The sequence below is a fragment of the Cyprinus carpio genome, chromosome A17 (assembly GCF_018340385.1).
Source record: "Cyprinus carpio isolate SPL01 chromosome A17, ASM1834038v1, whole genome shotgun sequence".
NCBI lineage: Eukaryota > Metazoa > Chordata > Actinopteri > Cypriniformes > Cyprinidae > Cyprinus > Cyprinus carpio.
Window position 1 is genome coordinate 15866521 of NC_056588.1, and position 142043 is coordinate 16008563.

The following is a 142043-nucleotide window of genomic DNA, read 5'->3' on the forward strand; positions in this document are numbered from 1 at the left end:
GATTTGTGTATCATCAGCATATGGAAATTAAGATCATGGCGCCAGATGATCTGACCCAGAGGAAGCATGTAGATTAAAAATAGAAGTGAACCAAGAACAAATCTTTGAGGTACTCCGTGGGAAAAAGTGACAGAGCGAGATTTGTGTTTATCAGTGCTAATGAACTGTTGCCTGTATGAGAGATATGAACTGTAGTACAGTTCCTGAAATGCTGATCGCAGACAAACGAGATAGAAGTACAGAATGGCAAACAGTATCAAAAGCTTCACTCAGGTCCAAGAGGACCAAGAGGACCAGAAGGCTGACACCAGAATTAGTGGCAAGGAGGAGGTCATTCACTACTCTTAGATGATCAGTCTCTGTATTGTGGAGAGGATGAAATCCGGACTGAAATGGTTGATGCAAATTATTTTTGTCCAAATGAGTCTGTAGTTGAGCGGCGAGCACATTTTCTAGTACCTTAGACAAAAAGTGAAGGCTGGAAATTATTCAGGACTGTGTCGTCAAGGCCAGGTTTTTTGATTACTGGGGTGATCATGGCTACTTTTAGTCCAAGCGGTACATAACCAGTCAAAAGGGATCTATTTATCATGTGAGTGATGAGAGAAGGCAGAACATTTTTGAGCAGGTGTGTTGGTATTGGATCTAGCTGACAGGAAGATGAGTTAATAATCAGCTGTTCAACCAAAGATGTATTGGAGAGTGTAAAATTATAGAGTGGATGGAGTATCTGAGAGGCAGAGGGTTCTGGAAAAGCAAAGGAAGAAAAAGAATGATAAATATTGTCAATTTTGTGTATAAAAAAATGTCAGAAAATTTTCACAGAGGTAAGAAGAACCATTAGGAAAGGGAGTTGTTGCTTTGAGAAGTTTGTTGATCTCAGAGAATAAGGTCCTGGGTTTACACTTCGCTTTGTTAATAATAGTGGACAGGTAAGTAGAGCGTGCAGTGTTAAGTCAAAGTTGGCCTTGCTGTCATTTCTCCTCTGCAGGAGATAATAAAGGAAAAGAAACTACAGTGCAGAACATTTAACACAATAGTGGTGAATGCTTAACTATCAGACACAGGCAGTATAAGCATGTCATATTCTAATAAATTATACCTTAAATATGTGTGTGGCCTGCACAGATAAGTGAGGTAGTCATTGTGCTGTGATTGGCATTGCAGAAGGCACATACAATGAGAAGTTTTGTTAGACTCATTCATTCAAGCAATAATGTCTAATGTACCAAGGGCAAATTAAGTTCACTTTTCCACTCATTAATGAAATCTTTGCACCGTGAGACATTACCTTAGTCCATTTACCTTAAAAAGTAAAGTTCATTTATGCTACATTCAAACTGCAAGCCTAGACCAATTCACATTTGAATCTGATATTAGCCACACACACACACACACACACACACACACACACACACACACACACACACACACACATACTATATGTATATATATATATATATATATATATATATATAGTGTGTGTGTGTGTGTGTGTGTGTGTGTATATATATATATAGTGTGTGTGTGTGTGTGTGTGTGTGTGTGGCTAATATCAGATTCAAATGTGAATTGGTCACAGTCTTGAAGTGACTTGCATACGAAAATGTAAACAATAGAGGCTACTGATGTAAAAGTCGCATGAATTCGGATATTGCTTCAAACCTGTATTTGATTTAGGACCACATATGGAAGAATCAGAATCAAAAAGATCAAATTCAGTGTGGTTTGTGCTGTTCACACTGTTATAAAAAAATATGAGACAAAAAAATTTGGCCCACTTTTGTCTGCATAGCCTTACTAATATGAGCAGATACTTATAACTATAGTCAATACTTAACACCATCCACTCCAAAACAGAAGAGCTGATTAAATTTCATCCATATTGTGGCGTTCCCATCAATCTGCAATCAATTATAAATGAATTATGCAGTCTTCAAATTGCTCTAATTCAAGTACACTCTCAGTCGATTCAATCTGCTCACCAAAGCTAATTTCAGATAAACCACGCAGTTTAAGTAAGCACTTTGTTGGGATATTGTGAACATACTCATAAAAGCTGACGAGATTTATATCAGTTCAGTAATTCCTGGGAGATGCAGAATGATAGATCAGAGAGCAGCAGAAGAACCGGAGGCTGCTAAATAAAACTCCCCTGAAACTCACTTGTGTGTGAGCCTGTCAGACCTGATTATAATTATACACATTATGTACTCTGTTCTGTGACATCATGAAAAATGACTGATGGGTAGGGTTCTGGTGAAGTGTCACACGTTGCCGTTATGTCTTGTTCTCTCTGCTTCTCTCTCTCTCTGTCTGTCGCTCGCACTGTCTCAGCTGTCTTTCCCTTTGTCTTCTCCAGACACTCATTATGCATGGTTTGAGTAATTTTTAATCAGCGTTTGGAGCTGCCGTGGTTTAAATGCAAAGAGCTGTTCTTTCCAGCCTGCTTTCTTGCTTCAGTGATCGACTTGTAGGTCGCAGTCAGTGATAGCTGGGCCATTCCTCTTACGCAGAACAGTTTCAACTCTGTATATTTTAATTTAACATAGTATTGCTATAAAAGATAATGGGAGACATTCAGAAATACCGGTTCAGGTAAATAAAACTTTGTTAATTATAACTTGATTATTTGCACAGTAGGAAGGAAATTAAAGAATGCCTGACAGGATGGAAGCTAACAGGATGTAAATAAAAGAGCTAAGGTTATCCATAGCTCAAATATGAGAAAGCTTACATGAGTGTTAAGCTGTCTTGAAATCTTTCTGCAATTTTATCAAACAGTAGAAAGTTTCAGAATAAGAAAATCAAGTATAGAATTAGTCAAATCTATTGTTAATAAGTACTGTTTGTGCTGTTCTTTTCCCACCATGACGATGCCACTTCCTGGGGGATGATGTCATTAAAGATTTGGCTTTTGTTATGGGGCATTTTAGACATGCCAGAAAGATGGTATTGAAGAGCTGAAAGCACATGAACTGCACCACAGTGTCATAATTAAGACTGGGAAATCATTTGGGATTTTTTTCGGATTTGAGCCCAAAGTTTCCAATTTGGGAGTGTGTCATTGAGAAAGCATTGCAAACACAATGGAGGTAGCATTTGACTTTGTAGTTGACTCTAAATTTGTTGAATAGTGTGAAATTACTCACTTTTAAATTTAAAATAAAACTAGCATGTACAAAATATGATTGTATTGTACAATTATGAATATAACAATTCAGTTTATATACCCACCCAATCTTTTTTGAGACATTGCATGAATATTCAGTTGCTCTATTTTGCAGCATACTTGGCAAGATGTTTGGTTTGGTGAACTTAAGCACTGCCCAAGATGAAATTATTGGTTAAAGTGCTATTTAATGACACAATGGGGTGGGGGGTGGGGGGGTTTGTAAATGTTTACAATTTAAACAATATTCCCAAGAAAAGGTTTAAAATGTAAAACATTTTGATTAGAGATGTGTTGTGATAAAATTAAGATACTGTATGATTAATATTTTTTAAATATTGTGTTTTTTAAATATTTTTTCTTTAAATTAGAGGGCTTGAACTCTATGCTTGTGAAATTCAAATATAGTGCTAAGAATGACCAAGAAGCTTCCTCAGATTGCATTTGAGAATCCATAGTTCTTGAAGGCTCAAATAACATATTGGATGGATGCATTATGCACATATGATTGCATCTGCTGGTGGTCAGGATTGTACACAGAAATGGATCATGTTAATTAACGTTATTGCCACTGATTCGATCCCTTGGGGTTTTTCTTGGCATTCTGGGATACAGTGTGAAGGCTGTTGCAGATGGCTTTGGCTCGAACTTGCATCAGTTTATTCAGCCCTACTTTAAGTGATGTTCATTAGTAATGTTACTAATGTGTGGCTTATTTTTCAATGTGTTGATATATTGAGAAATACAGTATGTACATTTAATTACCATACTGTAACTGCGGTTTTCAAGGGATTCTTTAGGTATAAAATAAAGTGAGACTGTTGCTATTCAAGAAGTCTTCAGTGATCCATCATAAAGGCTCAGAATGGAATACTAGGTAATTCCAAATTTTGTTTCACAGTTTGGACATTCTTTCTTAAAGTTAAAGTTTATATCAGATTTTCTCAGAAAAAAGTCTGAATTGTGAGACATAAACCTTTTAGCTCATTTTAACCTAGAAAATGACCGTTTAATTTATCACTTAAGTGGCTCCTCCCCTTTATGTTAGCCACACCCAGAGCCTCGCCAGTACTGCTCATGCTATTAACCCACTTTCATCCGTGCTTTTTAACACTGACCTTTTATAGCTCCGCTAATGCTTGATGAGCTAAATGATTATAATATGGATGTTAACAATTTTACAAATTAGTTTTTTTTATTGGTAGTGTGTCTTTTAGTTTGATTTCTGGACAAAAAAGGAGGATTTTTGAATATTTAACATAGCAAACTGAAATGATCACATTTTATCCAAGCGTTTGCAACTACGCATTAGTGATGACTGCTTATACTGTATATCTAAGCGCCATATACCCACTAGGATTTGGCACAGTGTTTACTGTAAGTTCACCAAACCAAACATCTCTCCCCATAGATCTTAAAGTATGCTGCAAAATAGAGCAACTGAATATTCATGCAATGTCTCATCTTGTAACAGAGGAATATATGCAAAGTTAGCCCTTCATTAATGATAGTTTGCTGAGAGCTCTAGAGATACAATACCGTAACTTCATCAAGATGTATGTTATTAATTTTCCAAGAAGATGAAAAGAGGTGGCGTTCATTTCTTTTCCCTTCATATTGCCATGATTAAAAATTTGTCTGCGAAAATCTCTCAAAGTGCTGGATTTGGGATGCATAACTAATTTTATAGTTTTGATGTTGAAATTGACCAATAAATTCTTCTTTTAACCTATGTTTTTATATACATTTTAATAAATCACAAATCTTCTTCATTAGGGTGATGCATTTCACGCAATAAGACATTTTAAACCAGGTTTAAGAAACATTTAAAAGCTACAATGATCAATCCTTTTTTCTTGTCCAAGGACTTACTGACCCTTTTATTGAAAACAACACGAATTCTTGGTAATGGAGCAATTCACTTCAGTTGGTAGTTTTTAATTAGTAATTAAACCCATAGAAAGATTTTGCCCTTCTGAGGAACTGCAGGAGTAATAGGAAATTACCCTCAGACACAATGATGAAACCACAGTAATGACTGACAAACTCCATGGTGGTTTACATTTGCGTATAAATAAGTAATTATGGCTTCCAGGCCCATCATCTCCTGAGGAACTGCACGCAATAACAGGCACTTGTTCTGCTGTAAAAGTCCCTTTTTAAAAAGAAATTTTCAAAAATGGAAATTCTGTTATCATTTATTCACCCTCATGTCATTCCAAACTTGTATGAATTTCTTTGTACTGTAGAACATAAAAAGAGATGTTTTTGGTCACACTTTTCATGCAATTACAATGAATAGTAGCTGCAAAACACCATGAAAGTATTAGAAACGTAATCCATACAGCTTGTGCACTATATGTCAAGTCTTCTGAAGTCATACTGTAGATTTGGTTAAGAAAAAGACTCATTGAAGTCATTATTTATTTATAATCCTCTCCTCCAGTGGGCTTGTAGCCATTGCAGCAAGATCACTGAGTCAACATGACAGCCATTATCACCAGTTTAATGAACTGGATCAAACAATTCATTGAGAGATTCAACTCAAAAGGACAATTCATTTATAAAACAGGCATTGCAAAATATGTGCAGTATGTTTTGCGCACTAAATAATTGAAAATATATTATGTATTCAGTGAAGTTTCCAGGGCTTTTTCTAAACCCAGTCAAAGCATAATAATAATTTGTAAGGAATCTAGCTGTAATGAGGCAGTCTGAAGGGTCCTGGAGTGCTGTGTACTAGTTAGCATCTTTAATTACAGTATTTTGACTTAATTTTTAAAGTGGGTTAAGACTACTTCTCAATGGCCTACTTCACAGCACACACACAAAACATACACGTGTTAACATTAAAGGATTCATACTGCCCACGAGCATGGCTCTGTTTCATTTTCAAACATTTAAATCAGGCAGGGTTAGCCTTACATTAGTACCCAACACTGATTACTGTCAGACTTTCAAAATCCCTTATCACTTGAATATTATAATAATTAAATTTGAAAGCACAGCCACCACAAAATCAGACTTTAGCACCTTTTTCTTTTTTACTTTAAGATCGTTCTGAGGTTAAATACAGATTTAAAATCACAACAAGAAATAGTTTATTTGCTATGATACTATTTTGAAAACAAATCTTTGCATATAGCAGTAATGACATGAAATGCTGGCATCTAACAATGCCTTGAAAAAAAGGTTAATCTTAAGAAATAAAGCATTTACATAAACACAAATAGGTAATAAAACAGTTATAATAAGCATAAGCATGTGTCCTATTCTGTGTCCTAAACTTCTGAAACATTGGTGTCTCATATTTTAAAGCAGTCAATCAAAAACAGGCAAAGTAACAAATTAATCGTATTTTAATTGTAGTAGATTTTTTAGATTTTTTTTTTTTTTTTTTTTTTTTTTTGGTTGTAACCTCCTTTGTTATGGTTAACATTTTTATAAGTGTAATTTAATTACACTTTTTTCAGTAACTGTAATGGATTACAGTTACATTTATTTTGTAATTAAATGACGTAACACCGTTACATGTACTGTAACTAGTAACTCCCCAACACTGCAATTATCAGAAATGCAAATACTGTAGATGTAGGAAACATGCCTGGTAGCTCACCTGGTAGCATTGCACTTGCGATGCAGAGTGCTCGGCTATTATCCCATGAAATATGAGCCAGTGAAAAAAAAAAAGAGCTTAAAGACTTGAAAAGGCAAGCTAAAATGGTATGGTTGTGTTTTTGTCCCGTGTTCGCTTTTGTCAACACTATCAGTTAGGTTTAGGGTAGGATTTAGTGCAGGTGGTATGTTATTTTCAAATGTGACAGAGCATTAACCTTCATAAACATTATGTTGGGCTATGTTGGGCTACTCAATAAACAGTTAATTTCTGAATTGCTACAATACATACAACAACCAACACAATAAAGTATTGCCAAATTCGCATTGATCTGTATCTGATAAAACTGAATGTCATTTTATCACCACTTACTGGACATTTTACTTTGAAAGTGGAGAAATGTTGCCATGGGCATGTTTTTCCAATGAGAACTGGCTTGTGCTGTTCTAAAAGAGAACTACTGCAGCCAAACATTCCTCAGTTCCTTTGTTATTTAGTTACTGCTGTATTTGCCATATGAAATAGGGACCAATTTCTCTAGTGCTGCGATCAAACAGGGAACTGGTCAACACTAGCTCTAATTGGACACGTGCAACCTACAAATGATTGATGTGATGATATTTTTATTGTGTTCTTACGAACTTGTTTTTGGACGAAGCATGATGAAAGATGATTCTTAGGGGGGATTTTTTAAGAAGAAGAGTGGCATTTGAGATGATGCACCAAGTTACTAGCCTTTGATATCTGCCCGTAATTATTATTATTATTTTTTTTATCACAGCTTCTCCAGTGGCACGTTTGTTTTCATCTCAGGTATATAGGCTCTGATGTTTGGATCCTCTGAGAGCTCTGGGTGCTTTCCAAGCAAAGAATTATTCACATTATCTTCAATAAGGGAATTGATTACGGTCACACTTCCCCTGTTACTCTTCTAGTCAGACTCACCCGTGCACCCTTCCGCACCTAATTGGAGTGTCAAAGTAGTTCGCTCATTTCCGTCACAGTACATATGCCGTAGATGCCCCTGTTTACTTCCCGTACTCTTTCTGACTCACTCCACTTTGTTGCTTATGAATTAGAGGGATTGTGAGTGTGTGTGCATACCGTGTTTGCTGAGCAAGGCGGACTCCCTTGGCGAGCTCTCGGCAAGGGTTCCTCTGCATGCGTGACTTGGCCCGAGTTAGAGCAGCTTGATCGGGCAATAACTGCAGGCACTCTTTTTGCTCCAAGCTCAGGCCATTACTTTTACTGGGATGAGATAGCAAGGCAATTTACATAATAATAAGATAATTTGTCCTTCTGTCACATTTCCAAAGACGGAAAAACAAACATCAATTAGTCCACTATCCATGGGGGCAGAACTGCAGGCTAAGAATGAAGGTGGGGCTTCGGTTTGGTAAAAGAAGCAGTGTTACACTATCAGAACAACATCCTCAACTCCAGTCATTAAAAGCTATTCATGTATTAGCAGCATGAGTCATCATCTAACACTCTAAATGAGGGCCGCCAATGGCTGGGACATTGCCTTAGAGGGTAAATGCATATGATCAGGGCTAGTGGAGCCAGAGAGAATGCTAATATGGGAAAGAACAGATGCATGAAGTATTAAAGCAGTAAGGCTAATGATGGGAGCCAGTGTGTCTGGTAATTATCAGCCTCCCACAGACTCCCAGGTAATGGAGCCTTCTCCACAGCCATTAGAACCATTGTGATGTATTCAGCGCATGTCCCACCGCACCGTTCAGGGGCTGCCCGAGGCCAGGCGTACTTTGGGTTTGGTGCCAGGCCACATTCAAGAGACCTAAAAAAGTCACCTTTGGGCTGACAGAGACTATATTCTGATGTCTTTCAGAGTTTTGGGTTTTTTTTTATTAGAGTGTCCTTTTTGATCTTTTGGTTTTTCCTAAGGCAAATTTGGTTGTGTTTTAAATAGGCTTGCCAATTTCATGGTAATTTAGTTACAAAAATATTATAAAGATTAACTTATTTAATCATGCCAGGAGCCATTCAAACAGGTCCAAGTTTTTTCCAGGCTTGTGCAAATTTCTAACTGAAGAACTGGCTCCCTTTCAATTCATTAGTTGAATTTGATTTGAAATTGAATTAACGATGAGCCACAGAAGATCAGTTGGAATTGGAACATTATGGAATGATGAGTTGAATGAAATTCATTTTAAATTCTACTTCCTTTCATTCAAATCCAAAAGCAGTTCTGCATCTTGTTTGCTACCTCAGTTCAAATTCAGCAAAATGATATATACATAAAATAAACTCATCATCTGCATAGTAAGGAGGTATTTATTTGCACATAGTATTTGTGTTGAGTCTATAGGTATGTACACAGAAGCATATAGTGTTTCGTTACAAAGTGACATCGCCAACTACTGGCCTGGCATGCATAATGTTTTTGTGTTTTTTATTGTTTTCACGGATCTGTGTGAAAGGGGATTGTTTTGACGTTGTTGTCTATACCCAAAACTTTTCAAAAACTGAGGATATTTTTAGTAAATCATTGTTGTGTAAACATACCCTAATATAATGTCCTAAATGATCTTCATCATGGAGATAAGTGACGAGGGTCAGTTATACAGAATTACCAAGATGAGAATCATTATTCAGAAATATTTGATTGAAGTCAGAATCAAGCATTCTAGATAGCCACATAATAAGCTTAATTTATCATTTTATCATTTAATTAATTTGATTGAATTAATCTCTAGTTTCAACACAAAAGTGTCGTAACTGGTTGATAGCAGAGACTGACGCGCCCTCAATACATGCAACCTATCTTCTCTAATGGGCTGGAAACCAGTGAACCGTCATTCCAGATAATTGTTACCTAATACACTTTGTAGGAGTCCAGAGCTCTAAAGTTTGTTGACAGCATTCACACTCAATTCCAGTTCATTTCCCAAAATTGATTGCACATCACAGCATTGATTGCATGTTGGAATTATGTCAGATTTCTATTGAGTTCATAGTTGCTCCATTAATGTAGCTCTTTAAAAGCGTCTGCTAAACTGCACCTGACAGCTTTCCAATTAGCCACATTCAAAGATCACACAGCCAGAAACGCTTTATGATGTGAGGCCATCCGTTCTGTATCTATGTTGTTAAATCCAGAATGGGAACTTCTTTCAAACAAGACTCAAAGTTCCTCAGTTCAATTGCGGTCGTGGAGGTGAAATTACATTGACATTGCTTTGGTGAATCATTCCATTGGTTTAGTGATGGTAGAGCTGCGGCTGAATTACATTAAAACAGAGAGGAATAGAGAAAATCATTTGTTTTTAATCCCCTTCACCATCACCCTTGATCTTTTCGTCTCACTTGTGGCAATTTCACCTGCGCTGCGACAGAGCTGGGATCACCAGGGACCCGTCAGTCAGAAAGCCCTACTTTTCCCAAAATGCACTTCACACCTGAACTCCGAAAGCTCTCGCAACATGACTCTGCATCTTAAGTGTGTGCTTAACATTTCTGTCACCCCCAACCAGCACACATCCACTCACCACTGGCCAGCAAACCTCATGATACCCATTTAAATATTATTTGAAGTGGGAAACAATATCTCAGCCATTGTGGTTAATTTATGAAACCCTTTTTAGTGGCTCACTTTTATAGACCTTTGACATAAAAGTCAACATGGAAGCAGAAATTATCCTATTTACTTTCTTAATGGATGTTCCTGGTCTTACTGTGAATCATTCGTCAGTTCAGGTTATTCCAAAAAAAAAACAAAAAAAACAATAGGCTATTATAGACCTTTGATGTTAAATTCAACATGAAACCAGAAATGATCCTATTCACCTCCCTAATGCACAATCCTGGTTTTAATATGAATGGCTCATCTATAGCCTAATATACAGTTTTAGCAATACATACATTGTATGCATAGTTTTTAGTATGCTTCGACTACTTTTCATGATACAATCAATCCAATCCTTTTCTACTTTTTCACATCACAATCACGTTATGGAAATAAAATGGGCTGCACCTGCAAATAATATTTGACTGGTTGCAAATAATATAGGACACCTCACAGGTATTGCACACTGGATGCATCCAAAACAGTAAATCTAATCGCAAAAAAGACAAAAGTTAATTTCAAGAAGAGCAAAGTTTATGTTTGAAAAAATAGTGGAAACGGAAAGAGAAAATGCAATCTATATTATCATAGCTTTCTATAAAGACAAGCCACAGAATACACAACACACAATCTTCCAAGTCATTATGTACATTAACAATGATTTGGGACAAATATAAAGTAATTTAATGGAAAACAATGTGAGTGGCAAGACAGGATTTTGAACAACCTACAGATTTATATAGCTAGGCATCAGATGTGCAGTGTGTTTGAATTAAAGGGGTCATATGATGCGATTTAATTTTTTCCTTTCTCTTTGGAGTGTTACGAGCTGTTGGTGAATAAAGAAGATCTGTAATGTTGCAAAGACTAAAGTCTCAAACCCAAAGAGATATTCTTTATAAAAGTAAAGACTCGTCCACACCCTCCTAAAATGGCTCGTTCAAACACGCCCCCACATCTCTACGTCAGTATGTGGAAAGATTTGCATAACGCTGCCCAGATGTTCACGCAAAAAAAGAAGGCGTACCTTTTATTCTCATTGTAGTATTGTTTTTGCCGCCGCCGCCATGTCGTATAGACGCTGTGTGTTTCACTGTGAAAGCGAAACTACTTTGTTTGGCCTTCCAAAAGAGGACACGACTAGAAATCATGTTTATATCACATTTAAAATGGGTTTTATGTTTATGTCTCGTCACTCCGGCCGGACAGGGCATCACAATATGTTAAGGGGTGGAACATTTGCATCACACACTAGAGGTTTTCAGCCAATCATGATGCACTGGATAGCTAGCCAATCAGAGCACACCTCGCTTTTCAAACCAATGTGCTTTGTAAAAATCGACGAGTTTCAGAAGGCAGGGCATAGAGGAGAAACAATAATGTACAGTATGTGTAAAATAATGTGTTTTTAGAACCTTAAACCACATAAACACATTTCATTACACCAAATACACAAAATAATGTTCTTTTTAGCAGCATCACATGACCCTTTTAAAGATGTGGCATGTACACTGCACTTCTTGTCTGGTTTGTGATCTCCTTTAGACTACTGATATGATTGGTATCATATCATAGAACACTTATTATATAACTTTTTAAAAAATACCTGCGAGCACCTTTAAAATTTTCATATCTACTGTAGAATACACTTTATTTAATTTTTTTTCTCAGCATTACATGCTATGGGCTAAACAGGGCTGAACATTGGTTTAGTTTTGAGAAAAATCCAGACATATTAGCATTTGCAAAAGTTTTTTGAAGATTTAAAGAGAAACTAATTTCTCTGTTCTAAATAAGGCTTCTTCCAGCAATTTCTGGGCATTTAGTTATGCTAATTACACACATCTTGCATGAAGTTTCAATTTGCATTTCTTATTTCAATCAGGCACAGCAACAGGTGTCATTTTTCATGGGTAAGGTGTTTTTTTCTTCAAAGTTTTCCCCAACGTAATCGTATGAATCAAGCTCTTTGATTCCAAAATGCTTCATTAACCGGCATCGTCTGACACATAGCGCATGTTCATAAGTAAATGCGTGAGAAAAGAAAAAAAAAAATATCACAGCTGGCACACCACTAGCTTTCCCTTGTGATTTTCTGCTGGACTCAATGCTGAAGGAAAAACAGTGGCACATTTAAACTATTCTGCAAGAATAATTAACTGAAAACCAGACAGATTGGTCCAGTTTACTTGGCTCATCTATTTAGCACATTTTTATTTAGCACATTTAGATACATTTAAGAAATCTATCTGCCATAATAAACTAACCTGGCATAATTTATTACATTTTTCAGCAACCTAGAATATTTCCACAGGATTATACCATATGGGGTGATTTTCACAGCTGGTTGAAGTAGCAGTACCAAAAATTTAGGTTCCTCTTATTCTCAGTGTCACGGCTTTGCCTGGCTCCTCCTCCTGCCTGTGTGCTGTGTCTGTCTCCTACAGGTGAGCTGGGCGCAGGTGTTTGGAGTTGTGCTAATCAGTTCCTGGTCTGGGCTTTTAAAGACGCTGTAGATGAGACCGACTGGGTGTGGACTGCCGTTGTTCCATCTCTCCCGCACCGACTAGGATTTTGTTTTTGTTTATTCACTGCACCTCACTATACTGATTGCTTACACTTTTATTTTTCAAAGCTATCTTCATTACTGATTGTATAACATTTATTCTGTTAAATTCTATTTATTTAATAAATCAAGTATATGTGGTTATTCCGCGTGTGGTCTTTCCCTACTCTGTTGCGTGCTTTGAGCCAGGCTTGTAACAGATTTGGGGATCTCGTCCGGGATTTTGGACCACCAATCGGTAAATATGCGTTTTTTTGTATTTCTCAATTGGGTTTGAGTAGTTAATAGTGTTTGTTGTTAAACGCATTTAGTATTGTAGGTCGTTTTGATTAACGTGCCAAATTTGTTGACTGTATTCGGATCCTATGGTGATCCGGCGCAGTAAGTTTGATTTGGCATTTAACGCATGGTAAATGATTGGGAAAGACACACGCGGATTAGTTAATTAGGTTGAGATTTTTTTTGTATTACGTCGGTGCGGGAGACAAAGAAATAATTTGGTTTGTTTGTGCCTGGGGTTGTTTAAATACAGCCAGGTTAAAGTATTGGGGGTGGTTCATTGTTGGGTAGGTGCGGGCCTTCGCTGTGTTTGCGAGACAAAAAAAAAATAAAAATATATATATATATATATATATATTTTACCTAATTGATGGTGTAGCCATTGGAGCTTTGCGAACCCCTGCTAAGCGCTTAACGCTTGTTTGTTATTTTAGTTATTTGTTTTTTTGTGCTATATCCTGGGCGGAGGGCACAGTCGTGGATGCTTGCTTTAACGGCATTTTTGTCGGGGAAGTTAGGTGCCACTGATATCGTGTATTAAAAATCTCTGCTCTTGGGGTATGCATGAAGTGGATCGACGTGTGCAGGGAAAGCTCCGTTTGTTTTTTTTGTCTTGTAGCTGCAGTGTGGTGGCCGTACTTGCATTGATAAATGTGCTCATTTAAAAATTTGGTTTAAGGGTTAAAGCAAAACGGTAGAGGAAATAAATGGATACTTTTGGATAAATTTTTCGCTGCTCCATCAGATCAGGTTTTAGATACGTTGACTAAGGAGCAGTTGTGTGATGTTAGTGAACATTATAATTTTGAATTGGGCTTGAGAAAAAATGCGAAATTGTCGCAGATAAGGCAGGTGGTTAGAACTAAATTGGCTGAAAGAAAAGTTCTTCCATCAATAGCTTCAATGGATGAGTTGGAGCCTGAAGGTTGCTTCAACGCCACGGGCAAGTCTGGGTGAGTCTCGCAGTAATTTTGGTCTTACCTTTGAACAACAAAAAGAGCTGTTAGAAATGCAACAACGAGAGAGAGAAGCTGAACGTCAGCTAGAATATAATAAAATCAAAAGTGATCGAGAAATTGCTTTGGAACGTTTTAGGTTGATTGCAGAAGGTAAAATTATCAGTGATACCGGTGGCGATGTCCCGATTGGACCAGCGCGCACCCCTGATATCTCTAATATGGCCAGATTGCTACCGAGGTTTAATGAGAAAGATCCGGATGTGTTCTTTTCACTGTTTGAAAGTGTGGCAGATGATCGTGGTTGGAGTGATTCTGAACGAACGTTGTTACTCCAGAGCGTTCTAGTTGGAAAAGCGCAGGAGGCGTTTATTGCTTTGTCGGTGCCTGAAAGAAAGATTTATAAAAGCGTGAAAGATGCTGTGCTGAAAGTATATGAGTTGGTTCCAGAAGCATATAGACTGCGATTTCGTAATTGGAAGAAGGGAGAAAAGCAGACTTATACCGAGCTAGTAAGAGAGCTGAATTGTCATTTCAGTCGTTGGTGTGTTGCAGTAGGCGTCTCTACCTTTGAAGAATTGTGTAACTTAATTGTTTTAGAGCAATTTAGAAACATCCTCCCTGATCGAATCGCAATATATATAAATGAGCGGAAGGTAAAAACAGCAGCAGATGCCGCAGTTTTATCTGATGAATATGTTTTAACGCACAGGCAAAATTTTAAAGAATATAATCCAGGAAGGGGCTACCGCGAGCAGCGCATTGGGCGTTTCAGTGAACGTTCAGTATTTTCTAATACTGCCACTAGTCAGTCTGGTGCCAGAGAACAGTTTCGTGGCAAGGCAGATCCGGGATGCTTGTCGTTATTGTTTAGAGAAGGGGCACTGGGAAGAACGAGTGTCCGGCCTTGAAAGAAAAGGGCCAGAGAAGCAAACCTGGCGCGTCAAGACCTGTTGCTCTTGCCGTTTCTGGTGTGCGCGCACGGTCTGAGTTCATCCGCACAGAGATTAGGTCAAACCCTGAAGTGGGTGTGGCCTCCTCTAACTTGTCTGCAGACAGCCTTGTTGGATCTAATGGGTATAGCCATTCGGAGGTAATTGAAGCCGATGTCAATGATTATTCTCCTTTCATTACAGATGGTTTTGTATCGTTGGTGGGCAGTTCTGTAAAGGTGCCAGTTAAAATTCTTAGAGATACGGGGGCCTGTGAATCTTTTCTTCTAGAGTCTGTTTTGCCTCTTTCTAGTGAGTCCAGCACTGGTAATGTTTTAGTGAGGGGAATTGGGTTGCAGGTTGTAACTGTTCCTCTGCATAGGATTGAGCTACAGTCAGACCTAGTTCAGGGTGAGGTTGTCATTGCTGTGCGCCATTCGTTGCCTGTAGATGGTGTACATCTCCTCTTGGGTAATAACTTGGCTGGAGAGCGTGTTTGGCGTGATGTGCCGCCACCTGTGGTGGTTAAGAGCGTTCCATCTATCCCATCAGGTGCTGATAGTAGCCTGCAGAGCTTACCTGAGGTGTTCCCTGCCTGTGCAGTAACACGTGCCATGAACCGTGCCTCTGGAACTGAGGTTTTAGAGAAAAATCGTAAGCCTGATTTACAGCCTATTGTTTTGCCAGATTTGCCATCTTCTCTGTCATTTAGTGATTTTGTTGTAGCTCAGAAGGAGGACTCAACATTGAGTGAACTGTTTGCTGGGGTTTTGCCTGTTGAGGAGCGACATAGTGCAGCGAGGGGTTATTTTGTTCAGGATGGGTTGTTGGTTCGTAAGTGGATGCCTCAGATTAATGACGTGCTTGAGGATCCTGTTTTCCAGATAGTAGTGCCTGTGAAGTTTAGAGACTTGATACTACTGACGGCTCATGGTGATATAGCGGGCCATTTGGGGGCGCGGAAGACGTATGACAGATTTATGAAGTACTTCTATTGGCCTTGCCTAAAGAAGGATGTGACATGCTTCATTAAGACCTGTCATACATGTCAGTTAACTGGAAAGCCTAATCAGGTGATCAAGCCTGCTCCACTTTACCCTGTTCCAGCTTTAGGGAACCCATTTGAGTATTTGCTAATCGACTGTGTTGGACCATTGCCTCCATCAAAGTCAGGGTGTGTTTACCTTTTGACTGTGTGTCAGGCCACCCGTTACCCGGCTGCCTATGCGTTACGTACAATTTCTACCAAGTCGGTGGTGAAGGCTCTCTCTCAGTTTATCTCTATCTTTGGTATCCCACAGATTATTCAGAGTGACAGAGGCTCCAATTTTACGTCACGTATGTTTTCAGAAGTGCTGGAGCAGCTGCATGTTAAACATCAGCTCAGTAGTGCTTATCACGCCCAAAGCCAAGGCTCTTTGGAGCGTTTTCACCAGACACTCAAGTCCCTGCTTAGGGGTTACTGTGTTCAGCTTAGCAAAGACTGGGAGGAAGGGCTTCCATGGTTGTTGCTTGCAGCACGTGAGGTAACACAGGAAAGTACGGGTTTTTCACCTAATGATTTGGTGATTTGTGAGATGGCTGTAGAAAATCTGACTAAGGCTCAGAAGAAAATGAAGAGCTGGTATGATCGCCGGGCTGAGCCGAGAATATTCAGTTTGGGAGATCAGGTTCTGGCGCTGTTGCCGACAGCCGGTTCTCCCTTTCTGGCTAAATATGCAGGTCCTTACACGGTTGTTCGGCAGGTGTCAGACCTGAACTATCTAGTTTCAACTCCTGACCGTAGACGTACTACGCAACTTTGTCACATTAATCTTTTGAAACCTTACTACAGTAGGTCTCCAGTTTCTGGGGCAGCAGAGACTGGTGATCAGGTTAAGTCAGTTGCTTTGGCTGCAGTTGCTGGGATATCTAGCTTCTCTTCCCACATGGTGGCAGTGGGTGGTGATGAGGATGTGGTTAGCCCAGACGACTGTGTGCTCCCAGCCTCGGTTGAAGAACTCAGAGAAGTTGTCTGAGTTGGACACACTACTTGGGCATTTGTCCAAGGAGAGGGCATTAGAAGTTGAGTCGTTGATTTGTAACTTTCCTGCTTTGTTTTCAGACACACACCGTCGTGCACTCACTTGATTCAACATGACATTGATGTGGGTGATACTGAGCCGATAAGGCAGAGGTTCTATCGGGTGTCATTTGAGAAACTGCAGCACCTAGAGACAGAGGTGAAGTATCTCTTGAATAATGGTTTGGCAGAACCCTCTTATTCCAGTTGGGCTTCACCTTGTATTCTAGTTAGTAAACCTGATGGGACGTATAGATTTTGCACCGATTATCGGAAGCTAAATAACATCACAAAGCCAGACTCTTTTCCGCTCCCAAGGGTTGAAGACTGTGTTGACCGGGTAGGATCGGCCAGGTTCGTAAGTAAGTTTGATTTACTTAAAGGCTACTATCAGGTTCCTTTGACACCTCGGGCTCAGGAGGTTTCAGCCTTTATAACGCCGTCTGGCCTATATTCGTACTCTGTGATGAGCTTTGGGTTACGAAATGCGCCCGCCACATTTCAGCGACTAATGAACCGCGTAGTCTCTGGTTTACAGGGCTGTGCTGTTTATTTGGATGATGTTGTCGTGTATAGTGACGGGTGGTCTGAACATCTTGAGTGTATCCAGGCTCTTTTTACACGGCTAGTTGAAGCTCGTCTCACTGTAAATCTCGCTAAGTGCGAGTTTGCCCAGGCAACAGTTGTTTATTTGGGGAAGGTGGTGGGGCAGGGCCAGGTGAGGCCTGTGCACGCGAAGGTGGTGGCTATTGATAATTTCCCTGTTCCAGCTGCCAAACCTGAGCTTAGACGTTTTTTAGGAATGGTGGGGTATTATCGTGGCTTCTGTGCTAACTTTTCCACCGTCGTTGCCCCATTGACCGACCTTTTGAAGGGCCGTATTAAATTTGATTGGACCGCAATTTGTCAGGCCGCATTTGAGAATGTGAAGTTGTTGTTAACATCTGCTCCTGTTTTAATGGCTCCCCGCATGGACCAGTCATTCCAGATGCAGGTCGACGCTAGTCACGTGGGTGCTGGGGCTGTGCTCCTGCAGAGGGATGAGCAAGGCGTAGATCGGCCAGTGTGTTTCTTCTCGAAAAGTTTTAACCGCTACCAGCTAAATTATTCGACCATCGAGAAAGAAACACTGGCTTTAATCTGGGGATTACAACACTTTGATGTTTATTTAAGTGGGGGTGCCGTTCCAGTTACCATTTATTCTGATCATAACCCACTAACGTTCTTGTATTCTCTAAAGAGCCCAAGTCAGCGCCTTATGCGCTGTGTGTTATTTTTACAACCGTATAGCCTACTGATCCGGCACATTCGGGGTGTGGATAAACATTATGGCTGACGCCTTGTCCCGTGCCCCGTGTGAGCCGGAGTGAGTCAGTGTCTTGTCCTGTCTGTTTCTCTCTCTGGTATCTCCCATCTCTTTCTCTGCCTAGTCTCCTTAAATTTGGCTTTCCAGGTACCGGGACTTGCTGGAGCCTGGAGTTTGAGGGAGGGTAATTGGAACTACTGGGGAGTGGAGGGAAGGGGCGGGTTTGCTGGATTCAAGTAGCCATTTTGCATCTGCTTGGCAGGCTTGGGCGGTGTATCCAAGCCATAACCCCTAGACCAAGTTGAGTATTTTTAACATTTGATGTTTACTCATAGTTTCATATATTGAGAAGTGAGATGTATGCTAGTTAATTGATAGGTTTGGGTGCTGGGGGGGGGTAGGTTTTTTTTTCAGAGTCTCTCTTTGAGGCCTCTGTCGTAAGGGGGGGGGGTGTCACGGCTTTGCCTGGCTCCTCCTCCTGCCTGTGTGCTGTGTCTGTCTCCTACAGGTGAGCTGGGCGCAGGTGTTTGGAGTTGTGCTAATCAGTTCCTGGTCTGGGCTTTTAAAGACGCTGTAGATGAGACCGACTGGGTGTGGACTGCCGTTGTTCCATCTCTCCTGCACCGACTAGGATTTTGTTTTGTTTATTCACTGCACTTCACTATACTGATTGCTTACACTTTTATTTTTCAAAGCTATCTTCATTACTGATTGTATAACATTTATTCTGTTAAATTCTATTTATTTAATAAATCAAGTATATGTGGTTATTCCGCGTGTGGTCTTTCCCTACTCTGTTGCGTGCTTTGAGCCAGGCTTGTAACATCAGTGATTTGACAGGATATAAATGAAATGTTCAGATAGGCTCTTTTTTGAGCTCTATTAATAATTCCCAAGAGCTGAGCCATCTCTTTTACAGCATTATGGAAATACAATAAATGGCCTGTAGAAAAGACCACCTAGAATTTAACAGAAGTGATTAGTGTCCAACTGTCATCATTGGACTTTTTCAGAGGGAAAATACCATTTAATTGAGCATTAATCATAACTATTTAAAAGAAAGCAAATAAATAGAGCTGGAAACTCCATTCCATTGAAGAGGCAGAAAAATGCTGAATATCAGCAGTATTCCCAATGAGTTGCATGGCAGATTCCCGCTCTGATAAATATGCAGGACGTCAGCACTTATGAAAGAGTTAGGCTGATGGGATGGAAGTGTAGATAGCCTATTAAACTGTAAATATTTACCCCACTTCTGAATAAAAATACTCTACTTTCCCCCAGGGTCTCAACATGTCCTCTTTTTGGCAGATTGCCAGGTTTTGGAGATGTTTTTGTTTCTGGAGCGAATGCGTGGTGGAGGGCAAATTCAGAACTTTTTCCTAGAGAGAATAAAAAAAGAGGGTGGAACACGGAATGCTTTTAGCTACCAGGTTAACACTTGCATTTGATTTGGAAATGAATTATTTATATTTATGACAGAAGTTTTATGTAGGAACTCAAAAAGGAAGATTACAGGCCCAAACAAAATCATATTTCTGCAGAATTTGAACAAAAGTGTCTAACAAAAGTTCTACATATTTTGTTCTGTTGTTTGTTAATTTGGCTTCATATGCTGCAAGTGAAGTACTGTGTTTAATTATTCTACTATATAGAATTCCCTGTACCTGTAAAGTACCAGTAGATAGGTGTCAATCATTTTAATATATTTAATCAGATTAATTATATGATTGTGTATTTGTAAGACCTATGTTCCGGTTTTGTTGTGTTTTCTCCCCATGTGCTCCTTGACCTAGTTTCTCCCTTGTCTGTCATATTTCACTCACCAGTGTCTTGTTAATTACTTTTTTGAGCTGTGTGTATATACATGTACAATATAGTGGTGTCTGTTCCTGGTTTCCTTTGTTCAATGTAAATGTCTATGTGAGATGTGTGTTCCTGCCTGCCCTATGTTAACCTTTGTGTGGATTAATAAAAACTGTACATCGTGAATTCTCCTACGTCTCCGCACTCCTTTGCTCCTACACAGTAAGCATTGTGACACTATTCATGCAATTATTGTATTAACTAGCAAATTAATTAAATAAAATAATTGTAAAAAATCTGGTATATCAATATATGCTGAGAAAAGGTCAGGGGCCTTAATAAAATGGGTTTTTTTTTTTTTTTTTTTTTTGTACTAAATTAACATGTTAATTTAACAGCCTTAATTAGAAGTGACTGAATTTGCACTTGCATTGAAGAATGATGACAGAAGCAGGTGGTAATGGTTTGTGGAAATACACTCTGATACACTTGTTCATTAAACATTATTATTATTATTTTTTTTTTTTTTTGAGTTTTTGAAAGAAAATCCTCGCTGTTTGCTTTCTTGTGTTTTCTCTCTCTCTGCTCATTCTTCTTCTAAAGCATCTGCTGAACAAAACCAAACTCTGCTGTATTTGAATCAGTTAATGCCCCTGATCATCCTGGAGTTCAGAGTCATTGTTCCTCTGGACCTTTAGGCAATGGCCTATAAGTGATTGCGGTTAAAGCATTTGCCTTTTACATGTGTCTATAAGCTTTTGAAGGACTGCTTGCTTGGATCAACCTCTCTGAAAACAAAGAGTGAGGCACAGATGTTACAAGAATATGTGCCCTCTCCTATATGGCTCCCAAGACCTTCTTGACCTGCTCCATTGAGATTTCCACTCTGCTAATATATAAGCTCTGTGCTGAGATCAAGTCAACCGTGAATTCTTGTGTTGTCTTTGCCTTAATACTATGCGTGAAGATTTTATTCATCTACAAATATGAGATAAGGTGTTTACAGCATTTATTTATAATAAAGTTAATAACATGCATTTAGAAAATAGATCATTTAACAAGCACTTTAAAACCCAAGATACCTCATTTTGGCCAAACAAGGCTTGTAAATATATTTCAATTCACAAAATAAGCTCTAAAAAATTAATTAAAAAACGTTATTTTTTTTCTACACAATTTTTGCATTTTCATGCTTAATATAGTAATATGTTTTTAAGCTTACTAACATGCTAACACCAAACTCTGTTGGAATGAATCGTTAACATTATCCTTGTAATTTTGTTTCAACCACAGACTATGAGGTTAATGTTCTGTAGCGCTCTTTTAATTAAAAATATTAAGTCATTATATTAAACTAACAGAAAAACTGAAGAGGAGAAATGAAAAAGTCATAGCGCAGCCTGGAAATTGAAAAAAGCTTTTAGTTCTTCATTAAAAGTTTAATTTGTCTGAATTGTTTATGGTTATCCTAGACAGAAGCTTTAATAGGACATATTAAGGGTCTTTGGATATGAGTTCTAAGTAGTATAGTGAGCTGATGGGGGATGGGAGTAAAGGGGATAAAGGAGCAAATAAAGCAAAATCTTCTCACACACATATACGCCATACAGGACTGATGCTATGAAACGAGTCTTTATTGACCACACTGGTATTTATGATGGCTTAGGGTGGGTGTTTATCGAAGAGATAGAGGAAGTTCAGCAGATGACAGACGGCCGGTGGGGTTGGGGGTGCAAGTTGAATGCTATTTATTGCTGGGTATATCAAAGAACAGGCTGTCAGCATGGCTGAAGGGAACATGGCAAAGGGCTGCAGCTGGATATTATTATGAGAAGCCAAAACAAACCAAGGAAAGCTGGCATAATGCATACAAATATATCACACATGCAAGTGTTAGAAGGCATAAACAAGCATGTGCTGTACATAATGTTATATCACCCGTGTGCATTCCATACAAACATCACGACTGGTTTTGCACAAGGGCAAATTAACATGCCTACTGATGTTGAAAACAGCAACTTTTCCTCAAGATTTGCTTAAGGAAAATATCCCCAAGCAAAACTCGCTCCAAATGGTTTACTTAGACACTTTTGGCCGTGTTGACGCTCACTTCAGCGGAAACATAGTTGGCTCTTTTCCATGTTTTGCATGCACCACAGAGATTGTCTCTATAATCACATTTCTTCCTTGGGCACTTCTCTCCTGATACAAAGTCAAAATAGATTTTTTTCTCACATATACTGTATAGATTGAGTCTTAAGCCATACATCTTCCCAGTGTCATCCAGGTCCCAATTTAGCCAGCTGAAGCATATATTGTATTTTGCTTTCGTCTCCGAGGCCTGAGGGGCCTTTTTATTAAAAGCATTTTTTTCACAGAAAATAAGCATAATTTTATAGCTTGTATTTGCCAAAAATGCTGTAAAACTTGTAACATGTATATTGTGAGCAAAATTTCTGTTTACATGAATTATCTACTACTATTACACACTTACTATGACAAATTCGCAGAGCAGAGTGTACTGCATCGAATAATATATCCCACAATGCAATGTGATTGGCATGAATGATCTGTAAGTAATATTAGGTCTGGGTTTTCTCTTCTTGATTCACTATTTGATGAAACATCTGACATCTTTACACAAAATTAAATTTAAAATGCATTCAAGATAACTGGACGTGTCATGCTGAATTATACCTCATGTTGTGTTCTGGTCTTTTTGACCCAGAGAGGATTGTCTTTTTCCTGAAAATGACACGTTAAAACTTGTTGACTTTATTTATACTTTTTTTTCCTCCTCCTTGTTACACTAGGTGTTCCTGGTCAAAAATGACCAGCCAACAAAAACTGATTGTAAATTTCTAATTATGCTGTATTCTTACCAAATACTTTATTATTATTATTATTGTTTTTTATCAACTTGTTTACTTTCAATAAGCACAGGTTTTGTATTTCTTTTTGAAGCTGATTAGTCATAAGCCTCACTGGTCTGAGAGTATGCACCTCATATACTAATTGTATATATACAATTATTGGTTATTTGACGTTATTAGAATTTCAGTCCTACCCCAGTCAAGTGGTATGACTAGTAAATAGCTGCCAGGAGGCCCAACCAAGTTGGCTGCTGAGTGAACTCACTGTCTTAAAAAGAGCTTTAGCTTTACTCAAGGCAGATTCTGATCCTTTCAGTCTGCTGCTCTGGTCTGTATCTCAGATCCCTCCAGGCCACGTTCTGGGCTCAACATGATCAACCTTTCATGCTCAGCTGCTTTGGTCTGAGGATTGGACAAGTTACAGGAGGGATCAATGGGTGGCTGTAAATCCTCCAGCCATTGTGATGGCTATTGATTTAGTGCTCAGTGGCTGTGCTATCTGCTCTATGGCAAAACCACAAACAAACTCTCTTATATGTGCCATTGATGTGCCCTGGGGTGAGATCCCCACTCACTCTGTCTCTTACAGACACAACATCACATTAGTCTGTTCTATAAAACTGCTTTGTTGCTGAACCCAACTAGAGCTGATGGACTATAGAGTCTCTTGGATAATTACTCAAAAAATGAGTCAAGTCTGGCCTCGTAATCTGCCTACTGACATGTAGCGCCATTGCGCTCCGGGCATCCCGAGTTCAAGTCCCAGCTCATGGACCTTTCCCGATCCCACCCCGCTCTCTCTCACCCACTTCACTTCCCGTCGACCTACTGTCCTATCTAAATAAAAGCCATAAAACAGCAAAAAAAAAAATCTTAAAAAAAAATTTGGGTCCATTTTGCTTGCCTGAGGACAGTTTCCATCTCAGTTCCTCAAATTAATTAGAGTGATCTTGAATTTAGAATTATTATTTAATTGTATTGTGGTTTCAGTAGTGACATTATGTTGGCAGCTGGATACCAATTAAGTTTCCCCAAAGCATTCAAGTCTTAAAGAGTTTTAAGTAAGGCATTGTTCAATAAATAATGACGATAGAAAAACACAAAGGGAAGAATGGTAGATGCCACAAAAGCTGTTTCTCAATGTCTAAACTTTTAAGTGAAAAGTACATATTCACAAATTGTTTTCCGTTGCAGTCTTTTGTTGGCTTCAAAAATATAACCTTACAAACAAAAACGACAATATAATTTTTTTCTTTTCTTTTTTTTTTTTTTTTAATAGCTTTCAGGCCAAAACAGTAGTTTGATCTGTTACCTTTGACATTTTTTTATTTTTTTTCATAATTGTTTAAACTTTTTGTATTCTCTTTTAAAGCCTATGATAGGCAGGCTCCATGTTGTTTAATAGCTTTTTTGTATTTTTTTTTTTTTTAATGCAAAAATAATGTTCTTCCTTGGTATTTTTGTCTAGTTTTCTAATAAAACTATATACATTTTCTTACATCAAGATACATTTACTTGAGAAGCAAAATTATCTTGTTTTTCAATAAAAAAAAAAAAGATTGAAAATCGATTTTCAGAGGATCATAATACAACTTGAACAATGAAAAGAATACTTGGCCCAGTTGAAACCCAAAAATGCTGTATACTTTCTCATCATTAATCATTAATTAATTAATTCATCATTAATTTTCCAGTTAAAGTTTGTTGTGCAGAAATTGATTAATTGAGATAATCCTAACCTTTATAAAGAGGTTTCTGTTGGGAAACATTTCATCTGGGATCTATAAAGAATAGCTACTTACATCTCTATAAATCTACTGCACCAATACGGACATATGCTGAGTAGCAGCTGAACATAGGAATCTCACTCCTCAATAACCCTCAAGCAGGCCTGATATAGCCAGTCCTTTCCCATTTTCTAAGACTACAGAACACCTTTACTCTGAACACTTTCTGGGTCAGTGCTTTAATAATGCACCTCACTCCTTTCAAATACAGCCAGACTTCTGAGGTTTTATGGGTCATACTATATGTACAAGACCAGGGGTTTTGAACTATGAGGACAAGGACCCCCAAAAAGATGATCTCACTGTCAGAAAAATATAAAGGCTGTTGCATGTGTATAAATCCATTACATACTGTGAGGAAACTATAACATTTTATTATAAAGATACAGTATTATATAGGCAACACAATTAAATAAATATTTACTAAATTAAATAATAGGTTTTGGGTTATTATTGTACTAAAGCAATTGTCAAAATATTATTAGGAAATTGCTTAATTTCTATACATTTCAAAAGTTTGGGGTTGAAAAGTATATATATAGTTTATACAGTATATATAATTTTTTTGAAAGAATTGTATTAACCAAGACTGCATTTATCAAAACAGAGAACAAAGTAATAATAATGTGAAATATTACTACGATTTAATGTAGCCATTTTCTAGTTTAATAGATTAAAATGTAAACAACAACAACAGAAATTATTCCTGTGATGGCAGCCATTACTCCAGACCTCAGTGTCGCACGATACTTCAGAAATCATTATGAAGATTTTGCGCTCAAGAAACATTTCTTGTTATTATCAATGTTGAAAACAGATGACACTTTTTGGACACTTTAGTGAATAGAAAGTTCAAAGAAGGGGAAGTAGTGGCCTAATGGTTAGAGAGTTTGACTCCTTACCCTAAGGTTGTGGGTTCGAGTCTTGGGCCAACAATACCATGACTGAGGTGCCCTTGAGCAAGGCACCGAACCCCTTAATTTTCAGTGAAATACTAGCTAGAAGCTCCCAATAAAGTACCATCTCTTAATTAATCAGACTTGCTGTGTCTGTATTTGATAAACATTTTTCCTTCCTGACGTACTTTCTTATCTACATTATGTTCCTGAGCTGCAGAGGAAGAAAACATTCCATGTTTTATGAAGGGTTTAAACCCTTCGCCTGCGGTAAACTCTTCTTTTTTCACTGTCACTATATCTGGCATAGACAGTTAGATGGCTTTTGTGTTCTTACACCTTTGAAAGAAGATGAAAGCCAGGTGTCATCCCTGTGTACCAGCTTTATTAAGTAGTCTGATGCATCTTCCCGCTCGCACACACCATTCAGATCTCCAAAAATCCCTCGAAGTCATGCCCTCTCGACCCTCTGCCCCCCGCCTGCAAAACAAGGCAGAGAAAAGACACAATTTAGCCAATTAAAAAGATACATACCAAGGCGATTCTTGCAAAACTCTCTGTAGTTCTGCACTGTGGGTACTTAGCAAGGTCCCATCGTACATCAGGTTCCTCAAGGGTAAAGCGGTCTGCTCTACTTCCGTGAAGGATGGCTCAAGTATCTTTCCAGCCGAGTACCTTTCGAAGGCAATGACAATGCCTTCTCTAATGGCCTCCTGTCTAAATGAGCAGTAGCAGAGTGTGCAGCGGTGCTGCACTGACCCTGCCACCATCCATTAGGCACTGTGCCTTTGGAAACACTGTCAGTGCCACGCTCTCATTTGTGACACTACAGTACCATGTTCATCCCCAGACGTTTTGTAATAAGTAAAAGAGTGTTGTGACTGGCTTGGATGTGTACTGGAAGAATGACTTTGGACCTCCAGGGTCGGGTCTAATCAGGCTTCTGACTGAGAGGACTAGCAGACAGCACAGTGATTTTTGGGCTGCATCTGTAGCACATTAGTGGAATGCCAACAGGAGCTCTCACACAGACAGCCAACTGTGATTTCTGGTTTGCCACACTGAGTAGTTCCTTTGATAACGGACATAAATTATTAAGTGGTTATTGGAGAAACTATTACAGACTGCGCTTGTTCATCATCAAATTTATTTACACGAGGAAAGGGACCTTATTTATATCCAAATGGTAAATAATTTATGAATCCCAGCAGCCTGATCTCATTATGATTCGTAGGTATTTGAACATAGTGTTTACATGTACAAAAACAATTTCTGAACGTTTTTATTACCTGGATGATTTAGTTATGAATCTACACAGACTGTTTACACATACATTTTTTGTTGAATAGACTCTGAAACAACCAATATGGATTTATTGACTCATCTAAAATGTAAACATTGTTTTTGATTAGATAATGATTAAATGATAGCAGAATTTATTCATTTTAAAGTTTTGGATAAAATGATGGAATCCTCTTCAATGAGTTGAATGCAACACCTGACATCACAGAGAACAGAATCAACGTTTATGAAAAATCAGGTAAATGTGTTACCATACAGTATTTAATTAAATACATTAAAATCAACTATGTATTCCATTAATTCAATATTCTATTAACCAAAAATGATTTGTGGTCCCACTTTATATTAAATGGCCTTAACTACTATGTACTTACATTTAAATTGATCATTTGGTACAGTGCACTTATTGTGTTCATACATGTTTTCACATTGTAATTATTTTTGAAAAATATCTGCATTTGATTACATCTGTAATTAATTTCTGTAATTGCATTTATAATTAGACCATTGACCCATCCCTTACACCTTAAACCACCCTTAAACCTACCCATAATACCAAATCTGTCCCTAACCTTACCCATTTCCCAGCTCAATAGCAGTAAAAGTGCTTTGCAATAGAATATGAACACAATAAATATCAATATGAAAACTGAAAGTAAGAAAAAAAAAAAAACATTTTGACGTATGTTAGATTATAATTATTTATTTGATGTTTTTACTTGTTTGTTAAACATTAGTTGAAACTTAGTTATACTTGAACTACTAAAATAACTAAAACTAAATAACAAATACATACAAATTATACAGACATTTTAAAGAATATATAATATAAATGACAAAAAACCCACAACAAAATTACTTTAAAAATAAATAAATATGTTTTAAATTAAAATGAAAACAGAAAACATAAAAATAATATTAAATTCAAAATATAAAGAAAAACTATCAAATCATTTTAAGTGATTCAAACAAAAGTCTTTTAAAGATTTGATTTCAAGTTTTGGCAAGCTTTTGAAGATTTCCACTTTCTTTCAAAGCAGACTGATTAAAAAATAAATAAATAAATAAATCCTGTGTGCACTTAATCAGAGAAGTTGTGTACAAATCAGCCAATCAGATTAGAGCTTGCCAGATCAGAAAGTACTTTCCAGTTTTGTCAGCAAATGCATTAAAATATGTTTTTGTCAAACAAATAAGTAGTTTATTCCATTATTTTATACTGTTTAATAAAAAAAAAAATACTTTGTAAAATACATTTTCATTGTGTGTTAGGTATGCAGCCATGCAGCATGCAAAAAACAAGTAGAGTTTCAGCTTTGAAACTCTACTTGCAGGGCTGCTTCTGCGACACTTCTGCTATGCAGCACCACCTTTCATGTGTGAAATCTGCAACCTATTAAAATTGATGCCAAAGAGAAAATGCGTCACTTGGACCCATCTGCATCATCTAATTATTAAAATATTCATCAGAGAACTCCAGGTAGCGAGGAACCCACCCACACCAGCTCTTGGCTTGGCACTGGTTGACCCTCTTGATAAAAGCATAATAAGAACCTTGAATTTCAGCTACATGAGTCTTAGCTCATTTAGAGCACACATCAAACATCAGGGAAATGGACCCGGCGAGTCTGTGTGTGTTTGCGTTCCCTCAGTTGTAAACCGCAATTCTGTACTAGATAAGGAGGCCGAAGGTAATGGAGAGAAAATCCTTTTAGAAATCGTCATGCTCTGTATAGCGTCTAGATTAGGATTTCTGCTTATAATCCTAATGAAAATTGGTGTTGGAAATGACTTTCTTAATCGACTAATACTGAGGCTGGTGCCAGCTCCTTTAGTTTGCCCAATAGCTCATGTTATCTTACACACCTAGTTTGTTTACAGTTTTCCAAATGTAATTGAGACCACACCAATTGGCTGGTAGTAACTAATTTGGATTTGAAAGGCGAAATCCTCTCATGTTATGAACTGCTCAGTAAAACTGGGTTCAGATCTCTGCAGGGAGCTGCTAATCATTACTAGGGTTTGATTTTTCTCAAATTTCGATCCTAATTTCACAGGTTCGGAAAGCAACAGAAAGAATGACCTACTTTGGAAACTGCAGGCTGTTCTGCCCTGTAAAAGTGGCATGCATTAAAAAAAGATTTCGAATGTTTCCATTTTCTCTAGCACACCGCAAAGTACACAAAAGTACAGAGGTCAGCCATTTGCTTAAATCCGTGTCATTAGACTTGTTTTTCAGAGTGTGGCTTGATACATTTCAGTAGTCAAAATAATAATCATTTAATTTTTTCAGTCTAAGTATTCAAGTACAGACTAAATGGCCTTGAAGATTCTTTATTTTCTATGCACACAGACATTCACACAGCGGCAGTCATTTTTAAATACATAAGAAATTGATTCTCTAATGCAGAACATCCATAAGTTAGAGTTTTAATTCAAACACTAACATGTTCACCTTAATTAGGGACTCAAAATGCAGCCTGTCCAACTTTATGTCAGGAACCCAGTGCATACAGTGACACAAAAAATGTATTTATCTCTTAATTGGTGGGATGAGAACCATCCTCTCCATTGTGCCGGCCTGTCTCTGCATTTCCATTCTCATATTTTGCCTCAATCGTTCCAGCTGCCACCGCAGTACAGCCGCCCTCTCCCTCAGCTCATCCAGAGCTGTCGATGCCTGGAGCTTCCCAGCTGTCACGTCCAGGCCAGGTTCTCCGGTGTGGAACCTGTGAGGTGTCTTTGTGGGCTGTGGATCCTGTAGACATGGCAAAAAGCCTCTTGATGTGATTGCGGAGGTGTTAGTAAGACGGAGACCCTCTAAATAGCCTGAAACCTTCTTCTCCACCTCCATTCTCTGACTTTCAGAGAGCCGAGAAGCCCCTTGACGTCCCCCCTAATGAGAACGAAAGCTTGCTAAGACTGATGATTTCAACAGACTGGAATACTGATCAAACATCAAATGGATACTAATATCAAAAAGAAAGGTATTGCGGTAACCCTTATGATCAGGTACATGGGAGTAGAAATGTCAGTGTATATCTCTTGCATCACTAGGAATGCGTTTAGAAAAGATGTGAAGAAATTTCAGTCTGAGATATTCAGAATAAGACCTCAGCTATGGCAGGCAGTCATTTATCATAACAGGTTAGATCTGTGGTTGTATCACATCACAAAGACCACCTAATTATCCACCGCACCAACCACATTGAATTTTCATTCAATAAAGTGTAATTTATTCAGGTAATAAAAGAATGCAATGATGAGATGACCTAGTTTTTATAATTCTTTTAGTACTATCCTCGCTCATTACAGAGATATTAAAACATCTCTTGAATCTGCTGGAAGAACCTCTGAACAGGTAATAAAGTATGATGAGAAAAGTTCCACATGCACAGAACAAATGGAGAACTGGTCCCTATGCAAACCCAAAGAAAAGAAATACTAATAATGATGATGATTATTATTCATTTAATTATGGTCATTATGGAATTTAGATAATAGTTTTAAGACCTATTATAATTAATAATAATAATAATAATAATAATATTATGTTATATTATAATAATACAAATGAGTTATTATTCTTAATAATAATAATAATAATAATAATAATAATAATATTGCTACTATTATTTAATAATAATAATAATGTCATTTAACAATTATCTAAATACTACAATAATTATTAGTAATATGAATAATTATTAATAATAATATTTTTTTTATAATAATTAAGTTTCTTTTTTATGTATACATACTTTTGCTTTGCCAATATTTTATGTAAAATAAAATACTTGGAAAAACTCTAAGCTGGAAGGTAACAGGAAATAAAGGATGATGTGATGAACATATAAATGTGGTGGGGCTGAGTTTTTATAAATCTTAAAACTTAGACTGTCAACATCTCAAGCACCAAAACTGAGAGCGCCTGAATTTAAAAACTTTATAAACTTCTGGCAGTGAGATCCTAATCTTATTATAAGGTGAAGCCTCCCCTTTGGCACTTATGTGGGCGGATCTTACCTGCTGGCTGGTCATTACCTGTGAGGTGAGTGTGAGAGTGGACTGCTCTATTCTTCTGGCTCTCAGTTCTGTCTGCAGCCTTAGCAACATCTTGTCAAGTCGTCTGACTGCTCTCCTGGTCTCGTCTCCGTGGGGACACCTCACCGTGACAGCCCGCTCCCCTGGTGGCCAATCGGCAAGATCGACCTCGGACGCATCAGCGAGGGAGCTGTCGATCACGCTGTCCTGCATAGAGACAAAGGCATAAGTGCAACAGGTCTGTCAGGACCCCTTCTGAGACAATTGAGATGCACTGTGCTCAAGCCATGTCAGCGAGCACTGCTAAAAGAATAATATAGCCCTTAAATTAATTTACTAAAGAGCTATCAGTTAAATTTGTTTTCTGCTAGTTCTCATTTGCAATCAGAACATGCATACTGTGTCGTTTTTGTCAGGTTTCTCTTTAATGTGCAATCAATCACAATTTAACTTTATTCATTTTTTATTTTTTTAAAGGAAAATGAGTGGTGCTTAGCTATGCGAAAAATGAAAAGGGTGTTTTCAGACCTACACTTTATGTTGTTTATTTTGTTCTGAAACACACAAAATTGAAGTGTAACAGTGCCCGGCCATTTTCTCAGTATTAGTACTTAGTTAAAACATTATAAGTCAAGAGCCAAACCAACCAGTTAGGGGGTGAATCACAACATTACAAACATTGATTTAAAGCAAAAAAGTACTTGAAAAATCAAATAAAAAGACAATGCTGTGTAAATAAAGATACAACAAAATCCCATGAAGTTCTGTGAATGACAATCACATTAAAAACGACAGAAAAATAGAACTATTTATTTAAAGTTGCTTATGTTGTATAAATATAATCAAAGTTTATTGCAGAATGTTCAAATGAATACAAATATTTAATTTGAGACTGGGGACACGATGTTATGCAATTTGCAGTGCTTCATGAGAGTGGGTGGTCGCTGAATAGGTGTTTTTCTTTTCTTTTTTTTGCTCAATGTGTTTCTCTGATTGCTGGAGATTATCATGGGAAAAAATTGTTAAAAATTATATTAAAAAAATATATGTCAGGATCCAGGACATTTTAAAAAGGACCAAAAATGTATTTATAAAAGTAAATTGTGAGCAAACTGTCCACTCCCTGATCAAAACGTCTGAGCGTGAGCTACGTTGTTGTATGGGAAACACATCTCAGATTGTGATTGCTGTGTTCATTTAAGTAAGACCAAACTAATAGGAAAAACACACTATGTTTTAAATCACATGTTCCAACAAACAGGTGTGAAAACAAAATTAAAATATATATATATATATATATATATATATATATATATATATATATATATATATATATATATATAGTGACAGGCAGCAATTACGGGGCCAAGCATTACAGAAGCAAGCTTCAGACCAACTGCAGGAATGAGTAATTAAAACCATTTTAAGATTATTTTAATCAAAATGGCTGAAAAATCCTAAATACAACCACTAGTAATATGATTTATTAGCTTATCACTTATTGGCGCTGTTACCAAATTAATGTGGCATGGTCAGTGTGAGGTGACAATGGCACATACAAAGTTTGGTGCCAATATGTCAAATATTTGGAGAGATACAGCCTGAGATGCAGTTTGGCACTATGCCTAAAAGTTGTAGCGGCGCTGTATAAAAACGGTTTCGTTTATCAACACAAAATCCTTAACTTTTTGTTACCACAGTCTGAAGATCATCTGACTCGATTTTAGTTAAAATCGGACCAACGGTTGACAAGGAGTTCAAAAAAGTAGGTTTTCAACATAAATCAAATTGTCTGACAGGAAGTTCGGCATACGCTGGCATATTTGGTAACTATGTTGTCTGCATAAGCCAAGGAATATTTCGAGACACAGTTTCATTACAATAGGTTAATGCAATCAAAAGTCATTAGCATTTTTGTAAATTTCATAATTAATAATTAATTAATGGTTTACTACTCTTGACCAATAGGTGGCGCTGTTACCAAATTGATGTGGCGTGGTCAGTGTGATGTGACAATGGCGCATACAACGTTTGGTGTAAATATGTCAAAGCTTTGCAGAGATACAGCCTCGGATGCATTTTGGTATCTTTCCTGCAAATTCGTTGATGCGCTAAACGAGAATTTTTCTCGACACGAAATCCATAGCTTTTTCCAGCTTGGTCTGAAGATGAGCCGAGTCAAATTTGGTAAAAAATTGGACAAACGGTCTAGGAGGAGTTCGAAAAAGTAGGTTTTCAACATGAATCAAAATGGCGGACAGGAAGTTCAGCCAATTATGGCAAAATTGGTATCGATGTTCTCGGCATCAACATCAGCCTTATTACAATATGATAATGTATGCAAAAGTTATTAGCATTTTTATAAATTGCTTTATAACATATAACGTGCGCCCAAGCTTTTTGAGTACCATCAGGACATGGTGCCAAAGACGCATACCAAGGTTCGTAATGATAAGTCTAAGCGTTTGTAAAATATTGCATTTTCTGATAAAATTCAAAATGGCAGACGGCCAAAATGGCTGACATGGGAAAATTTGGTATGGTTTGACTCGAGATGCTCTGATTGTGATTTTTGGCCAAGCCATTCAGAAGTTAGAAGCAAAAATAAGCATTTTTTGTATCTCCTAAACGTCTTGGTGGAATTGGTGGGAATGAATGAAGGTATTCTGGTGTTATGATTTTTTTATTGTTATAATAAATACCAAGTTTGGTCTTATTAAGCCAAACCGTTGTGAAGACATATCCATTTTTGCGTGCTTTTTGTTGAATTCATTCACATGTTATTTGAGAACGGTTGGACGAATCAACTTGAATTCCATAACTTTTTGCCTGCATGGTCTGAAGATGATCTGAGCCAATTTTCGTGAAAATCAGACTAACCGTCTAAAACGAGAATTTTCTTTCTGTGGCTTACGGTTCAAAAGTTATAACATTTTTAAAATTTTGAACAAGTGGTTGCACTAGAGAGTTTGAGTTAAAGACTTAAAATTTACTATGGTTAGTTTTTAGACTGTCCTCTATCAGTGTGCCAAATTTCACAAGTTTCCCACAAGCAGTTCTAGGGGCTGCCATAGACACAATGACGGAAGAAACGGAAGAAGAAAGAAGAAGAATAATGCCAACGGATACAATAGGTGCCTACGCACCTTCATTGGTCTATCACTCATGTCTGGGCAACAACCAGTTTGGGACAAATTTGGAATGACAAATTTGCTGAAGTTTAATACATGGTGTAAAAGCCCATTCACACCAAGAATGATAAATATTTTGAATTTGAACATTTACTAAAACTTTACAGTTATAGTTAAGATTAAAATGTGTGAACAGGCCTTAAGGATTTTAAAATAAACTAATAGCCCTACGTATGAGTAATAATAACAGCAAGCACCACTGATCATTTTCTTGTCAAAACAGTTCTGCTACAAAATGTCCCGACATTTCAGAATAAATCAGTGAAAGTGTTTTGGGTAAAAAGTCAGACTTGTGCAAGCACCTGCAAAGAAAATAAATTCTTTAGGAACCTGTGCTAATCAACAGCAGTTCAACCAATAGCTGCGAAGCTTAAGAGCTGCTTCCATCATCCTTGTGTGTGACAAAACAATCCTGCCCAAAGAGCACTCCATCCACAAAATGTTTGGCTTTCATCAAGAACTATAGATTTCCCATTGCTGCGTTGGGCATGCTATTTGATTTCCATTCTGCTTCTTCCTGTTCTTTGGACCGGGGAACTTTCTTCTGCGTTTCAAAAGTCTAGACTGAATTTCTCACTAAAGGGCTCCAAAAATTGAATTAACAGGGTTTAGAGTATTTCCACAACTCAATTTAATAGATGTTATTGTAATTCACTGAAACCTCACAATGCACTTTATTCTGACTGTGCATTTTATATCGACTTATATTGAGGCTCAGCATAAAAGAACTGTTAGAAAAAGTAATGATTTCAATAGTATGATGTGCTGGAAGTGGGAAAACAAAAAGCCCTCCTGCATTTGTCCAACTCAAAGACACCCATGAGCTCACCACTCTTACTGAATAGCAGTTAAAACATCCCTTTTTACTTTAAAACGCACACTGAGAGTGAAAAATGAAGCCCCTGCCAAGTGCTCAGGACCCACTTCTGCTAGCCGGAGACTTCTTTACAACTTCATCTCAAATTGGAGAGGTGCCAGTTTGAGCGAAGGCTCTTGTCTGCCAGATTCAGAGTCCTGGAGCGCCAGTGCATCACTGTGAGTGACAACTCAAAGCTAGGCAAGGTTACTGCAGGCAGACCGGCAGTCTGGCTCTCATATACATATTAGATTTAGCATCATTGGTAACTTTTCAGAGTAAATTAATTTGGTGGTGCTGAAAATCTCACACATGTGTCTGGATGAACCGGCCATGCATAAATACCTGGGGCTGTACAGCGATGTGACAGCTTGAACAAACAGAATATTTGATAAAGGAGCGTGAGTTTGAATCTCAAACTCATTCCTGCTTGGGACACAGCAGACGTACCATCCAGCACCAGAATAAAGGTTCGTGGCATTTCCAATCCAGATACGCCTCCAGAATTCCATTCAACGCTTGTATCCGCTCCAGCTCCTGAAATAAAATGTAACAAAAAATCCTGATTAAACGTGAAGAAGCTCTGTTGTTTTAAAACAATAAAACCCCCAGCAGCCTTGCAGTGCAAGTACAGTTTTGTGCACACTTGGCAGCCTTTTTGATCTGTACTCAGGGGCAATTTTTCCCTGTAGGAGCTCAGCTAATACCTCACATCTCTGCGGTAAGACAGAAGCGCTCCAGGGACTAACTCTTCACAGCACCCCACACAGGCTGAAGGGGAAAGGGGAGGGAGAGAGATCCCTGAGCTGCCCACCATAACGTACTCGGCTTGAGAAGAGAGATCTATTAGCCTGTGTATACTTCACCAAAGACCAAAGTCTAGAATAACTGGAGAAAGCTATTAGTTAAGAAGCAGGATCCCTGATTGTATGTGATTTGAAATCTGCAATCTTCACTCATGGATGCTTGGCTCTGCTGCCAGGTTGTTTAAAGCCAATTACTCGAGAGCCATACATGACATATGACTAATTACTGTGAAGTGACAGAAAAAATGATGTCATGACAACACAGATTGGCTGATGACACTATAAGAATGTGCACAGTGAAGAATTCATCACTAGTGACTATTAATTCAAAGGTTTGGGGTTAGTAAGACTGCATTTATTAAATCAGAAATACAGTAAAAACAATAATATTTTGAAATATTACATAATGAAATACCTGATTTCTAGTTTAATATTTTAATATTAATATTTATTTATTTTTATATTTTAAAAACAGCCATCAACCCGTCGACAGTGTAGTGATTTGGTGCTCTAGAAACATTTATCATTATTAATGTTGAAACGTAATACATACAAGATTCTTAGATAAATATACATTTAAATTATAAATGTACGGTCATTTTAGATCAATTTAATGCATATTTACTGTATAAAAGTATTAACTGCTATATTTATATATATATATATATATATATATATATATATATATATATATATTAAAAAAAACTTTTGAACTGTAGTTTGTGGGTGTATATATATATAGATAACTGGAAAACATGCCATGACTGGGTTTACTACATTAATAGTAGGTTTTTCCTGTATTTTACTTCTTACACTAAACATTTTGCCTGTACTAACTTCAATGAATGTTCGAAATTTTGATTCCTTTGATTAGGAAAAAAGGAATCCAAGCCCTAGGCAGCATCATTTTTAAAAACACTTATGTATTTTTTTCACTATCTTTCACTCACTTTCTCTATATTCCACTCATTCTTTTTCACACTTTTGTTATACACTCTAAACAACCTACCTGACAAAAACAGCCCCTTCTTTGGTGTCAGAAGGGAGACTTTTTCTCAGAGATAAAAAAAAACTCTTACAAAGCCTCTAAAGAGCAAGGGAACGAGGAAAGGAACAGGAGAGCGTGGGCCTTTTGACTTTAAAGATCAAGATCTGCACTCTTCAAACAAGCAGGATTTCCCACCTTGTCAATCTGTCACACCAAAGCATCGGGCGGCAGGTACATAGAGGTGGATGCTTCATTACAACCTTCTCCAGAATAAGCCAGGGGATGAAAAACACATTGACAGCTGCGAGCAATCATTCGCAGATTGAAATGAGCTTGTTACCTAGCTTACGGCAGTTATTATCGAGCGCTGATCACCATATGCTCTGATGACGGATAGAAGCACTTACCATACACCAAAGGAATACAAATGCGACAAGAAATCTCTGGAGAGAATCTAAATTAGTAAAGGCGTTACTTGTCATGTAATAACACTGATCAGGGGCTGAAATCATAACGCTTGCCCAGTGTTTAATGCACAAATCCTGAGACCTACATGATCTCATGCCAGTATTTCATTACAATGTTCCAGCATTTTCATGTCACCTTGTCAAGAGCAGTTGATGTCGTGTTGCTGTGATGGGAACCAGTGATGTGAGGCTGACAGACAGCAGAGGGGCTGATACTGGAGATAACCTAGAGAAAAAGAACACAGGGTATTATTACATTTCTGCATTTACATCTAAATATGCTGTTTTTATCATTATTTTAGATTATATTTTTAGTAGTCTCGCGTTCAGGACAGCTTTCATTGGCCAAGGACCGCCCATGAGTCCGTTCGACCGACATGTCAAACAACCAACCACAGTTCGTTTCGTTCATCGTCACGTTTCGAGGCGTGGAAATGTTGCCACAATAACAGACCGGTGTTTAAAACTCTCAGACATATTTTAAAGATTTTATGCCGCGAACTTTAAATTTTTCACATACTTTTGAGAATCCAGCGTTTAGTTGATCCTGATAAGCGCTCGTCGTCACAGTTGTAAACACATGGCTTTCTTTTTTCGTGAGGGGGTTTGGCGCCACGGTATCTTTGTTTCCAGGCGGAACGTTAAAGAATGCAACACACACTTCTCGCGGAAGTCCTGTAGAATTCAACCAATCTGATGATGACTTCGACAATCATTTACATTTACATTTAGTCATTTAGCAGACGCTTTTATCCAAAGCGACTTACATGGAGGACAATGGAAGCAAGAATGGAAGACACTCCTGAAGTGTTTCCACTTTTGTGTCCCATATGTATCAGACGTTTAGCCAGCAGTCTGTGGGCGTGACGTCTGAGGCTGAGACTATATTTTTAGTGACTTACCCTATGGGTGAATTTGGACCTCTCCTCTTGGGCTGAGAGTAAGCTCTTCCACTGAAGTCTGAGTTTCCCATACTCCCACTGCAGTGCCTGTAGTACCGGGTGCTTCTTCACTGAGGCATCCTCTCCTGGTCCATGTGCCGCTACGTCAGGCTGTCCAAGTATTAGACCTTGGGGGATTTACATGTTCACAAACATGAAAATAAAGTTACAAAGCAGTAGCTATCAAGCATCATTCTATTAATACTGTAACAACATCTGGAGGCAAAAAGTACAAATCCTACAATACAAAAGTAAAGATAAAGAAATCCTTCAGTAGATTAAGGTTTTATGATTTAACCCCAGGGGAGACATGAACCTCAAGCTGGTTCTAGGGGAGATTTTGATTTAGCTTTGTTAAATCCATAAAACAGGAATTGCTACTTAGGGCTTCTGCTTTAAACAAATAATAATGTTTTGATCTTTTTTATTTGTGTAATTAACAGCTTAACACATGGTTAATTTAGCCTTTTAAGGAAAAAATATGTTAGTGCTGCATTCAGATTGTTGGATGGTTATCATAGCAGTATATACATTACACTACCTTTCAAAGATTTGGGGTCAGTAAGATTTTTTTATTGTGTTTAGAAGAAGTTTCTTACACTCACCAAGGATACATTTATTTGAGCAACAATACGGTAAAAACTTTTATTTTGGGAAATATTATCATTTAATTTTTGTTTTCTATTTTAATATGCAATTTAATCCTGAAATGGCAAAGCTGAATTTTTAGCAGCCATCAATCTTCAGTGTCACATGATCCTACAGAAATTATTGTATGTGCTGATTTGCTGCTTAACCTCTTAACTGTCACCCGTCTCCTCTGTGGGGCGCCTACATTTACTTCACTATTACAATAAAATCCATATCTTATCATGACAAACTATATATCATTGGAAAGGTCTAAGACTCCTAAATAGATATTTTAACGTTTTTTGTTAAAAATTATGTAGGAAAAGTAATAGATTAATTTATGACAAGAGTGCACCCTCAAAAATCTACATCATAACAGGAGTTCTGACCTTCGTCAAAAAAAAGTCTTCTTCGTTGTCTTTTTCTCTATCACACTTTCGAAATAATCAGAAATTATATATCAAAAGTGACAAAGACATTTTTGAACATAGACGTGAAAGTGCACGATCCAAACTTAAAATCTCAAAATTCATCCTTTAAAACCCATTTTAAAATCAGACATTGCATTACCATGATAATGGTACATCAATATCATGTTATAAAATGTTTTCGTTCATGAATTATACAAATTTAAGTTTGGATTGTGCACTTTCAAGTCTATGTTCAAAAATGTGAGTGACAGTTAAGGGTTTAAGAAACATTGATGTATTTTTCGGGTTTCCTTGATGAATAGAGCGTTCAAAAGAAGCGGAATTATTTAAGTCTTCTGAAACATTAAAATGTCTTTGTCTTTGTCACTTCCGATTAATTTACTACAATCTTGCTAAATGAAAGCATTATTTTTTTTTATGTACCGGCTCCAAACCTTTAAACAGTAGTAGTCTGTGCACATACATAAATACATCAAACAGAAGTAATTTTATGCAGCACTCATTTTGAGAACAATGCAACACTCAGACCTATTAAAAATATCTAAATGTAGATATTAAATAACAGATTCTGTATTATTCTACCAACTTCAGTTTGCTTCTTTTTTGTTATAATGGGATCAGTAAGGTTTTTATTATCTCTAATGATACATATGTTAGTATCATTAGTGTTAATAAAATCCTTATTGACACTAATGATACTAATATATGCTAACAAAAACTAGAACTAGAAGGAAGATTAAGATTTCAAGTTAGAATGTTTAAAATCATAATAGCATACTTCTCAACACAAAGCATTCAGGGTATTACTCATGACTCATACGGTGTAGGATGAGTTACACGCTGATCTACTGTATATTATAATTATTAATCCTAGGTATGAGCAATAGTGATGCTTGTCTTAGCAAGCACCTCTGCTGAAACAGATGAAACAGACTCCATTAGACTAAATTTTAAGGATTTAACCAATTAGACTTTCAAAAAGAGCAAAACAGCGCTGAAATTTATCTTAAAAGCAAACAGGATTTTTTCATTGTTTTGTTCATTATCTTTTTTTATTAGAAAGTCGATTAGAGTAGTCAGCCAAGAGCAAAAGGAACAACAAGTGAACTGTTTAGTATCGCAGTCATGCATAATGTTCTTGAGAGTCTGCTGATAGGATTTCAAAAACAGTTTTATTTTTAAATTAAAACAACTAGTAGAAACTCAATATCCTTTCCATGAGCATCATTGTGCATAAAATGAAGTTATTCTGCTCTCTGCTGGCCTTAAACAGAATAACACTTGAAATTCTAGCTTGACTGCTTTTTATTTACAAGATAAAAGCAATTGCTAAAATTAGTACTCTGACCCTTGATTGGATCACCAAATCCCAAGGTCTCACCAATGGTGCAGATGAGAGTGTGTCAAACTGATGAACCTTCTCAGCCAGCATGAAGTCTAGCAGATTCCCTGATGACAGCACCCAGCCGAACGCCAGGAGCAAATCGCGGCTCCGCACCTCTTTTATGTGACTGGGGGACCAGGGCCCCACCACCCACGGGGCCCCATAGCCACAGTAACACAGAGCACTCCTGACAAACAGCAGCTGCATATCTGCAAGCACAACACTGTGAGTCATACAAACAATAATGTATTGCACATGGACTGAGGTTGTGGGCAGTGATCAATTTACCATAGTCTTGGTCTCTGAAGTCCCAGCATGCACAATCCAGAGCAAAAGCTTTCTGCAAAAGCCTGCTTAGCAAACTCCACATGTCCACTGCCTGAAAGCAAAACATGTTTTGAGCACACTAAGCAGGGTTTATCTAGCTAATGATGACTCTTCTATCAAACTATCCTAAATCAAATTAGACAGGGAGAAGTGCTAATGTTACCATGACAGTAACTTACTAAGGTACCATGATCTTACCGCATCTTTTCTGTTGAATTTGGCTCTCCTGAATGCCTCAGCTGTTGGTATCGACTCGACGCTTAATACAGACAGTAATTTACAGAGAGAAGTAATAACTTCTTTCACTTTAACACTCTTTTCGCGAGACATGTTGCATGTAGTATGTTTACAACATTAATGGTCGTTAGGCAACAGACACTTCCTAGTTGAGTGACATTTACGCCGTTTTGATTAGTTGTTGCTTTGGCGCGCTACATGATTGACGTCAATCCTGACCAATAGAAATTGTAGACAGCCACCCTCGATACGTCATATTTCCTGAACTGGGTAGTGCTAATGATTTATTTTGTATATTTAATTTTTGATCTATTTTGTACATTTAATTTCATTCATCTTATATATTTCCATTTTATTTTCCGCTCCATTATGCTGTTGTTTTATATTAAATATAAAGAAATAAATTATCTCCTTAATTCCTTTGGAAAATATACTAACATGTAAATACTGACCAAACGCCTTGTTACATAGTCATACAAATGCAAAGAGGAATAACATTTCCTCCTATTTTGTTAATATTTAACGTTTATAATAACCTAGTAATGACGTGAAGAAAAAAATAAATAAACTTTGTAAAGAACTTTACTGCCCCCTACTGTTTATGACGCAACGCTCATTCCCAAAATAAAGACTGATTCGGTAACACTTTACAATGATAATGCATTAACTAATATTAAAAATTAAGACCTTATTGTAAAGTTTTATCACAAATTTAATGCAATGGTTATAAAGGATGATAACAGCATAACTTGAGCAGAGGACAAAATAGTTTCTTGTGAAACACAGTAAACAAAAACATATAGAGGGGTCAAAAACATGGTCAAAATAGTAACTATAAAATTGAAATCACACTCATAAAATTCTTAACAAGAAAGTCAGACAACGTTTTTATTACAATATTAGTTATAGTGTCTTTATTTGGCCACAGTTCACTTATGTTACTCTATGGAGATATGCTACAAAGTGTTAAATTGCTCTCGTTGTGCAACTCGCTTTAAGTACCACACATACAATATAATATGTTAACAATACACTTACAGAACAACTGCAAATAAATTAGGAATTTGCTTATGTACAAACAAATTTATTACAAAAAGTATGCTATTTAGAATTTGAATCTTGCAATTATTAATTAACTTTAAATACAGATAATTTTTTCAAGTAGCCTCCTAATAGAGACATACTAAAGCATAGCACCACCAATCAAAACAGTTAAAGCCAGTCACACACTTGATCAGTCATTCCAGTTTTGTAGTTGCTGTCACTGGCTTGCATTTACTGTTACAATCTAACAATTTATTGATCACCCTGAAAAGTTTTGTCATTAACTTTCTTAACTTTTAATAACTCCTTCATGTGTTAAGATGGGAATTAACTGGTTATTCAAGTCAAAGATCTTATTTCACTGAATCAAGTTGTTAAATTATTAATTATTATAGGTGTACATATTAATTCTTCATAGTATTTTTTTAAGCATGAGTTAGATTAAGTAGAAATAGTTCTTTAAGGTAACAATGGCATTCTTCATTTTTTTTCTTTACAGTGTAAGTAATGAGTGCCATCCAATCTGTCCTTCTGCACGACCCATACATTGTATATGTATGGACTGTATAATACAATAATTGTATAATATATATAATTGTATAATTATTGTATAATAATACATTGTATAATTGTATAATATGCATAGATTGTATATTTCCGCTTGTGTTAAGGCTAACAAAATGCATCAAGTGTGTGCTTTTCAAATCTATTCAAATAGTGTTAAAGCTCAAGAAAATGGATTTAGGTTTTCAGCTTATTCCATATAAATACACCTAAAAAAATGCAAATATTGCACAGACTTCTAATAGTTAAAATGCTGGTGTTTAAACAATAAAAATGCACCAACTTTAGAATATTTAAAGGAATTGCATTAACTCTCCCCTTCACCTTCCTCCTCTTCTTGTTTGATAACAGGATTTCCTAAAAATTAAAATTAAGAGGAATCATCAAGGGTCATTTTTGCAAACCATGGTCTCAAAAACATATGAACATTTTTTTTTTTTTAAGTGTTTAACTAATCGTTTAATTATTGGACAAATGTGACCCTGGACCACAAAACCAGTCTTAAGTGTCAATTTTTCAAAATTGAGATTTACACATCATCTGAAAGCTGAATAAACAAGGTTTCCATTGATATATAGTTTGTTATGATAGGACGATATTTGGTTGTGATACACCTATTTGAATATCTGAGGTTGCAAAAAAAAAAAAAAAATCAAAATATTGAGAAAATCGACTTTAAAGTTGTCCAAATGAAATTTTTAGCAATGCATATTACTAATCAAAAATTAAGTTTTGATATATTTATGGTAGGAAATTTGCAAAATATCTTCATGGAACTTGATCTTTACTTAATATCCTAATGATTTTGGCATAAAAGAAAAATCAATCATTTTGACCCATACAATGTATTTTTGGCTATTGCTACAAATATACCCCAGCGACTTAAGACTGGTTTTGTGGTCCACGGTCACAAATATGCTGCTTACCATCTAGCTTTTTAAGCTTGGGAAGCCTCTTAGTAGCTTCCTCTATCCAGTTGCCATCTGCAGAATACTTCTCTTCTAATGGATTCCCCACAAAGACAAGGTCTACCAATGATGGAAGATCTGCCAGCTTCTGAAACTCCCCTAAAGGAACAAACAGCCTCATGAAATGCTCATCCATGACACACCATAACTAAGCTGCTATTGGACTCTCAGTAATCTATCTTCCATGCTCACCCCACTCCTTGACCAAGTTGTTAGACATGTACAAGACTTTGAGTTTCTTCATGACGTGAATTCCCTTCAGTTTTTCTATGAGGTTATAAGAGATCCACAGCTCCTCCAGAGTATCACCTACTGCCTCCTGTCAGGGACAGAAGAGAAGTTAGAGAGAGGAGTCCACTTCTTAACCTTGTCCTTAATGTTCTGTTACTTTACTTACAAGTCCATTAAGGTTTTTGACGTTATTCCGGCCCAAGGACAATATCTTAAGGTTCTCTAGGAGATAAATAAATAATAAATAAACTGTTCAGCAATCATGACAAATGCACTATGCATGCATTTGAGGGGTGTACTTACTTAGACCATTCAAGTTGGCAATTTTTTCAATACAGTTTGTAGACAAGGATAATCTCCTAGGCAGAACAGAACATAAAATGAAGATATATTAGAGAGTTATTATATCTGACACACACTGACGTTGGTTTATAAGAAAATACAGTAAAAAGTATGTATAACTGGATATTTAGACTCACTCGCAGTTGACCAGATTTGAGAGAGATGCGTCCATTTTTTCAATGGGAGGTATCTGACCATAAAGCTTTACTGCTGTTGCCTCGCTCGCTTTTTCTCCTGTTTTCTCCTCTTAAAACAACCAAGTGAAATCAATTATGATAATCTGACTGACACAGAACACAGCTTACATATTTACTGTGAATGTTTAATGGGTTAAAACTAATCTTACAAACTAAATTAGCAATAAATGTTTTACCCATTTCACCAGGGCCTCTTTAATAGTTGTTGCTTTTGCCTGAAAACACATTAATAATAAACTTGTGATGACTCACAGCAAGGTAAGTTTATGTTTATTGCAAAAAATATAGTTAAGAGCCTAATAAATTATAATAAAATGTATTTTTTCTCTGTATCTCTACGAATATGCTATTTATTAAAATTAAAATCCAGCTCACTAATAATACAGATGCTAAGCTAGCTAAGCAACATTACGTTGACATCTTCTGTAGCCCGTTTAATATCCAATAAACCAAAACCTCTGCACGTTTAAAACCTAACCTGCTAATGTCTGACAGCTAGCAAGGTGGCTAAATGTTTATCTGCTGCAAACTGCCTGACACAAGTGATGAACACTAATGCAACTTGTATTTCCCGCCAGCGGGATGGTCTCGCTTTATTATAAAAAAACAAACTCTTTATTTCCTCATTTAGAACAACGCATTTTGCACTAACATCACATAATAATGTGTATTTAAAGCCGAAACAGGATGGGAACTCACCATGTTGTTCTTTATGGTTGCTATGGAACTGATCCGACGCAAAGCGCATGCGCGAAGTGATGCTTCCGTCTTGCACGAGCCTCGTATCTGCGTGACAACCCAACACATTACGGTCGCCGTGCCATATAAAAAGATAACTTATGAAACAAATCAGAATATCACAATGCTATTATCTCTTTTTTATAATATAAAGGCCTTTATATTTGATACAAAAGTCATTAGGTATTATTTGGCTCTAGATTTAACCCTCCATTTTAATACTAGAAAATACTGTAGACTATTAGGTTTATAAAACCCATTGAGGGGTTCATGGTGTAATTCCACAGTCAGACCACTGGGTGGGAGTGATGTAACAATGATCACAGTCCTTCTGCCCTCGTGTGTGTGTGTGTGTGTGTGTGTGTGTGTGTGTGTGTGTGTGTGTGTGTGTGTGTGAGAGAGAGAGAGAGAGAGAGAGAGAGAGAGAGAGAGAGAGAGAGAGAACAAAACAGAGTGTATGACAAATGGCTAGAATCCTAAACATCATCTTCTACCTGCCTTTAATGACAGTCCAATATGGAATGGAACCCATTTCCGGCAATAAATAAATAAAATTAACCATGATTTTAGTAATAGGCCATAGTTTAACCATAGTATTTGTATCATAACTGTGGTTATACAAATGGTAACCTAATCACTCCGGCAAAAAAATAAAATAATAATAGTTTATCTACTACACTTTTGCCATAATAAAACAATGGTTAATTTTCATACAAAAAGTCAAAATTGTGAAATAATTGTGGCAAAAATCAAACCTTTTAACTTATAATTATCTTAGTGTCTCATACCTTCGGCCTTTATGTCATAACTATGACATTCTATCTCATAATTTCTACTTTTTATCTCATAATTATGACTTTGTATGCCATAGTTTAGACTTTTTATGTCATACAGCAATGATGGTTTTCAAAACATGAATTTTTTTTTATTCTTATGTGGTAGAAATGGGCTTCTTCCATAGACCTTAAGAGGTCTATAACACTGGCCTGACCGGCTCTAAAACATTGACTCATTGTTTCTTTTTATATGTTAAAATAATAGTATTTTGCATCAATAAGTAAACATGTACAATTGCTATGATGATCACAAAACAAGTCAAGAGTTATAAGTCAAAAATATTGAGAGCAAAATACAAAGTATCTAAATGCAAATATGCATGTGTGTAAAAGTATAAAAAAAATTCTACAAAAATGCTATATAAGCAATAAAACACTGCAAACAGGAATTCGGTGTCCAATATAATATGTTCAGAATGGAAGCATTGAACATAAGATTTTCCGAGCCTGATGTTTGGCTGGACGTTTATTAGAAATGTAATAGGTATTAATCTCTACAACCCCGAGAGTGTCTTACATTTACATAATAGTGGGCTTTTTTTATAATTCCTTTTTTTAATACAATCCCACAGGATCGGTCGCTTTAAATTGCTTTATCTGCGGTCTCATTTGTGAAATGACTGTTTGCCACATTCGTAGAGAGAAAATCAGTCGCATTACGCTGGCAAAACCATGAATAATGAGATCCAAGAAATTGCATTCAGTGCCGAGGAGCACTTGTATCGTGGTGATCTGACACACGCATGCGCAGTGCAGCCCAGCGACAGCCTCCTCAAGAGCCCAGCAGCGAGAATTCAGACAGCAGCAGTCAGTCTCCCCAGTTCCTATTTCCGCCACGACTCGCCTAGCATCCCTTTTGTTAAAACATACGCGCTGTGGAGATACTAGTACGCCAGTGCCATAGCAAGGTAAGTGTGTCGCCGTTACACACGACCGCATTATGTTAAGGAAACCGAGGTTTTTCTCGCCCGGCGAGTTCGCTCCATCCCGGCCTGTTGCTAGCTGCCTCGACCGCTGAAAGGCAGAAATAACGGTCATGTTTGCAGCTTGAGCTCATTGTGTTTTCGCGCCGTGATCTCTGCTCAGACAGTCATTCTGTAGATATCACGATCACGGCACGCTGTATAATGTGCTTATGTACTAGATAGAGATTGCGAATGAGAATAGCAGTGCCAAATATAGGAAGCCTAACGTACTTTAAGCGAATCCAGAACATGTATCGCAAACGAATCTGTTGACAAATACGCCAGACGAAATTATTAATAAATGGTTTATATCAGGAGTGTTGAAGTGGTGCAGTGTAAATGCCCGGAATGTTAGTCAGACATTGAGCAGGAATCGCAGCAGCAGTAGCGTGTCCATGTTTATGTGGGGAGAGAGGCAAGTTAACATGAAGCCGCTGCAGAAATCAAGTGGAGTGTTACTTTCAGATCCTTGTGAAGAAGGCAGTGTTACTGAACACACTGCAAAGGGTTGTTTAAAGAAATAGTCCACCCAAAATAAAATTCAGTTAACTTTAAACCTGTATGACTGCATTTTTTCCTATGGAACTCAAAAGCCAAAATTTCCATCAAATGACAGTGAATGGGGATTGAAAATGTCAAGCCTGTGAACTGTAATAAATGTGTCATAAAAGTGGTCCGTATTTACATCTCGTAAAGTGTTTTGGAGTCAGAAGATTGCAATTTTGTTAGGAACAGAATGCAGTTTTTGTTTTAAAATCTTGACATCCGAATTAGCTCTCCATGGGAAAGTATTCATGTAAGAAAAAAATATTTGTTAGAGGTGTATCTTTTCAATGAATCGGTTGATCCAGACATAACCAACCTGTTTCTCTTAAAAAGCACTTGTATGACTTGAGAATACTTGAAAAAGAGTTTTAAGATCATTTTATGGTGCTTTTGCATCCCTTTGTTGTCATTGTAATTACATGTAAATAAGCATCTGGCAGAATCCTCAAAATACCTCTTTCTGGTTTGGAACAATGTGAAGGTGAGTAAATAATAACAGTATTTTAATTTTAGGGTGAACTATCCCTTTAAGAATGATGTAAGCAATAAAGCATGTTATTGCAGCAATACACACTATTATTATGATGACACATTTGACAAGTCTTTTAGCTATTCTTCTATCTGTCAAAGGTTGTATTTCTCAACTGCACTGGGATCAGTTTGATTTCTTATTAGCTAAAGGGAGCTGCCTACCTAGAAGGCATATATGTGGAAATCACAGGCACTGGGATTATTTGTCTCTGCCAGTGCTTTTCTTTACTTAATCCACTTCTATCACACCCATTAGACACACTTCAGGATGGGCACCATTAATTATCATCGTATAACAGTTTGGCTACTTTGTGGTTTTATCTCCCGTCATGTCGTCTGCTGTTTTAATTAATGTACTGAAAACATTTGCCTCACTTAAGAGCCTTGTAAAATCAATGTCTTCTACAGATGTTTGGCCATAATGCCCAGTCCCTGTTCTTCCAAGCGTACACCGATAACAAGCTTTCATAGTCAAGTGTGTTATTACATCTACTTGGACTTGTGTGCATTCTCTCAACATTCATACATCTTTAATAGTGCTTTTTGAATTGAATCAGCTTATCTCACTTGACTTGGAATTAATGATATAATTAAATCTGCCGTGATAATCTGCCTCCACAAGGTTGGGTTTCTGGATAGAGATGATGAGATGTAGTTCCTCGAAAATCAGATGGTCATCGTCAAAAAATTTAACTTTTCTGAATCTGTCCTGTATCAGTTGATTTGCTTTGCATTTGGCCTTGGAGCAGCAAAGCATACAACAATATGAACATTTATTTCATACACCTATGTAGATACTTTATATTAGCATATACTATAAATGCCAGGTTTCGGACTAGCACTTTTCCATTGTATATTGGAAAATATGTTTGTCGGGTACCTGCAAAAGTTGTTAACAAATATTGCCTGAATCAGCCTGACTATATTAGATTAGACCAACAAGATTCATTTTCATGGGTCAGGTAGAACTCACTCTCAGACAAATTGAGAGAATGAATTCGACACTCCTCTGCTATGTTTACTTGCCAGCGTCTTTAGAGCTTTCATAGCCAATGGCAGTGCCTGTAACTTCCCTAAAGGGTGGTTCATTTAGCTAGAGGCCTTTTCCAGGGAATTACTCTAAAACAAATCCACAAAGAGCGTTTTAAACATGTTTTGTCAGGTGATCGAAATGTAATTCATGTGGTACATATGGTTAATACAACAGAATCAACTTCATTATGTACTCTAATATAAAGGTCTACACTAAGTTACACCAACCTAAGTCATTTTTAAGTGTTAGATCAGGTACAAACAGCTAAGGTAGCAATTATATTCTTCCTTTTTCAGTGCAGTATCAAATTTAATGCTGATCTCTGAATAGAGACCAGTTTTAAAGAGAACAGTGCATGCAACTGCTCACATTTTCATGTTTAGACAAAGGAAATTGGCTGTTATAAAGTTCATATGTCAGGCTGTGATGTGACCTTATCTTACTCAAGTTAATTGTAAGTGAAGTTTATCTTTACTCCAGTATTTTATTAGCATTTACATCGGTGTAAGTTTTTTTCTCAGATCTGTTCGGTCAATCACACAAATAAATATGCATTAATTTGTCATAGGCCCCTGGAGTCTCATGTAGTTTCTGCTCACACAATTATGGTTGTGAAAAATTAACTTGAAAACATAATATGTGGTTATGGGATTTCCATATGTGTAGCTTTTCATGCCCACGTGATCCAATGCTACCTTTGCACATAAAGGGTTTGGTTTGTGTTTTTTGAATTAATGATGTGGTGACTACACATGTTGCCATAGTCACATGATCATGCAACAGCACACTTTGCCTAGCGGAATGTATGTCCATCCATCGTATGTATGTCTGTCTTGTCACATTTGTCATATTTGAGTAATGAACTGAGAAATCTAATAATGCCCTTGATAGATAATTGTCTCCTGGGGTGAATTATGAAGAAGAATTATTAACCCAGTAAAAGACGTTCTGGTTTATGCTCGTTTTATTGAGACTGAATGGAGAAGTAATAGAGTGCAAGGCTTTGCTACTTTCTTAACAGACATTTGGCCCATGCTGTGAAGTGAAGGTCACTAGGGGGGCTGTAATAAAGCTCAAAATCATGGATCAGACAGGAGTGAAGGGAATCTCATTCCCCTCCCCCGCTCCCCGTGCTCATCTCTTCTATTCTCCCAATATCAGGTGACTACTCTTGGCTGAGTTTCCATAGCAATGTGGGCAGTGGATGTGGATAAAGAGGTTCTGATCAGTTTTAATGATAGTGTAGTTTGCCTCTCTGAACAGGAGATGGAAAGTCTCTCCCAATAGGTTTTGATTGGAACGGCTGAGAGGTGTGGGACTGGGCGGCAGGGACCAATGTGTACAAGTGCAGGTGTGTGTGTTTGCATGAGATGGATGATGAAGCGATTAGCTGCGGTGGGGTGGGATAATCACATGGATGAAATCTCTGGCAGGGATCCTAATGGCAGACAATGTAACTTTCCACATGATGAACATTTGCACTCAATCTTTGCCCATTCTAGTTCTGCAGCAGTGGGCAGCAAGAAAGAATGACCTAGCCATTGTCTTTACTTACGCTCTCTTTTTTAGGACAAGGAAGACCATGAGTCATTCTTCAGAGCCCTTTGGAGATTTTAAAGTCTGTATGTGTGTGTGTATGCATGAGTGTTTGTGTGCTTTGCTGGTAGGTTCGTGGCTGACTGCTTTTGCACCCATCAGACTTGACAGTGGCCAACGACAAGGAGCTGTTTCACTGGCTATAAATACCACACTGCAATGTGGAGCATAGCTCTGGCAGCTGCAGGGGAACTGCTCTGCCATTGCCCACACACAAGGAGAGGCAGGGTCAGGATTACACCAACCACAGACCTTGTGTGACCCCTTCAGAAAAAAATTACATGTTTTTGCACAAACATATGGTCTGAAAGATTAAATGGGAATATTTGCCCTGGAAGCTGTGCATTTGCAGCCATCATAGTCAATGATTACCTACCGCAGGGCTTCATTTAAACAAGTGGAAATTTGTTGCACATGACGCTTTTCACCAAGAGTTCCCCATGCCATTGCCGTAGCAGACAGATAAACCTGAGCGATTATGCCAAATCCAGATCTGCAAACGCAGTTGGTAGGCTCTCTTAGAACGAAGGGTGAATAGTCCTCAACAAACAGATCTGAGACCCTTGTTTAGAGTTAAGAACCCAGAGGCATGCAGTTTGCACAATAATTGTGTCCTCTGCTTGAGCTACTTGCAGACAATGAGGCCAAGGTTACTTTAATTCAGAAAGAGAGGAAAAAGTAGCAACAGAAATAAGCCATAGCCGTCCTGAATAGTAGCCAGGTACATTTTTGTTTTACATGCCGTCATTCACCTTGCTTCGTCATTTGTAGAAGGAAACACACCTTGCCCCATCAGAGTTGACTTCGACACACCCTCTGGCACACACATCAGCTCAAGAGAGATAAGGGCCTTTCGCACCGCTTTAGTTCCAGAACTAAATGTACAGTACTAAAGTACTGGGACGATTTTGCGCAAACTATTTCCCAGTACCATTTAAAGGGTTTCATTCGCACTGACAGTGTGTACTAAGAAGTGACGTATCCGGTCGACAGCGATATCATTTGTGCCCGGCATTCAACAATGAAAACAGTAGAACAATGTTAACAACAGGAGGATGGAGGACGCTGTGACCACTGGCAGTGCTACATTTGCTACAAGTCCCTGCACTTCAGCATCCGTCCATCTATCGCTGTTATCACAGTATGTTTACACGGCTTTTTAAATCATGGCGGGTGAGGGTGTTTTCGTACACATTTAGCCAGTCAATGTATACTTACGTCATGGGTAGTACCAGTTGTGCTGGTTAGACCCTGCTCCGGAGTAGGAGCTAATTTGGTTCTCGAAAAGGCAGTCAGGTATTAAAATCATACCCAGTTCCGGCAGTGCGAAAACGCCAAAAAGTGGGTTATTCCACAATTAGTTCTGGTACTATGAAAAGGTTCCTGCAGTGCAAAAGGCCCTATAGAGGCAAGGTGTGGAAAACACAGAACAGTAAATCAGAGGTACAGTAAATAGCCTAACTGGAAAAGCTGGAAAAAAAAAATCCATAATGACGCCATAAATACCATATTCTATAGTGAAAAAATTTAGCTTTACAATTACAGACATTCCTTGTCTGGGTGGGATAAGATTTCTTAGAAGCCTAAAAGTTTTGTAGTAAAGCATTAGGTAATTTGCAACACAAGTTTCACTGAGGCTGTGTGAGGGGAAAAAAACCCAAACATTCTGCTTTGGATGAGATTACAGAAAGTACATCCGCGAAACACAAATTTACCTGACCTTCTCAAGGAAAACTAGTTCCGTCCAAATAAGCTTCAGGCTGAATACCCAGGGGACTCATGTCTGAGGTAAAGATGATGGAAGCATTTTTGAGACATCTAGTCCTGTAGTCTGCATTGCTCAGCATTGACCCGAGTGATACTGCTGTCTCAGCTCAACTGGAGCATGCTCTATAGCATCCCTAATGACTTATGCATTGCTTACGGCTTCTCTGGGACAATTAAGCATCTCTGCGGTGCTCACAACGATTGATAGAGATCTGCATAAAAACAACAGAGGTAGGATCAGAGGCCAGACAAGAACTGTGTCCGAAACCACTCCCTATCCACTATATAGTGCACTATATCGGGTGTCAGCCATTTTGTAGTGCTGTCCGAATTCTGAGTGAACGACTTCATTCCCTACATTCGTTCACTACTTTTTACCCACAATGCATTCTGATTTCAAGTGTACAACTGATGTACACTCGCTGAAGCACTATTTCCCACAATCCAATGCGGAGTAGTGACGAGCTGGAAGAGAGAGCGGGAGTGAGCAAGTTTGAATGAGGAATGCCGTTTACATCTATATTATTTCTGCTTTAACGTTTATTTCATACATTATTCATATTAAAATATATTATGTAGTTAATAACTCAGTTTAATATTTTACTAATTTACTGAGGCGGCATCTTTGTTAACTTTAAATTATGATAATTTTGTGGCTAATTTAAGAATGTTCGTAAATCACCTGTAGGTAGCGTATTCATTCTGATGTAAAATTAACGGTCGCCTGAGGGTGCTCTATGACCATTATCTTATCTGAGCTCAAACCGCTGCTCGGGAGAGTTTCAGCATACTAAAAAAAATAATTACATAAAATTATGAACGTGTTAATGTGTGTTTATTTTTGTTCTCAGTATTTTAATAGTATGATTATGAATATAAAAGCATTACAGAACAAATAATATCCCATCAATGAAAACACAGCTGACAGGGAGGTATGTAGAATTACAATAGAGTAATTTTGAGTGTTATTGGTATTAATATTGGTTACATGTAATATAAAAGTGCATATGTGACGATGTTTTCACTTATTGTGTTCACTCCTTCCTGGTATAGTCCACTCAACTGCCATACACTCTATAGGGATTAGTGAATGAGTGAACGAGACAGACACAGCTAAGATGTTGGAGTGTTATTAAAAAAACCTGATTTGCATGGTTGGGGCATCTCATCCACTAAGTGCCAGCCCTCAGGAGTCATTAAGTTGAGATGAGTCAAGTTCAAGCACCACTATGATTGATGATTGTCCAAGCCGGACTGTATGTCAGCATGTTGTTATCCCCTTTATGCATGAAGTAGAAGTGGGGGATTGTCATACTAAGAGGATTAAGGGGGTTGGCATGATTGGATTTCACCGTGTGCTGATTGATATCTTTAACCGTTTCAAGTATACAGACTCTCGGAGAGCATGATATAGCCTATCAGTTTCAAGGGGCATGATGGATAATACACAGAGTCTTCACTTAGCTTAGAGCAGCATCTACTTCCATACCATCAATTGGTTTATATGCCATCCCAACTCATTCACTTGTCCTTTCTGTATCCTGCCCTTCGGGTTTGAAGCAAAGGAGATGGTCTAAACCTCACAGGACACAGACATATTGAGTGTGCTTTTGTAAATTATAGTCTCCCCCCTCTCTTGCTGTCTGTTCTCTCTTCTTCGTTCTGTCATTCCTGCCCTGTAAAAATTGCTACCCCACTCCTCAGTTGTGAAACCAATGGGAATCTTTGATAACGGTGATGCCATGCACGTGCGTAGTATGTGTTAGGTATGTAGACATGCGCAGTACGTGTTGATTTTAAAGGCAAGCGCGAACAAACATACACAACAATGGCAGATTACATGGTACTGTTGTTGCTGCTCAAGAGTTTGATAACGCTTCTTCAGCAAAGTGTGGATTCACTTCACCAATATTACAACCAACAGCAGAGATGCTTCATATACAACATATAATCGTCCCTTCCCACAGGTACTGTTTACTAAAAAAGGTGACAGCGGCAACTACTGGCCTGGCATATGTTATACAGCGTTTTGGGCCATTTTCGCGGATATTGCACTTAAATATATTTTAATGTTACAAAATATAACAAAGCAAAGAACAAGTGCCTTATCGTTTATTATAAAATGTAGCATTACATCACTTTGTTGTCCACGACAAACAGTTGTTCTGCCATAGTACAAGTCCTTGTGGAGATTGAAAGAATGCAATCTTCTGCTGTTCCATTGTTGTCTCTTTTTTGTAGTTTTAAATAAATTATCTGTTCTTTGATATTTATTTGCCGCCATCATGGCTGATGCTTCTCCGACAAGCTGCTTCTTCTTCAGCTTTTGCTGTGGTCTGTGGGTTACACAAGCAACATGCCCGTGGACACTGCAGACTAGCGGTTTGCATCTGTACTGCACGTCGACGCGGACAGCGACGCAGATGTATAAATGAAAACTGACACACATCCTGCAGCATATGTCCGATGCAGAAGTATAAATCAGCCTTTAGAAGGAAAGATTGATGAGACCCTGCCAGACTTTCCTGTTTGAACCTTAGCACTGGGAGCACTAGTAAAATATTTGCTTTCCTCTATTGCTGTTTGCATAAGCTGAATTGAACATGTAAGTTGTTGCTCGTTGTTGGTTTTGTGCGAAAATCTCAGCTATACCTTTTGGGTAGAATCCCAGCTGCCCCTCACCCACTGAGTAGAGTTGTTAGCCCGGGGGTTCGGCTCAGGTGGGCTCTGCCGTCTACACAGAACAAAAACTGCAGCAAACCACAAAGTTTAAGCCAGAAAGCTAACCCAGGTTGTCTTCGAAATCTTCAGATTGAATGTTTCATACTGCTATACTTCACATGCATCGGTTTGCATGTCAGCATGCTACTTGCAGTTTTGTCTCCATGCATCAGTTATTTCTTAAAAACTATTCCAAGACAAGGCCAAGTTACTGCTGGTCATTTGAAGTTTAAATCTGTACACTCAGAAGCGCTATGATCACAGTGTTTTTCTGCTGCCGGTGGTTTTCAGTAGTGCACCGCAGGGCAGAGAATGAGTCGAATGCTAATTTGGTACAGAGCCAGAGGAGCAAACCCCATGTGACACTGATGACAGAGAGGCAGGGTGCTGAGCGGAGATAAGTCACATTCTGGGTTCTGTCCCTTTCTTCACTTCAGTCTTTTTGAGCAGTGCAGAAAAAGTACAGTCTAGCAAACGGTAAAAGGGTTGAGCAAGCAGCATTTCCCTTTTGCCTTACCGTGCAGGTGACAAATTGTTTGGTAAAAGTGCCCTTTCTTTAACCTCCCTTGCACTCTTTTCATCTCTCTGTTGCAGTGTCTATTTCCTTCCGTCCTTCTTCTTTCATTCACTTTGAAATCGACTGCTTGCTGAGCAGCAGCTTTGAGCCAGGCTATCGACTACAGTTTAGATGCCATGGAGTAGCATTAGCCTGTGCCAGGGAGAAGAGTGTAAGGCAGAGAAGATCCTGTTCGGAGAGATAATCTGATCAGTGGTTTTGTTGACTTAATTTTTCGTTAATACTCATAGTGTTGTGGTGAGCCCTTTTGTGTTGAAAAGGCACAGGTTCTCTTAATTGGGATTCAAGAGTTGGCTTGCCACTCATGCCAACTACAACATACTGTGGTTTCACAAGCAGAATGTGTTGTAAGATTTAGTGGACATTGATTTTACTGTATTATTTAGCAAGATTCTTTATTTTATTAAAGTGTACACTGATAAATGATGATGTGAAAATGTATAGCTGGTTATATGTTCTTAATGCATTTGCTAAACATATTCATTTTACTGGCTATTCAAGAGATTTGTGTAACTGGCCAGAGGAGTACTGACAACAAAACGGAAAAGAAGCTTAATCCATCTAGATTACAAACACATTAATGACCCAGCCATTGTTACCAGGCTCAGAAGTGGCAGTAGTTCAGCTTTGTACTTGTCCTTTTGATATTTTTTCACCGTCCTCACTACAAAAAAATATATATATAAAAATTATTTGAAAAAACGTATTCTTAACCCCATTACTGACTTTGATTTGCAGCCAGTGTTTTCCAAGTGTTTTATATTATTTTAACAGTTACATTATATTTGTAAAACTATGAAAATAAATATGAATAAATAAATAAAACTATTTTTTAAGAAATAAAAAAAAATGGCAAACTATATCTGCCAACATTTCACTTTTTTTTCCAATAATTTTAGTTTTTACCACAGACTGTTACACCATCTGGTCATTTATTTTATTTTATTTTTTCATTTAAAAGGACGTCAATGATGTTCCGTCAACTACCCAATGTGTATTTCATAATTTCCATTCCAAATGTATTAAGTTTTTAATTTGCAAAAGTAGAGTCAAATTATTCAGCGAGCTATAATTTAACTCAATGACAGCTATAAATTCATAAACACATTTGCTGGAAAACAATGACATACTGTGATGGGGTGATAATTATAGTTATCAACCCATTCTAACTGATTCTTACAAGATTCACAGAAATAATAGAAAACCAAACATTTACATTTGCAAGGCATGAAAACACATGTACATGATCAGTAGCAACTGCCAGATGTCATGCCATTGGTTCGACCTTATCTCTCAACCCTGAACACAATTTCTGAGACTGTGTAGAAATGTTGTAAAGAGGTGCATAAGGACTTTGGTCACTGTTTAGTCTTATAATCATGAGATCATAATAAAGGAGTGAAGAGAACAGAAGAAGGAAGTAATAATTTTTCAACCTTTTGATCATATGTGAGTAAGAACGACTGACCATAAATGATGCAGACGGCAGTACTGTATGTGGTCTGTTTTGCTAAGGACCTGGCACTGGATGAGCTGCCCTCTTTAGTGCTCCACTGACATCCATGCTAATCAGCATAGTGACAGACTCTATGTTGCTGCATGCTTGAGTTTGGTGCGAATGGATGTTTCAGTGCTTCAGTGATTTGCATGGTTTATTGGTGTGTTCAGAGCGTCTTTTGTGAGCATTAACAGTTGCGCATAAACAGGCTTTTCAGCATTGGGAAATAGATTTTCAGGGCAGTTAAGATGCCCTTGAGAGGCAATCAAAGTGTCGCTCCACAAAAGCTTCTAAACGCCTGTGGCCTACCGCATGGCACTACAATTTTATTTAGAATCACTCAACATTATTCATTAGCAGCCTCCTCTGTGTGGTTTATGTATTGCATTCATGCACATACATTTTACCTCACATGCTAGCTGGAATGCTGGGGTGACATATGTGCCGTTCTAGCAGGAGGCATATATGAGAAAGGTATCGTTTGTCTGAATGAATCACCTCATCTCCTCCTCTTATGTCGGACACCCAGCGATTGTTACAGCATGGTGTAATTGGCTCCTCTGTTTCCCATCTGTTGCTTGCTTGCATTCCTTGTCACATTCCCTCTGCTGTTCTGCCCACCCTCGGCACGAGCGGCACAAGGGAGTTGTGTGTTTTTGCCAACAAGTGACGACAGAAGCAAGAACAAATAGAATTCATGAAGGTCGATAAACATCCTCCTGCCATTTCATTATCTCTGTGTATCCTTTCTGCGAGCTGGAGGTGTGGGTGCCATTTATTTCCTCAAAAGAAGGCCTCTCCGTTCCTGATGAGAACTTTTCCATTTCCCATTCTAGCCCTGGACAATGGATTAGATTGTCAGTTACTTGCGACTCCGAACTCCTCCACGATTCATCACTCCATCTTTTTTCCTCCAGACATAGGGTTGTGGCCCATTACATATGTGCCTTAGAGAACCCCCCAGTTCTAATACAGAAACAAAGGTTTTTTTTTTGTTTTGTTTTTTTCTTTTGATTTAATTAAGTTTAGACTTTAGAATACAGTTCTGTGGCTGAGGGTGTGAAATTAACACCAACCAAATACAAGTGCTTTTTGTGCAGTGGTGGGTAATTGTGCTCATCTATCAGCCATTGAAGCAGACAACCTCTAAGACACAGCAGACTGATATTTGACAGGAAATGCAGTTACTTAGCTGTATAGGCACATGCTTGAAGAAACACATTTTAATATCTTGTTGAACAGGCAAAACGTAAGCTATCAATATGCCTGATTCACTGTTTTTGGGTGTTCTTATTATTATCAATGTTAAAGTCACTGCTGCTTTATATTTTTGTGGAAACCATGATATTTTTTTTTTCAGGATTATTTGATGTAGCCTATAAAATATCCAAAAGAACACCATTTTTTAAAAAATAGAAAACTTTTGTAACACTGTAAATGTCTTTACCATCAGAGTATCGATTAAAAAAATAAAAATCCCCAAAACTTGGACTGTACAGTATATTAGATAATAAAAAAAAAACTAATTTAATTGTTTTCCCTGCTACATCTGCTGTAGTCTCCTTGTTTGCAGTGTTGTTTTAGGTTTTCTTTGCAGTGCCAATTTGAGCATGGCTCAAGCCAATATAAAAGCCTATTGTCTTTGGTCTCTGATTAATTGTCTTACAGGGGTTTATGTGCATCCTAGGGAGAACTCCTACATGCACTAGAGAGCACAGAGGACTCATTCACTGTATTCTCAGTGTAAAGTCATGTCAAATTCTTCTTGGTCTTGGTTTGATCTTTAAGCTCCTCTTTTTAAACGTACTTTTCAAGCTATGGTCTTAGAAAATGCAAACATGTATTTGCATTCTCTCTTCCCTCTATATAAAGATGTCAAGTGCCATCTTTTCTCTGAAAGCCTCAGTGGGCTGATGTTGACTGGTGAATGCATGATAAAATTGCAGATGACAGGTTTGTTTATGCTGTGCAGTCAGGAATACAATGTGAAAGATGCCTTGATCTAAAGGCCTGGACATTTTTGACACATTTTAAAATGGCATACTTTGATGTTTCTTAAAGGGTTTGAAAAGTAGATTGGGGCAGTTATTCAGTTTGATGTGGGTGTATGAGTGTGTTGCATATATAAAATGCACCCATGTAGTTTGCTTATTTTTGACATTAATACATTTTTTAGTCAAATGTTATAATGTATCTTGCCTTCAACATACCTTTCAGGCTTTAATTAAATGTCTGGTCTACTTTTTTAGTTGTGTCACAGTAAGAGCATTTTTAAATGTGCCAGTCATACACTTAGTTTATGAGGTGTTTTTATTGCCCCAGCAATGACATTTTCTTGTATATCAGCCAAGGTCTTGATTTTCCAACCACTTGTTTCCTTGTCTGTTACTCTAATGGAGCCTGATATATCATTGAAATCAATACATTACTTGTATAAGACTCTAGACTCTAGTTAAACTAGTTTTGTTGCCAAAGTATTGCAACATAAATTAATTAAAAATAATAATAATAATAAATGTTTAAAGAAAAAAAAGAAAAAAGTATTTTTAAATTTCAGAATTGTATAAATGGAATTAAAGTTAAAATAGTCTTTTGATTCAAGTGAAACCTTGTGTACTTTCTTTTATGTAAGTGTAGTTTAATGACTACATAATTGGCTTGGGCATTGTGGCAGAGATTTGTAAACATGTCTGAATGAACTGCTGACTCAGACATTTGATTGTTTATTTAAGCACATTTAAAAAAAAAAAAAGTAGTTCAGCGCTACAACATTTTGCTGAAGATATCCTGAGAAACGACTGCCTAATGCCTGGATGAACCTGGAGACCAGTAGTGATCCTTCAAGGCCATTCTGCATGTACAGCTCAGACTGACCAGCCTCGGCCAACTGCCTTCAGATCAATATGACCATCTCAAAATCACTTTGAGTCCCTGCCCAGAACCTAGTAACAACCATCTGTCAGACAGATTCTCCTAAACACACAGGAACACACCCTCAAATCTGTCTCCGTAGCATTACCAAATGTTGGTTCGCTTCAATCACTGAATATGCCTAGTTCTCCACCAGTTAAATTACATTTCAGCACACAGTAATTTGGTGCACAATGGTGAAGGCTTAATGATGCTGAAACTCATCACCCTCATGAAGAAAAGTCGGGAGTGCAGAAGGAAGTGTGAGGATGTGCAAGAACCGTCAGGCCTGGCACTGTGATCTTCTGCAGGTTCAGGTCTGTCATGTTTCGCCTTTGCTTGTTGAGGTCTATTGTAGTAAAACATGTATTTCAGACTTTTAGAAAAATCTGTTAGGTAGGAGGATTTCCAAAACAGTTTTTTACTCAAGAATATCTGTTAGGATTTTACTGCTTGGTTTTGTGCGGCCATTTATTTTATTTTTATTGTTTTAATTTTATTTAAGGAGACAGCTTTGTCAAGGTTTAACAAAGCTTTGTCCAGTGTTTTCTGGATTTGTTTCTGTCATCAAATGGGAAAAGAAAATAGCATTTTATGCTAATTGTTTTGTCTGTGGGGTTAATAGCTGTTTAGGTCCATGCCAGTAATGTAATTTAATAAACAGACCATCAGTCTCTTTATTTAAAAACTAGATTATCTCGTTCTCATTATATGATGTTTTTCTATCAGATAACTGGTGTGTGTATTTGTTTTTATGGAGCCTCATGTTTGCAGTATTCTTTTGTTAGTTTTCTTTTTCTTAATTAATTCTTCTTTCGTTATGTGTAGTTTTGGTTACTCTTCTCTTAGTAATGAGTAGTTTTGTTATTTTTCTGCCTTCTTTTGTTTCTCCAGCATTTGAATTGCCTTCTTGTGTGTTATAAGCTTAGAGGCCTCAAATTGTTGTCATTTGTCAAACAGGACACTTTCGATCTAGTCATTCTATCCAAGAATCCAATGTAACCTGAGGTTAAACACGTGCTCAAGGGCACGACAATGACAGAACTGGGATTAAGCCTGCAACATTCATGTTGACCACACAGCTCCTTAAGTTACTGTACTGCCACCCCCAAGATAGGTTTACTGCTTTCCATGATCCAGAATTAAACAAGAATTCTGATCCTAACTATGATTTTTGACAGTAATTTGAAAGTTCATGAACATTTTCCCAGCCATGTATAATATAAGATGCTTTATGTACATGAAATGTATTTATATTTTTTTATATAATTATTAATTATTCCAAGCAGTTGCTCTTGTATAACAACCTAACAAACAGAAACAAACTGCAATTAGTGTGAACATCAACCCTAGTAGTTCAAAGGCACTTTGAGAGGGATTTTCCTTATTCTTTTCATTTTTAATTTACCAGTATTAACACTGACCATGCATTATCTGCATCAAAGTGCAGTCAGCAAGTTCTTTGACAACACAAATGCCAAATCCCCAACAAAAGCAGTTCACCAGCCAGCCTTAACACAAGATGAATATGGAGCAAATTGGTGTACATGGCCTGAGGAGAAACCACATTTAGCTGAGTTTATTCTTTAACACCCTTCCCCACAGCTTCCTCTGCTTTCTCACCCTGCGTTTCAGCCATTGGGGCAAGAAAAACAGCACTGCGTTTTCAACTAAACACTCATCAACATAATGACTGCAGAGCCCTAATTCAACTAGGAACATCACTTAACATAATGTTCACATGCCCTACTAGCTATACGTGCAGGAACTGGTGAATAAATATTTGAACAAGTGCATGAGAGTGTATGTGTGTTTCCAAGCATAAATATTCAGATGCTCCAAATTTACACGATCAGCTGCTTTATTAGCATGAAGTTAGTCTCAATTAAATAAGTGTAAGGGTGCATGTGTGTTCATGCATGTTGTATGTGGCTTTGTGCTCTAGCATTAGCTTAGGGCTCCATGCTGTTCGCATTCTCATAATTTTTATATTCAGAACCGACAATCTCATTTGCTTCTTACATATCTATATTATCATCTACTATGCAAAAGACCCCCACCTCCATGTTTTAACTCCTGATCTGCACTGCCTGTGGGGCTCCCAGGAATGGAACAGCACCTCTCACATCATTGCCTCTAGTTTGAGAGGAAATGTATGCTCTGTTTAAAACATTGCATACGTGTTCTTTTCAGCATTTGCTTCACAGCCATTAAACATTCATTTGCAAGTCTTGAGATTTTCCTATTTTAAAACCCCATTAAATTGCATTTTATTTTTTGTATTGATGTATTTCCTATTGCAACAGGAAGTTTGGCTGGAACATTTTTTTTTAGCTAGCAGGCTGTAATTATGTCAGAAATGATCTACTGGTGCATTCAAGTCTTCCTGGGAAGTTTGTATTTACAGTATTATTTAGGATGGCTCGTTCAAGTTTTAGCTAGTAGGCTATATTTGTTTTGTTTTATTGTTAATAGGAAATAAATAATAATTTCATTCATTATGGAAAATTTACCATTTGTACAGACGCTGCATATATTTTCTCACTAAGGCCTTCAGCTCGAAAAACACTGCGCTTAAAAAAAGTTTGCTACGTGTAATTCTGGCATTGTGACGGCATTTAAATATGATCTTTCCAAATTGCCTTGCAAATCTAATAGTAGTAGAGTAGATGAGAACATTTTGTATTGTAAGGTATTGTACACAAGCTCTTCCTTCATGTAAAATAAATGCTTGAGGGTTATCTAGACCACTGTAAAATATTGTGTGAAAATGAAATAGGGCAGACATATATTACTATTATGGTTTGTTTTGGTTTGTTTTCGTTGTTGTTTAGTTTTACTACTAGTCTTTTAAAAAAAAAAAAAAAAAAAACTACAACAACGATAATAATAATTAGCTAGTTTTATTGTAAATGAGAAACAAATAATAATTTCAAAAATTTACCATCAATACAGACACTGCATCTATTGCGTCTCCCCATATTTTCTCACTGACATCCCCAACTTGGAAACTCTGGGCTTAAAAAAAAAAATCCGATTTGTAATTACGACATTGTGGTGGTGTTCATGTTCATTCAACTTGTAAATAGAATCTTTCTGACATGACTTTAATGCACAATGTGAAGGGTGGTTTAATTGAGTGGGTCATTTGCTATCTATAGAGCATTTGATTAGGCAAAAATTTGTGTAGTGCAGGATGAGTCATTAGTATTATTTATTTATTTATTTATTATTATTATTAGTTTGTTTTTGTTTTGTTTTTTGTTTTTTTTCAAAACTGAAATCAATCTGGGAACACTTGTGACTGTTTCTGTGGAAGGAATAGAAGGAGAAAGGGAGCAGCTTTTGGGAAATGAGACCAAACAAAGTTTTGTTTCAGACTATTTCAGTCTACCCTGCATTTTTCTTTTTCTCTCCACTTCCTTTTTCTTTGGAATCACCAGTTCTTCTGTGTGGGACCTCACACACACACACACACACACACACACACACACGGATATAGGCCTACACTCAGGAACTTAGTTCATCTTGAGGCGGCTGCACACTGTAGGAAGTAGGAACATTGCTAAGTCATCGTTATCTTAGACAACATCCACAGATCTTAAAAGATTTTTTTTGTCAGAAAGTCTTTGTTTGATTAGTGTGACTTCCTCACAGATTTGTGATGAATGATGCAGTTCTGGCAGTGTCAGAAATGTTGGGCCTTATGCCCTTAGAGATTTTTCACGCAGTTTTGCATCAAGTCTGTAGAGCAGGTTGGTTATTATGTTCATTTTTAAGCTTGGTTTCACTTTGTTTTCAAATTTGGGTATTTACAAGTGTTTTTGGCCTTTCAAATTACAGTGCAAATCTAATGCCAAGCAACAGTGCAGAGGACTAAATGGACCATTTCTTCAGATTTGAAATGGGAAGCATTGTAAAAAAAACCAAAAAAAAAACAAAGGTCTTCCTTCATGTAAAATGATTTCTCAAGGGTTTCGCTAGACCACCGTAAAATACTGTCAAACATACAATAATAATAAATTAATAAAAAATAATAATATAACAATTAAAAAATAATTATGCCAATAATAGCTAACATTTTATATGCCTTAAATATGATATTCAGGTGTTTCCACAAAACAATAGTGTGAATAGAAAGTGGACTTAAAACATTATGTATTTTAATATTTTAATCGTACTCACATCTAGCTTTTTGAAATGCTGACAAAGCCTTGAAAGAAATCAAGTTTTTTATGCTTACAGTTTTGTTTCAGCTTTCAAGTTCAGTTGACTTTATAAGTTGTCTGTTAAGCTTACACTTTGACTTCAACAAAATTGAGTTACATTTTTTGTTACCAAATTAATCACAGTCATTAATCACAATTACTTGTATCAAAACTGATCGCCAGTCAAAATTTAATCATGCCATGTCATAATTACTGTAATTATTAGATAAGAACTCGGATGTGTTTCTATGGCAACACTATAGCACCAAAATTATTCTGTGCAATTTGATGAATCAATACACAAAAAAACAATACAGCAAGTATTCAATTGTTATGCAAATGCACTAATAATAAACTTAATTTATTTACATTAATGCAGCCACATTAAACTCTATTGTAGGTTTTTATTTTCAGATTATTCTTGCATGATTAAGACATAAACAGAAATATTGTAAAATAATTGATGAAGCCACTGCTTTTTTAAGCATTTTTCCACATGATGTTTCGGTCAGGTCAGGTGGTACAAGTTGGAGCTCTCAGAAACTTTTACAAGTTACGTAAGGTAAGTAACATCTATGAGGACACAACCCCATTTTACTATTCAGAATCTTGTAATAATGGTAATTCTGACTTGGCATGAACGCATCGTATGTGTCACCCAGTATTAATGTGTATTGTGAAGTGTGAGATAAAAGAATGTTGATGTCGCACAGTCTCGTTGGGGTCACATCATAACATTATACAATCTGACAAGCAACTGTCATTAAGGACAGCAAAAATCACACAGCGTACAGCCTTGCCTAGCTGTCTAAGATTTGCAGATCTCTTGTCATTTTCACATACACTTTTCAGTGACAGCATATGTTTGAGAAAGTGTAAGTGTTTTGTGAGGTGCTGGTGTAGCAGCATTACAGGCCTGCCAACACCTCCCACTGCTTTTAACCCCTCCAGGAGATGCAGCCATCCAGAAATGCCCATCTGTGCTTCTACCTCCTCCAGCGAGATCTATGTGTGTGTGCTTATACCTGGCGCAGATCCACACACATTTACAGTACTGCAGGACTGTTTGCAGTTTGCTGTTGCCGCCCCATCCCTGTGCTTGTAGAGACAGTGCTAGCCTGCAGCTGCTGCCCAGCATGAATAGAAACATATTACAGCGGCGCCCATCACATGCCAACTGACAAATCATCACCTTTTATTTAACCTTTAATCTCGAAGACTGCATATTTACAGTAAAAGCTCTGCTGATAAGTTTGTAATGAGCTTGACAACAAGTACTTTGTTTTGTGTACATGCACCATGATTACATGAAGAGTAGTACAAAAGTACCAGTACTTCGGTACTAAATCGATACTTAAATAAAAAAAATAATAATAATAATTATCGATCCCAGCCTTTCCACACAATCAGAGTACTGAGTAACAGAGTACCGGGTCAGTCCAGTACCAGCTGATAGGTGGCTGCTTTGAAGGTTTCTATTTACAACATGTTTTTGCAGCATTGTGCCACAGTCATGTCAAGGGACGAAGACGGATTCAACAAGTAGTTTAACAGTATCTAGGAAGCAGATATAATACTGGACCAAGACTAGAACCAAAGAGTGAGCTTAAATAAGGCAGGCAGCTGATGAAAAACAGGTGATGGGAATTAACTAATGAGCACTAATGAATCAATTATCTAAACAAGGGCACAGAAGAACTAAACAGACCAGTTGTGTTTTGCACAAAAGTAGAACTAAGAAAGCCAGGATAACAGAAAAGGCGCGGCTTGACCTATTTCAATCAGCACATCCTGGCTTAGTCTGTTGCACATTTGCTAAGCCAGGATGAGAGCGTGTAGCTATGTCAAGCCTAGTGTAAATAGTTGGGATAAGTGCACGTTCACGGCATTCTGAAACAGACCACGGGATCGATCACAGAATCAATGATGCTAAAATGGATAAAACCCGTGCGGCATACTTCTCGCCAACTGCTCCGGAGCAGGCTAGCTGCAAAGTGTAAATCTCCATAGTAACTTAATGTAGATTAATTTAGCCTCCCTTCATGCAACCGAGTCAGGGCTAAATTCAGCCAGGATGACTGGAAAATCCCATCTTAATCCCTTATCTTGCTTTTGTGCAATACCCCTCTGGGGGCTGTTTCATAAAACAAGTTTACCAAATAAGCCAGGCTTATTTCAGTTAGTCTGATTTATTTTCACTTGATTTGGTTTCATAAAGCAAAATTACCATAGCTCAAGCTCAGTCACTCTGGAAACATATGCTGGGAAACTAACCTGGTCCGGAGCAGGCTAACTGTCAGGCTAAGCTGAGCTCCTCTAACACTGACCAATAGGAACACATTAATATCACCACTTACTCTCTCACATAGGCTACAATTAGTTGACTTTATTATAAGTCCAAAAATAAAAGTAAACAGAAAATGCAACTTAAATACTCAAATAAATAAAAAATAGACTACAATCAACTATATTTAATGTATTGTGCCCAAAATGTAATAACTTTTTTTTTAAAGATGAAAACATTTTAACATAGTTGCTACTTGTCCATTCAGTTGATCAGCAGTTTCTAGCCATGCAGCCTTTCTCTCGGGTTTTATGACAGCTGTAACTTTTATGGTTATTAGTAGAACATTAAAACAGTACCATCTAAAATTGCTCATTAAAGCATTTAAAACACTAAATTAAAAGTTAAAACCACTGAATTAAAAATTAAAATAAATAACAGAAATCATACTACATTTTAACTGATAAGAGGAACACACATTTGCGTAAGCCTCGCCCACTCCTGACAACAAAATGTATATATTTGCATGACTTTCTAACATTTACAGATAAAACATATACCTGTGACGTGTCAGTTATGCACAGAGGAAAACACAATGTCTCAAATGCATTAAACAGCACAGATATTCACTGTTTGTCATGGTGGATCGATTTGATCCACGATCGGGCTGCTTAATAAGAATAAGCGTGCACATCAAATTTATCTGGACTCATTGAACCCGGATCAAATTAGTGAGATTTGCGCAAACTTAAATTGTCGTTTATGAAACTGCTTTAGTCCCGATTGATTTGTTAGGTTATTTCAAGTCAGGTTTAGGACTTTAATCCTCGCTTTTCTTAGCGTCTTTTATGAAACAGCCCCCAGATGACTAAACAAAGTGAAAACACAACAAAAGAGTTCATAACTGTTACACTTTGAGCATTGTAGCCAATCACAAACATGTTTGAAGTTGTGATAACCAAAACAATGGACGGGACAAAAAAATCTGATGTGTCAAAATAGATATATAAGTCTTGCAGTGCAAGTGCAAAAGACCTGCTACTTGTTCTGTTGCCTGTAATGTGGGTTTTATTTATTTATTTATTTTTTATTACTAACTTTTCATTTAATCTTTTTAATGTAATGTTTTCATAATTTAACAATATTTTAAGGTTACATGCTAAAGAGTTAATGTGTTTAAATATACTTATATTTACTTTTTTTTATTAATAGCATTAATAATTAACTAATGCTGTTTATTTAATAATTATATTTTCAAATAGTTAAAAATGATATAAAAATAAAATATTTTTTCCTATGAACTGCAGAATTTTACTGGTATTGGTACCGACTACTGAAATTTTAAACTGTTTAATTGTTTTAAATATAGTTAAATGTAAATGAAATATTGAATAACTAATTCACCATTAATATTTTGTTTTTTTTGTTTATTAAATTTTTCCACATTTTTTTTTATTTTGTTTCATTTTTTTTAATGATTTTAATGAATTTTTTATAGAGAATATAGAATTAAATACAGTTAATATACACTTATTTATTTGTCAGTTTGACAAGTTTTGTATTTTATTTAAATTTTTATATTTTAATTTCTGTATTGATAACTGATCTCTTTTATTTTATTTTTAAGTGGCAGTTTTAATTCTCAGAAGCAACAGTGCCTGTAAAATCCAAAAGGCCGAAGTGTGTGCCATTTTAGGTTTAGAAGGGTGCTCATCAGTGTCCCATTGGCCCTGCACTGATGCCGGCTTTGTAGCCGACTTCTACCATACAGTCCCTGCAGCATTATGTCACCTAGTGTGGACTTGGAAGAGGGCCTTCACTTTCAAACCCAACACATTTTTTAAGAGGAAAAACCCAGAAAGGAAGAGGATAGAGTGAAACCCGGCATTGCACTTGGTGTGAATGAAAAGTTTGTTTTATTTTGTTGCATCAGACATGGTGTGACCAGGCCTTTAGGATCTGACTAAATTTGCCACTTTTCCTGTGCAAAGAATTTGTCGCCATCCCAAACTATAAGAACATACACTGCGGCGGAAACCCTCCCTGCAGCTGACTGGGATGCCAATGGCCAAACCGCTTATAAATCATTCCGATTGGACTTTGCAGAGACAGGATCCACACATCTCCCCTTTCTCAGTCAGAATTCCAATGTCTGGTTTTAAAATATTAAGCACCAGCATCTCATAGGTGCGGTAGCTCTGGAAGAGAGCATTTAATAAAACATAACTAGCGTTGTCTTGTGTGTGCTCTAATACTCTGAGCACAGGATTTGTGATCGACTCTCCCGTATTCTATACTTAGAGTGCTGGGCTGTGTAATATGAATTCCTATACCTTCCTTCTGTGAGAAATGGCTTTGCTTCACACAAGACCAGGATTGTTGTTTTGATCTAAAATATCTAAATTATGAATCTAAATTATGCATATTCCTATCTTCCCTAAGTGTTGCCATGTTAAAGTCCCTTCCACAGTTGTCAATTCACAAAGTGGGTGTTATTTGTAACCAACAACATTTTTTGGAAATACAGAGCTCTATGTTAAAACTAAAAGATGCTGCTAGGTCAAACTGATCTCACATTAGGTATGTTTACATGCACTAATTTTCATCAGTGCAAATGAATCCAGTCCGATTTCTCATTCTAAAAGTTTTATTTATATGAACCTAGTGGCATATGAAATCCATAAAATGTTTTCCCCAAATTCCATTCTATTTTATTATTATTATTATTATTATTATTATTAATTAATTTATTTTCTTTTTTCAAAATTCAGTTTTCTGTTTTGAGAAAAAAAAATTCTAGACTTTGTTTTAACGGTTAAATGAAATTTTATTAATCAAAAAGCATGTTTGAAATCATGAAACTTACACAATTTAAAAGCAATTTATTAAAAGTTTTTTACCAAATTTAGTTTTCTGGATTCAATTTTAATGGTTTCATTCAATTATAATAATCAAAAGCATCTTTCATTACATTCAGTAATAGGCTATGTTTCTGTCACAGTTTCTTTAAGTTAAAACAAACTTTTATTTTGATGGGTTGCTGTGAAGACCTTTTAAGTTTCTGTTTAAATATGATATGACTATAGTTTTTTTCAAAAGAAATGGTGAAATGCTCATGAAATTACTCTCAGAACAGTTCTAGAGATTATGTTTTTGTGTTCATGTACTCATATATTGAGGTGGCACAGGCTGAAAACAACACAAGCGTCATGCGCGTCATTTATGTGTGAAATAAACTAAATGGCAACTGCAACCCAATTCACATTTTCGTTTACATGAGCATTTGTGTATTTCAGATAAAACCTCAGTGCATATGCAGTGCCCAGTCACTGCGTTCAAAACTGGGAATATAATTGTTTTTGCCTAAAACAAAAGCTGACAAATCTCAAATAAGCTTTTTTTAAGCAAGCATTTAGAAAATAAACTAATCCTCAACTGATCAGCTTGTAAGGCATAAATAAACCTGCATTTTAGAAAGAAGTAGAGACATGGGCAGAGATTGTATTACTATTGGGAGATGATAGGGTCTGTATTACTTACTATTGGAGAAAGCGTAACAGTCAACTTGGATGACGTTATCACATTACAGCCTTGATGTCATTGAATTTCAGTCAGAGTTGTGTGACACTCAATCGCCATTTACGGATACCATAGGAATGAATGACAATTGCCGTAAGCTGAATCCCACCTGTCGCAAAAAGTCTGTGACATCTCTTATAAAACTTTTTTTATAAGAGAATTTCACCAATACCAGTAGTTAGGTTGGGCCACACTGGACGATTACCAATTAATCAATTCGTTTTTAAAATGGATACTGAATTAAAACTAAAATATTACTACTAGAATATTAGACACTGAACAATACTTTTTAAATTGAATATAAAAATATTAATATTACATTTTAATTAGACATTAATCATTAATTTTAGTTCATTAAGTAATGTTACATATGCAACTTTAAAATGTAAAAATGTATAAGCAAAAGTTGAAAAATGAAAAATACTTCTACAGATTATTTTAACTTAATGTAATTTAAACAATTGCAAATATGTGTTTAAAATAGTGTAGTTGATGGTTTTTGTTTGTATTGTGTTTTTTTTGGTCACATTGTTTTAACCGCTTATGGTAATGTTAGCGTCCTCTCAGCCTTGATGGCAAACATTTCTTTACTAATTCAGCATCTAATTAACAAATTAAGATATGAAAACATGTACTGCATATTAGGGATGTACCCGAATCCGGTATTCGGAAAGGGAATTTGGACGTGTACTACAGCACCCCTAAAGGGAATAAATATGAGATATGTGAGAAAAATATATTTCAATGCTTTCTCACACAATTATATCATTGGGTAATTATCCTGTATATAAATTGCGGGCATCAGGGTGCCGCTATTAATATGCATGTCATTGAGATCACTTATGATCTCATTTTTTCCTATTGATCAAATCTACACCTCCCCTTTCAGTCTGGAATATTTTGATGCATATAAATGTAGCTAATGTGACTTTCCTCACATTTGCAACTTCAAATTTTACAATAGCAACTTCTGGTGTTTGCCATTTTAATTCCTGTAACTTCAAGTTGCAACTTGCAATTTATTTATTTATTGAAATTGCGTCTTTAATTTGCGTTCTCACATTTCACATTGTAGCCTGAGGCAGAAACTGACTTTCATGGGGTTTATAAGTGTGTGTGTGTGTGTGTGTGTGTGTGTGTGTGTGTGTGTGTGTGTGTGTGTGTGTGTGTGTGTCTGTGTGTGTCTGTGTGTGTATACGTCATTCTTGGACTTGAGCCTTGCCTAATGTTTTTCTATTACAACTGATGCTGCCATTCATCCTGAACTCTGTTGCCACGGCAGCAGGGGAGAGTAGTTGTCGCTGGTCTGAGCCGTCCATATCAGCATCAGTGGTAGGAACAACAGATGCTTCTGGCTCTCAGAACAGTATCTCTCTCACATACAATACTTCAGTGCAAAAGTTTTACTGTTGACACTTGCACGCGCCTTCCAGTCCTTTTCATGAATACCCTTGAGGAGAAGACAAATTACACCTGTCTGAGACCACTTTCTTGCTGACTTAAAAAAAAAAAAAAAAAAAAAGCAGAATATTTACTTTGTGTCTGTGACGTGAATATTTTTTCTTATGTTACAGGGGGAGGGAATTGTCCTTGCGTGTCCCAGCTAAGCTTTTTATAGGACACACAGTCTGGTAAGCTCTCTCTGTTGCATGTGTGGGTCTGCATATGTACTGTTTAGCTGTGATAAACAATTGTCTACTTTATGGCTATTTTATACTGTTGCACTGCATTACACATTTAATAATTCAATATTTCGCTCTGCATCACAATATAATAACTGGATTCCGATTGAAACTGGTCTGAACAGAAGAGGAACCCTCAACGTGTCAATGTGAGTCAGTGAATCTGCTGGATACGTTTTAGTCTGTCTCGTGTGGCTCACTTCTCTGGTGTCCACAGCAGTGCCTCAGAGAAGTAAAATTAATTCAATTTAGGGATCCAAAGCTAGGGTTTTTAAGCTCTGTAGGTCCATGGAGGTCCTGCAGGGGGTCTGTGGATAGCTATATAAAACATATACCTAGGTGTACCTAGGTTGGCTGAGAGTCTGGATGAGGTGGTCTCTAAGTCAGTAAAGTAAACCATTGGTCTAAACCAGGGGTTGGCAGCCCACGGTTCCTGAACAGCATGCGGCTCTTTCATCCCTCTGCGGTGGCTCCCTGTAGCATGGCTGTACAATGCGCGGGGGAGGTTCCCCCCACCGACTTTAAATAAAACCTAAACTCTTCCCATGCACTTTTTCCTTGGGCAAGTGTGTTCACTTAGAGGTTTTCAAGGGCCAATGTGAATAAATCTAGATTTAAATTTTAAAGAGACAATATAGTCACATCGTTTTGGATACGTTTTATTCTTATCCAAAATGATTTGAAAATCACGGAGCGCTGAACACTCTCATGCGCTGTATGTTTTATTCATACTGGAAGCCGGAGGGCGATCTTGTACAGAAAGTTCAAAACGAATCATATGATAGAAGTAACTTTTGACGCCAGGAAATCCCTAATACAGACAAAGGCATCCCGCTGTCGCTGTAGCTAAGCTGAATACCATGCATAAACTTTAACTGATGAAACGTGAAGACTATAAACGATTGCGACAATATATGGTTTATGTGTGTTTTTCAAGTCTTATATGAATGATACAGTGGTAATTGACATAGCATTAATTACAGTACAGAAGCAATAAAATATATTTTCTGCCTATTCTGTGATAAAAATGGAAAGTGTTTGTAATATATAAACTATTATGCTGATACAATAATAACCATAAAATTAGTAATATATATATAAAAAAATATTACAGAAGACAAATGATTGGTTATTGTCCGGCAGTGTATTTTATTTCTTAGCCAAGTAAAAGTAAGAGATAATCATTTTTTATTGTATTTTTTGTCAATTAGACATACATAAATATTACTAGGCCTATAATGATTATGATGATTATTTTTATTACATTTGACATTTCTGTCCCCCTCACTTCTGAAATGATTGCTACTCCCCTGCCCTGTAACATAACTGAATATGACACTTTAGCTATAAGCCGTGTTATCTTTATTTGGGGATCAAATATTTTGTGGCTCCACATGAATTTTATTCGGTTGGAAAGGGGCCAAAATGGCTCTTTTTGACGCTGAAGGTTGCAGACCCCTGGTCTAAACTATTGATGTTATATCATGAGAAAAAATAAATAATAGGGTGAAAGTTCAGGCATTAAATCCCAGGTGTTTTTATTATTATTATTATTATTATTATTATTATTATTATTATTATGGTTAAATTAAAAATAAGACATTTTTTTATTGCTCTCAGAGAAATTAAAGAAATGTACATTTCTGTACAAACGTTTAGGGTTGGTATGATTTTTTTTTTTTTTATATATATATATTTTCAAAAGAAGCCTTCTCTTATGCTTGCCAAGGCTGCCTTTATTTAATCAAAATATAGTAAAACATATTCAGCAGCCATTAGTGCAGTCTTCAGTGTCCTTCAGAAATCAGTCTAATATTCTGATTGGGTGCTCATGAAACATAAAGAATCCAGAAAAAGGTACCGAAAAACAACATTTGTTTGAAATAGTAATCTTTTGTTACATTACATTGTCTTGATGCGTCCTAAAAGATCACTGTTGAACATTGCAAATACTGGGAGTGCTAAAGGAGACTTTATTTAAATAGAAACTTAAAGCCTGTGGACATTTGCGATATATGAATGTAATGCCACACCCTTAGTATACAGTGCATTCAGATTCAGCATTCTTTTAGGGTGGATGCATGTGTACCTCCCATATGTGTTCACATCTGTATGAGCATGCATCTTAATTATTTTTACAGTTTTCATACGTTCATTCATGCTTCTGAGCACTCACAACAGGTCTGACAGCATTGAGATGAGGCTGTGAAATTGTTAATATTCCTCTCTGGGTGAATAAGCATTCTCCTGCATGTGAGTAAGCCCTGTTACCACTTCTGTGTGTCCAGGCTCAGAGCTACTGCTCAGCGAAGGAGAATCCCAGCACAAACCCCCCTCATCCACCCTCTTAAACATGTCTCAACCATCTTTCAACAGGCCAACTAGAGCATGACAGCAGCTTCTCAGACTCACTCCCCTTAAACCCCCTTAGAACACTCTCCTCTTCTCTCCCTCGCTCTTTCTCTCTCTTTTTCTGTCTTCCCTCCATCAGACGACACAGTCGGGGGGCAATGTGTCACATCTCATAGCTCAAGAGTTTCATTATTAGGCCCTTCCTAAAGATAGACACCAGCTCTCCATTTTCTCAGTGTAAGAAATGATGACAGACACCTGGGTTTCACTTTAATGTTCTTATAGACTCTTCATTAAGAGCATAGCAAAGTTACTGGAAATAGCGGAACCTGCTAAATGCATTAGACCAGAGGTCCCCAACCACCGGGTCGCGACCCACTACCAGGCCGTGGAAGAATTGCTATCGGGTCGCAAGAACGTGTATAGAAAAATGTGTATAGATATGACACCCTGTTATTTATTTATGTTATTGATTGTTCTAATTATTCAGTATTTTTGTTGTAAGCGATTGATATACAGTATAGTAGCAATTTGACAATTTCATGTTAAATAAGTAAATGAAAGATTGCTCTGATCTGTCACATATTAGGAGTTAAACGGATCGCAGTTGATCCGTAGCCTAATACGTACGGATGAGACCCTAGCGTACTGCACACACATGATTCGCAGATTAATTTGCCAATTTACACGTACAGTACAAGCAATTTTAAACCACAAGAAGAAGAAACGAAAGAGAGCTCAATTCGTTACTCACACGCTGTTCTCGCAAACAATCAAAGCGTGCACAAGAGACATGTTTCAGACAGTGCGGAAATACCAAGTTACCAAGTATTCATACACATAAAATTAGCCTATGTCAAAAAAACATGTTTATGATGGTGTTTAAATACTATATAATGCTATTATAATACTATATCATAGCCTAATATATATATATATATATATATATATATATATATATATATATATTAAGCTATATATACATCCCCCCGTCCCCCTGGTCCACAAGAATATTTTACAAACGTAACCGGTCCGTGGTGTAAAAAGGTTGGAGACCCCTGCATTAGACTCCTGCCATGAGAGCTAAGGAGAAGACATTTGAGGCAAGGTATTGACATGCATTTGTTTTATGTAAGAAGAACTGTCCTGCGGGGCTTAATATAATTTTCAAAGATGGATTTTGTTGACTGAATGTGTTTTCAGACAGTTACATCTTTAAACATGAATATGGTAACGTGATGGGTTCCTCTTAGAGGATTGTATTTGTTAGATCCTTTTTTGAATTTCCTCTTTCGTGCCCAAATGATGATTGGCAATACCATACTGGATACAAATTAAATTAGAGGTGATTCTTTAGAATCATTTTTTTAAATAATTGCAATAATTTTGAAATTAACTTTTTTTTTTTTTTTTTTTTTCATTTTTATTTACTTTTTGTTTTGAGACATTTAATAAACTTCTTATTGGCAAATTATATATATATATATATTTATATATATATATATATATATATATATATATATATAATGTATATATAATGTATATATCACCAGCTGTCTTTCCATTGAGCCCTTCTGCTGTTTTTTTTGTGCAGGTATCTTATGTCACATAATTTCACAATTCAAAAGTCAGACCATTCTGGGTCTTAAATTGCTCATGCTAGCACAGCTGTCTGTAAAAAAAATAAAAATAAAAAAAATTAATAAAATAGCTTTCGGGATTTGTTACTTTTTCCTGTTGTAACGAACTTATATCAACCCGTGACCCCAAAACTGATTTGGTGTCCAAGGTTTCAGCCTAATATTTTTGTGAAAACCATGAAAAAAATCTCACTGACCTCAAACTTTTGAACGGTACTTTATGCTGGTGATGTAGATGTAGTGATTTGGACAATCATATTTTGATTAGGGCCAGATTTACTAACAGCTTGGTGTCAAAAACTACTTTCAGGATTTACTAAAGATCCTCAGTGAAAGGTGTGGACACAGTCATTTTTTGCAGCTGACATTATTACGTATGCATTTGTAGGAGTGCCCCTTTCAAACGCAAAATTAATGGGAGGAGAGTATTTAAATGAATCACGCAACATATATACTAAGGTTTGTGGTACTCGATTTACTGGTTTTTGCTAGCGTATTTATTCAATGGGAGTGACTTACTTCTCCCAATATTCAGTTTTCATAGCAACCAAACATCTCAACTGAAAAAAAACCACTGTGCTGCAGAAACACTCTCAAGAGCTCACAGCTAGCCGTTTTCAGCAGAGCGACTGCCGTTTTCTGCGAGGCTAAAAACACTTTGGTGGACACACGGCATTAGTGTTTAATATGAGCTGTTTCCTTTTATCTGTGAATAATCAAATCACAGAGAGTTACAGGACTGTAATTTTATTTTATTTATTTTTTTTATTTTAAAGTTGGGTAAGATGAGACACTGCTGTAAGATCTTGCAAGTCACTCCCTGTCTCTTTGAGCATTACTTTTTTATATCATCAGAAAGATCACTACTGATAAAATGATGTGTGAGCATTTATTTCAAAAGCTTTGATGACAGGCAAGAGATGTATGTGCATGTGATAAGCTGTCATTTACTATTCTGTTGACATCTGACAACCTTTCACATCTGCTTCTTTCTTATTTGTCTCTTATTTGTAGACATAAACAGTACAACGAGACGGCAGTCAGACTTCCTTTATGTTTCACTTCTCTAGTTTATAAAAAAAAGTACACTTGGGCATACTGTATAAGCAGACATAAGCACACATGTTGGTTTTACTCCCCTAGTGAGAACATTGAAACAATGGCTTTTAGGTGAGGATATATGTTAAATCCCAACTCTAAACCTAACACAAGGCAAAATGACCTCACAAGTCAAATTTTGTTGTATTTTACTTTTTTTTTCTTGACAAAAATTTTCTTGACAAAGTATGACAATCTACAATTACAATGTTTTTTTCATTTGATTTAGTCGAGATGGTTTTGCATCAAACTCAGTTTGATTTTCGGGAATCGAGATCTGCCAGCAACAGCGTGTTTTTCCACTTGGGTGAGTGCTTCGCGGACAGCTTTACCTTGCTCATGAATTCAGCCGCATGCCAGCAAACCAATGAGAACGCACTATAATCCTGAGGAGTCAAAGCAAAAGAGCGGAGGCACAAGCTGCTGTGAATCCACTCGCCTGGAAGCTTTCGTAACTGCCACAGATTTACTTAAAATTACCATTGTTTGTCAAAAAAAAAAAACATTTGACATACTTATTCCCAAACCTTTATTAAGCTTTAAGTTACATCTCAAATGACAAGGGATCAGCTTATAATCATGTTAATATTAATTAACCCACAAACTAATTATCTCTGATCGCCTGGGTATGCCGAGCATTCACAGCTTATATGGACGCAACACCACTGTCATAATATCACACTGAGTTACAAAAACGGTTGCAAATGAGACAAAAATTACACATTCATAACTTAGTCCTTTAAAATCAAATCACCATTGCACTTTTTGTGATGGCATACAGCGTTAGCATGACTAGTATTCAGCTAACACATGACCTGATTTACAAAACGACTTTTATAAGCTTGATATTTAAATTAATCAGTCAGACGGATTCACGAATCAGCCTCAAATTCACAAGTTATCAATTTGAATCAGTTACTCAATTAATGTTAGTACACTTTGAGTTGAATGTAGACATCAACTTGTGCACAAGAAGTTATAGTAGTGAGACTGAATTTATTTTTCAGATGTCTGTTTTATTTGCACGTTTTAGTGATCCATTGAAGTTACACGTATGTGTGTGGCTGTGTATTTTATCAGGATTGGCCCTGTCGCAGATGCTTAAGTTGCTTAGCAACAGCTGTTAGTGGTCTTCAGGAAATGTTGGCTGAGGGGCTTGTTTGCTTGACGGTGCTTATAGGAGTTTCCTTCACTAAATGCCAATAAAGTCAGCTCATGCTATCTCTATCGAGAGCACTCACACACTCTTATCGATATGGCAAGGGTGATGGGGTTTTTCATGGAGTCTGACATTACTGTGTACTGTGAGCTTACTAAAAATACTTATGTCATCGCAGATGCTATTTCCTGTTTTATTATCTCAATGGAGCACTGTGAAAGAAAATGTACTGCATAATGGTTTGGTAAGATGACTCTACAAACTGTGGACCCATTTATCATTGATATGTACATTCAAAAGAGCAGAACACCAAAGTTCAATATTATGTTTTTTTTTTTGTTTTGTTTGTTTTTATTGTTGTTGTTGTTGTTGTTTTGCTTACCTGCCAATGTTTTTACTGTGCAACACCATATTTTTATTTGAATTTAGATTTGCATTTCAACTTTTAAATGGAAAAATTACTTAAATACTTAAAATATTATTTAAAAATATATTATTTGTTATTATTTATTTTGCCCAACACTTAAAGATGCAATGTAAAACATATTTTCTTCCTTATTGTAACACACATCTATGAGACATGGATCAACAAAAACCGCTAAAGACGTCTGTGTATCGGTCGCTTATTGATTTGATGGAGACAGATCTGAATGCGAGCTTGCAGTCAATTGTATGAAAGGGGTTGAGTTCATGGAAAGTAAATGATTGGAGAAGGCCGGTATACTGTACATCAGAAGAGAGAAGTCTGCCATTTCACAAGAAGATTGAGTTTATAAAAAAAAAATAATAATAATGTATTTACAGTAAGTTCAATACAATTCATTTAGAAAATAGAAATTTTAATTTCATGCTGAGTTTTCATAACAAGTTTTGTTTTGTTTTTTCCCAAAGATGCTAAGTTTTCTTAACAAAGAAAATTTGCTTAATGGCTGCAATAGCTCTTGTCTCATCCCTAAATGAAATGCAGCTTCATTATACATTCTCAAAATCAACACAACAATAAAACTAGAAATGAAAAACTAGAATGCAATTTTTTCACTAAACAAAAAAGACTCTCCCAAGTTTCTTTACATATAATCTGATAAGGAACAATGTCACACAAACTTGTGTTAGTATAATAGACCAGATGACTGAAGTAGACACACCTGGACAAAGGAACAGGAACTTTAACAATAAAAGACCAAACTAAAGCATGCCTATCAGTTTTCGCGTGTTTGAAAGAGCTCTGTAAGGCTCTGCGGTTGTTAAAGGGGTCATATGATGCGATTTCAAGTTTTCCTTTCTCTTTGGAGTGTTACAAGCTGTTCGTGAATAGATAAGATCCCTAGAGTTGCAAAGACTAAAGTCTCAAATCCAAAGAGATATTCTTTATAAAAGTTAAGACTCGTCCACACAGTATATTAAGGTGCATAACATTTCCATCACACGCTTGAGGCATTCAGCCAATCACAGCGCGCTGGATAGCTGGCCAATCAGAACACACCTCGCTTTTCAGACTGATGAGCTTTGTAAAAATTGACATGTTTCAGAAAGGCGGGGCATAGAGGAGAAACAATAATGTACAGTATGTGGAAAATAATGTTTTTTGAACCTTAAACCGCATAAACACATTTCATTACACCAAATACACAAAATAATGTTGTTTTAAGCAACATCATATGACCCTTTTAAAACTTGACGAAGTCCCAGAAAAAGGCGCAGTCTTACGCAAATGCCTTTACTGTCTTTCCTGTACTGCATATTTGCTTTGAAGCTGCTGCCACAGCAAACAATTTTTCACGGGAGCCCGCATGAGCTGACGGCTGTCCTAACGGTGCAGGGGAGGAACGGGACGTGTGTTGACCCGCATCACACAAAAGAATCTTTGATGTTGACATTCTTGCGCACTGTCTACCACATACTACCACATTAAACATACAGATAAACTTCTGAGGATGTATTCATTTCGAAGCTATGACCTTTGTGTTGGCACTGGAGCTTGTGTGGTTACGTGTGTTTGTGTTGTGTGTACTGTAGTCGGTCGCTCTCCAGGATGTTAACAGAGTAATGAAGACCGATCAGCTTCTCTGCAGCACGAGCTGGGAGCTGGTCCAGACTCTGCAGAACTTCTGCTGGTCCACCCCCAGCTTCATCCATCCACAGCTAGCACTGTCAGCTTTCGAGAAAGTGAGCATTGAACAAAACATCGGCTGCTTTCATTGTGGCTCTAAGATTAGATGTTTGGACGGAGGTCACCCGCCTCCTTTGTTTCCTTCTAATCAGGCGATGGCCCTGTTGGCCACTGTTAGAGATCACTGCCCTCCATTGTTTTGGCATGTCAGAGGAGGCAGTGCTCCTTAGAAAAGAGCCTTTGGATGCAGTGAGAGCCTTCATTGTGGTTGTAAAGAAGGAGGATGAGGTGCCAGGATCAGCCAGAGATCCATGGCTCTGTCTCTATTGTGACTTTAAGATGGTCGGCTCAAACTCTGAAAGTGGCAGCCGTGAGTTACAGCGGGGATGGAAACAGTTTTAAAAGTTTTAAAAAATTCATCCAATTGATGTTTCAAATTGATTCTTAATATTTACTACAAATCAGCCATTAGAAACCCATATTGGTTCACCATTAGTCCTTAACTAAGAGGAAGACACATGCTGTCATTATTTGCTCAGTATGATTTTCTTTCGTGAAGCATCAAGGGACAAATTTAACAGTCTCTGAGCTGAAAATGGAAGGGGACCAGCTCCAAAAAGGACAAAAAACACTATAAAAGTGTCAAAAATGTGGTCATACTGAAACTCATTCGAGTTTCGAAAGATGTGGTGAGTAAACGATGACGTAGTTTTTATTTTTAGTTGAACAATTCCTTCTTGTTCTTCTCATTATGTCAGATGATGCCAAAGGCGGAAAGAGAGGTTAGATGAGCTATTACGTATTGTTGAAGTCAGTCTAGACAAACATGAAGGTTCCACTGAAGCGAAGAATCAGCACTGACAAGCAAGATAGAGAAAAGCCAAGACAAAACAATAGCAGGCAGGAGAGATCTCAGGTGAGACATATGTTCCGCTGTTGAAATGATTTATCCTCCACCCATGAAACAACAGGGTGAGACTTTAGTATGATTGCTCTCACGTCAGTGCACTCATTGTAGCCAGAGGTGGTGAGTGTAAGGACAGGCTGAGTTCTAACACGTCTGCTCACACACTCATAGGCTTTTCTCATGCTCTTTCATCCCTTGGAGGCAGATGCAAACTGATTAGCTCTTTCTAGCAAAACCGACTCGTGGAATCATCAGTGCTGCTCATTAACCAACAGATCAATACTCCACGCTGCTCATGGACTACAGTATAGCAGATGCTATAGCATCTCTTTCACAGCCACAAATATAAGGTACTGTATTTGTTATGTAACATAAAATTAGCCTAGCTTGAAAAGTAACTAGTTCAAATGTCCGTACTCATGTTTATCGTGTTAATTACAAACAAACATTGGGTGCAAACTAATTGTAGTGATTACGAGTTTAATATTGGTTGAATTTGCAACCTTGTTACCTTTTTCTTAATTGTTATAGATTTGATAAATTTTTTATACTGATATATTTTATTTTGATCCTTAATATATAACTAAATGATGTATATATTAATATATATATTATTGTTTATACACATCTGTTCAAAAGTTTGGGGATGATTTTTTAAGCTTTTGAAAGAAGTCACTTATTATCACCAAGGCTATTTTTTATCAAAAATATAGTAAATACAGTAACATTGGGAGTTTTGAATAACCATTTTTCTATTAATATATGTTATATTAACAGTTTGTATTAATATATTTTAAAATGTAATGTATTTCTTTAATGGCAAAGCTAAATTCTCAGAAGCCATTACTTCAGTTTTCAGTGTCACATGATCCTTCAGAAATTATTCTATGTTCTGTATTTTCTTGATTTGGTGCTCAAAGAACATTTCTCATTGAAATCAATGTTGGTCATGTTTTTGAAGAAACCAAAATCAGGATTCTTTGAGGAATAGAAAGTTTAAAATCTTTTATAACATTGTAACTATTACTGTTTGGCTTTTTATCAACTTAATGTGTCCTTGCTAAATAAAAGTATTAATTAAAATAATAATAATAATATAATCTCACTGACACCAAACCTTGAACAGTAGTGTATATTTTATTTTGATGTTTAAAAATTACAAACTCAGTAATGTATATGTAAGTATGTTTAGTTACTTTTTGATGTTGACAGTGAACATTCTCTAAAGGTTAAGAATGAGAAGAAAGGCCTCTTGTAAAGAAAAAGTGTTCAATTTTAAGAGTTGTGCCTTTTTTTGTACCCTATTTGTGGAAAGTGTCCATTATCTTTTTGCAGGCTTTGAAAATGTTATTTCCCTCCCTCTAAATACTATCCTTTTTAATTGTTTAAACTTGCCTTTTCCTTTCCTTTCTTCCATTCCACAGTGAAGGGATGTAATCACCATTTCAAAAACACCTACCGCTCTCTCACTTATCGAGACTTAAATGGAGAGTTTGAGACCGTCAGATTATCATGCCCACATTTTGCGTAGCCACAAGTCTCTAAACGCTTCCCACATCTCCCCGCCTCTCACACCTGTGACCCCAGTAACATTTTATAGCTTCTATGGAATTAAATTCATAGCCCGCACTGTGTCTATGCAATACATGATTGCAAGAGTGCGACAGATCTTTGTGAAAATATCTCAGATTTACTTTAAATCCATCTGTTTGTTAGCTCGGTGTACAACCATATTTCTTTATATAGACCAGCACATATTGCCATTTCTTCACTAATAGCTCAAGGCCAGAATGACAAGCTCATTTTTCCTTTGGCCTCCAATTCTCTTTCTGTCATATTCTCGCATGCATTTCTAGCACACGTGCCGGAGCAAAGGTCATCTATTGTACAGGCTCATAAAAAGAGCAGATCAGAGCTGAATCAAGGCCTATTTTATCCTGGACCCTCAATCAGCTAACCTGACACTAAATACATCTGACAACCTTCAGGGACTGCGGCATTGCTGCTTGACTTCTAGTGCCTTTTCCATTAAGACAAAATATAGCTCTGTACTTACCTCATGGCCTGAGCAATAATATGTTCTCACTAAACATCCATCCAATGTTCATCTACTGCTATCATGATGCATATAGATTTATCTTCGCTCGCTCTTGAGAGCCACTATACCTATACCATAAAACACACACCCACAGGTACACTCAACCTTTCCACTCTCATAAGAAGTTAAATCAAATTTATACCCAACCTCAGGCACACATCCCCAGTCTATTATTGCTCTTGACTCAGCACTCTAATGTGCTGAGATCATTCAGCATCGCTTTTTCTAGCTGCTCTCTTGCTGGAGATCTGTTGACTCCTACAGATGCGCATTGTACAATTAAAATAGAAAGGACTGAGTAGTCCTACAGTACAAGATCAGAAGTGGTTATGACCCATCACTGAGGCAAGTATTATTAATATTACTCATATTTGGGGTTACGGGTTTGTTTGAACCCATAAGCCTGAATAGGGGCTCATGGTAAATGGAAAGTCTACAATCTTCAACTGTACACAGTGCATGAAACCGCAAGCATATTCCAGGCAAATTTTATAGCGTACCTCATCCCACGCTGTTTGTTCTACAGATATGAATGATAGTTTAACAAGTAGCCACCTCCACTGGAAAAAAAAAAAAGTGTACAAACAATTTTCTCTCAGAAATTGTTAGTAAATTTCACAATAATTACTAAGAAACAGCATGTAAGTAAAAATTGTATTTTCAGTTACACTTATTTAAGGACCAATGCCCTCTATTAATTAACTATTAACATTTAAGACTTAATAAACTCCTAATTTGCTGCTTTATTAATAGTTAGATATGATTAAGGTATCTAAATAATGCAGAATAATGCATTAATATATGCTTTAAAAGTACTAATAAACAGCCAATATGGTAGTAATATGCATGCTAATAAGCAACTAGTTAATAGTGAGAATTGGTCCCTAAACTAAACTTTAACTGTATTTTCTTGTAAAACATACTCCAGTAATCTTTGTGTTATTTACCACTTAGAACAATCATTTTTGGCAGTCTAGAGACCAACTAGAACACCTAAGCAGCCACCGGCCATTGCTCTCAAAACCACTCCCAACTCCCTGGCAATGGCCTAGCAGCCATCCACTCTTATTTTATAATTTTATTTATTTATTTTGAAAAAGTAAAAATTTAGTTTTATTTACTCCTGTCTTACATCATATCTGTCCGAGACCTGCCTGCCTTAAAGTTGAGTAAGATTTGTAATGAAACTGGTGGGTTGCTATAGCTTGATTTCAGTTTCCATTTGGGGGTTTTGTGTATTTGAAGGCCTTTCTCAAGCAGACACACACACACACACACACATACACATGTTATGCTTATTTTATGCCTGTGTGATTAGGAGGTTATGGAATTTTATGCTGTATTGTGAATTTATATATTTTAAATGTGTGTGTGTGTGTGTGTGTGTGTGTGTGTGTGTGTGTGTGTGTGTGTGTGTGTGTGTGTGTGTGTGTGTGTGAGAGAGAGAGAGAGAGAGTAATGTAGTGTATTGTACCATTTTTATTGTATTGTAGAAGTGCTTATGCACATCTATGGCAGATAATGGATCAGAATACTTTATATTAGTATAGAATAGCTCAAGTATTCAGTGTGGTTCACACAGCTACAAATACACACACAAGCTAATACACCTAGAGAGGGACCACCAGATTTCCTTAACAGGTGTTCCCTGCCTAATGTGACACTTATTGAATATAAAACTGATGAAAGAGACAAACCAAAGCTTTTCCCTTCTAATTGCACCCCCCCCACACTGTTCGATTTTGGTATATGTTTTGCATAATTTTATTTATATATACATTTAGATATATATATAAATATATATATATATATATATATATATATATATATATATATATATATATATATATATATATATATATATATATATATATATATATATATATATAGAATATAAAACTGATGAAAGAGACAAACCAAAGCTTTTGGTTTCTAATTAAAAATGTGTCTGTTCTTTCCGAGCAGGTGTGACCTTTTCTTTGATGATCTGTGATAGCTGCAAGCCACACCTGTCTCACACACACACACACAAACACACAAACACACACGCAATGTGCATAGCATAGTATCTCATTTTAGTGCAGTTTCTTGTAAAACTGTCACACTTCTCCCACAATCTAACACTATTGTCATTTCTAAACCTCCGACAAACTGCTCACAACCTAGTTTTTAAGATGTAGGATTGCACAGTGTTTTATTGAGAGCCATTTTTTTTATTGTTTATATATTTATTTAGGAAGGATGCAATAAATCAATCAAAAGCGACAGTTTAGATGTTTACAAAGCTACGTAAGACTTCTGTTTAAAATAAATGCAGTTCTTTGAATTTTTCTATTCATCAAAGAATCCTTAAGTATCACGGTCCCACAAAAATATTGAGCAGCAACTGTTTTCAACATTGATAAAAGTAAAAAATAAAAAACAAATCAGCATAAGCAAATGATTTCTGAAGGATTAGGTGACACTGAAAAATGGGAAGCTAGAACAACCTTAAAGGAATAGTTCACCCAAAAAATTAAAAGCCATTCTAGGTGTATATGTATATGTAAAATATTAACACTAAATATTAATTATATAATGATCATTAAAGTTAGTTCATAGTTCACTACTAATGTGAATAAAAGCAACTTCAAAATTTAAAAATGTATTAGTAGATGTTGAAATTAACACTCTTAACTAGATGGCCATCTTTAAGTATCTACATAAAGGCCATAGCATTGAAATTACATAAATATGGATATTGTATGTATACTCACACTTTAATTGCTTCTATTCTAGATCACATGATGATTACCTATTAAAAAAAAAAAAAAAAATGTAAGTCACACACAGAGCAAAAAGCACAGCACCACGTCTAGGATGGCTCACAGGTATTACACACACCGGATGCATCGCGTTTAAGCAGTGGCCTAAAATAGTTAATTTCATTACGAAATGGGCAAAAGTTCACAAGAATGATAAAAAAGTAGCATAGATGAGTTTGAAGTCTGGTGTTTAAAAAAAATGCAAAACGGAAAGAGAAAGCGCAATCTACATTATAGTTTTCTAGAAGCATACAGACTTTATTAGAGCCACAGAAAGACAAATGTTTCACTGAAAAATGTACAATACACAATTTTACAGGCTAGGGTTGAGTCTTTATGTACATTAACAATGATTTGGGACAAATATAATGTAATTTAATGGAAAACTGTGTGAATGGCAGCAGGATTTATGTCGGCTGAATGAACATATATGTATTTTTCTCACATCGCAAGTTTAAAACTGCAACTTTGCTGGCTAACAAATGCATTAATGTGACCAGCTGGATATAAACTAATGCAAATAGATGGTAATATTAGTGACATTAAGCATTTGCATCAGACTTGCATGTGTTTTGGTCACATGGTTTTAACCATTTGAGGTCCTATCAGCCTTGATAGCAAACATACTGCTTTCCTTTCTCCACTAATGCAGCATCTAGTCAACAAATGAATTACTTAGTAACGATATGAAAACATGCTCTATAGTGTACTGTATACGCACCGTTTCGACTCGCGCCTGGCTCTGCGTTTAAAACGAATGTAAATTCAGTCTAACTGCTTGCTAATTTCACTTGAATGAAATGAAACATTCAGCACATTTTCCACTTGTTCTTAAAATCCCAAGTACAATGTAACATATGTAATACTTTAATAATTGACTAAAGAGATACAGTTCTTTATTTATAAAAAAAAAATGAAATTCAGTAATTAAGTGAATTCTGTAAAAGTAGTTACCATTATAATCTTGTCTGCTATAATGGTCTTGTCTGCTATAATGGTTATACCATTATAATCTTGTCTGTTATAATGGGAATTGTATTGGTTTTAATGTAAACTGTAATGGTGTCTATTTGATGGATTCTATTGGTGGGATGTAATATGGCAGATGGCAACCAATAGAACAACAGTAGTTCCTATTGGAATAATGCCAAAAACCAAAAGGAATTTTGTAATGGTTTAATGGAAACTGTAAGAATTTCCGCTTTGTTTTCAGCAGGATAATGATACTCATACTGTGCTGCACATTATTGACAATACTGAGCTGAAGCTTGACTTTGCAAATTTAAAATCGCAAATCAAATCGCAATATCTGTCAAAAAAATCGCAATTAGATATTTTCCCCATATCGCACAGCCCTACCTACGTCCTACTTCTTCTGCTGGAACGCCACTCTCTTGTGAATGTGTGTACAACAGTTAACAAAAGCTAGAGATTGCTGTTTATAAAGTTTTAAATATGGATATTTTTCACAAATGCATCAATTTACTTCAGAAGCCCTTTATATTATTTTAGCCGTGTGGAGCACTTCTTATGATGGATGGATGCACTTTATTTTGCTTCAAAATCTCAACCACCATTCACTGCCATTACAAAGCTTTGAAGAGCCAGGACATTTTTTAATACAACTCCAATTGTATTCGTTTAAAAGAAGAAAGTCATATACACCTAGGATGGCTTGAGGGTGAGTGAATCGGGGTAATTTTCATTTTTGGGTGAACTATCCCTTTAAAGGAGACTTAGTTCTGCAGTTATATCAGCAATAATGAAGCACAATACACATCAGGTGCACCTCATAATGCCTTTCCAGTGGTGTTCCAGTGCTGTGACCTGTCCTCCAGGCCACCTGCTCCTGTTGTGAGTTTGGACTTGGGCCGGGAATAAGAGGGCCAGGGGGTGATGATTGGAGGACAGAGAACTCCAACACAAGGACTGCCACAGTTGAGGAAAAATGGTAGTTGTTAACTGTGCTTTCAACACCAAAGAAACAAATTTTTCCTCAATTTTTTTTTTTTTTGAGCATTCCATTCAGCCAACTAAACTTTTTTTTTTTTTTTTTTTTTTTTAAAGTGCATTTCTTTATTTGGCTATTTATCACATTTCGAGTGTGTTTCATTTTATTTTTCTTTCCACTGGCCTTTGTCAACATGTATCATGGCATACTTGTTACAATAAAGAGATAGTTCACCCAGTAATGAAAATTCTGTCTCCAATTACTCAACCTCATGTCTTTTTTGGTTATGATTGACTTCCATTTGTATGGACAAAAACACTGAGAAATGTCACAGAACATTTCTCAGAATATCTTCTTTTATGTTCAGTTTAGAAATGCCCCTTGAGACTATTACATTCTGTTCCATTCCACTGAGTCTAGGTTTATTTATTTTACAAAACAATAGGGCAAGACTGAAAGATATTGCATGGTCACTGTGGTATTTCATACATGATAATGTTTGAAACGTAGTGATGCTGTGAACAGTTATTATCTCAGAAATTTGTCTCAGTATTTCTGTGCACAAGTTTCATACTGATCCTACTGAATATCAGTATCCATTCATTTCAGATAGACTCCATTTGAAAGATTTTTTGTCCTTTTCTCTCGAATTCCAGAAATCTCTAGCTTTTTTAGTTTTCCAAAAATGTCTGAATCTGACTCCTGCACAGATTTTTGTCAGAAGTGCACAGCCCTGCAGCTTAGACAGAAGACTGGATAGGATTTGAGAGTTTAAGACGCAAGTTTACTCATACAGAAATTTAAGCCCACATTTTCATGTAATTGATTAGGATTTCACTATGCAAACAAGATAAAGGCAGCTTCCTGCATTGGAGTAAGAGTTCACCCTGGGGCAAGCATGGCTTTTGACCTGGCCAAGTTAATTCAGTGCCTCCATGAGACGTCAACAGAAACTAATGTGGAAGAGCAGAAACCAACAGTTAGGCTTGGTATTTTACAAGCAGCCGAGATGTTGGAACATCTGGTTATTAAGATTTTTAAATGCTCCAACCAGGTTTTTGTGTCATATAAGTTAAAATTGTAAATTGGATAAATGTACATCTTCATTTTAATGAATTCTGTAGGTTGTTCTAAGCAGAAGCACAAATGTCCTATAGAGACATTTTTGAGTAGGCAAAAATGTTTCATCCCACGGCATCATTCTTGGAGTGGCTCTTAAATTTATGAAGTGTCAGATTTCTAGAGCTGAATCTCAGGATCTAATATGATAAATCAAGGCCTGGGTTTGTGGTTTGGTTCTTTTAAACTCACTATATAAGACTTATATCTTACATTTCACTTGTAACCTTAGTCCAATATGAACACAAAAAGAATGAGAGCAGTTTGTCATCTTTTTGTATTTTTGTTTTTGTATGTGATGGCCTACTTATCCTGCTCACATTCAAGCCCTCTGGCTTGTACTGCTCTAGATACTGTACAAAAAATGAGGCATGGGCATCCAGACCACACCTGAACATGACATGCATGTGTTTTTCATCTTCCTCGATGATTAAAACATTCATCTACCTGAATAGAGAGCGATTCTCGCAGTACACTGGATCCGTACAGAAGTCAGGCTGCATAATGCAGTGCGATGTCAGTGGGAGTGGTCCACTGACATGTAGAGCTCCCACAATGCATCTCTACTGGAATGAAAAGAGCTGACAGTTTGCACATCAGTATGGGAAAGGAAATTAGAGAGTCTATTATCCTTGCTGTGTGTGGTGTGTATGAGAAAGAGAAGAAAAAAAGAGGATAAATCTTTAACAGCAGAAAAGAACCATCTCTATTTACAGCTGCATTAACTGAGAAATGTCAATAAAACCTCATTTAAAAAAAAAAAATGGTGAAGAAGTAGGAAGTAACCAACAAAAGAAAAGGAAATATCAATACAGTAGTGTGTTGTGATACTCTATCATCACAACATTGAATCGATAAGTAATTCAAATGATTGTTATTTCGCATTTTAAAGGAGTAGTTCACCCAAATATGAAAAATCTGTGATCATTTGTTTACTCTCATGCTGTTCCAAACCTGTATGACTTTATTTCTTTTAAAGAATATAAAAGCAGAAATGTTGAAAATCGTCACAGTGGGAGAAAACAGTGAAGGTGAAATAGCCCTTTGAAAGTGGGTCATTTCTAGCACCTTTAAAAATAGTTTGTAGACAGTACATTGAACTCTTACATGTCACACTGAAAAGCTGAGTTATAAAAATCCTAATGGTGAAAGTCAATGTAGCATGACTGCTTGCATGGCTGCTCAGCTATATCAAGTGCATGGACTGGCTTTGTTTTTTTGCAACGTCAACAAGAATAAGCAGATATTAAGACCGGGTATCAGTAACAACATTGCAGTCTGTTACATATCGATACGGGTCATTGCAATTTAATTGGATTGTGATTAAAATGGTCAGATCCACATGAGAGACCCAGTGTATCCATGAGAGAGTAAAAAATTATGATAATATAAATAGAATAATGAAAAATTTGAAGCAATAATGCCTGATATATCAATATCGGAATTTGTCACCACAAAATTTCTTGATATGATATCAAATAAGTAAATGCATGTCTTGCAATGTGGAAAAAAAATGACTTACAAATAATAAAATTAATTCTATAATGTATAATATCTAATAACGTTCTATAATATTATGTAACATAGTATTAAAATTATAAATGTTTATGAATGTATCACTGTATGATAGTTGGAATTCAAACATTTGCAGCATGCTCTCTTTTTTTAATCCTAAAAATGATCCTATAAATAATATATAGATTCTAGAAAATTATGTTTTCTAAATGCATGTTATTGTGAATGATTTTTTGACTCAGATGTACGTCACAATATAGAAGAAAACATCTGTCGCTACTTCTGTTACATCGCAACATTTTATCGAAACTTTTTTTTTTTTTTTTTTTTATAATAGTTTTTGTTTATGGTAACCTTGCCACTAAACATTTCAGTCTAGTTGAGTTTGTCTGTCATCCTCTGTTGGGAACAAGAAGAGGAAGAATTATGCATGAAACCCTCCTGAAATCCACCCTAACCTGAGCAGACTGTTGTTCAGCCCTGCACGCTTTCATAAATGCAGGCATTAATTATGGATTTATTGCTGTCCTTGTCTGTGCGCTACTGTGTCACTATGCAGATCTCAATTATTCATGAGCTGTAGGAGCGTGATAAAGGGGGGTGCACTCATGCAGGACGGTGCAGTTTACAGATTATTTCTCTTTCAGCACCAAATCGTCCGGCTCGCTTTATTGCAGTATTTTAATGACTTGCTCCCCATTTCTCATTTAAAACTAAGACTAATAGCAGTCAGTGGTGACATTTCTGTAATGAGGATGTTGAGCGTGTACTTACACTGACTCTCTGTGATATAAGTTTGTGTATGAAGCTGGGAATCTCAGCTTCACCCCCAGTGTACTCAGTTAATTACAAGTATAAATAAGTAGAATGTCATGCTGAAGAGGCACTTTATTTAGTGTAGTAAAGAAATATGCCGTCCTGCATTGCGCACTTCTGCCCTGGAAAAATGATGTGACATTCACTCTTTTACGCACATCAAATAAAGGGAATTTTATAAAGATTGTCCATATTCTACACTTTGGTAGCAGTTTAGTTTTTGCTTGAATCTTTAGTCAAGATTTATAACACTGAAAATAATCAGTTAGCAATTTTTTTTAACCTTTTCTACCCCATTTCTGACCATAACACAGTGTCCTAACGAGGTCCAAACCATTCTGTGTGATGCGTCACAATTACAACCATTTAGAAAATGAGAAGTGGGATTTTTTAAACTATTATATTTTACTGTGGAGCTACTAGCTACTACTGTTTCTACTGTAAAACTTATAAGTGTATGATATAATATACTTGTGTAAATTAATAATTACAATATCTATATACTTGTATAAAATACACATCATGAATTTATATAAAATTATATATTATTATATTATTTATTATCATCATTTCTAATAACCAAAATCGCATATTGCTCAATAAGAAAATTATTTTTCTTTTTTTTTAAAGGAATTAGTACTTTTATTTAGCAAGCATGCATTGAATTGACAGTATAGTATACATTTACATTGGTGTAGAAGATTTCTTTTGAACTTTCTGTTTGTCAAGGAATCCTGAAAAAGAATGTATTACAATTTCCACAAACTATTAAGCTGTTTTCAGCATCGATAATAATAAGAAATGTTACTTGAGCACCAAATTAACATATTAGAATAATTTCTGAAGGATCATGTGACACTGAAGACTGAAGTAATGGCTGCTGATAATTTAGCTTTGCCATCACAGGAATAAATTACATTTTAAAATATAGTAAAAATAGAAAACTGGTATTTTATATTGTAATAATATTTCACAATATTACAGTTTTCAATATTACTGTATTTTTGATCAAATAAATGTAGCCTTGGTGAGCATAAAGTTTAGAATTATATCTGTTAAAACTCCTTGTTCTTAAAGATCTTTGTTCTCAAGCTGAGTTGGAAAACGTTATGGGAATGCCATAGCGATTTCCGACGCAATGTCTCATTCCCTCTGGGAACCCTGGTTACATACATACCCTGGGACATTTTTAAGCAGTTTTGAAGATTATAATAGTGCGAGGAAGATCTTTAATGAGTTTATTAGCTGACTTCAGGAGTAAATCCTATGTTTCTGTGTAGTAGTGCCCCATGTGCGCACCCCGTTGACTGCTGTAGTTTTGTGCATAAATCGCTGGCGGTCTGTTGTACTGAGACACTAGCAGAAGGTCACCCTATTGATTCAATCCCGCACTGCGGCCTTTGATTACCGGGCTTGACACACCACCGCAATCTATAATGCATTGTATATGCTCTGTGCAGAAATCCATAATGACTCTCTATATTCCACCCTCATTCATAATGAAGGATAAGCGGTGCCTACTTTCCCCAATCTGTCAGATAGTCCCCATCCGTCAGCCTCGTTTTACATGCACAGTGAGTGGCACATTATTTCAGCTCTGTAAATGGTTCCCTTTTAAGATACGACCATGGCCGCTTGTGGGTGTGCAGTATGTATTAACTTCAGATTGTGATACAAGTGCAATTTGACTGTTATTTCTCATTTAAGTCAATAAATGAATGTACAATCATTGACAAGTTGAACTAGAGTCACAGCGATTGTGTTTGTGTGTGTGTGTGTGTGTGTGTGTGTGTGTGTGTGTGTGTGTGTGTGTGTGTGTGTGTGTGTGTGTGTGTGTGTGTGTGTGTGTGTGTGTGTGTGTGTGTGTGGAAAAAGATATTATATTTGACCAGTTTGCACTGAATTGAATGTGATGTGATAAAGTTTTTGCTGGATGCACACGAAAACAAACATACCCTATATACATATTGTCCATGTACATACTATAAAAGACTGTTTCCTCATACAGTGCTGTGTATACTTACATATTGCTTGCTATTTTTGTAAATGACGTGAAACTAAATGCATTATGCAAACATTTCAAACAATAACATGCAACATTGTCACTTGACCTCATTACATACTTTTCATTTTGCATGCACACACACAAAAAAAGGATTTTATCTTGGCAGTCAAGAAAGGGAGTCAGGAAAAACTGTGACAGATATATCTTCCAATTTACATGTCATTCATTGCAGGAGATTTCTTTGGAAGTTCACATTTATGCATTTGGAAGCTTTAATCCAAAACCTCTTACTTTGCATTCAAGGTACACATTTACTGTTTTTTCCTCTCTCTCTGCTCTTTGAGGAAAGCTTGACAAAATCGGAGATGTCATCGAACACAGACAACTCTTTGAGTCATGGTTTTTGTATGACTTGATGTAATCCATAATGTTCATAAATACAAACATAATATAAATGACAATATAAATTTAAACATATACATACTTATGTATTTATATACATAATATATTATTTTATTAATAAATGTAAGTTGTCATACCTCAGACCTCTACATTTTGATTTAAACGATCTTTAAAAATGTGATAAATAATGAAAAAAGCCAATAAGCCTTTTGCATTGTGCTACATACAGTGTATACATGTATATTTATAATATATTTTATTATATTTATGTACATAAAATTACACTTTAACACATGCCATTGTAACAAGTCAAAATTGTTTTGGTTTGCAATTATGTTGTGCAATGACTCAAGGGGAAATTTTCTTCTCTACTTCCTGTAAAGTGATACATTGATAAACAGTTGTTCCCTGTGTCATTGTTATTGCCCTTCTATGTATATTCATGTATGATTTGGAACTTCACTTAAGAAGGCATAATAAATAGAAAACATTAATGTGTTACAAAGTATAGTATTTTCTTTAAATCTGGTGTCTTTCTTGTTATTTCATTTTTGTCCTTCCCTGCACATTTTTGTAGCTGATTAATTCTAAGGAACTCATTATTTGCACTTTTACTTTGTGCTGACTTGACAACTAACTTTCACCACTCACTATAATCCTCAGTAACAGTTGTATGACTAGAGTGTTGTCAGCAGCTAAACTCAATCCAGTTTTATATTCTGTGGAGGAAAAGGCAGAGCGGATAGATAATCTCAGACCTCACTTATGCCTTTATCTCTCACAGTTAGCGGAAGCATGTCCTATCATCTCACTGATCACACATGCTTCTGTGTTTTTACAGGACCAGAATCCCTTGCAGAGTCCTTAGAGGAATAAGAACTCATCAGAGCCATTGGTTTTCTGAAGTATAGTCTCATAAGCAAAGTCTCAAGGGATCTCAAAACCCTCCGCCCCCTCATCTGCAAGGGGCCGCTGCCATGATATAACTTCCAAGTCTTTAAGTGCACACGCAAGTGAGACCCAGCGACCCCTGACGTCCCCCTTCCGCTCTAGAGGAGTCCTGTGGTGGTGTGCTGCCGCTGAGTTGAGTATGCCTCAAGCTCCCGTGTTGTGAAAGGAAAGTGTGCGCTGGGCAGCACTAGGCGCCATGCGTCCGTGGACGGGCTCGTGGCGCTGGATTATGCTGGTGCTGCTGGCCTGGGGCACGCTGCTTTTCTACATCGGGGGTCACCTCGTGAGGGACAGCGAGCATCCGGAACGGTCCAGCAGAGAGCTCTCTAAGATCCTGGCCAAGCTGGAAAGGCTGAAACAGCAGAATGAAGATCTGAGACGCATGGCAGAGACTCTCAGGTTGGTGAAATGTTGAGAAATTTTGTTATTTCTTTCAAATTATTACATTTTCTTTAGGGTTTGTCTTTAAATGTGAGTTACTTAGTTTGCCAGGATAATTTGGGCATCTACTGGAATAGTTAGCCTGCAGGCCCACAGGTTTGAGAAGTCTAATATGTGATATGTTAGATGGATAATAATCTTCCTCCACAAATAAGAAAATCCTAGATTTATTGCTTGTTATCCAAAATTTATCTAGCCATAAACATTGTTAATTTAGCAATAATCAAATATTATTATAGTATTCATTTTAAATTAGTTTTTATTTTTAGTTTTCATTTTAATTTTAGTTTAACTTTTACTGATTTTATGTGCTTTTCATCATTTTTATTTTAATTATTTCTTTTTAGCTTTTTTATTATTTACATTTTAGTTTTAATAATTGTATTACTTTAACCTAAACTTATGTAGTTCGTTGCCAAAACAATGTTTCTAATTTCAGTTAGGTTTTTCGTCTAATATATATATATATTTTTTCATTTCAGCTTTATTTTTTAAATTAATTAAAATATTTTTTAGTTAAAGGTGCTGTATGTAAGATTTTGACTCTACTAAAGCATAACAATACCATAATATGTTTGCAGATATTTAAAGAACATGCTAAGTTAACATACTCGTTTATCTGAAAAACAATGCTACAGTCAGTTATTCTCCTATGCTAAGTTAACATACTTGTTTATCTGACAAAAAAAAAATTTGTTTTTGAAACCCACCCACTGGCAGTTTACCCAATTGTATTTAAGCACCAATCTGTAGCAAATTCACCATATTCAACAATAAATTAAAAGACATTTAGACAAATGTTCACTTTTAGCAGTGTCCATTGTTTATTTCTATTGGACTGTTTATACTTGCTGGGTTACAATTTTTCCTCGTCAGCCAGTAGCTGGCCTTGGTCAGGCTTGCATTAGTCCTTTGCTGTCACGTACTGTGGCATTTGATGGCCACTGAGCTAAATTTCAGCTGCTTTGCTAGTTAAATTATCTTTACCCTCAAGGGAATCTTATATAATTGACAGATGCAAACACACTTCCTTATACTTTATATACTTATACTTCACCTGCCTGCTGTTTTCATCTGAATGCGTGTGTGTGTGTGTGTTCAGTATGCAAGCTTGTGTGCACCATGTATTTCATTAAGCTGTGGTCTTGTCATCTATCTGCTTATGCATTATGTAAGCTCAGTTATTGGTGTTATTGTAAGTTATTAAAATGACCCCAGTGGCTTACCCACAAATGTGCCTCATAATCATCTGATATTTGACAGCGCACATACACACTTCCTCACAATGTTACTGTATTTTTGATCAAATAAATACAGACGACTTTCAAAAACGTAAAAAAAAAAAAAAAAAAAAATCTTGCCATTATCAAATCAGACTTTCAGAACTAGTTATAAATGCTACAGAGTAACCAAAACCTTGGTACACAACGCAATGAAAGAGTTTGGACACATCAGCACCATAAGGAGGACTCTTCCTCTAAAGATTGTATGAACATCAGCCTCCCATAAACAAAAAAAAAAGGAAACACCATGTCCTACTTCCTGCACGGATGTAAACAAGCTTAGGAACAATGAATTTGTTTTATGCTTTTTTGGCAGAACATAAACACAGACTTGTTATTATAGTATGATTTTCAAAAGTGTTTTCAAAAAGAGGCTATTTGAAGGCTTTGAAGCAATGCTTTTTTTCATTCGCAGTCAGTTTCAATGAAGTATTTCTCAACTACTGATCATTTCATGCTCCAGACAATTATACATGATTGAAAACAACTGCTGTATGGGCAATGAAAACCAATGAAAAGTACCTAGTAGCTAGCCTTTACCGACATCAAAGACAGACTGATAGAAAGGAATATATTTATTTAAAGGAATAGGATTAGAATTGAAAAAAGGGGTTAGTGAGACGCTTACCATATGTTCCAGAGAGCTTTCTTTTTTTCCGTGACTCTTTCTGCAGGTTACATTGTGGCATCAGTAGGTGGCAACAAGTGACTAGCCGGGTTTCCATCCAAAATTGCGAATTTAACTTATGTGCAAAATTGGAATATCGCATAAAACATTTGCAAACATGCACCGTTTCCATCCAAGGAGTCAAAGAGAACAAAATCTTCACTTCCTGATAAACTGGCACCATACATCACTAAGAAAAGTAGAAGAAGCTACTGAATATAATAATTTTCCTATATAATAAATTGAATGAATGCGGTTATTGCTTTCGGAGGTGGATGCTGCTGTTTGGGAACGCGGTCATTTAACAGTTCTGGGAGGCAATTATACAGAAATACTTTGTTGACAGACTTTGCTCGAGCATTTCCGAATGACCATATAACAAAACATTTCAGATGCTGTGGAACAAGATCGGTCTGCTGGTTAGTCAGGATTTGCTATCCCATAGCGCAAAGTCACATGACTTTTTTGATGTGCTTGGAGGACTTTATTCACAAAATGCATTTCCATCTCCCATTATTCGCACAGGTCAAAAACCACCTCAAGTGAGCATAAATTTTGTTTTGCGAATTAAGGCATTTTTATTTGAAATTCTGCATTTCCATCACTCGATTCTGATGCGATTCTTCAAAATGCGCATAAAAGCGGGGTGACGGAAACCCAGCTAGTATGTTTATGAGAGAGGAATCGAATCATTGATTCATTCAATAACACTGATTCATTTAGGTAGGTGAAAAGTAGAAAGATTACCTACAGTTATTAAGTGTGCATCCAGTGGACACATTGCCATCCCACGAGGCAACAGGAAAGTAATTGTGAATGGCAGATGTTGTACGTCTGGATTTCATTCATACTACACATATGTGTACTATATAGAACATGTTTTTTATTGTTTGCAATGTGTGTTTCTCATCAAACATAGTACATATTCCTGCAGTGTGCTCTTCAGATGCACCTAATCACTGAGTTATTGAATCATTCACTCGGCACAATGGTATATTATTACTGTGGCTTTGTTTGAAACTTTTTGTTGGTGGAGCAAAAATAGACAAAGTACCTAGCAATACTGTGTCTAAAATGTATGCTACTCAGCATTTACTTCTTGCTGAACTTTTGTATAACAGCAACATCACACTCACAGTTGTGCTGTTTTTATCTTGCCAACATTCTGGAACAACAGCACTTTTGATTGTGTGTATTGCTTTTATTATATTCTTAATATTAATCAAAAACTAGTGAATCGTGAATGGATTTGTCAAGATTCTCACTCCTAATAACCACCCAGAAGTCTTTAGCAACCTATTTAGTCCCTTTCTTTTAAAAGAAATCATGTGTTAACATTAGCTCTGAACTGTTTGGTGTAGCAAACTCCTCATTTTGAACCCTCAGATGAAGGGTTTGCATAGAGATGTTTGACTCTAAAGAGTGTGTGTGTGTGTGTGTGTGTGTGTGTGTGTGTGTGTGTGTGTGTGTGTGTGTGTGTGTGTGTGTGTGTGTGTGTGTGTGTGTGTGCTCGCTACTCAAAGTAGGACAGATGGAGAAAGTGTTATTTGCAGTATATGAACATGTACAGTCCTAATGAACTGAAACAGTTAGTTCTCCTCTTATCGCTCTGACACAGTACAGTATCAGTGCTGTCAGTTTTTCATCAAGAACTTCCTGTGGGAATTATCAGCCACTGATACACACACACACACACACCGTGATTCCACACAGAGCCCACTGATGCTTCATCTCACTTTTTTATTGACTCCTGTATAAATGAAAAAGCAGATAACGCACACACAGAGGGTTGTTCAGCAGATATGTGGGTGAGTGACAAGGCAGGCCAAAGATGGTGCTGTGATTGATCCAGAAGGAGGAACCTGACGGAAGAGAAGGTGTGTGACTCTACTATACTAACCCTGTGTCCAAATAGGCCTGCTTTCCTGCTAAGTAGGATTTTGCAATGTGCTCAATTTGGACATGCAAATTACAGCGGAATACTTCATTGACATTATAGCTGAATTGACCGACAGAAATCTGAGTGAGCTGTGCTTCATACATCACTACACTCTGTACAATACACAACTGGCCTTTATATGACCATACCTTAAGTCAAGTCAGTTTATTTGGCAGTCATTTTGGTAAGGTCCTCAGGCAGCGCTTTTCCATGTAGTAGGCATACATATACTATCCACTTGAATGAGAAAATATTTGTTAGGTTCCTCAGGCAGCGCTTTTCCATGTAGTGTATTTAGTTTTTTTTTTTACATTTTTTCAATGTAACAAATGTATTTTTTTTTTTTTTTTTGCTCAAATCACACTATATTTTTATTGATGGTGTTGATTATGAGTAGATTATTGGATTATTTAGCTATCTGAAATGCTGAAATACGGGACTTCAATTCCTACTGTGCAATCGGCAGTCAATTTGGCTGAAACAAATAATTTCAAATTATAAGGTTGCACTACAAACATCCTTATCTGTGAGTTTGACTGAATGATGTTTTCTTTTAATGTTTGATAGTTGAAGGGTGCAATATTCTCTTTTATGATTACTCCAATTCATTTCCCGGAGTCTATAATCTCCTTCCTCTTATACTGTCTCTTGATATTTGTGTGTGTGTGTGTGAGTACAGGGGATAGTAAAACAGCATGAAAGGATAAGGGTGGAGATGGACTTTGGCTGATAAAGCTGATCTTCTTCATGATTAGAGCGGATATTTAAAGTTTTTTTATGATGACACACGGACACTAATAACCAAGACATGTGCCAGCGTGTGCAAGACCATCTGTGTTTGTCTGAATCTACATTTAAAGGGATAGTTCACCCAAAATGAAAGTCATCGTCTACAAACCTGTATGAGTTTCTCTCTTCTGTTGAGCACAGAAGAAGATATTTCTCATAAAATTTCTTGGGAGAAATAAAAATAGAAACAAGTCTGATGTATATAGGAATACAATTAAAATGGATGGCATATCACAGATAAGTAGTAGATATTGATATATTTTAATCATGTCTCCAACTTTTGTTGAAGAATTTTTGGGATCTTTGCTTAATTTGCTCTCCATTTAATCTCATTGCTGTCAAGGAAAAAAACGATTGAGAGATTTCATTTCAGATTTTGCTTTGATTTTAATACTTGGCTGTCCAGCCAATAAATTCTGCCTATAGGCCACATACACGTGATCTAGGAGCCAGTCACAGCGTGAGATCCTTGCCTCGCGATGTATTGCCATAGAGACTGAACACTTGATTCAGTGACAGTCAATTAGTCCCTGCTAAATGTGACTAATTACTCTCGGGTTTAGACTTGGCCTTTTATTTGACCTCTCTCTTTGGTGCAGCAGTAATAAAAAACATCAGACTGTAATTAGCTCTGAAATAGGTTTCCAAAACACAACTCAAATTGACAAATGTCCAAAGCAAACTATTCTACACCACTACTAGTCATTTGTAAAAGTAAAAACACATTTGTTTCAGGTCCTACTCACATTTGTATAACAAATGTGCACTTTTATGAACCACACCATTTGCATAATTTGCAAAAACAGGCAGTAGTTGTCATCACACACACACACACACACACACATACTGGGGATTTACCAGGAAATTGTACCTAAATTATAGTGATATTATTATTGTATTGTACCAAGTACAATTACAAATAATATTTCCCCTTTTTTATTCCATTGAAATGCACACTTGACAGTATAGCATTGGTTTCAAATTTACTTACAGTATAGCAACAATGTTAATTAATTAGACACTAATTAACACCTAATTTATATAGGGCTGAGTTCAAATATTCTGTCAGGAAGTTGGGACTCCTTAACAGATATTGTTTTCCTTTCATCAGGCCTTTAATTATTGATGTACAGTCACCTGTTGAGATTTCTAAAGTCAAACAAAGGCAGTGATTTTTTTCCCTCCTGCAATCAAAGATCATTAGAACAGAAGAGATTTTACACGAGGAAACTGACAGCTTCCTCCATAATTCATGACGGTCCAGCCTTTAAAGCTCTTCTTCACAGTTCTGGTCTATTATCCATAGTTTAACTATGCTAATTGTAATAATATGCAAAATCATTCATTTGGTTTATACAAAATTATTTGTTATGAAAATAATGTTAAACACGTTTAGTAACAATAAATTCTACTGTCATTGTTTTGATAAATGATTTTCCCTCACTCTCTTAATATATTACATTTTCAGTGGAAGAGCATTGCACTAGCAGCGCAAAAGGTTGTGGGTTCGATTCCCAGGGAACACATGTTAGGTAAAAAGTGTTAGCCTGAATGCACTGTAAGTCGGTTTGGATAAAAGCGTCTGCTAATTGCATAAATGTAAATGTAATATCCTCCTAATGGATGGAATCAAAATCTGAAGCTAAAAAATCAGAGTCTGTGCTCATCATACACTGTTAGATTTTCTATGTAATATGTCAACTTCAACTGCCCAGAATCTACAAATTTGCTTTGAATTTCAGCAACTAACGTCGACTCATCCAGACTACAAATTGGGATTCAAAAATCTGACCAAAAGTCATGTCTTGCATTTTGGTCTTTAGTAATGTTCACAAGGACATTTGAGAGTAGGCCAACCAACTGAAGTTTTATATGTTTATCTATCTATCTTTATTTATCTTTCACCACACAAATGGGTTTCAGCAACTTTAACACAATGGTGCCGTGGAACACCACCATGAACTTATTACAGGGACAATCCCTCTGGAGTCATCTAGGGTTAAGTGCTTTGCTCAGTGGCACAATGACGATGGCTCTCGGCTTACTAATTGCAGGGTTTAAACCAGCAACCTTTCAGATATACACCCTGAGCTTTCGCTGCAACATCACACCACCTCATTACACTTGACAGTCATTCAGTCACAGTGTAACAGCGGTCATGTAGTGGCATCATCCAGCACATCTACATTTGTGTCACACACACACCTACACACCAAGTATCTCACAAAACGGTGTCCAATTCGTCAATGATGACTGAAGAGGTTGACTGTCTGTCTGAGTGTTTGCTAGCTCACTAGCAGCTCTTGTCACTCTGAAATGTTCTAATAGAAGGTCAAAACTATAGCCCACAGCAAGCTGTTGCTGCTTTCACCCAAGTGTGACAGTTTTCTGCATTTTCCACTTTCGGTTTTCACACTTATTTTCATCCTGTCTGCATTTGTGTAAGTGTGTGTGTCCTACTTCAGTACAAGTGTCTCTGTGGGCTGCTACAACATCTCGCAAGGGCTCAGCGTCAGCAGAAAACACGAGGCCTCGTGGGATTTCCATCACACCTCTCTGACAGCCGTTCCCAAACCCTGGTGATTTTCTAAATGCTTCTCTCTCCCCCTGCTGTGAGTGATGTGGCCTCATTAGCTGGTGATTGCTGGTTATGTAATGCCACATGATGAAGCTCAGGTTTCTGAGGACTGGTGATGTGTGAGGAGAACAAAAAGAGAAAGATGGAGAAGGGAGTTCAAGTGAAAAGTGTAGCTTCTATTGTTACTGGCTTCGAGAGAAAACCATTTACTGTTTCTCAGTTTGTGGACAGTTCGGGAGTTTTGTGTTTTTAAAGTGCTTGTTAGGACTGTGTTTGCTTTGGCAGTCTAAAAGACAACATGAAATTGCACCAGCAGCTGTAACTGTTACTGTAACTGTTGTGTGTGTCCTACAGTATTTACAGTATGAGTCAAATTGCATATTTAGTGGCATAAAATTTAGAGTGAGATAAAGTCTTATCATCAGGATTTGTTTTAACAGTGAAAAGTAGACCGGGTACTTATTACATCAACAAAAATATTCTTTTAGAGAGGGGGTCAGTTTTTTTGCACAGTAAGAAAAGAGAAATTAATACAGAGTTCTGGCATGAAACTCTGATGCCGCAGACTTCTAACTCAATCTGACGTAATGACATCATTATCACATGGCATAGCTGATTGGTTCTCTCCTGTATTGGTAGCCAATGAGCTCGCTGCTCAACATTCAAATATATGACTAGAGCTTGCCGTAGCAGTGCAGCTTGCTTCAGAAACCCTCCACATTCCCCAGCTCCACCTGTATAGATCTGCTCTGAGGTGATTCATGTATGCTATATGGGGGTTATTTCATGTGTTATATTTGTAGCAGCAATATTTCTTACATGCTCACAGCAGCATGTTGTGTATGTATTGGCAGTAGCGAGTCTCGGTACTTGCTCTGCCGCAGCAGCAGCATAACAGATTTATTCCGCCAAGACCAAATACATTAACATTATCATGTACATTACCATGCCAATCCCTCCGAGAGTTGTCATGACAGAAATACTTTTATTCAGCAGTAATGCTTTTAATTGATCAAAAAGACTCTTATAATGTTAGAAAATCTTTCTTATGAAGGCTGTTCTTTCTATTCATTAAAAAATATTTTGCACACGAGTTATGCTATAGTGGACACTCACACTGTATAAGCAGTGATGCAGCTATGAGATGGAGGGAAGTTAGCATGGGAAGGGTATGAATACTTTGAAGTGGAATGCAACCCAGAAGTTTAATAAAAATGTCTTAATCAGTATTTGTGCTGTTTTCAGTTAGAATATCTAAACATCTGCATAATAAGATCTATTTCCATGGGAAGCAATTTATTTTTAAAGTTTGTTTCTCTTTAGTTTTTTGCCATAAGCATAAATCTAATAAAACTAATTTAATATAACTAACATAAGCAAAATTTGTCTTGTTTAAGGGCGTTTACATTTATTTAAAGCAAAACAAAAATACTGATTAACAATTTTTTGCATGTTTTTGCAGTTTTTGGATCTGCTCTAATACCTCAGACATTTGAAGGTAACTCTTTCAGAGCTGAGGTTTGTCAGCTCCACAGTAATTTTTTCATTTGTGTACTTGAGTAGAGCATGTTTCTGGCCTAAATAAGAAAGCAATTTGGGTTCATTAAACAAAGTTGTCTTTAATGCAGTATGTCTCCTGACAAACCTCATAAACATGAACTCAACTCAAGGCCTTTGTCTTTCTCACACACACCACTTCTTTGCCCACAGACTCTCTCTTTCTCTCTCACACACAAACCCCATCTCGCTCATTTCCTTTCTCACTCTCTTCTCATTTCGTCCTTGACCAGCCAAGAATGACATAAATGTTTGACATTGCACATTTTCTCCAATTCCAGCATCCCTCCTCATTCTCAGTTTCGCCCATCTATCTTTTTTCTTTTTGTCTGTCTTACATTTTGCTCCTTCTGTTGACAGACATCCATATGACCATTTGATTCCAGGTGAAATGGGAATGCATTGTTTACCATTTCAAAACCCTACGCACGCCTTCTTACAAATGCGTTTCCATCCCTCTGTCCTCAGATAAGACTTCTGCTGCCCTATCCTCATTTTTCCTCCCTCTCCGTCTCTCTATCTCTGTCTCTCTCTCTTTCAGGTGGAGCAGTTTTTCCACAATGCTTTCTATTCACGTCAAACACATTTCAAATACAGCTCAGATTTCCACTACAAACCCACTGCAAGGACACAGCTGTGCATGAGAAAAGGGGAGAACTGAGCTCTGCGATGCTGCCCCCAGTGTGTGTGTGTGTGTGTGTGTGTGTGTGTGTGTGTGTGTACATACACAATCTTAAACATTTCTAAATATTATGTGTATTTCAACTACTTTTAGAGTCACATCACGGCTTGTGAGGTTTATGGTCTCTTAATGTGTCCACTACCTGCCTGATCTGCTAGGAGAATATTGCAGTTCTCTAGGAATGCAACCCAAGGCATCATTAATCCACTAAACAAGCAGTGCAGTATGCAGTTATGAGGGAGATATGAGTCACACAACAATCCTATGCATTAATGCCCTGTATAAATGCAGCAATAACCGCATACTTAAAATTCATAGTTGTAAAACCACTTGTATTTGTTGTACCTGTTCAGATGGCACCTAATGAAGAGTAACACGTTGTGGCCCTCAGGTAATGCGTGTCTGAGAACACTGGTGTATTGAAATTATAATAAGCATTATATAAAAGCAATAGAATTAGTATTTAGATAGCAGAACTATTGTGTGTGTGTGAGAGAGAGAGAGAATATGCAGTATCTGTTGTCTAACAAAGGAAGTCATCTCATAAATTAACTAGATTTCTCTGAAGGAGTGTCAGGGAATGATGGAGGTTCAGGTCTTGGGATGTTCGTCGGTAATGAAGTTTATAAGAAGAAAAATGTGTGTGTGTTGGACATGAGGAGCCCACGCTGGGCAGGCTTCGGTCAATTGTTTGTGTGTCTGTGTGTGATGTATAGCCCCTGCCACCAAATGAATTGCCCGTAGTGGGTGCCGCAACTGATCATTGCATTAAATTGGCACTGGAAGCAAGGAGCAAAGACCCCTGGGAAATTAGCCAACCACAGTTAACCTTGACCCAGTAGGCCACACGATCACTCTCACTCACATGAGCTTGAATGTTCACAATGTTAATGCACAGCGTATGAACGTGTCAATTCCCCAGGCAATGGTCATGCTAGCATATCTCTCTCTGTCTTCTAGGTTACCTGACGGACAGACCGATGGTGGTCCCGGAGCCGTGGGTAAACTACGCAACCTTGAAGAGCAACTGATAAAAGCTAAGGAGAAAATCAACTCTTACCGCAGCCTCCCTGCTGATGGTGTGTAAATATACACTTTTATCTCCATGAACTATACAACTCTGTAGTTTTTATGTAAAGCTAACATAGAATATGAAAAATTACAATTGCCTGCCAGCATTTTCAGTGGTTAAACTGTAAAAAATCATATATTTTTATTTTTAGTGTCAGATTTTTTGAAGTGAAAAAAATTCTTAATATATGAAGCTTTTTTATAATTACTTTTAATGTTGAAAAATTCATATATATGTTCATAAGTGTAATTTTTTTTAAGAATAAATCTTAACCTTTTCTGTTTTTAACGTATTAAAATTAATTTCTGAATATATTAAGCAAATTTTGATTTATTTTTCTTATTTATTTTTACTTGCCTGTCACGAGGTTAAAATACTGGCCGAACCACAAAAAAATCTTGAACGTATCAGAAAAGTCTTTATAAAAGTTTAATTTTTAAGTATCTGAAAATACATTTTAATTTAATTTGATTTCTTAATATATAAGCAAATTAACTAATCCAAACCAAACTCTAACTCTAAAAGAAACTAGAAACTAGCATATTTAGTTTTTGTACCTTTTAAGGATGTCTCTAAACACCTCCAAAGGAGATTTTGTTAGATTTAGTTAACTTCTGGGCATCCTTAAGTATATAGTTAAATAAATGCATACACACACACACACACACACACACACACACGTGTGTGATAGAATGTGAGGGCTGACAGCTCTTTTTTAGATGTGCTGTAATGGCTTGCTGTTAATGCTAAGTCAAGGAAAGATGAAACGTGTCAAATTAATAGGAACCTTTTAATATGGATGAAAAGTGTGTGTGTGTGTGTGTGTGTGTGTGTGTGTGTGTGTGTGTGTGTGTGTGTGTGTGTGTGTGTGTGTGTGTGTGTGTGTGAGAGTATTCACAGTGAAGGACGGTCGTATCACTACAGGGAGTGTGTGAAAATTGTCCTCTAGCCAACCTTTGCCTTCTGTCTACACACACACACACACACGCATCATATATATATATATATATATATATATATATATATATATATATATATATATATATATATATATATACACACACACACACACACACACACACATATATATATATATATATTATATATATATACACACACACACACACTGTGTGTGTGTGTGTGTGTGTGTGTGTAGAAGGATTACATACATACTGTATATACACACACACACACACACACACACACACATATATATATATATATATGTGTGTGTGTGTGTGTGTGTGTGTATATACAGTATGTATGTATGTATGTAATTATGTGGATATGTGGACCTGCAGAATATCCTAGGATACTGGTTATTTTATGATACTATTAAGCACACGTGCACACACACACACACACACATCCTATGTGGCTGGTTTCTGGGTCAGCAGCCCTTATTGTATTGCATTGAAGGATCTTTTGAGAGGAGGAGCTAGTGGAACTCTATACACAGCCATGTGCCAGATTGTCTCACTGCCACTGATACCCTTATTGAATGACATTGCTTTTTAATCCCACACACATTTTTGCGCATTCACACACATACACAGGTCACACAGACTACAATACACATGCATCGTTTCATACGTCCAGCAACAGTGCATCAGTAAATAATCTAGTGATGTACAGTGTGTGATACCCACTGTATGCTTCATCCACGTATAAATACAATTCTCTGAATAATAAAGGTTGCACCTTCTTCAATTATGTTGATGATCAATGTGTTATATGATGAATAGAAATAAAAAAAAACAGCAATTATGTGGAATAGAAAATTTCTATAACATTATAAATGTCTTTACTGTCACTTTTGATGTTATTGTAATGATCTCAAACATTTGAACAGTAGGGTATTTTATGCAATATTGACTCAATATTCACTCAAACGTATTTAAACAGACAAGGTGACTAGGTTTTGACTAGGTGCATTATCTGTATCATAACAGGTGAAAATTATTATTGGCCAATAATGCCAATAATCACAAAATGTACAGATGTTGGCTGATTAGTGGACCTGGCTGATTCATATTGGTCCTTCCTCTCAGTAGTGACCATTAGCATTGAAATAATATGAATGTTTGTTTGCGTGTGTATGCAGGCCCAGGAAAGGACCAGGAGGAGCTCAGGAGGAAGGTGGAGAACGGCGTGAGGGAACTGTGGTATTTCGTACGCAGTGAGTTGAAGAAACTAACACTGGTGGAGACTGGAGCATTACAGAAACATGTGGACACACTCCTTCAGGACCTTGGACACCAGCAGAGGTAATACACACACATCCAGTATATGTAAACATCGGCAATTCACTCATATAGACATTTTGGCCAATAAAGCCAATTGGTCTGCATTATAAATCTACATTTCCTTTCAAATGTAATATATATATTTTTTAAATGCATTCTTGTGATGCAATACTGAATTTTCAGCAGCAATTACTACAGTCTTCAGTGTTACATCCTTCAGAAATCATTCTAGTGTGCTGATTTGCTGATGAAAATGAAATTATTTCTTATTATTAGCAATGCTGAAAACAGTTGTGCTGCTTAATATTTTTGTAAAAACCGTGATTCGTTTTATTTCAGTATTTTTTGATGAATATAAAGTTCAAAAGAATTATTTGTTTTTATTTGTAAATCATTTGTAACATATATATATATATATTTATATATATATATATATATATATATACATACATATATATATATATGGAGGTATCATAATATAATAATATAGGATATGTTTGAAATGATTAGCTGGTTCCTATTCAACTCTCATCAAATCTACATTACACCAATAACTGAAATTCACTTCAGGGGCTTTTTCCCCATGTTTTCAATATCTAAGGCCTCAAAACATTTTGTTGTACAATAGAAGAGATGAATAACAGTTTAATACTTTTGAATACCAGCATAGAGAAGAAATACATATCCATAATGCACATAGTATATGCAGACTTTGCATCCTTTTTTGTGCAAGCTCATTTTCACTTGTCCTAATCATGTGCTACATTTTATTAAAGTGGAAAAATCCTATCCATCTCTAATCTCTTTCTAAATATGTAATGTAATCTCATGGGTCTCTAATACCAATGCTGAGGTTTAATGAGTGTGTATGTTTAGATCAGTGCATTTGCTCGCACTTCAGAAAAAAAAATAAAAATAAAGTAATTACTAGTGCAGTTTTAATTGTATTGTGGATGATTAGCAGTGCATAGGCCAGGCTGACTTTAGTTTGTGACTGTAAAACTAATTTAATATTATTTATTTACAAAATGTTCTGTAATTAGCCATAATCAATTGGCTTAATTAGCAGCTGTGTTTTACAGTGGTCCTTTTGTAATCTTTAGGTCCATCATGTCAGACTTGTATCATCTGAGCCAGGCGGACGGTGCTGGAGACTGGAGAGAGAAGGAAGCTAAAGAACTGTCCGACCTAGTACAGAACAGAATCACATACCTACAGGTACACCACATACATGCACATTTGTTTTTTCCTTTTCCTTTTTCTTTAGGAAGGTTTTAATCTGACATTTTCATTCAAATCTTTTGAATCATATTGACTAAAAAGATTCATTCAGGTTTGTGAACCGATTCACTCAGTGTATCTTATATAATTATGCCTGTTGGTGGTTATAAGTGAGTCTTTTTCTGTCATGAATAAGTCACTGAATGATTTCCTCAACCAATTCATTACAAAACACAGAACTGCTCAAGTCTAAAACAAGTATTATTTTATGTTAAAACTTGCGTGTTAAAACTCTCTTGAAAGAGTGTTTAATTTAATGTAATAAAAGTACTACTTTGAGACTCCAAATGTGATTTGCTCATGACTTTTAAGGCAGAAAATCAATCTAATTCTTTAAAAGGTACATACTTTAGTTAACAAAAATGTGAGTTAGTGTATGGAAATGATCTGTTCATGTAAAAGATGTAAAAACACTGATTTGTCCCTAACTATTGGATGCTATTTTCAGTTTGAAAGGAATGAAATAGAAGCTATGAAGGATGGAAGTACACAACAGTATGACATATTCAATGGACTCTACTTCTATTCCAAAATAGATCCAAACTGGCAATATTAGGCTGGAACAAAAAAAAACAAAACTATATTGCATGGCTCATATGAATGTTGGGGTCCCCCTCCATATCTAAAGCTTTTGACACTACTTCCAGCCCTCACAGCCTCAGTTTTGACTGCATGTTTTGTTTGTTTTTCAAATTAAATATGGCTTCTGTTGTGAATACAGTCTATGGCTGAACAAGATCACATTCATTCACCCTCCTCCTTCCCTCTCCCCATATATCAATGAGAGGGGTGATTATATTGCAGTTGGCGGGACAGCAGTATATTGTCCCTCTCTCTGAGATGGGATGGGGCGGTTGTTTGCGCTGACTCCACACTGGAGACTAAACTGACATTCAGCTGCAACACAATGCAGTGCCTCGCACAAGCACACAGGCTGTAATCAGCAGAGCTCAGCTTCATTTTGTGTGTTTAACCCGTAGCCTGAACTTCTCCTGCTGAAAGACTTCAGAACACAGACACATGCTGAAGTAACGGTTTGAATGTCAACAGCACATTGAAGCTTTAGACAACTGATGCTTTTACCTGATAATCTCCGTATTTATAAAAGATTTATCTTTAAGTGTAATAATGCAGAGGTATGAAAGGGGTCGCATGTCTGCAATGCCAAGTACAAATAATAAAACACGGCTTTATAATAAGAGAACTAAATAAATAGGCTTATCTTTTTAACTAATAGGCTTAGTTATTAATAGGCTTTCAATATGATTTACTTTAAAGCCTTACATGCAGTCAAACTCTACAGTAGGTGCAAATTCATTTTTCATCCAAGACATTTAGCGTGAAATGGCGAAATGGAAATTTCTCATTCACAAAAACGTTATTATTATGAAATAATCAAAATTAAATTGTCTGTTTATTTACTGTACTTAGTAATGTAATACAGAAAATTCTCCTTTTTTCCAATTATATTTATCATATATACACTACCGTTCAAAAGTTTGGGGTCTGTAAGTTACAATCAGGATTCCTGCTCAGTATGGAATTCAATTTTAGTCATTTCCATGTCTGTATAAGCATGGAAAAAATCTAATCAAATATGAATCATTGTTATTATGGCCATTTTTATTAATACTAATGATAATGCAGTATAATATGGGTAAAAAGAAGCCCATTTCTGGTTTGTTGTTGATGATAGGTACGTTTTAGCCTTTTTATATTGTATTATAACCTACTCATTTGACCTATGGGAAAACTTTTGTGGTACTAGTACTATGTTAACTTTGACTAATAGTTTTGTGTCAGTTCTCTCCATCAGAGAGACAGGTTAGAGCGGTAATAAGAGCTGGAGTGTGATTAAAGTGATGGAGTGTATTTTACTTTGTGTGTGAGAGACAGGTTGATAACAAAGAAGCTGTGTCTCTTATGAGAAATGACAGTCCTCTGTCTGTCTCACTACACTGCTGTCATCCATCCCTTATCTACAGTGCTCTCTCTCTCTTGCTCCTTTCTTTTGCTATACTCCAGTCATTCGCCTCTCTGTTGTCTCAGTATGAGAGAAACAGCGATAGATGGAGGGACCATTTTCCGTCCTGTTTGTTGCGTCTTCTTTCATCCAGCCAAGATCATTCAGACGTTATATTCTTCTGGTGTCAGAGCCAAATTTATCATTTCCTCCAGCACATACTAAAAATATTTTCATGCATAAGAGATGATTGGGGAGTTTCAAAAACCTTGACGAATCTGCTTCTTTCTGTTTTTTGTATTCTGTCATGTTTTTATCTTACTGGTAGTCTTGAAAGGTGTATAATACAAATGTCTTGAACCGCTCTGTGAACAGCTCGGTACAGAAGTCACACTTCAGCTGTCAAAAACAAACTCCTGTGGTGTTTTTTGACATCTAGCAGATCAAGGAACCTGCTGGACTATAAAAATGCCAAATACAGCTGCCTCGAGCTGTATTTCTACTCATGTAATGGAATTCAGATGTTTTAAATGTGATTTCTTTGTCTAAACGTGGCCGCTGTATGTGTTGAAATCTCTTCAGTCATCTCTCTCCACTGATCTGTATCTGCAGAACCCTCAGGACTGCAGCAAGGCTCGCAAGCTGCTGTGTAACATCAATAAGGGTTGTGGATACGGCTGCCAGCTGCATCATGTGGTCTACTGCTTCATGATTGCCTATGGCACACAGCGCACCCTCATACTGGAGTCGCAGAACTGGCGCTACGCCACCGGCGGATGGGAGACTGTCTTTAAACCAGTTAGCGACACTTGCACTGACCGCACGGGGGCCTCCACTGGACACTGGTCTGGTCAGTAACACACATGCCCCTCAAATTCGACACAACACGTAACATACAAGGTTAAAAAATGCAATACTTAAATCACACTTCAAGGATTATTATAATGATTGCTCACTCATAGTCTACATTTTAGAATTACACTACCAATCTACATTTTGGAATCATGACTTTTTTATAATGTTTTTGAAAGAAGTCATTAATGCTCACCAAGGATGTGTTATTTGATCAAAAATATGGTAGAACAGTGAAATAAATGGAAAAACTTTAGAGGTTTGTGCTCTCTCTTAAAAACATATTTTGCAAGGCCTAGATACTAGATAATAGGGTCTATATACTATATATTTTATTGTTCATACTCGTTTCCCATATTTTAATATTCAGACGACCTTTGCCATCATCTAATGTTTTCTTAATCTTTAAAAACACTAATAATTTAATAGCACTGTTAAATGTAATCTTTACTGAATATCCATTTTTCATAGTGTACATAATATTGATTAGTAATATTGATTGATTGTATTTCTTAGTGTTTATAATAGTGTTTTTATATCATTAATAGAGTTTTATTATCAGTCATTTATTGGTTATCGTCCATGACAAAAAGCATATAGTCAGCGTATCAGTATTGACAGAATTTTGAAATTAGTGCACACTGAAATGCCATATGTTTCTTTAAGGGACCTTAAAGATACACTTTATCTTTTTGTTTGTTGTGTTGAGATTAAATATGGGCTTTTTTATTTTATGTTTTTTGGCATCTTGATGTTTAACAATGTCAGTCTGTGTGATGGTCAGATGATTGTTTTTCATGAATTCAACTCAGAATCAAGAACATTTATTTAATAATGGACGTTCATTTTGAAAACATACTATTGGTCTTTTTTATATACACTGACCCTGTGTAAGAGTCTTTCAAAGAGGCTAAACCCAGCATTCAGGGGAATCTCTACAGCTGGAGTGAACCTGCTGTGCTCTTAAAAGCAAAGCAGAGGGGAAGGAGAGACTGCCTCTAAAACATGAAAGAAATGACCCATCTCCCATCACTCTTTCCTCCCAGAGGACACAATCTCTCTTAGTTTGCCCTAAAGCCTGAGTTTCTGCACTCCACAGACCAGTGAGATTGACGGAGATGGAGTCTGAGCAAGCGAGTTATATTAAACATGCTATTCCAACTCATTCCGTTACATTTATGCGTTTGCCGGGCCCTTTTATCCAAAGCGACTTCCAATGTATTCAAGGCTGAGCTCAAAGTGGGACGGGACTCACTGCTTTTCACATTCCCTGGGAACTGAACCCATGACCTCAGTATTGCTAGCGCCATGCCAACAGTTTTCACACATTAGCATTAACATCTTGGATTCTCATAGTATACGCACATACTGGCGGTGCCCAAATGAATTCAGCCTAATTGTAGTGGAGCTTTCGAGAGATGGTTCTCATTTATGTACATAGCACAACCCTGTTAATGCCTCTAGTTATGACACACACCGGGTCAAAGGGCAAACTAAATCCTCCAGGATGATCCAGCTGCGTTTAGAGAAAACACCCCCAGCAACAGGCACACCCAAACACATGCAGCATTCAAATGATTCAGTGGTACACACAGACATCATGAATTAAAAAAGACCCCCCCCCCCCCCTTCAATTAATCATCAGGATGCAAGGACAAGATGTAATTTAGATTCTCTTGCTGCTCTAATGAGGATGAGAGAGAGAAAGTTATTTTGTTTATCAGTGCAATGAGGGCTGCTGGGCTGGAAAAACCTCATCCCTATGCAAAGAGCCTAGCAGCAAGGTTATATAAGAACGGCTGGGGAGTTTCGCCAATACTTCTTTGTGTGAAAATACTTTTTAACATTTAATGCTGCATAAGGCATAATTTAAACCTGGCATGCACAGCCTCTTTGAAGACAATTTTCCCTGATAAAGGATTTTTCCATTACTTCATGCTAGTGGTTGAACAATATAGATTTTTCAATAGTTGCCGCCTTTTGATCCAGATCTAGAGTGTTTCAGCCACCAATGTAATGTGCATATATTCATCATTCCACCAACTGCCAATGTGATGTGCATACATATGTGAATTTTAGCCATCACAAAAAATGGATTTTCACTAAAGATTAATTTTTTTTTTCTTTCTCCTGTCTGCTAATATTGTAATATTAGCCAATACCGATATGGCTTCCAGTATATTGTGCATCCCTAAGGCCTGAAACATATTATTTCCATGTATGTAAATGTACACACATAATAACACATCCAGTGTAATGGCGCAGACATTTGAAGGAAACTCAATCACCTCCCCTCCCTTGAGGTTTGCTGCCGCCACACTAATGCAAGAACATTCTTGAAGAATATAGCTTATAAGCACTGGCAAAATGTACACCTTGAATACACTGCAAGTCGCTTTGGATACAAGTGCCTGCCAAAGGCGTTAATGTAGTGTAAAGTATGTACAGATTGCAGCCTGCTTTTAATGTATTCACCAAGCATTTGTATCTTTTTCATAACAACCTACTGTAGTAATGTTTCTGGCCTAAGGGTCTTTTTTTCCTCTCATGTTTTCAGCCCCCACACTCTATTCCGTGTGAGCAGTTCCTCCGTCAAGCTTTATTGACTTGATAATTGTAAATTAGTCCCCTATTGGAAAAGCATGTTTGGCCAATTTTCAGTCCATACTGCAATATTTCATTTTTCCAGTGCATTCCGCTCATTGTCTTGTGCATTGTCTGTAGGTGAAGCAAACGATCGGGATGTTCAGGTCATTGAGTTGCCCATTGTGGACAGCCTGCACCCTCGTCCCCCGTACCTGCCCCTGGCTATCCCTGAAGATCTTGCAGACCGGCTTCAGAGGCTTCACGGTGACCCACCTGTGTGGTGGGTGTCTCAGTTTGTCAAGTACCTGATCCGCCCTCAGGCTTGGCTGTCGAAGGAAATGCAAGAGGCCACCAGCAAGCTGGGCTTCAAGCACCCCATTATAGGGTGAGACATTACACATCAAAGCATCACACTAGGACATTAAAACAACTAAGATGCTACAAAGTTCACTGTATTTTATTAGTGGAGCTTTCTGAGACAGAATGCACTATGCTTACTTAATAAATTATTGGATTTAAAAAAAAAATATATATATATATATATATATATATATATATATATATATATATATATATAAAACATGTTATTATTAATATTATTATTATTATTATTAATTTATATTTTACATTTAGTTTATATTATTTATTTATTAGTTAATTATTGATTGATTTATTTATAGTGGATAAAAATGTTCAGAAGTTCAGTATAAACACAATAGAATTTAATGGAAATTAGCCAATGTCTGTTTAAAGCTATGGTGAAAACCTCAAGCTTAAGAAACACAGGCACTCTAATGTATTTATGTGTGAGAGCAGGAGGGAGGGGGAGAAAAGGAGAAGAGAGACCCTTTCAAGCAGACCACCACAAGCTCCAACAATCAATCTCCACTTACACCCACTTTGCTCTCTGCTGGGAGCGCAACCACTCACAGCCATCTTTCTGTCTCTATCTCTCTCACACACACCATTCTTACTTTCTGTCGTCTCTTGATTCAGCCGCCCATCTTTAGACTCACACCATGACACATAATGGTTGGCATTTTCAGAAAATCAGCACCCCAAAGCACAAAATCTTTAAACATCTGTTTAAAAAAAAAGAAAAATAAATTTTATTCTACTGGTCTGTATTTTTTTTCCTGTTCTTTGTTGACCTTGAATCCCTATCTCACACGGACGCAGACAATCAGGCTGACCCAGGTATTGCTCTACTCTCCAGGGTGCATGTGCGCAGGACAGATAAGGTAGGGACGGAGGCGGCATTCCATCCCATAGAAGAGTACATGGTGCATGTTGAGGACCACTACCAGAGTCTGGCCCAGCGCATGCATGTAGACAAGAAACGGGTTTACCTCGCCACGGATGACCCCTCTCTACTGCAAGAGGCCAAGTCTAAGTGAGTACACTACAGTTTATATAGTCTATGAAAATTAGATGAAATTTACGCCCATGGTAACATTGTTAATATTTAAATACATAAAACAATTTTTAATTAATTTGTTCATTTCCCATTCTACCTCCACAGTCTTATATGAAAATTTAAGTATGTAGTGCATTATGGGATTCCTTTATCGGCAAAGGATTCGAATTTTGATAAAATTGAGGTGCATTAATGCATTAGAATTTGGATCAAATCAGGTGAACTTGCTGTCCTCTGTTTGGAAAAGCCTTGACGTCATGAACGTGCTTGAAATGATGTTTAAAAATGCTGTATACTGTAGGTAGGCAGCAGACTAGGGTCTGGAACACAGCAAGAGGAGTGCTGTCATGGAGCACCTTTTAACCCACTTTTCTGTGTGTTGGTGTACAGGTACCCTGATTATGAATTTATAAGTGATAATTCTATTTCATGGTCGGCTGGGCTACACAACCGCTACACTGAAAACTCTCTGAGAGGAGTCATCCTGGATATCCACTTCCTCTCAAGGACCAACTTCTTAGTGTGCACCTTCTCTTCACAGGTACAGGTTGACCCACTTTTGAAGAAGTTTTTGTTCTGTTCGTCTCCCACACTGACTTTTTGTTCCTTTTTGCACTCTGCTCTTGTGTGAGGGTTTGTTTTTTTTTGCATGAAATGCCCAAACCTCCCACTATATTTCTATGGGATTAAGACTTGACTGTTCCATAAACCTCAATTTCTTCTTGTTACTCTTTTTAAAACATTCTTTTGGGGATTTGATTTAGGGGTTTTGGTCATTTCTTTCTTCTACAGTCCACTTTAAACTAAACTTCAGCTTTTTTATAAGAAACACTCATATTCTTCACAAGTACTCTCTGGTGCAGTGCAGATTTTGTGATTTTATGATGTCTGGCAATCAGTAGTTTTGCAGATCCAAACTTTTTTACTATTGGCAGAATGTCTGGCCCATTTATTCTGGCCAGGAATCGCCCACTTCACACTGTGCAATGTTTGGCTGTCGATTTTTGCTGCCAAAATGAATTATATTAAATACTATTTGTATATAACAGAGCACCAATATTTGATTGTTTAGTGTGACATATTCATTGCCAGAAGACTAATTGCCTTTATGATCAATCTTCTAACTCGCAGTCGAGTAGTGTGATTGCTCCTACAAGTTTTCAACAGGACGATTGGGACCAAAGTCTTTGCTACAATATATATCGTACACTTTGACATAAAAGACGTGGATGTCACAGTGTACCAAGATTTTTAATCAAGATCTCACTCAATTTATATTGTAGAGCAAGGGTAGCCAACCCTGCTCTTGGAGGGACTACATTTCTGCAGACTTCCCTTCAAACCCTGCTCTACCCTGCCTGTTATTTTCAAGTAACCCTGAACACTTTGATTGCCAAGTTCTGGTGTTTTAATAGGGTTGGAGCTGAACTCTGTAGGAAGGTAGTGCTCCAGGAACAAGGTTTGCTACCCCCGTTGTAGACTTTATCATTCAGCAATCATAAAGAACCATAAGAATTGGACAGCGTGTCCAGCTTTAGAAAGGCAACTGATTGTCCTTTGAATCTATCATTATAGCAGCCTGATCCATTGAAAACAAGACTGTTTCACAACAGAGTGATTAAAAACTCCCAGAAAGGCCAGCCAGTCAGATCCAAGCCACGCTCCCTGAATGCATTTACGCTTACAGATCAGAATACCAGAGACAACATAACTACAATAGGCTACATCAGCGGTGCCCAATTCCAGCCCATGTTCCAAAGTGAAGTAAACTTCAACGGATTTCCCCCTGCTCAGGGAGGAGGGAGCAGTGAACACGGTGTAGGGATCATATCGATCTGAACACAGTTCATGCACGTAGCTCACTTCTAACGAGCTGGTTATCTGAATCGCGAGGACTGGAATTGGGAACCGCTGGGTTACATCATGTGTCATTCACCGGTGAAAAAACTTTAAAAGTATTACAATACCAGGAAGGAAGATCGGCGTGTTGATGTTTGTCTGCCATTCTCACTCTGTTTGCACAGCGTGTGTGAATGCACTGATGACGTATCCAGTCTGCACAAACCGGGTGCGCAGAGGTTTGCAGAAACATACATTGACAAGCCGGTAGGAAGGCCAATTAAATCGCTCAGACCGAGCGTTTTGTTTTGTTGGGAATGTACATTACCTACGCCTTCCACAGAATATATAAATACAGATAAATACATTAAGACCACTTAACTTAATGATTGCTATTGGGGTGTGAAGAGACTTGCAGCAAGCATAACAAAAAAAATTTCTGAAAATCACCTATTGCACCTTTAATCTTCACTTCAGCTTTTCATGAGTAGCGCTTAACCATTGTAAAGTCCATTCATGTTTGTCAGATGCACCTGCATATTCTCTCAACTCCACTCTGCTCAGAAGATTCTGCTTGAAAGCAGCTTGTGAACGTGTGTCTTTGTTTTCATTTCCATTGTGCGCAGGTGTGTCGAGTGGCCTACGAGATCATGCAGACTCTCCACCCAGACGCCTCCTCTTACTTCTACTCCCTCGATGACATCTACTACTTCGGTGGGCAGAACGCCCACAACCAGATCGCTATCTACCCTCACCAATCACGCAACAGCGATGACATCCCACTTGAGCCTGGAGATTTGATTGGCATTGCGGGCAACCATTGGGATGGATACTCCAAGGGAATCAACCGCAAAACAGGCCGTACCGGTCTCTACCCCTCTTATAAAGTCAAAGAGAAGATTGAGACAGTGAAGTATCCCACATACCCAGAAGCGGACAAACTTCTTAAGAAGCCGTAGATTGAGACAAAGGCAGTGCAAATACTCTTGTTAATGAAATGAGGAAACCCTGGACCACCCGGATGGGAATGCACTTTGTGTGTGAGTGTGTATGAATGTGTTCGTGTACGTGTGTCTTTGTGTGTGTGTCTGTGTGTGTTGACTAGGGGTTCTTCACAGGGTTTTGGCACACATTCCTAACTCTGGTGCTTGGACTTTGAGTCTCCCTGAAATGGCAATCAGGGTTGTTGAAGACAAAAAACAAAGAGGATGAACTCAAGGCAACAGAAACAGAAGGCACTGTGCTGTAGATACTTTCTAATTAATCTCCGGGTAATGAAGGGAACTGAATATGTTAATTTAAGAACACACCTGGAAGAAGTGACTTTGCGACTCCAAACTGATCATGACAAAGGAATCATAAACCCGGGTTACTCTCGTCCTCCTATGCTCTTATACCTCCTTGTGCACAATGATGGCATTCTTTACTCTTAGCCTCACACAACTCGTTTCTCATGCCATCACTACGCCAACTGACACTCCTCTTCACACCCATGAGCTATTAATTTCCACTGCCATACTGTGCTTTTAAATGTGACTTATGCTGTTTTTATTTTCATAGTAAGGTTTATCATGTGCGTGTGTGTGTGTGTGAAGTGTGCGGATTGGAAAACGGTGCCTATCAGGGCAATTGACTCACTTTTTCTGAAAGAGTTTTGACTCTGGAGCCTTATGGACCAGCCTTTCCATGCAGATTTACACTCTTCCCCTCCTTTCCACTTAGTGTCTTATCCACAGCCATGTGTCCATTATGTTTTTTAAGAGATCATTTCATGTTATTACATTTTAAAATACAAAACAGATAAGAAAATGTCACTTAATATGAAGATAATGATACTAATATTATTATTGATGATGATGATAAGAGAAAGAATAATTATGGCAACAATGACACTTGCTGTCATTATACATTTTAGTTAATCATGAAGGAGTTGTTCATTGTTTTATGTTTGCGGGCATTGTCTCTTTGGTAAGCAGATCAAATAAACTTGATCAGCCAAACTGGGTTTCTGTGTGTGGGTGTGTGTTGGGTGTTTTTTGAGGACAAAATGAGAAATTTAGGTTGTGTGTAGGTGGGGGGGGGGGTCAATCTGGGGGGTCCCCTAGTGTTTAATTGAAACTATAATTTAAATTTAATTATTGTGCTGACACAATGTGACATTATTAGTTAAGTAAATTCCTCTGAAATCCGTAAATGCAAGAAAGTTCAAGATATAAGTGTAATATATATATATATATATATATATTTTGTAATATATATTTTTATATTTAGCCTATATTCACTCAGTAGCAGAATACGTTGTCAGTTCAGTTTTAGAGCTCTAAATTCTGCTATTCACACACAGTTTGCTTATACTGTAAGCTAGAGTCACGCCTGTATTTTACAACTGAACTGGCTTCTGAATTTTTCAGAACCCACAATCACGTTGTTGATAAATCTGTGACTTGTGAGCAGAACCACATTGAAGTGGTAGTTGTCTACGTGTCGTCCAATGCCAGAGCATATTAACATAAAAATGTGTAAAATGGAAAATATTTAGTTTCTATTAAGTACACTGTTTCTACTCATGTTATAGCCAGAATAAAATGGTAATATTGTCAAATTAGGTTTGACATTTTCACTGATTATGTATTTCTTTATTTAGCTATATATTCTATTCTCAGAATTTTGGATTCCATTGAATCCAATTTGAAACCCCCCTGGCCTAGAAGTGCATTGTATTATATATTAGTGTAGGTTTAATTCATAGGATAATGTTAGCATAAAATAAAAGTCAATGGAAAATCTCCAGCATGTTAACAAAACAAAACGTGTGTTAACATGTGCCTGCTTATGCAATTCTAGTACCACGGAGAGGTGAGATTTTTCAGTCCTGTCGGCAATTAATTACAAATCAGATGTATGTGTGTGTGTGTGTGTGTGTGTGTGTGTGTGTGTGTGTGTGTGTGCGTCACAGTCCAAATTACAGCTCTGAAACTGAGTTGAGTTCCCAGCGGTGGCCTAAACAGACGGTACATTTCTCAGAGGTGTACCTGAACACACAGGTCACACGCTGCTCTCATTAATTAAACCACAGCACACTCTGAACAGGTATTTGAATGAAATTGCTATTTACAATTATTTATTAAATTGACCAATGAACTGCACATGCTTATAAATATAAATATAACAAATAAAAAAATTAGCTTCCTCTCCCAGCAGGATGTCATGTTGTTCTTGGAGGCTGCTATCAGAAGACTGGTTCCCTTTCGAATGTTCACTCTCGTTATGTATGGGAAAAGAATTTTTTTCCATTCTGCTGAAGCCTGATTTGTTCACATTTGTGTAGCTGCACAAACTAATGGCACTTCAGCCCGCCAGAAGGGGCGGGGCCGACCGCTAAATCAGTCGGCCCATAGCACCATTCATCAGATTATTCTCCTTCAGCAACGAGAATCATCTCTTTGCTGACTCTTCTGCAAGAAGAAGCCATGGAAGAAGCTCCAGCTCTGCTCACCGCCATGGAAGAAGCCGAGGCAGCGATGTAAGCGATCTCTGCAGACATCCGGCATCCGGATTAAAAAGAGCAAATTTCTAAAGAGCAATTTCAGCTTGTGTTGTTGTAAATGTCGCGCCGCGAGTGTGGTTCATGCACGATATGGTTCTTGCATGATGAAGACGGACACAGCATGAGTCTCTCTCGTCTATGCTCGCGGGTTGCCTTGTTTTATCAAGGCATTTCCCCACCAGGCCCTCCCGTCTTTCTCCTCCCCTAAGAGGAAAAAACGGCGGGGCAGCAGATCTTTTCCAGGGGGCCTGGGCATGATCACGTCGGCTCAGCGCCTGCGTGCCCCACCCTCCCCGCGTCCTCCCATGCTGGTGTGCTTCACAAATGAGAACGAGCGCACCTCTTCAGCTGCGTGCGGACTGGTCTCATTCGGCGCTTCTGAAGAGGACATTATCATCAACGATGTCACCGTCGACGACTCTGTGTCCTTGGTGGCGTCAGAAACGGAGGAATGGGGTGATTCAGGCGAGAAGCCCGAAGCAACCTCTCCCCCTCAGGTGCCAAAGCCGAAGCCAGACTCCCGAGCATATCCGCGTCCTCACAAAGGCTGTGGAGGATCTGGGCCTCGAGTGGTCGGCTTCGGACGAGCCCGCCCATGGCTTACTGGACGAATGGTTCCTGCCAGAGACCCGCCACCAATCCTCTCGCCAGCGCCCAGCCCCATTCTTGCCAGCCGTCTACGACGAGCTTATCAAGACGTGGCGCGCCCCCTATTCGGCACGGGTGAACTCCTCTGGCTAACGCTGACAGAGATCAGGGGCACCGAGAAAATGGCCTTCCTCGACTCGCCAGTCTCGTCGGAAGGGCTATTTGTGGCTGCGGGCCGCCAGAAGAGCCCCACTGCTCAGCCTGCAAAACCAGCGCAGCCTCAGCGGAAGATGGAGCCTGGGCTGAAGCGTCAAGCTCCCCGCCCACGAGTTGTGCTGGACCCCGAGTTGCCAAAGCCGTCCTGAGACATTAGAGAGGTAAAGGAGGGGCTCCGTTCTCATCTCGTCCAGAACATCCCCAAAAATAGCTCTCCCTCACTCCTCACCTCTGAGAGACGGAGTTTCGTTTTCAGCGGGTCATGTCCTGCAGGTGCAGCACGTACAATAAAATATTCGGGTACGTGCTGCACCTGCAGGACATGACCCGCTGAAAACGAAACTCTGTCTCTCAATCACAAACACTTATAAGAACATAGACTCCCTGCTTTTTCAAGGCGAGCTCTCATTCGAGAAAATAAAACCTCTCGCTTCCCATTACACGGCTTGGGCATCCATTCCAGGAATCTCGAGAGGGGCTTTAGAAACAATTCGACGAGGCTACTCGCTACAGTTTCACTCGCAGACCACCCCACTTCAGAGGCGTTGTTCAAACCTCTGTCCCAGACAATGAAGCTATTGTTCTCTGGCAGGAGGTGCAAACACTGCTTGCAAAAGGCGCTGTGGAAATAGTTCCCCCAGTGAAAAGCGAGTCAGGCTTTTCAGCCGCTGTTTCCTCATCCCAAAGAGAGACGGCAGGCTCAGAGCCATTCTAGATCTCAGACATCTGAACAGTTTGCTTATGCGCAGGTCGTTCAAGATGATGACGGTCAAAAAGATTCTCGCGCATATTTGCCCCGAGGATTGGTTTTTGACTGTGGATTTAAAAGATGCTTACTTTCACATCCACATAGCCCCCTGTCACAGACCGTTCTTGAGATTCGCGTTTGAGGGTGTGGTCTATCGGTATGCAGTCCTTCCGTTTGGACTGTCCCTGGCCCCACGCACTTTTATGAAGTGCATAGACGCGGCTCTGTCCCCTCTCAGGCAGATGGGAATCCGCGTATTGAACTACCTCGATGATTTGCTTGTTCTAGCCAGATCAGAACGGGAATTGAACGCTCGCAAAGAGCTGCTGCTCAGTCACCTAGAGCACCTCGGGTTGGTCATCAACCCACACAAGAGCCAGTTGTTGCTCAGAAGACAAACTGTCTTTCTGGGAACAGTTCTAGACTCCGCCCTAATGCGGGCATGGATCTTGCCGGATCGATCCCTGTCAATTCAGCGATTGACGGCTTCCCTGAAACCGGGGACAACACACCCCCTGAGGGTTTTTCGCCCTAATGCGGGCATGGATCTTGCCGGATCACTGGGCATACTCCAAATGTGGCCCCTCCAATTTTGGCTAAAAGCCCGAGTACTGCCCCACGCTTGGTGGTTGAAGAGATTTCCGGTCAGGGTGAACCACCACTGTGGCCCCCTGGAGGACCACTCACCTGTTTCAGACAGGAATGGGGATGGGTGTGGCCTCCAGAAGGAAGGTGATCACAACAGACGCATCCAACCAAGTGGACCCGTTTTCATGTGACGTGTCCTGCGTGCTGACTTTTCTGCAAGAGCTGCTGGATAAGGGGGTGCCCCATCAACACTCAAAGTAAATGTGGCGGCCAACGCGGTGAATCATTCTCTCGAGGCCGGCCATTCAGTAGGCAGAAACGTCTTGGTCTTGGACTGAATCCTCCTCGCCCTTGCACTGTACCGTGTTGGAACTTATCTATGGTCCTGGGGGCCCTAAAAAGGCCCCCATTTGAGCCGCTCAGTTTGGCTGACTTGCAGCCCTTATCGCTTAAAGGTACAGGTTGTAGGACCTGCCACTAGAGGGCGCACTACCAAAACAATAACAATGGCGTGGTTTGATGATGCTAAGAAGGAGCGTGGAATGACGGCCATCAATCAGACGGAAAGATAAATCATGGATTTAATTGATTACTGTTTAGTCAGATGATATGAAAATGATTACCACTTGTTCAACAAATATATACACTCGTGTACATTCAAACAAAATTATTGGGCATACATAGCAAACGCGAGTTCAACGATTTGCGCGAGTAGATTACATACAAAGTCAATGCAAAGACGCGATCAGACTATGGATCAGACGCATCCTTGCTCGGGTCTAGAGACGTGATCCCCCCGCGTTTGGCGTGTATGCCCCATAATACTGATCTTGTTGATCGTTATAATAACATACGTTTTCTGTAAAGATACGAATCAAAACAACTCACCTGTCAAGTAAAACACAAGCGAGATCGGCATCTCTTTCTAGTTGAAATTTGTCGCGAGGGTTTGTTGTTCTAGAAAATGCAACACCAATATTGATCCTTGCTCTTTCTCTCCTCTTGTCCCAAACTCTTCTTGGGTCGTTTGGTTGGCCCATACGCTTACGTTTATGGGAGCTGTCCTTGTCGACAGAACCAGTGGCAGATAGTAAACAGTAATTATGTTCCATAAATAATTAACACAATCCACCATAAAATGTGCAAGAAGAAGTAAATAAGGAACTGCTTGAAGCAAGCTAGTGTTTGCTGGACGCTAGACACTACTTCCGCATTTGTCCACGACACTGTTGTCATGTGGTTTCTACGTCAGTAAAGGCGGTCACAAAGGGTAAGTAATGTCATTGACAGGCGACTGCACTGCCCCGTGTCACTGTTTAGAATGGGAATTTTCTCATGATTTACAAGTAGTTGAAAACATTAGAGATATTGTTAGTAATCAGCTGGACAAAATATATAACACTAGCCTAGTGGTTTTTGGATATTTTACTGCAAATATCTTACAAATTGTACCTTTAAAATGGCCCTTCTCCTTGCTTTGGCATCAGTTAAGCGTGTGGGTGACTTACAAGCACTGTCAGTCAGCGCCTCATGTCTTGAGTTTGGGCTTAATGACTGCAAGGCCATTTTGAAACCAAGACACGGCTATGTTCCTAAAGTTCTCTCTACTCCCTTTTGAGCGCAAGTGATATCCCTATTGGCACTCCCCGCTGCAGACGGTGAGCAGGGACCAAACACTCTCTGCCCTGTTAGGGTTTTTAGGGTATGTGTGGACGTTTTGATGTTGTTTGTGCTGTGTGATGAATTTTTTGTTTGATTTGGTGGATAACAGAAGGGTCTGCCGGTTACTAAGGAAAGACTGTTTTGCTGGATTATTGATGCAATAGCTCTGGTTTACGCATCAGAAGGACTGGAATGCCCTATTGGTGTGAGAGCCCACTCCACAAGGGAAAAGGCCTCCTCATGGGTGTGGTCCAGCGGCTTATCTTTCAGTGAGATCTGTATGGCCGCCGGCTGGTCGTCGCCATCCACTTTTGCCAGATTCTTTAACTTAGACATCCCCGCCCTGCAGGCGCGGATTCTATCTGTCTAACCTCCCATGTGGGTAGTGGTTTCTCATGCCCTCAGCTAAGCTTGAGGCGAGATAATGCCTAAGTCCCTTAGGGCCCTTATTAGTGCTCTAACACTAGGCTCGCAGAGCAACATGTGATTGTTGCTTGTACTGCGACATGATTGGATTCGTTCCCATACATAACGAGAGCGAACGTTCAAAAGAGAACACTTTCGGTTACTTAACGTAACCTTGGGTCCCTGAGATAACGGAAGAAGCGTTATGTCACTTGCCGCACTACAGGCTGCACGAATCGATGATCATCGCTTCAGTCAAATGATCTGATGAATGGTGCTACAGGCCAACTTATATAGTGGTCGGCCCCGCCCCTTCTGGTGGGTTGAAGCGTCATTGGTTTGTGCAGCTACACAAACGTGAACAAATCAGGCTTCAGCAGAATGGAAAAAAGGAGTTTTCCCATACATAACACTTGTTCCCTTATCTCAGGAAACAGAGGTTACGTTAAGTAACCGAAAGGAATCTGTTGTCTGGTGCCTCATGGGTTCCTCAGTGTTATGGCCTGATTCCATCACAGATAAAATTGGGCCTTGCTGTAAACACAGATGACATGTCTTAGACATGAATAGTTTACCAAAAACGACAAGTCTGGCAGTGTTTTCCTGCCTTTATGCTTGTGTATGTATGTCTTTCTTTCTTCTGTGGAAGCCAAAAGAAGATATTTAACAAAATGTTTCCAGGAAATGAATTGGGGCTGTCAGACTTAAAAAATGTCCTAAAAGTATATATCGTAAATCATATAAGTGGCTCAAATTACTATAGAAACCATGTGATAACTTTGAGGAACAGACAGAGATTGGATTTCATAAAGGCCCGTTCACACCAAGAACGATAATTATAAAGATATCTATAACATTAACTATATTTGCATCCACCAATGCATGATAATGTTCTGTTTATAATAAGCACGAGCTGTAGTTATGTTATCTGCTGCTTTAAATGCTCAAGCTCTTAAAGCTGGATGAATTCTGAATGGCTAACAATGTTTTTGTCATCAGCTGGAAAAAAAAAAAAATCACTCTTAAAGTGATTCCAGTGATATCATTGCTCTGTGGTATCTGTGGTATAGGGACAGATCTTTTCTTACATATTGTAACATACATCAGAGTGAAACATAAAATTTAGGGTGGGAACTTGGTTCTGAGGCAGATCTGAATGTGAGCTTGCAGTTGATTGGAAGAAAGGGCAAAAGAAATGATTGGAGAAGTCTGGTATATACAACAACAATTTGTAGAAGCAGGAGTTGAAGAATTGCCTCTAGAATAGGTTTTCTAGAATGATTAGCATCCTGTCTGCCTGCAGCCTCAATTAACAGCCAAAGACCCCAACATCACATCACCCTCTATCGCTCTCTCGTTGGCATTAGTTTGCATGTTGGCTGCAACAGCGTGTTTCTGGTCCCCTAGCGTCTGGGCTCTTCGTGCTGTTAGCAGCTGGGCTGATCTGATAGCTCGGGTGATTAAGAGGTTGTGTCTCTGCCGCGACACGCCGAGATATTGCGGTATGGCTCTTATCTCTTCCCACGGTAAACGTCTTTACTTTTACAGCCGCTCCTCGTCTCTCCCTCTCCATCTGTCTTTTTCTGCTCTAGATGCAGGACTATAGAATAGAGATTTGAAAGGAAGTGGGTACAGTATAATTCCTTCCTAAATCAAGCACGACTCAGTTACTGAATGTCAATGTGTGCTTAAGGTAAGCATTTATAGGCCTGAAGGCTTAAGACTAAAAAATGGGCTTGAATTTTATCATAGTGATTTATCAGGTTTTTTTTTTTTTTTTTTTTTTTTTATGTAGACATTTTCTGTTGGAAGCCTTGTCTTCCACAATGTCAAACTGGGGCTGTTTACTTTTATTTAGTTTTATTCATTTATTTTTTGTACCAACAACATGTTTTTTTTTTTCAGCTCATTATGTGCTGAAAAATAGTAGCAAACTCCTCATCCACATTTTCTGTTGATATGTGATGTTGCTAAATGTGTGAGTTTGTCTGGTAACTGAATTTCAGGATCATAACCACAATCAAGGAGCAAGACATGTAGCCTACGTTTTAAACATTTGTAGGGCGATGACCTTCTGTCTGGTAGAGTGGGCTTGACCTAATCAGATTAAAGGAACAATCGGGGTTAAATACAAGGTAAACCCTGTCTCATCTGTAACATACTGTCAGTTACCGCAGAAATTAATTTTGATTCATTGCTCAATTTACTTTTTACTCGTCGCACTTTACTGACTGTTGCCTCCTTGCTAAAAAAAAAAATTGGTTTGGTGAAAATTATATGCAATTGATATAATCATGGCATTATTTTAAAAAATATATATAATTTGTCATAATATCATTTGACACAAATATTGAAATGGCTTATGTTTATTGCATTCTTGTAGATTATTAAACTTTCAGGATTCATTTTGTTAAATATATACTGTAAATAAATAGTGGCAACCTCTAATTATTACCTTAAAGAGCCTAATTTAACACATATCATTTTTTTGATATACAGTAATATATTTAGGTTGATTCAGTGATATTAAATAGTATTTTTGACTTGATTCAAACAGTTAATTTAGAGTTCCTTTTTTATTTTATGTAATTTATTATTTATTTTTTTCAGTATAGATAGATAGTGAAGTTAGTTTGATAAGTTGAACATCTGAGACTGGCATAATGTGTAATCTATACTTCATAAAAATAATAATAATAATAATAAAACAAAGCTGAAGTTCATTCGTTTTAGTAAAAAATTGCCCCCTGGAACATAAAAGTGCTCAAAGTTAAAGAAACACCAAATTACATTTGCGATAATTGCCATGTGTTGTGTAATTACAATTCAGTCTTCAAAACAATACAGCAGTGCCTATTTGTTTCACAGGCCCTCGAATGAAAGGTTTCCATGCTTTTTTCAGACACAAACCCTTTCTAAACCAGTCCTAAACTGACCTTCATCATACATATGAAGCAGTTTAGAGATTCTCTGGCGTTTCTTGAAATGATGTCAGTGACCCCAGCAGCTTTTAAATGGTGAAACTTCCCTTTTCGCTTTCAGCCAACTCGCTGCAAGTCGTGTTGATGCTTTGAAATGACAAATGACTTCGTCAGCTTCGTAAATGAGAAATCACTGAACCACATCAGACAGCAGATGGAATCCGTTACTTTAAAAGCTTTTTGGAGGATTCTGCATTGAAAAGAAGTAATTGTCTGTCATTTGTGCTGTCATTAAATGGACTGTGTACGCTTGTGTGTGTGCGACAGCATGTGCTGAGACAAAGATCTGTTTTCTTTTCATTCATTCAAGTGTTCAACCAATATTCCATTTTTATAAGGTCTTTTGCCACCCAGCAATGCTGCTGTAGTTCTCTGAGCATGAGACACTTTAATTCAGGGGTTTTCAATTTGGCACTATAGGGGGTCAGCAGAAAAATTAATAGAGAGAAAAAAAGTGTAAAAGTTTTTTTTTTATATATATTTTTTAAATAAAAAAAAAACTTTTTAAATATTTAAAAAAAAAAAAAAAATATTATATGATGATAAGTGGTGGTGATGTTGTTGTGCAGTGGTTGGTGGAGGGGAAGATGAGAGTGTGAACGAGCTGCTACTCTCTCTGGGACTGCAGGTCATCTGCTGTAATTAAGGTGTCACTCTCTGACACTTGAATAAATCTGTGGTGAAAGCAGAAGAAAAAAAATGTATGGAGGAACTGTGCTGCTTTTGACAGCAGAGAAAGAATGAGTTGGATAAAGAGGTAAACAAAGCTGGAAAGGATGATGGGTGAAAGAAAAGACCTCTGGAAGAGATGTGGATCCTGAGGGGATTATTCCACACTCCTCAGTACATAAATGGTACTGGAACAGGCATTCTGGACTTCTGCTGGTTTATTTTTTTGTCAGCAATAGTCTGTGTTTACTAGTACAAGTGAATTAGTAACACAAGTTTATTAGCAAAAAAGCGATGGCTGAATAACTGATGGTGTGTTGTAGTAGTTAATGATCTAGGCTGGTTTTTAAAAGGATGTCGGTTAAATCCAAGCAAGGGTTTATCCTTGAGGTTTCACCCTTTGTGCCCCTGAGCAAAGTACTTAACCTCATGTTACACCAGTAAACCTGACCCACTAATACAGCTCCTGTTACTGGCTTTAGACTAAAGTGTGTCTGCTACATTATTATTTGATCCTTTTTGTACTTTGTCCCTGTTTTTTAAAAAAAAAAAAAAAAAAAAAAAAAAAAAAAAAAATATATATATATATATATATATATATATATATATATATATATATATTTTTTTTTTTTAATATATATATATATATATATATATATATATATATATATATATATATATATATATATTTGTTACCAAAATTAATACTTGGCACCTGCTCTAATCTGATTTCCACATTTTTTGAAATGAGAACTATTAGATATACAGTATTAGATAAACTAGCATCACATCTAACATAAAATAATATATAAACACATGAAAATATATGAAAATACTAATTTCATAAATAAAAGCACATAATAGACATCAGGCAAAAGGTTGTACAGAAAGCACTAAAATAAGCAGGAAATGAAATGTGATCATTTTTAATGATGATCAGAATTTCTGTAAGTCCATTAATAAGTACTGATTGTTTACTGATCATCCGACAGGAGACATAGAGGAATATATAGTTTTGCTTAAGGAGATTTTGCCTTAAAAAGATTTGATTGCGCAAACACGGCAGTGTTCAGGTTTCACAGAGATTTGTTTCCTGGTGGACTGATTAAAAATTTGCACCCTGACTCTTGGAGATTGTGTAGCAGTCTTTCAATCTGATTGGAGCTTGTGGTTTGTACAAAAGTTTTTCAATCTTTTGTGAAATATGCACGAGTTAGCCAGAGGACAGACTGTAGGAATTGGCTAATTTTAATCCAGTTTGTTTTCTCTTTTTACCCCTTTCCTAGGTTATATTAATTTCGTATAATAATTATCTGCCACATCTGAAGTCATTCGCACCTGTGTGTGTGTGTGTACTGTAATAAACATCTGAGACCTGTGTGAAAGCTTTGTCCTTGGATGAAAAGTGAGAATGAGTTGTTTGTGACAGAGAATGATGGAGTAGTGGAGAGGGAATAGTCCCTTGAAAGCTTGATTTCCCAGGGTCCTCTCTGGTTCAGCTGCTGCAACTGCCGCCTGGTTAGAGCTGAATAATAAGTCTGTTAAAACGAAAGATCCTGTGTGAAGGTGTGTGAATGGCTCGGTGGGCAGCTGGGTGTTAGCTGCGCTAAATGAGAGGGTTTCATTATCATTTCATTTCCCATTTCTTTTTGAAGAATCCTTTTGCGGCTCTCATTTTTACTTTCTTCCCCTGCGGGAACATCCCATTCCTCCTTTTATATCCTCTCCTGAAGAATAAAAGGAAATAATGGAGAAGAAATATACTGCGTTCAAGTTTTTTTGTTTGTTTCATTAAATATTGACTCACAATAAACCAGTGTGGGATATCACAGCCAAAAATAAGGTACAGTAAGTGTTCTGATGGCATCATGCAACAGGTGTATATGCTATTGGACGTGTGGCTGCAGTATTAGAGAGAATCTATTCTGTCTGCTGTTACTTTTAGAGCCATTCAAGTGAGTGCTGCTATTGAGGTGTCATCTCAGTGCTGTCACTATGGACCCCTGATGAAGATTTGTTTGGTTTTGAACTGTAGATCAAGTGTTTTTCTCAGGTTTCTCAACTCATTAATGGTTGATACGCAATAGATATTCTGGTTTGGCTGTGTGTGCATGTGCACAGGTCTAGGCTAGAGAGGTTTATGAATAAACCAGTAAGTTACATGCCTACAGGAAAAAGAAATGACAATTGCAAACTCTGTAATATCTCAGCCGTTTCTCCTAGATAGCAATGAGATAATATGGTGATCAAATGGAGACCTTTTAGAATAAAACATATTTACTTTTATTCTGCATGTAAATATATACTTCTATTCAAACGTTTGGGGTGGGTAAGATTATTATGTTTTTGAAAGAAGTCTCTTATACATTAATTTGATCAAAAATACACTAAAAACAGTAATATTGTGCAATATTCTTACAATTTAAAATAACTATTTTCTATTTTCTGAAGTATTTTAAAATGTAATTTATTCCAAACCTGATTTTAAGCAGTCATTACTCTAGTGTTCAGTGTCACATGATTGTCCAGAAATCATTCTAATATGCTGATCTGGTGCATAATAAACATTTCTATTATTATAAATTTTTGGGAGGAAACCATGATACATTGATGAATAGAAGGTTTAAAAGAGAAATTTATACATTTGATTTTTTCCCAAAATGTTGATCTGACACTTTAAAATAATACAAGTAGAAGCAACTGTTAATTTGATATGATATTCCTAACAAAAAAGATAATTGCATATTTTATTTCCTTAAAAGGAATACAATGCATTGTGTTCACTACAGTAAATTCCCAACACAATTTTAATTTTAACTAACTAACAGCCTTATTTTTTCTCCTTCATTTGAAGCATTTGAGATGAAGTTGAAACTTCACTGAGAACTCCACCAAGTTTTCTGAGCTATGAAAGTAATTAAAAATGAATGTGGGTCTTAGAGTTTCACAGTGATGCTGTATATAGGATGACTGTGTCTGTAAAAAGGGTTATTGGCAGTGCTGACAGTAATGATGCTTATGAGTTCATGAACAAGTTCACCAGCGTAGTTTTTGTGCGTGTGTAAGTGTGTGTGTGTGTGTGTGTGTGTGTGTGTGTGTGTGTGTGTGTGTGTGTGTGTGTGTGGAGACTCTTTTGGCACAAGGCAGAGTTTAGCTAGGAGTCTGAATAATTTAGAGGAACAGAGAGGTTCGCTTCGAAAGGTTCTGAAGACTGACACGAGTTTTGAGGATGTGCTCGTTGTGTATGTGGATTTGTGCGAGCTCCCTGTGTGTGTAGCAGTCACAGTGTTGAGGGTTAACTAACTAAAAGTAGAGACACTAATAACATAACTACATGCCTCAATAGTGTGACAGCAATTCAGCTCAAAATACTGTCGCTTTTACAATAACAACTAAGAAGTGGCTTTTTCAATGACAAAAACACCCTGGAGTCATTCATTTTTAATAAAAAACTGTGACTTCCGGGGACAGAAACAATAGCGACCGTTGCTGACTAGATGTGTGCATGTTTAGCAATATGTGTTATAGTATATGTGCTATGCAATTTATATACAACCCTTTTCCTTCTAAAATGGTAATATTGTGAAATATTATTACAATTTAAAATACTTCAGTCCCCAGTGTCACAAGATCCTTCAGAAATCATTCTAATATGCTGATTTGATGCTCAAGAAACATTTCTTATTGTTATCAATGTTGAAATCAGTTAAGCTGCTTAATATATTTGTGGAAAATAGTGCAATTTTTCAGGATTCTTTGATTAACAGAAAGTTCAAAAGAACGGTATTTATTTGAAATAGAAATCTTTTGTAACATTATAAATATCTTTACTGTAAATATATTTACTGTTTTGATCAGTTTAATTTGCTGAATAAGCATATTTATTTTGTTTAAATGTATCTGTTCAGGTTTGATGCTGTCACACAAACTGAGATATGTTCATTCAAAAACCTTTAATATGTCTCTTACTATATATATATATACATATATAGATGTTCAAAACATTCCTCCCTTGCAGATTGTTCAACAATGCCATACTCGTGTGTTTTGATGATGCGAGATGCCCTTGAAGACCTTGAGATGATATGTTTTATTGCTGCTATAGAAATGTGTGGAAGGACAGGCTTTGTTCTTCTGCTGCTGATCAGGGACGAGAGGGCTTCATTCTGATGAATATTTGATGAGTCTTGTGTTCTGACAATCTGACGCTGAAACTCACTCTTTGGGCTCATCTCATAACTCGGTCAGTGCCGAGATCTTCCCGGCATAATAGCTCCTGACTGACAGAATGGAGAGCTGCTGTTGCAGAGCTGTCAGTGGCTGCGGTCCTGTGTGACGGGGGTTTTGAAATAGTGATAAAGGAGAAGTGATCTGCCCTTGTGGTGAAGGCTATGATGAGATGCTGACTCCGCAGCACAGAGACCTCGCGTGATCCACTGGGGGACCCTTTTACAGCATGAGGGAAGACTCCACAGACCTCCTGTGGTTTCTGTGTGTTTTACTGATCTTTTAAAACAGAACAGTTTGTACTTGGAAAGATACTGTATGTTCCAGAACTCTCCAGTCCTTAAAGACCATAAAAAAACAGCATTGTACTTACAGGATATGATTCCCACCACAAAGAAAGTATTTTTATATTTGCTTTTCAATAAGGTTTCTTTAGTTAGTATAAGTTAAATGCAGTTTTACATAGTTTACATGAACTAGCAATGAAAAAACTTCATTTATAATTGAATTTATTTATTATTAAATGAATTAATTAAGTACATTTATTTGTAACACTGAATGTATTAAATCAAGTAAAATTTCGTAAGACTTTACAATAAGGTCCCATTAGTTAGGCAATGCATTATCATTCACAATAACGTATTTGTATAACGTATTTGTAAATGTTGAAATTAACATTAATACTTATATATATTATTTTTCATTGTTATTTCGCATTAATGTAGTTAATGTTAATGAATGAGGTGTTATTTGTAAAGTGTTGCCAATGAATTTGCGATACATATTGTTTCAGCAGCTTTACAGAAAATCACAATGTTAAAGTTTATAACATCATAATGTCTTCATGCCTTATAATAATATAGTTGTTTACATTTTGTGATGATACTCAAGCAGTTGAGATGTATGTAGCAGTGGTTCCTAACCAGGGGGACGGGACTCACTTGGGGGCCTCAAGATGACCTAAAATGGTTTAATAATAATAAATAAATATAAAACTAGAATTAAAATGAACAATGGATTTTTCTTTTTTCTTTTTTTTTTAAAGAACAACTATTCCCAATGTCTTGGAAAGTCCAAATATATGAGGGATTCTGATTATAGGTGAGTTTTTTAAACCTTAAAAAGTCATATAAATTGATTAAATCTTATAACATGGGAAGAGTTATACAAGATTATATAGACTAAGTCTATCTGTTCACATAATTTAATGAAGCTGGGATAACATAAACTTATTTTTTATAATTATCAGTTGTATTTTTGTTAACTAATGCTAACAAAGTTTAATAAATAGTGTCATAAATCTATCTCTTATTGTATTGCTAGTTAATGCTAATAAATGCGTTAACTAACATTAACTCATAGGATCTTATTGTTGAGTGTTAACTATTTTGTTCGCTATTATTGTTGTTGTTGTTGTTGTATTTACAAAAAGAACATTTGGAAATTATACAGCTATAATGTGACTCATCAATCTTAAACACATTTTTGCTGGGAATCAATGGCATATGATGCAAAGCATATGCAAAAACTGTGTTTATGCAGAACGGCAAACGCAGCCAGATCAGGCTTGGAGAGGCTTGGAGAGAGGGTAAAAAATGGTCATGTCAAAACTAAATTACAATTTTATGGTACAGATAACCTTAGCTAACATTAGAACATCATGGAGGTGGGGGGGGGTAATTTGTAAAAAACTAATTTGACCCTTTTAAACTATTCTAAACTAGTCTTAGTACACAGTGGCAGACTGTGTGCTGTGTAATGTGCCGCGGTGCCTTCCAATTAAACTGTGATGTTAGACAAAGATGTTCAACAAGCACAAAAGCCTAATTTCACATGATAAAATCATTCGATTTGAGCCCGTTCATTTCTGCCGGGGCGAACGGACAGAGAAAATCGGGTTATAACTAATTAACGGAGCTAGAGTACATCCACTCCAACTGAACATAAGTAAGGTCACAGATTACCCATTTTTATACACAGATAGGTCTGTAGGACTCTTTCTACATGTCTTTGTGAAATGTTCTTCAGGTAATGTAGTTGGCCTGTTTCAGTGTTCAGATTGGAATGATCGTACAGGCCTAAGGTTGACAGACTGATAGTGAATATTCTGCTTAAGATGATTTATTATGTCAGTGATGTGGTGCAGTGGTTACAGCTTAAAGCTAGTAATCAGAAGGTCGTTGGTTCAAGATTTGCAAGGAACGAGATATGAGCTATGTCCATGAGCAAGGCACTCCAGATTGATTCAACTGGGTTTTCGTTTTAGATAAAAGAGTCAGTGATAAAGAAAATGAAAAATCTATTATTTTTTAAAAAAAAGAAAATGTTTAATTTAATGATATCATGTCGTGTGATTATTAAGAAAAATTATTTTCTCTTACACCTTGGATTAATGTGAGTGTGCACATCATTATTTGCAAAGCAATTTTTAAAAAATACTTTTAAGTAGAGTCCCACTACATGACATTTTACAACATGGACTCATGAACTAACCTTGCCTTGTCATAAAAGGAGAAATTATCTGATATTTTTTGGCTTATTGGCCATTACATACAGTCATGGGGGTTTCCAGGGGTTATCTCTATGACATCATTTCCTGTTTTATTTATTCTTTTTTTATCACAAATTAGTAACATATCAATTAAATTCACAAATTAATAACATGTTCATCTTAGAAGAGGTGTTTTCTACATAATTGCATTTTTTATGGTTTTTTTTTTTTTTTTAATTGTAAAAAATGTGTGTTATTCATTGACCTATCTACAGTACTAAATGGCCATTTGCTTATTATTTTTTAAATGTGTTGTTATAGTATCTCTTTGTCTTTGTGGTTTGTGTTGTTGCCTGGGCTGGATGTGACTTGTCCAGTGTTGATGAAGCAGCTTAAATGGACTTGTTTACTCAGCTGACACAAACACCACGATCCATCACATCCCCAACCGACAGAGAGAAAGGACAAACAAAGTGTCTCTCTCGCCTCTGTGGGGGGAACTTCTTTGCCAAGTTGAGACAGAATCCAATCACCAAACCAATGCTGACACTCAGCGTGCAGGAGCTCTCACTTTGATGAATAATTCCTCTGAGTTGACATATGTATGAGGACACACACACTCACACAATTTCAGCAGCTGTTCCAAGCGTCTCATTCCCGATGTAGTGAACTGAGGTAGTGCTGCTGAACATATGGACAGAGAGACACTGTGAGGAGATGATGAAGCTGTCTTTCTCCCTCTGTCACCATTGCACCACACACAAACACATGCACAGATGGAGTGTTTCAGCCAGCTAAATCTCTAATTGGAACACTGGTGTCGCCAGACGTCCCGTTTTTGGTAGCCTGTCCTAATTTTGTACTTTGCGTTCACAGCATCTTGCCAGTTGAAATAATACCTCATGTGCTAAAAACAGAACATTGTGGAAAAAAAGCATTTAATTATTGTAGTCTATACAGGGTTTAATTGAAATGTAATCTTTATTTTCAGTTTTAATAGAAATGAATAAGAAACACATTGACCAGAAAAGTTACAAATGAAAATTATTTTCAGGTTTATTGACTTTTTGAACTAAATCCAGACAGGGTATTCAGGACCCAGACATGAAGCAGAAGTATTCCAAAGAGCCATGTAATGAATAGGTTTTGATGCATTCTAATCCAGTTTTGAATTATATGTCTGATGAAATACATGAGTCAAGAAGGAAATATTATAAATCAAGACTGGCATTGCTTAGGGTTCATTCGTCATACTGGAAATGCTCACTTGAGTGAGATTAAGTGAACTGCTTTATGAGAGACCATATTTTATGCAATGTGTACTGTTTTATACTGCACTTTTGGCTAAGTCACCTAGGTATTCAAAGCATACAGAACATTATATCTATCACCGACTTGCATTAAAACAATATAGACACACATCTTCTTCCAGGCAGATTTGAAACGTTTCCTGTTGATTGGAACATCTTTATTATTGTGCTGATGGTGGAAATGGGAATTTGATTGTGAAAGATGATTAAGTGTATTTGGCTTTTGGGTTACCTCATATTTATATTGCTGTTAAGCAGGAAGTCATGGTTTCTCCCCCACACACTTTCATTTGTTTAATTGTTAAAAGGTTTCAACTAAAAAAGTCATTTGACCCAATGGCTTTTTTAAAAAATGTGCATTTTACCCCAAATCCAACACACTCCTTCAGGGCACAGCCTCTCAGGTGGATTGGATGTAAATTCTCTTCAGTATTAAATTGGCAGCTCCTCTTTGATTCATCCTTCGTCTCTCTATACCTTGATTAACAAGGCCACCATAATGATGCTCACATTGGCATTTATTGGGAACAGATGAGAAGTGATACTCTAAATTGAATCTTTTAAAATTCCTCAGGCCCATTTCACATAACGCTGCCTCTGTAATGTGACCGTGATGATTAATCAGACAGGGCAGAGATGAGAGGCTGTGCCAGAGAGAGTGATGGATAGGATGGCTGGGCAAGCTTTAAATGGAGTAAGTTTCCCCTACTGTTGCATGTACCTCATTTCCACATTTAACTTCACATCAACGGTGATTAGCAAAGAGGGATTGATGTGGGATGAGAGTGAGAGAAATAGAGAGCAGGGATAAAAGAAGAAGAGAGAAGATAAAGTGAAGGACGAGGAAAGGGACAGGAGAATTGAGGGCGAGGGAGGGAGGAAGTAAGGTGTAAGGATGATGAAATACAGAGATGCAGAGAAGTTAAAAAGAAACCAGAGAGTGCCAAACATAACAAAACAGGGGTGGAGTACACAGACGGATATGAAAGGGCCCTTAAATGTGTGTATGGGTGGGTCTGTTTGTGCGGAAGAAAAGAAAAAGTGGGACATGAGAATGCAGAAGGGAATAATAGGTTATGGAGGACAGGTGGATACACTGTTGCTTAAAGAAACAAATCAGATCCAGTCTCATTACAACTACAGATGCCAAAAGATAGAACACCTGCAACAATGTAGCGGAAAATAGCCTGGGGTATTTCTACGTCTGAATGAATGGGTGGAGGGATGGATAAATGAGGGTGGAAAAAAGAAAGACAATCCATATCTTAATATTTTAGGCTAATAATAGACTTTTTTGTACAATGTAATTAGTGGAGCTGAGAACAGTATAGGGTCATTTTCATACAGTGTCTTCATGACGTACTGTTGATATACAGCAATTAACAGGAAGAATTTTGTCTCTTAGTGTGTAATGCAAAAGATATGTTAAAATAAAACATATCTGAATGTATTTTTTCTTTAAAATATCTGCTAATTTGCATGTCCTCATTTATCACCAATACACTCTAATAGGTTTTTATGATATATGTTTGTTTGAATGTAAATAAATAATAATAATAATAATAAAATATTAATGTGTTTGGCCTTGGTGGAACAGATCTGCTTTTTTTTTTTTAATTCATACATTCATAAAGGTTTATATACATATATTTATATATATATATATATATATATATATATATATATATATATATATATATATATATATATATATATATATATATATATGTATTCAAATTGTCTTGAAAAATATATGAATTCCTAATGTATTGTGATAGGGTTGATTTAGTCTTGGACCTTTGGTTAGTAGCAAATTATGAATTCCATGGGAATCTGTGGAGGTTCTGTCTTTCTGGTAACTAAAAATGCTAAAATGAAAGTGATTCCTTAATTGCTTTCACACCTGGCTCACATTTTTTTGATTTTGGTATACTGTAGGCTTCAAAAAACTCTTTAAACAAACCAAAATGAGGCCTTCACAACTAAAAAAGACCAAAATACTAAAATAGAATCCACTTTGAGACCACAGACAGTGTGAATGCAGAGTTAACTGGATACTTTTTCTCATTTAAGTTTGGTTTGTTTAAACCACATCCGCACAAACTTACACTCAATTTTAAAGTAATGTTATATGATTGCAACAATGTCAAACAAGGGTGAGTTTCACCTTGGCTGTTTGGGAGACATTATTTCCATTTGCACATGCTGTGAGGAGGTTCAGCACAGATTCATTAGAAACTCAATATTCTTTATTTCTCCAGTTTATTCCCATCAGCAACCAAGAGCGACGCCGCACGCTCACGCACACGCCCTCATCGCGCATCTCCACGGCAACTCGCAGCCAGGTTAAATCAGTTGTGAGTCTCACTGGGAGAACACACATTATCTCAAATAATTCCCCCCAACTAAAAAGCTTTATTGTTTCGCTGTGACAGGCACAGAATGGGAGGGAAGCGCTCCATTTGCAAGTATCAAATAATGGGAGCAAAATAAAGCTTGTCTTTTTTCATTTGTCTCCTCTGATGAACTGATAAATATGGTTTGGCCTCTGGAGTATCGTCTCCATTTGGATGCTTCCTGGCTCCCTTGTGTTTGCATATTGACATGTATGGCCACATAACTTGGCCATTTAACTTGGCTTCAGAGTGTCAGAACACTACTAGGAAATGTTTACCCGAAAGAAAGTAGGAAAGAGGCTTCTCTGGGCTTGCCTAGAGTACTCAAACACCTGGGCTGTCAAGCTTTCTTGTTAATGTTTGATGGTAATAAAAGACTGCAACGTGCTGAGCGGGTGTTTGTCGACATTCCATGTTCCTGAGTAGGAGAATGAAATAGTGGGAATGTGATAAAACATGGAGCAGAGGGAAAAGAGCAAGGGGGATGTCTTATGGGGTGTGTTTAAAAAAAGAAATCTCTGGTTTTACTTTGAAGCATAATTGGCCACTTCACTACAGATGCAACAACTGAGGGTCCCTTTGCTGTTCTGTAAGCCTGCAGAAGACTGAATATCAAAGAAGATGTAATGGACATCCTCCCCATGGAGATGTTGTGTGTGTGTGTGTGTGTGTGTGCTGCATGGAAATATATCATCATCTGTGGAATATTAAAAAGCAGTGCATGTGTGCTAATCTACAGATTAGAGAACTTTACTACTAAATCATAGTTGATATGATGTGAACACATGGCAAATTATTTACAATTATAAACATTTGCTTGATTGAAAATTCTCTATTGGATCTTTTTTAATTGATTGTTGTTGTTTGTTATATTTATTTATAGGTGCAGAAGAGAGATGGCAGGAAATGGTTTTAAGAACATGTGGGAACAAAATCAGGTAGCTAGGTTCAAACGCTTGGCAGCCACTTGACTTCTGTGGCTCAGTGTTTTGGAGCTGACAAGCAACTACTTATCGACCACCTAGTAACATTAAAGCAAGTGTATAACAATGTGCTAAAACACTCAGAACACCTGAGAACTTGCAAATGCAAATTTTCCACATAATGTACATTATTGTTTTTCCTCTATGCCCTGCCTTTCTGAAACGTGTTGATTTTTACAATACTCATCATTTTGAAAAGCAACGTGTACGCTGATGGGCCTGCTATCCAGTGCATTGTGATTGGCCGAATGCCTCAAGTGTGTGACGGAAATGTTACGGCCCTTAATATACTGTGATTCCGTGTGTCCCGGCGTGATGAGACAAAATCAGTAAAACCCATTACAAACGAGACATTTGTTGCATCCAGTGGGGACATAATTACTGATTATAATGACTTATACTGTCTTTTTACATGTTGCGTTTTTGTGTGTGTAGATGTGTAAACATGTATTGTTTTGTTTTGTGATAAGAGAAAAACAACAAGCTCTAACAGTTACTCTACACTGCTCAAAACTCTCGTTTGAATCATCAGTGTTAAATCCTTTACATATGAAAACGACTTACAGACTGTGTGTCAGAAGTGTTAGACTGTCCTTGCAAAGTTGGAATTGCCCCAAATCCTATATTTTATAGAAACAGGCATTGTAGTTTTATGTTACTGTAAAAGGTAATATTTTTATTTTTTTTTTTTTGTTTTTATTGTTCAGTGTTGTTGTTGTAAATTAAACTTTGATTTTGATTTCTAGTCTCTTTTGGAAGACCAAACAAAGTAGCTTCGCTTTCACAATGAAACACACAGCGTCTCCATGACATGGAGCCCTCGGTAACAGCGAGAATAAGTTACACCTTCTT

The 142043-nt window shown here is 37.2% G+C and overlaps 3 protein-coding genes across 6 annotated transcripts; 1 reads left to right on the plus strand and 2 right to left on the minus strand.

Annotated features, from left to right (window-relative positions):
- Nucleotides 1-29460: 29460 nt before the first annotated feature.
- Nucleotides 29461-41639, minus strand: LOC109072172 (tubulin epsilon and delta complex protein 1-like). Of its 2 annotated transcripts, none has more exons than XM_042774217.1 (8): nt 41406-41639; nt 41169-41259; nt 40914-41089; nt 38397-38573; nt 37631-37720; nt 35684-35770; nt 31187-31393; nt 29461-30038 (listed from the first exon to the last, which is right to left on the minus strand). In XM_042774217.1, the coding sequence occupies exons 1-8, from the start codon at nt 41535-41537 to the stop codon at nt 29676-29678; spliced, it is 1323 nt and encodes a 440-aa protein (XP_042630151.1). In that variant the 5' UTR covers nt 41538-41639; the 3' UTR covers nt 29461-29675. The 2 variants fall into 2 exon arrangements, with proteins under 2 accessions (XP_042630151.1, XP_042630150.1); XM_042774216.1 differs by having other exon boundaries at nt 40878-41089; nt 41406-41631.
- Nucleotides 41640-42142: 503 nt separating this feature from the next.
- On the minus strand, nt 42143-45579 carry LOC109072176 (dynein axonemal light chain 1). Its single transcript, XM_042774219.1, has 8 exons — nt 45490-45579; nt 44967-45005; nt 44731-44840; nt 44555-44610; nt 44418-44473; nt 44213-44339; nt 43979-44119; nt 42143-43409 (listed from the first exon to the last, which is right to left on the minus strand). Exons 1-8 carry the CDS (start codon nt 45490-45492, stop codon nt 43360-43362), a joined length of 582 nt encoding a protein of 193 aa, XP_042630153.1. The 5' UTR covers nt 45493-45579; the 3' UTR covers nt 42143-43359.
- Nucleotides 45580-47119: 1540 nt separating this feature from the next.
- fut8a (fucosyltransferase 8a (alpha (1,6) fucosyltransferase)) lies at nt 47120-120385 on the plus strand. 3 transcript variants are annotated; one of them, XM_042774220.1, is made up of 11 exons: nt 47120-47272; nt 72154-72210; nt 95079-95587; nt 106085-106203; nt 108301-108463; nt 109546-109660; nt 112299-112536; nt 115263-115509; nt 116341-116517; nt 116932-117082; nt 119007-120385. In XM_042774220.1, exons 3-11 carry the CDS (start codon nt 95385-95387, stop codon nt 119337-119339), a joined length of 1746 nt encoding a protein of 581 aa, XP_042630154.1. In that variant the 5' UTR covers nt 47120-47272; nt 72154-72210; nt 95079-95384; the 3' UTR covers nt 119340-120385. The 3 variants fall into 3 exon arrangements, with proteins under 3 accessions (XP_042630154.1, XP_042630156.1, XP_042630155.1); XM_042774221.1 differs by lacking the exon at nt 47120-47272 and adding an exon at nt 60347-60825; XM_042774222.1 differs by lacking the exon at nt 72154-72210 and having other exon boundaries at nt 47126-47272.
- The last annotated feature ends 21658 nt before the right edge of the window (nt 120386-142043 follow it).

Bases quoted from the DNA above. Each gene is read 5' to 3' on its own strand.
- LOC109072172 (XM_042774216.1), bottom strand. From the start codon at position 41,537: ATGTCTCGCGAAAAGAGTGTTAAAGTGAAAGAAGTTATTACTTCTCTC. The intron at 38,574-40,877 runs GTGAGACCTTGG...GTGAACATGTAA, and splicing joins CACTCTCATCTGCACCATTG to ATCCCCCAAGGTCTAATACT. The intron at 30,039-31,186 runs GTAATGACCAGC...CGTTCTCATTAG, and splicing joins CTCTCACACTCACCTCACAG to GGGGGACGTCAAGGGGCTTC.
- fut8a (XM_042774220.1), top strand. From the start codon at position 95,385: ATGCGTCCGTGGACGGGCTCGTGGCGCTGGATTATGCTGGTGCTGCTG. The intron at 95,588-106,084 runs GTTGGTGAAATG...TCTGTCTTCTAG, and splicing joins CGCATGGCAGAGACTCTCAG to GTTACCTGACGGACAGACCG. The intron at 109,661-112,298 runs GTACACCACATA...CTGTATCTGCAG, and splicing joins ACAGAATCACATACCTACAG to AACCCTCAGGACTGCAGCAA.
- LOC109072176 (XM_042774219.1), bottom strand. The intron at 44,611-44,730 runs GTGAGTCTAAAT...TGTTCTGCCTAG, and splicing joins TCAAATCTGGTCAACTGCGA to GAGATTATCCTTGTCTACAA. The intron at 44,120-44,212 runs GTGAGCATGGAA...TTGTTCCTTTAG, and splicing joins CAACTTGGTCAAGGAGTGGG to GGGAGTTTCAGAAGCTGGCA.